This window comes from Leptinotarsa decemlineata, unplaced genomic scaffold (genome assembly GCF_025532065.1).
Source record: "Leptinotarsa decemlineata unplaced genomic scaffold, Ldec_3_MD MMD2_tig00078422_RagTag_RagTag, whole genome shotgun sequence".
NCBI lineage: Eukaryota > Metazoa > Arthropoda > Insecta > Coleoptera > Chrysomelidae > Leptinotarsa > Leptinotarsa decemlineata.
In genome coordinates, this window is record NW_027412747.1 from 13,629,942 (window position 1) to 13,774,120 (window position 144,179).

The window sequence follows — 144,179 nt, forward strand, 5'->3', positions numbered from 1 at the left end:
TTGCCCTTTTCAGCTTATTTCTATATGATGTCACTATAATATGGGAGCCCAAGCGGGGATTTGGGGATTTACTAAAGCACGGCAGATTAATATACAGGGGGATACCTTGTACTCGGTTAAGTACCTGCACCAAATATAAGCCCCACATATAAGGCCGCCTGTGAAGGATAAAGGATCAGATTAGTGAAAAAAAATGATTATCAAAAATTCTCGAGCGCGTCAGATTAAGATAGGGTGAGTTAATTATCTGCTAGAAAATGTATATTCCAGTAATCTGACAATTTGAGAGTGACGTAAAGAAAGGGGAGGGCAGCAAAGTTGTAAAAAAATAACGGCATTTCGACATTCTTGAGTGTAGCAATTTTTTTTTTTATTTTGACGATTTCCGCAAGTCGAAATAACAAAAATTCGTTGACAAAGTTTAATGCATGCAGCTGTGTGATACCTATATTTCCCTCTCCGAGTTTCTATTCCTCTATTCTCTATTCTCTATTCACTTTTTCTCTATCTATTACTGTCTCACTCCGTCCCCACTCTGAATTCTGTTGCCATGAGGACATCACAGCTGATCACAGAGACTCGTTCGTGATGAAGATGAAGATGATGATTGATTATTCAATTAATTGATGGATGTAGCCGTTGCTCGTGGTAGGAAATCATAATGAAGAAAAGAGAAATTTAAATTTCTATGTTATTTATCACTTTTATTTGTAACTAACGTTACTGCAGTTTCGTCCTATAAGGACATTTTCAAACTTATACAATACTAGTACTATGTTGCTGTATCGCTGCTGTTCCAATGTTTTGACAGAATTAGAATCAACGAACTATCGATAGGCTGTTCATATGTCGAGAAGTTCAAGGCAACCATTTCGAAAATCTTCTGAATTGACCTCAAGCTTATTACCTCATATGATGTAGTTAAATGTCAATGTATTCAGGTAATTATTAATAGTTCCGCCATTTTGTGGTAGTTGAAGATATTGACATTATATTCTAGGGTTGTGAAGCATTTGTCAGGACAAGACCCCTCTTTCCGTTTAATTTTATTTTTCCAGATGGCGCCCAGTCGCCATGAACTGACTTTTTTTGACAATACTTATCAGAATATTCGGATAAACATTGCGGAGATTATTTCAACATTGAGGTAGTTTATCCATCGAATTAGTGTTGTTATTTGAAACATTGATATAAACAACTTGCAACACAATTTAAATAGAAATGTTTTTCATTGTTTTTAGTATGGTATGGACCGATATAATGATATAATTGACACTATAATATAATTAAGCAGTCACTATGAGTGATTGGTATCCAGTTCCAAGGTGAATAAAACATCAATCGATCAATACAAAACTTGATAAAAATAGAAGTTGTTTAAATGAATATCGTTGCATGCAATACTTACTACAAAAATCACTACATTATTGAAGTAGATAATGAAAATAATTCATCTAAGCGCAAAAATAGTAGAAAATTTGAAATTTTTTTCGAGGCTACTATTATTTTTGCACAAGGTACAATTCAGAATCTATTTTTTTTGAGTAATGTCCAATATTATACGGTTTTCTGTTTTATACGGTAGGTAATTAAATTGGAAAGCACATACGGTATGAATATTCATAACCAAAATAAAAAGTGATAAAAATTTTGCTAAATCATTCAATACTTCATATTTAACAAACCTTGTTTCATAGTTACTGCATACATTATTTGTCTAATATAATGTGGAATATTGTGAAAAGAATTTAAATCCAGGTCTGGACTTGAAAAAATATGATTCGCTTCGAAACAACACCTTATACATCAGAATTTCGAAACTCTGCATTTAAAATCTAATGTCTCCTGTTTTCTCGAGTTATAACCAATCAAATTGTTAACCTTTTCATTACTATTCCCAAGTATTTGTGGATTATATTCTTCAAACAAAATGTATTTGGGAAAAACGCTTGATTCGAAGACTAACATAAGAATTTTCATTCGTTTACTAGCTTGATTCACATGAATGTGCTGATCAAAATTTATTTTGCAATTTTCTAAATAAAACACTTTCATTTCATTTCTATCAAAAATCAGCAGTAGTCCGTTATCAGTGAAATAGTTTTACTGAATGTATGTTCTATTTTCTGAAATAGCATCTAATATTGAATATCCTCTTGGTTGGAAATTTATACCTGCATAATTTTAAAAAACAAGTAATTTTCTTATAATATTTTGTCAATATAGTTTTTGTTAGATGATATTTTGAGAAGAAGGATCCTTAACTATTTCAAAATACACGAGTCTATTCTCCAAAAACAGCTCAATATAAGTAGATACGATATCTGTTCAAAAAATAATGTGAATTTAAATTTTTCTCAACGAACATTTATTCATTCATCAATTTCCATTTTCTTTCCTAAAAAGTTGTTTTCTGCAGGTATAATGAATACAATTGTGTCAGCGTTTCTTTCAAGATTCGAAAAATTTCTGAAATGCACTTTCTGGTATAAGCTTGAGCTCTCTCTGCGATTCGGTTTTTATCTCCTTAATCGTCACACAACTCCGCCATTTCATGCGTTTTTCCAATTCCGGAAACAGAAAAAGTCGCACCAGGTCAAATCTGGTGAATAAGGTGGCTGATGAATGATACAACAATTTTTGACTTATGCCTATGCGACAACTTTTTTAGGCAAAATTCAGCAATTTTGGAACGAACTTTGCCACACGCTTCATGCCCAAAACTTTCGAAATGGCATGGCATGAGCCAATCGATATGTCGACACCCTCAGCAACTTCTACAGGGTGTGACCTAATAAGTGTAAAACATTCGAGGAGGTGATTCCTCATCGAAAAAAAGATAGAGTCTTTCATATAAAGAAATTTCATTGGAGCACCCCTTGTTAAGATACAGCCCCTTAAAGGGGGTACATAAAATTTGTATAACAATTTTTTTCACAAGCACTAAAAAAGTTACAATATTGAAATCAACCTGACATACTACCAAAAAGACACTTAGCCAGATATTTATTTGGTTTACTCCCTGGTTGTAAGGGGTGGAAAACGCAACACCTAAAATTTATTTCCAATGTAACTTTTTGTCTTATTATTTGTTTATAATTCAAAAATCTATTTCCGATAGCCTGTTTCATTCTGAACAAAAAATGTCCATTGAGTTTTTTGTCCAAAATAAACCAGTTCGCAGCAAAAAATTATTTTAGGAACAACTACAGAGATACATCGTCATAAATGCGAAAATACGAAACTAATATATCTAGTAGGTCGCTATTAGCTATAGTGACAATTAAGTTGGTATAACGCTGTCAGTTTGTGAATTTTCGAAATTGAATTGATACTAATTGTGTGTTGTTGTCCTGTTCTTAATTTGTTACTTCAATAATTCACTTGTTATTAAAATGACAAACACAAATGAGGAAACAGCTGATATGCATTACGTTTACGGTCTGTCGCAGGGGAATGGGTTAGAAGCTTCCAGATGATATGCTGACATGTATCCTCAACGGCAGCATCTTTCACAAAGAATATTTGCTCGACTTCATCAACGATTACGAGAATATGGTTCATTCGACAAAAGAACGCAGGATTGTTTTCGCCATCGAGAAGTACGAACACCACAGCTTGGGGAAGCAGTATTTAATTTGATTGAAGAACAACCTACTACCAGTACTAGAGAGATTGCTTTCAAGCTAAATGTTGACATATGACGGTATTTCGAATTTTGAAGGAACAACTTTTATACTCTTACCATCTGCAACGAGTACAGGCACTGTTACTGCGAGACTTTCCGAACGGTCTTGAATTTTGCAATTGGATGCTGGAAAAGATTAGAAGAAATTTTGTCTTTCTGAAGACGATAGAATTCACAGACAAATGCAGTTTTTCTCGGGACAAGATTATTAATTTTGATAATGAGCACATATGGGCTGATAAAACTAACCATCAATAATAGTTTCTCTTAACGCGTGGCTCAGAGTTATTGGAAATGATTCAATTTGGCCTAATTTTCTACCTCCTCGATTAAATGATGAGGCATACGTTCAATTTTCAAGAGAAGTGCATCCAGTACTGCTGGAGGAGGTTCCTTTGGGCGTCAGAAGGGATATGTTTTTTATGCATGATGGGGCTCCCGCCCATTTCAGTCAAGTAGAGTTCGGCAGAGCCGTACTCTTACCATCTGACCTGAAAGACCACTCACCTTACGAACTTATCGGCTTCGTTAAGAAGCTGGGTTCATTTGGCTGAGTGTGAATAGGTGTGAGCCACAAGAAACCCTTGCGGGTTGCGGTGGAGAGGCAAATAGACCCACTCACTTTGGACCTAACCTAACCTAACTATTACCGTATGTCACTGTCAATGTTTCAAGTGTTTTTGAACACTTGATTATATTTTTTCACACAAAATTTGGCAAAAATTTTCTGATCCATTTTTTTTATAGCAGTATATCGCCGAATACGCAAAAAATGTCTAACTTTCATGCCTTCCATAAACAAACTGAAAATGCCAAACAGCTGAAACTGTGAACATATAATATGTTCGAAACGAATGATCCATCATAAAAAAAGCATTAATCAAGTGTACGTGGCTCGCAAACATACCTCGTATATCATGTCTCAGTTCGGACTAATACATTGCATGATGTATCGTTTGAGGTAGTGAAACAGTATTATTAGAAGAATTAGGAGAACATGCCAACACGGATTATCAAAATCATATTGAATAAACCAAGTTATGGCCTATACGATGAATCTGATGGTGAGCATCAGGATAATATTTGCGATTGCTGTGATTTTGTATCAGCGTAAGAAGTGAATAAGACAGTGAAATTTGTAGCTGATGATTATTGCATCAGATAAACTCAAGTCGATTCGTATTCCAAAAATATCTAAAAATTTTGCACAATACACTCACAATCATTTTGCTTCCGAAATGAATGGTGCTATACTCAGCCATCTCAAATTTCATTCTGAAGAGAAAGAAAATGTCCATATTGTTTCCATATTTTAACCAGACATACTGATTGATGATAGCCACCGCCATAAGAAATTAATTGTGACTGGTCTCCACAGAAGAAAACACATACAAACAAGACAAAAATGTCTGAGTTTTGTAATTCTCGATTTTTTGCTTAGATTATGAAGGGTGAGGCACCGAAAACGAAACAGATCAAATATCTTTCAAAACACATGTGTTCTGAAAAAAATGCAAAAACACATCGGTTTGTAATCCAAGGGGGACATCTTTCTATCATAACCTCCACTGTCATACCTCTTCTCCCACCCCTCAGTGACTATCACCCAAACAATTTGTATAGAGAAAGTAGTAAGTGCGACACATCGTTGAAAAGGTAATTTCATAAGAAATTCAGCCATGTCAATTTTAGCTAACTAACTTTCGATTTTGGTGCCCTCTTGCGGAAAAAAAACTGTTCCGTATTCCAATTTATGATACTTCATTCGCAAACTAATTTGACATTAATTCGGTGACAATCTTTTATGGAGTTTTTCTAGAGGAAAAACAAGATGGCGGCTTCACAATGGCGGACAATATTTGCAATTATGGTCTGATTTGATTCAAAATTGATAAGTGGTGGTTTTCAGGGTCGGAAATTATGAATTCCTATTTTTTCGTGAATTGCTCATATTACTTTCCAAATAAAATGTGAATTGAAAAACGAAACAGTTGTTTTTCCTGCAATAGAGCTCCAAAATGGAAAGTTAAGTAGCGGACACTCACATGCCTGAAATCCTTATGGAATAACCTTTTCAATGCTATGTCACACGTAGTACTTTTCCTAATCAAGTTGTATGAGTGACCACGGGGTTGGGAGTGAAGTATGACAGCTGAGGTAACGATAGGATTTTCCCCCTTGTATTTAAAATTGACGTGTTTTTGCATTATGTTCACAACACATGTATTTTGAAGAATTCGTTTACGGTATCGGGTTTAATCGAAACATGATTACAAATTTCGTCCGCCATTTTGAAACCACCATCTTGAAAAACAATTCATAATTTCCGACTCTCGAAACCATCACTTATCAATTTTGAATCAAATCGGACCACAATCGCAAATTTGTCCACCTTTGTGAAGCCGTCATCTTGTTTTTTTCCCTAGAAAAACTCCATAATGCTTTGTCACCGAATTCATGTTGACTTAGCTTGCGAATGAAGTATCATAATTTGGAATACGGAACAGTTTTTTTTCCCGCAATAAGGTGACGAAATCGAAAGGTAGGTAGCTAATATTGACGTGACTGAATTTCTCATGAAATTACGTTTTTCACGATGTTTCACACTAACTACTTTCCCTATTCAAATTGTTTGGGTGATAGTCACCGTGGGGTGGGGGAAGAGATATGACAGTTAAGGTTATGATAGGAAGATGTACCCCTTGGTACATCTGTTTTTGCATTTTTTTCAGGACACATGTGTTTTGAAGATATTCGATCTTTTTGTTTTCGGTGTCCCACCCTGTATAGAGAAAATAAAATCCGAAATGGCCAAGAGCGAAACGGCTTTTAATCGAATTCTTGCTCAATTTATTCTATTCTAGAATCCAATACCCATGTTCTGCATGAAAAAGTATATTTTTTATGTTTATATCAGGTTTACTTATTTGTATTTATTCATATAACTTATTTGTTATTTCTATGAAATAAATATTTTCAACACTATTTCACATCAACTCTCAACTATAAATTGGAAAAATCGAGAAGTATTCATTTTGATTGATTCACGAAAACGAAAAATTGTGTTAATTTTTCTGAAAATCATGGAAGCACTGAAGGGTCACATATTTTAATTTCTGTTTCTTGAAAATTTCCCCGAAATATCGACTATTAACTCGAAATGTCGACTTTAATGTCGAAATTCCGACGTTAGACTCATAATTACGACTTTCATTTCAGATCATTTCAGTATGATATTAATACATGATAATAATATCTACATAATTATTACGATAAAATGTATTTAGAACCGCAAGTGTCGAAATACAAGAACCGCAGAGATAAATTATACAGTAATATAAAATAATTCAATATTAATTGACGAAAACTGTTTTGAGATAAAGTCCAGTATAATGATGTTAAGACACCAATTCGATTAGCCAATCGGAGCATGTATACAAGAGAAGATCGTGTAATGAACTCTGAAATTGATTTTGGTAAAATACAATCCATTAACAGCAAAATCAAAAAGTTACAAAGTACATTACATTACAACAATTTCACAAAACACAACACGTGTTTCGCCATACAATGGCTTCTTCGAGCGTGTCTTTACTAACTGTATTCTACATATTCAATGCCTAATATAGCTACTTTTTCAATTTGTAGTACCTACATTTCAAGTTTTCTGAGTTTGTAATGAATTGAATTACCTGAGCTCATGTCCCAGTTTACACATTTGAAAAAATATTCAGTAACGGGGAATTATTCAATTCTGATGGATCGTTTAGTAAATTACCCGAATTCCTGAATCTATTGATTTCTAAACATTCTAGAAGATTGAGTTTTAAACTCTACTCTTCTCTTCTAAATGCAACACGTTCACGATTGAACTCATGTCCTTCTGCTAAAAGGTGGCTGGCAAATGTGGAATTGGTCTTTCTATTTACAAAACTACTTCTTTGGGAAAATGTTCTCCCTGTTTGGCCACTATACAGTTTTGGGCAAGAGCCACAAGTCAGCTTATATACTCCTGATCTATCCGACACCAAGTTTTGTCTTTATTGTTTTTAATAAATTCACTCAGACTATCATTCGTTCTGTAAGCTACATTTACGCATTCTTTTTTCAGAAATGGAAAAATTGGTTGGTTCACCCAACCAATAATATTTTGGGTAGACCTGGTCCATGGCTTGTTTTTGTAGTTTTATGAAAAGAATGGAGTCTATAATATCTACCTTATAACCGTTATTGACCGCGATTTGTTTGATCAAACTTAGCTCTCTCTGGAAATTACTCTCAGACAGTGGAATATTCAATAACAGTCTGTGAAGCATACTACTGAAAGCAGCAACTTTATGGAGGTGTGTGGAGGAGTTATGTATGATAATGTCCGTGTAAGATGGTTTGTGAAAAATTGCAAATTCATGTTTATTGTTATGTTTCGTAATGGTTAAGTCAAGGTAATATTCCACTGTCCAAGAGTAATTTACAGAGAGAATTGAGTTTGATCAAACGAATCGCGATCAATAACGGTTTTAAGGTAGATATTATAGACTCCAAAAAACTACAAAAGCAAGCCATGGATCAGGTCTACCGAAATTACAGATGCGATAACATCGCATCAGTTGTCATATTTGGGTGAACCAACCAATAATATTGCCCGATTTTTTAAGAAAGAATGCGTAAACGTAGCTTACAGAGCGAAAAATATTCTGAGTAAATTTATTGAAAACAATAAAGTCTAAATTTCGGTGTCGAATAGATCAGTTATATACAGTGTGGTCCACTAAGTCACAATAAAGTCTAAATTTCGGTGTCGAATAGATCAGGTATATACAGTGTGGTCCACTAAGTCTGCAACAAATGGGAACCATTTTTATTATCGATTTCTCAGAAAATTTTATTCTTGACAAAAGTTGGTGCATGTTCCAAAACTATACCAAGTGTACCTGAAATAGCTTTATGACACATACCATACAGGATAGGCCAAAAAATGTAAAGTTCGTTTCAGAGTAAAGTACCCTTATTTCAAAAAATATAGAAATATGTTAGTGGAAAAAGTTGCTTAGAATTGAAAGTTATGTTCAGATACGAAGTTATGGCCTGCTATTCGATTTTTTTTCTTTTGGAAAATTTTGAATTACCCCCGTATGATGCATATTTTTTTTATTTTGATTTAATATATATTTGAAGTAGCTACAATCAAATCAGTTTGGAGTATTTCTTATCAAATTGAAGTGTATTTGTAAAATTTACTTGGATTTGTATTTTTTTAGGTGACCGTCAACTTCATGTTTGTTTCAACGATATTTAACAAAACTCTAAAATAATACAAATACCCTTTTCAACGAGGCAAATACTTCAGTAACTAAATGTTCATATGAATAAACTATCAATAGATATATAAAATTTATTTTATTCTGCACAACAATGCCTCAACTAGAACAGATATTGAAAAACAATCCAAAATCTATCGCGGATAGCCATGAACAAAAAACACATACGCCCTAAAGAATACTGTAGTTTGATAGTGTGGGTTCTTAAAACTTGCCTGTAAAACGTTTTCATATTTGTCCTTAGTTGAAAATGCCTCGCCCAGTATTATTAACGTTAATTGAAAAGGCAGAATTAGTATCAATCTCTGATGATGTTTATAAAACAATGCGTGAAGCTGCAAATGTTTTCAACGAGAGGCATCCAGACAAACAAATTTACTATTCAAGTGTAAGTAGTATTTTGAAGAATTTCAAACAGACCTGCTCACTGTAATATAAACATAATACGGAGCGTACGAAACCTGTATGCACATAAGAAAACCAGCTTGACGTAATTTAAGCAGTACTAGAAAATCCTAGAAGGTCCACCCAAGAAATTAGTGATTATACCGGTATAAAAACAACCACTGTGAAGCGTATTTTCGAAAAACATAAGTACCATGCTTACAAACCTACATTCATTTGTAAATTTCAAGAAAGAAACTATGATTTGAGATATGATATTTCCATGTGGATTCAGAGTGAAATAGAAGAACAACGAGATTTTCATCGATGTATTCTGTTTGGAAATGAATCTACTTTCACAACAAATGGGGTTATTTCATCACAAAATTGCAGATGGTGGTCAGATGTCAACTCAAATTTTATTATTGACAACAAAAATCAATAATACTATCAGAAAACAAACGTTTGGTGTGGTATATTAAATGATAAATTACTAGGTCCATTTTTTTTTCGCGAGAATTTGAATGGTGACAGTTACTAGAACTTTTTGTAAACGGAAATAGGACAGTTTTTGGATGATATGGTATTAGAAGAACAACAAACGTTATGGTTCCAACATGACGGATGTCCTGCCCATTTCACTAGAAATGTTTCTCAGTGGCTGAATAGGACATTTCGTAATAAATGGTTAGGACGAAATACCGATCCTCGATGGCCTCCTCGTTCTCCTGACCTTACACCTCTAGATTATTTTAAGGGGATACTTGAAGCAAAAAGTCTACAGAGATCGACCCTTCAATAATGTTGATGAGCTTGGAACTTCAATACGAGTTCATTGCAGAAATATTCCCGCTAATGTGTTGCGACCTACATTAAACAAATTTTATGAGCGAACAATTAGATGCACCGAAAGAGAAGGTGGACCTACAGAGTCGCTTCGATAATTTTCATTGTTAGCACCTGTTAAGTTACCTACTGTATTTTTCTGTACTATCGCTTATTGTTTCTTTTTTGTTCATGGCTATCCGCGATAGATTTTGACAGTTCATTCATATGAACATTATACTAAGTAATGTATTTGCCTCGTTAAAAAGAGTATTTGTTTCATTCGAGAGTTCTGTTAAATATTGTTGCAACAAACATGAAGTTGACGGTCACCTAAAAAAACAAATCCATGTAAATTTCACAAATACATTTTAATTTGATAAAGAATACTCAAAACTGATTTGATTGTGGCTACTTCAAATACATATCGGATCAAAATATTAAAAATATGTATCATCCGGGGTAATTTACAATTTTCCAAAAGAAAAAAAATCGAATAGCAGGCCACGACTTCTTATCTGAACATAACTTTCAATTCTTAGCAATTTTTTTCCACAACATATTTTTATATTTTTTGAAATAAGGGTATTTTACTCTTGAACGAACTTTATATTTTTTTGCCTATCCTGTATGATGTTCATCATAAAGCCATTTCAGGTACACTTGGTATAGTTTTGGAACATGCACCAACTTCTGTCAAGAATGAAATTTTTGGAGAAATCGATAATAAAAAAGTTTCCCATTTGTTGCAGACTTAGTGGACCACACTGTATGAGCAGACTTGTGGCTCATGCTCAAAACTGTATATTGGCCAAACAGGGAGAATATTTTCCCAATGAATTAAATACTTTTGTGAATAAAAAAAATCAATTCCTCATTTGCAAACCGCCTCTTAGCAGAAGGACATGAGTTCAATCATGAATACGACGTGTTACATTTAGGATAGGAGAGTTAGAAACTCAATCTTCTCGAATGTTTAGAAATCAATAAATTCAGGAATTCGGGTACTTTACTGAATAATCAATTAGAATTGAATGATTCCCCGTTACTGAATATTTTTTCAAATATGGAAACTGGCACATGAGCACAGGTAATTTAATTCATTACGAACTTTCTTTTAAATACATACGTTAGTTACGGATTTTCATCAAGTATCGGCCAATTCCATCATATATAATAAAAAATTCACCAAAATCGACAGAAAATCAAATTAGAGAAAAACTCAAAAGGCGGTACCTGGGGTTGTATTTCTGAAGTGGTACCCGGCAGGGTATCAGGTCGCTGAAGACATTCTATTCCGATACCGCTTGCCGCACCAAGACCAGAGCTGGCGGGTGCTACTCCATCGGAGGATCTATAAACATTGGTGTTACTATAACCTGGACTAGTTCCCAACACCTGAACGCTTTGGGTTTCCTACATACTCGATGATTTCAGAAGGCAAGACATGTTTTAGGCAAAGTTCGATTCTACTGGAAGTTCCCTACTTTCTAGCTAATCTGAAGGCGTTGTGGGTGTACAACTAGCCACCACGATGGCACTAGGCCGGACGAAAGTTCACTACGATCCCCAATCACCTAACCGACACACTTTCCGCGACTCGACCTACCCAGCTTTCCTAACCAAAGGGAGAGAACAGCCTCTAGAGGCACACGGACGTATAAAGCCCCCAGATGTGCAATAGGAGAGCCCACGTAGGCTGCCCTGTAGATATGCTGAGTCGGCGTACCTCCCGATGTATTCGAGCCTGGGTAGGTCGAATACGTCCAAGAAGGCCGACTAGTTGGTCCTTCGCTGAGGCTTGAAGCCGTAAGTGTCGAATTCTTTTGAGAAGTCCTGACAAGGACAATTGTAGAACTGAAAAGTTATAATATACGGTGCCAAGTCTTGAAAAATACTTTTTTGTATCGTTGCCCAGTGTGTCAGACATAACGAATTCTTTCAGGAAGTGAATTTGATTTTTACTTTCAAATCTCAATCCGAGACGACTTCCTTCTACAATATAAAGAATTTCGATAGCCAACATCCAATTCTCAGATTTTTGATGATTCGATTCCCAATATTATTACACATCCAAATACTCCAAAGAGAATTTATAATATTTTAGTATTCGTCAGTATTGATCTTCTCTGAGATTCAAACATATGAATCTGACTAGATTTTCATTTCTTCACATTTTTCTTCTAGCTAAGGCTAGAGCCAGACGATTATAAACGCAAAACTCTAAACCTCATCCTCCTAGGAGGATTGTATCGCTCCGTCTATAGAACAGCGTTTACTGGGGCTGCAGCATGTTTTTTTCCTGCACGGCTTCGACCGAAGAATCGTCGTACTTTATCCAGCAGTTGTAGGCGTACTGCTTCCCTATTGGAGACTATGTTTCCAACGATACCAATGTCGAATCTATGTGCAATCATCGTGGCTGTATTCAAGAAACTTCAGATGCAATATGAGAATAACTGGAAGTTTGCAGAGCCTAATTTGCTCCCACGCATCAACCTTCTCGTTAGTTTTCGACGAAATCAGCCCCTCTGAACTGTTCTTGGAGACGATTACCTTGAGCGCTTGCCTAACAGTCTTCACTTCCTCAATGTTAAGTGGCACGGTGAGGAAAGGCTGGAAATTCTCGGTAATGTGATCCCCGGTACGATGAATGCTCGACTTAAGTTGCCCAGCGAAGATGTCACTTATCAGTGTTCTGGTCATTCTTGATATTTTTAACCACTCTTCCGTTTTTCGTCTCAATGTGGAAAGGTGAGCAAATAAACTGCTCCACAAAACCGACACATCCCAAATATAACCGGAGTAGAATTTATTTTTTCGTTCGACGAGATATTTTTGCTCGTACTGTTCAGTAGAGTGGTGGACATGCGATCAGGGCTTGCATTAATTGCTTCGATTAAGCAGACCCCTTGGCTGCAAGTTCACTTCCTACCGTCGATCGTGTCTGGATCTACAAACTGGTGGGACCTTCTGGAGTTTTCGACCTCCTTGTCAATAGCGACTTCGTTGAAATTGTTGACGCATTCAGAAATAGGCGGATGTTGGAGATCGTCGGGAATATCACAGTGTGCGGATTGTGGTCAAAAGGTGGTTGAATCCCGGGTTTGAACATTTTTCTCTTCTACATTTGTCCATTTATGATGATGAAACTATCAGTGTTGATTTTGGCAGTTGAGTCTTTTCACATGAAATTTTCAGAACTATCGTCTGATTCATTTTCACTGCTGTTTGGATAATTTTCAATAGGAAAACTTGGGGGGAAATTTGTTGTATCAGAAAATTTAGTTATATCGGACCAATTTTGTAGGCGAAAGAAAATTTCATCAAGACTTTGAGAAGGAAAAGTAGTGCCCAGAATTGATGCAGCATTTCCTCTCTGAATTGTAGTGCTGATTCGTTTTGAAAAATGATCTTGCTCTAGAATCGCCTGTTACTGCAAATAGTTTTCGATCAATATTTCTGAAAAAATCGGAAGCAAAGGAACCAAAGCTACCGAATGTTTCAATGGCAATTGAGTAGAAGATATATCGATCTTCTAGACAATTGTATTTCAGCAGTTTAATTTTTTGCAGCATATTCAGCGGCTCCATCAGCGAAGTTGTATTGATATTGTAACGTTCAAATTTCATTCTAAAAGTACATTCGTAATTACACGCCCTGTATGTGAAATCAATCTCATTTATTCAGCACATTTGTACGTAAAATTTTGAAATAAAAGGATATCCCATTCCAACGGATCCGCCTCTGGTTGTTTGGCTGGAACTGGAAAAAAGAATATGTTAATTAGTTTAGGTAGAGAAAATACAATACAATACAATACAAATATTTGTTATGATTTTATGGTGAATCGAACAATTCACTGTTAACGACCATATACATGAATGATGAAGCAGTACTCACTTTATTTCAGTAGTTGCAGAATGAGAGTCATAAGGGTTTTGTTAATATTATTTATTTGTTTTCCTTAATCGAAAATCACTGAAGGTAAACATTGTTTCGATCAGCTGATTCGAGTCGGACATCTAGCTAGCTTCATCGAAATCTAGTTGACAGTATTTTATAGGTCACGAGAGTCTGTAGTTCCTTGAGTAGCCGTAACTTAAAGGAAACATTATAATATAGTAGATCACATATCTGTACAGAGAATAATCTTAGTAACGAGTATTTAGAAATTTAGGACACTAATATATGTAATGGTCGAATGTTTAGGTTTGTCTTGGAATTATTATTTAGAACAGGCGTGAGCCAACTATGTGTAGAAGCTATAGGTAGGGATATGTCCTTTTTGATTAGGCCGAAAGGTGTTCACTTCCGTTGGAACGTGTCCTTGTGAAAGGAACCACTGGTTGAATTCAAGGTGTTTAATGATTTTCCAATCATCCTCAGTTGGGGTAATCTCGAACTTCACCATTGAATACTTCTGTAGGCTGTATAGTGTATTTGATGGGTTGGTTATTTTGAATACAATTCAGAACTGATCTCGTAAGAGGATATTTAGTGGTATTTTTTTTTGAACGACGACAGAGTACAACGTGTACACGATCTTGTAAAGCTGCTACCATCTTGTGTGATACGTGACAATTCTCTACAGTTCATGAAAGTGATAAAATCCCTTAGCCAGGTGTTTTTTTTTGGTGTAATTTTTATTTTAGTACCTTCTACGCTGGATTCCAAGCATTTGAAGCACCTAACCTAGGAGCAGAAATCCACACATCAACTGGGTGATCCATCACAACAGGCACCACCACCGGTGTGATTTTCCACTGTGACCCGGAGCATACTACAGGGTGTCCCGAGTTCTGAGGACTTTGAAGCTGGTACTCAACGCTGTGGGAGAGACGCTAGTTCAGATTTCATTTACTTCAAAGATTTATAGAACGCTATTGTGCTTATGTATGTATCAGCTTCATTGTAAAGGTGAAATTTAATGCAAACTATTTGATGCTTTATTATCATACATGTGAAGGGGAAATTCAAGGCTCACTATTTAATGCTTGAGTATGATACAGTGCGCCTACGCTTGAGCTCTCGCATGCATTTTGATTTCGGCCCTAATATTTTTCAATACGAATCATGCTCGTGTTTGGTAGGTAGTGACAGATTAAGTTGACGCTTACCAGGTTTGCTTGTGATTTTATTCATTAATGTCAGCATTGCTTGGAACTTTAAATTCATCGTTCGGTAAATGTATACAGGATGTCCCATATAAAACTGCGCCGGCAAATATCTGAAAAATGAGAGAGAATATTCATATTTCGTGAAGGGAGATGATTTTGATGTCAAAGGGTGCTCTTATATGATCCAGCAATAGGTGTCATCCATTAGGGAGTCGCGACACCGACGCCAATTTTTTTAAATGGTTACCTAGATTTTTCGATTTATTTTTAGATTCTGCATTGAATTCTGAATTCAGCCATATAGCACAGATCAAACATCCTAAACAAATTTTGAAACTTTCGTCATCTATTTATGTTTCCAAAAATGTAACGTTTAGCTAGGCGCCAGATTCGTTAGTTGTTATAGCTTTGAGGCGAGCCTGATCTGTAAGGGAGTCCTCAGCTGCAACAATGAGTTCTGTAGATAACATCTGCAATAAAGGAAAATCCCATGATTTTTGAGAGCTCTTTTTATCAGGTATTGGAGCATTACACTGGAGGAGAAGAGAAAAGCTGGTAAAGCAAGATGATTGGTAAAGATGATTGTCGGATGCCAATACCACCCAGATTCACCGGAAGCTAAGCTTGGATTCATGATTCGTTTTTGAAGTTATTATTGGTTATTTTTTCAAAGATTTCTCGAAATGCTGAATCAAATTGTACTAATTCGTTTTGACATCGCTATGATTTCGTCAAACGGTCATCAAAATACGTTTCCTTTGAGAGAGCTAATCAAGGTGAAGTAAAGACAACACAAAACGAAAGTACATCCTACACTCCGAAGTTATTCACTACGTTACACAAATACAATGGCAACCTTTCTTCATCACGCTTGTCGCATCAGTATTTCAATCCGCTTCAATTCATTTCGTCGCACGATAGTTGAACGATTAAAATGTGCGTGAATTGTTTAAGGTAAGTAACATATTCAATTCAACGAGGATAATTATGATATTTTTCTGAATAGACTTTCATTTACCACATCATATGTGATTGATCTTTCGATGAATAGTCATATGTCATCACGAACTTTTCTAGATCTACAAAAAGATCAACGACTAAGATTTCGGTTTTAACACCATTCTCAAGTATTCTAACACTGTGTTAGAACGACTCTTGACTCTTCAGTACCAAATACGTATAACTTTTTTTTACCCAAAAGTCAATGCCTCCTGAAAATATAACTCTTCAATTCAAAATTATTGATCTTTAAAAAAAAAATAGAATATACATTTTTCATTTCTAGTATTGACGACATACCAAAACTGAAACTTTCCCGTCATTTATTACAGGCTTCATATTAGCTTCACCTGTATGTATGTATGCTTGTTTGTATGTATGTTCGTTTGTAACTCTCAAGCTCGGGATCTGCATTGACAGAATTATCGGCATTAAATGTACAAACAAAACCTACTTGATATTTCTTGGTCTATTCGCGGGCAGATGGCACTGTACGTAACCTACTTGATATTTCTTGATCTATTCGCGGACAGATGGCGCTGTAAGTAACCTCTTTGATAGGTTGTTTAAAAGAAAGTCAAAATAATAAATATAGTTCAAAAAACTAAAAAAAAACGCTTGTAAAAAACATCGAACTGAAAAGTTGAAAAAATTTTTTTTTAATAAGCTTAAAACAATAACGATCAAAAAATACTAGTATTATTGTGACAAAAGGGTGGGCGCTTTGTGCCATATTTTTTGTATATCTAGCGCCCAGGCTTCTTAACATCATCGCTCCCGCCAAAATAGCTAATGCAATGTCCCTGTTCTTTCGCCAAATTATAAAACAAATTTTTCGTTTTACTTCGTTGTTACATCATTAAGAAGGTACTTGAATATCAAACTCGTTAATGAAATATTTTTAATTCTTATAAAACAAAATTGATTGCTGGGGTACTACATTTCAGAAAAAAATGTACAAATGACTTAATACTGTCTTCGAGTCAGGGAAATTGATGATTATTTTTTCCTTTGACGTCGAGCACCAAAAGTCTCAGAAAGAAAACAAACTTGAAAAATGATGAATATTGAATTTTGCAACAGGAAGTCTTGTAACATGTATATCGTATCCCTTAATTCATTAATTATCCAGTTCTACTACATTCAATCAAATATTTGCTACTATTTTATAGCATGTTTGCAAAAAAATGTATTGAAATTTGGCTTCGATATCTTTGAAATTGCGACTTGATAGTGATACGATAGCGAACAGTTCACAAGAAAACACTCGACTCAGACTATACTCTGTGCATCTGAGCACCAGCGTGCTCCAAAACATTTTCATGCATATTGCACATGATTTCTCAGACAAGGCTTATAGTAAATGCATTTTTCTATGAATCAAGTGAATCACAACATTTTGTTCTCAGTAGATGTGAGGAAACTCAACAACTGAATTCCACTTTTAGCTTTCAATATTGTGAATTTCTCCTCGTGTTGCGCATCCATTTGTTTTTTTCATAAATTGATATTGCTGTCTACCAAAATAGTATTATGAAGGATGGATGGTATTTCAAAAGATTTGGCGAAACAATATAATGATTTGTATAATAGAAATGTCAAGTGAATACACAGGCGTTTTTTCATTGTGCTGTATGCAATGGGATCTTATATCTCTTTGAAGTGAATTCATTATTTTCAAGTCACTTCAATTTTGGCTGTATGTCTCTGGCCTCATATGATGACCTCCATTTTTCCACAGTATTTTCTTTTGGAAGTAAAAAAAATCCTGGTCAGAAAGGGAAAATTTGTGAACTTTTCTTCACTCGCAACATTATTCTAAGAATAAGATAGGTTTTGTAGTAAACTCAAATATCTGCTCTGAACACCTGATGGATACCTTACCAATTCTGTTAAGTTTTATGTCCTTTTCAATATTGCTGCAACCCTGGAGAAAAAAGGACAGCAATTAAAAAACAAACAGAAAAGAAACCACAAACATCCTGCCCTACATCAGAGAAGTTACAAATGGAATACGAAGAGTTTCATAACGATACAACATTAAAACACAAAAACCATCAGAAATTCTTCAAATAACGCAAAAAACAAAGTCAATCTAGAAAACCGAGGCATATGTAAGATCACATGTAGAGACTGCAGCCGATGATACGTCGGACAAAAAAATAGGCAAATATCAGTCAAATGAGAGGAACACAAACTCTGACTTAGTGATGAACAAACAACATCAGCCCTATACCAACCTAACCCAACCTAACATAGACTCAAAAAGCTGCAAACAGATCTCAAGCATACAACACCGATCAAAATTGAGAATATTGTACACTACCTCTTAGCTACATAGAAAACCCTAATATCAAAAACCATATCGAATCAATAATATACTCTTTTTTGAAATTACGTTGTTGTGTTCAATATTTATTTGGCAAATCCCAAAGCGATGCCGATGACAGATTCTGGTCCGATGATGGTGCTTGCAGCACCCTCCTTTACAAGGGAGTCAGCAGCCTCATTGCCTTCCAGGCCAGTATGGCCAAGATTCCAGACCAGATACAATATCCTCCTATCGAGCAGAGTTGGTTTTGTCAATTTGCTACCAATTTAGATGTTGTTCGGCAGGAGCCAAGAGCTTTGAACGCCACTTGTCTGTCAGAGAATAAGTTTATTGACTTGCGTATGGATTTGAAGTCTTCCAAACCCCTGCGTCAGAACCGGAAGTTGTTTCTTATCTATCTGTGAACCAATAACCATCTGCTTTTAATATTTCCTTCTCCCAGAAGATCCAGTCCTCTCTACTAGAGAATGGTACTTCATGAGTCAGTTCGTAGTTGACAGTTGGAGGCATGATGTCAGAGGTCATTTCCAGAATTCTAGTGTCAACCAACAGTCTGTTGCACTCTGCATATAATTGATTTGTGCAATTGACAATGTGCACAAGTATATATGCAGTACCTCTAGCACTCTCTAAAGGAATATGTGGAGAGGAGGTAGATCTAGAAGGATCTCCATGGTCACTGACAGTGTGGTATTGATGGCACCACTGATGGCCAGACAAGATTGTCTCTGTAAGCCAGAGAGCTTCGCCTGGCATCGTTTTCTGAAAAGCCTTCGGTCACCAGGCAATTGCACCGTAAGTCATCATTGGTCTGAGAATTATTACATAAATCCAATGGATTTGTTTGGGTTGGGTTAGGTTAGGTCCAAAGTGAGTGGGTGGGTGAGTTTTACCCAAATCCTTCGATATGTTCTCAGTGATAGTCTGGCTTTGTGTGAAACTTATTCCCAGTGAGTGTTCCAGGTGAGTTTTTTATAAAGGACAATGCCGAGGTATTTCACCATTGAGTGACAGTGGCATTAGATCGTCCAATTTTCTCCTCCTGGTGAAGGGGATTATCACAGTTTTGCTGGAGTTGACAGACATCTGCTACCTCAGGCACCAACTGTGAACGACATCCAACGAGCTTTGGAGAATATTACAAGCTACCATTCTCGACGTGGACTTTGCCATGATGACAAGGTTGTCGGCATAAACTTGCAGATCAACTTTTCTTCTGTCGAGGACATCAAGCAGACTATCCATCGTGAGCGACCACAGAAGGGGAGATATTACCCCTCTTTGAGGGTAGTCCCTGGTGACTCTGAACCTAATTGCCTCGCCTTGAAGAGTCGTAGTTGCAGTTGTATACCAGCATGACGTAGATCCAGCCAGTTATGGTCGATTCTATACTTTTCCTAGCCAGAGATGATCCTATAGATTAAGATAGTGCATTGTTAAATGCTTCTTCAATATCGAGAAAAACAGCAACCGCAATCTCCTTGTTGTCAAGAGTTTGGGAGATTTTCTCTAAAAGGTTGTTTAATGCTAAATCTGTCGATTTGCCGGTTTGATAAGCATACTGGTGGTTATTTATGGGGATTCATATAATGCCACGTTTCTGTTGTGTCCGTCCAATATCCTCTCAAGTCCTTTCAACAGGAAGGATGTAAGGTGATTGGTCGTACCGATTTAGGGTGTGGGTCTTTCCGACCCACTTTAGGTATATATACGACCCTTGCTGCCGACCAACTGGTTGGTATATGTTTCCACGCCAGACTAGCTCTATACAATTTTATGAGAATAGGTAAAATTATTTTTAGTCCATTTTGAAGAAGAGCTGGAAATATACCATCCTCTCCAGGAGATTTGAAGGGCGAGATTCAAATAACAAGTGGTAGAAAAACACATATATATTCTTTGAGAAAATTTAATTGCGATACATGGTGATATGTTGAATATTGCAGTAGTGTATGGTGAAGCTAGACTTCATAGTTAGTGAGAGAATGATCAAGAAAATTTATGATATCACAAGTATTACAAGTGAGAGAAGCGCGCTTATAGACAGCATGAGTAGGGGAGATTCAGTTTCACATTATTCAACCAGAATAAAATTAATTTCAATCATTAAACCTGAAGTCGTGAATGTTTCGTCTGCAACTGTGGCGGATATCATCAGTTTTATGTGCGTTCACTGCGAGTACGGAAGTTATATCCTGAAGCCAACTCACATACCACTGAACATATCCGCCGCAGTAGCAGACGAAACGTTTGGTTCCATTCGACCATGGCTTACCAGCCCCAATTTCTTTCTCTTCTGTCATGATTCTGGTCGTGAAAGCCTATGTTCTTATTTTATACGTGAAATTTAGTTTACATGTATCCAAACATTATTTTTCGTAAAGATTATTCGAATGAACGTTGAGAATTCATTTCATTGCTATTGATTTTGATTGAAATGAATATCAATCAATGCTCAATGTTTGGTGCACAGATATTTCAGATGAATTCTAAAATTTGGATTTCAAAACTAGGTTTTTTGAGATTACATAATCATTTTCAAATATGTCTCAGTAGTTCAATGTACTTGCATGTACATTTGCGAGTTTTACCACTACAATCTTCTGTGTTACATATTATCTTCTGAATAGTTTCTCTGAACTGAAATCCGAATTGAATTTACAATTCATTAAAGTTGTTTCAGCTCACCATATTCATCGGACTTTATAGGTCTGATTTTTAGTATTCGCTGTCGTGTACTTGAAATTTGAATGAAAGAACTGCCTGGGCTGACACTCTACTCTTGCTGGGAATAAGAGAAGCTGGCCAGATTTGATTCAGAAGTGATTTGATTCCCCCATAACAAAAGCAGTAATCCATTTATGTGCTATTGCTGAGCAGAGTTAGATATGAATATGAAGTCTTCACGATCTGAAAGAAAAAAATTACCCAATAAACGGTTGAAACTGTAGATAGTTTTTCCCCAAATAATGTCATCAGAGTTTGAATTCACATTTTTATTGAGTTTTAATTTGTTCCATCATTTCCCGGTGAACAGATGAAAATATAATTGATTGAGATATGCCTTTCCCATTACAAACTGGTACAAATTAAGTTAATCAACCCTGCGGTTTCGAAAATATCCATTACCATATTTGTCAGCCATACTTTGAGTTTGAATGAATTCTCGTAGTGAGATGTGATTGAAGACTTTCGAAATTGAAGATAAAACTCCAAAATTATTTTTCTGTCATATTGGTTCCTACTTATTTGATTTCTTTCAACAAATTTTATTCTATGAGGAAATAATTAACCTGAAACTAATTTTAGGAAGCGATACAATTATGAAATATTCTAATTTTTGGAGCAAATTTGTGAAATGTTGAATAACATACTGTGCGGTAGTGGAGGAAAAATGGGTATTATCCAACAATTGGCTAGCATAGGCTCATATAGTTACGTCAAATATTCTACATGAATAGAATTTTTGACACTTTCTCTATTCAATATATTTCGACACCACAAAAACCATAATCTGAATTTGAAATTTTTCCGATTTTCCTCAGTTTCCAATTTCGAAACTACTCAAAACACAATACTAAGGAAACCACTGAGAAATTCTAGTGGATTTTTAGCCAGATGTTTGCTCAAATAGACAAATGTTTTTCTAATAAGAAGACACGAACTCACGTTCTGCCTACGCTAGATTATATCGAAGGTTTTTGTAAAATTGAGAAAACCTCTACTCACTTTGATGAAGTTGATTCTTTCATATATGAAAGAGTGTCATTTGTGAAACGGACGTGTTTGAAAATTATCAGTTATGCAGAAAGTCTATACTCATATAAATGTAAAAATTTGTGAGGATCGATGTTGTATATTTGTGGCTCTTTCACGCCTAAACGACTGAACGGATGTATATGAAACTTAACGTAAATACAGCTTATATAAAAAAACATATAGGCTACAATTCACAAAGGTTTTGTCTTATTATGCTCATAATATAACGATGAATGTTGAGTAAGTCGGAAAAATTCTGGCTCCCTGAGAGCTATCTTGGCGTATGCTTCCTATACCGTTGAAGTTACATGAAGATAATGTAACGTGAGATTGTTCATTTCAAATAGTTCTGAATGGAAGTCCGCAATAGCATATATCTCCCTTTTATGTGGTAGCCACTATATGCAAAATACTGAGCCATGAATACAATTAATTTGTATTCTCTTTGTACAATGCACATTTTAGAAATATCTATCAAATTCTAATGAAAATTGATACAATTGTCGTTTTAAGTATTCAATATAGATGAACTTTGTCTCCTTTACTAAGTAATTTGGGCGAATCGTTTGACAGTTATCACGATACGATGATTGGGACGCAACGCAGTGAGCCATTACGCGTCGCGTCCACTGTAAGTCCAGGAAAGACGATGCGCGAGGGTAGAGTGGCGGTCTAAGCAATGAAGCGCCATCGCCAAAAACGCGACACGAACGCGGGCTGACGCGTGAGGGCAGACGGCGTGAAAATGTATAAAACCTAAATACATACGGTACATTCATACATCCCCACAAACTTTATGAATATATAATATTGGTAGGAGTGGGATTAGTAGGATTACCAATGCATATCATTCTGATATTTTCAGTTTTTTTTTGCTGATACTATTTAATATTGTCTAAGTGTGTACCTCTTGATTGACTGACACCCTTATATTAACGTACAGCCGAAGCTACTGAACCTAGAATCTTGAAATATGCAGGTAGGTTCTTTGTATAGCGTGAATAAGCATCAACGAAGTGAATCAGGGATTACCACCCCCAAAGGGAAGCGATGGAGGTTCAAGTTGGAAACCTGAAATTTTGGGTTAATGAAAAAATATTGTAACTTTTCTTTTTAAATGTCCTGTCACGAAACCTGTGACAAACTAAATTTCACACGGGCGAAGCCACAGGCAACAACTAGTTTATTTGTGAGTTACAGCTTGAATTGATTCCAAAATATTATTTGTGGATTGAACTTTCTATTGACATGATCAACTGAATACAATACAAAAGCAATTATTTTTTTTTACCAAATCCACCTCATTTTCAATTTATACTCTGAGATACAATGTATAATTCAATATTTCCAGTGGTGGGGCACTCAGTTTTATCGGTTTCTGAGTGCACATCAACATGAAGACTAAGGAAACCATTGGGAAATTTCAGTGAATTTTTAGCTCAAATACACGAAATTTTTTCTAATGAAAATATACAAACTCTTGTTCTGACTTCTCTAGATTATATCATAGGGTTTTTTCATACAATTGAGAAAATCTTCATTTACTTTGATTTTTTCATATCGGTGTCATTTGTAGAAAGGACATGTTTGAAAATTATCAGTTATGCAGGAAATTGACTTATGAGTTGAACTGATACCAAGAAACTATCAGGGTATTGAACTCTTCATTAAAGCATCATCAACTAAAAACAGTAAGAAAGGACATGGAAAAAATATTAAGGATATAGTCCATAGCTCAAATTGTAGGTTATAAATCATATTCAAAACAATGTCTCTTCCACAAAATATATACCTATAATTTGTGACCCAGAAAATTGAAAACATTGGAGATCAATTATAATTAGACATATTTCAAGTGTAGTAAAGCCACCCAGCTGTTTCTGGTTTTACTGAAGATAGGTTACTTACTTCACTCGAAACTTCTCTGAATGCCATTGACCTCCAATGTTTTCAATTTTCTGACTCACAAACATATATGTAAATGTTTTGTGGGGATGAAATTGTTTTGATTCTGATCCTCTTAAAAAAATTTTGACAAAATCCACCCCACTATCAATAATTACCATGAGATACAAGGCATAATTCAATGTTCCCAGTGGTAGGGCATCCAGTTTCATCGGTTTCTGAGTGCGCATCAATATGAGGAGGAGGTCTTTCCTGGTTTGAATATCCACTTCATACCATTTTAATCCATATATCGCTTCGCCTATTGATTCTGTCTGAAATAGTATCAATAAATATTAGTCTTCAATCCAGTAATATTAATTTTTTTGAAAATTAAACGAATAGAGCGAGAGCCTGTGGATGCCAAACTTTCGTTGTTTGTATTCTATTCAAATAATGTAATTACCGCTCTGTTCATGAAATGAGTGGTTAATACGGCCACAAAAAAATTGAAGTACTCAATATTTTATATTGATTTCTTGAGTTTGTGAAAAAATAAAAGCTAAATCAATAGAGTGGCAAACTGAAAAGTTCGCCCTGAAAAGTTACTGCGTGATATAAACTTCTGAAAAATTCAGTTAGTCAGTAACTGGTCATATTCAAAAATTTTTGCATCAAATTGAAAACGACAATTTCTGAGTAGTTGACGTTTGGGAAAACAGTCCTTTTCCGTTTCCGAAACCAGAAATGCACTTTAAGAATCTCGCCCCCAAATGTGACAGTTCTTAATTCCTTTAACACAAGTCAAAATAATGAAGTACAAATGTCACACGCGACAATCAACATCAGCGGTCGTCACACTGAGTATATGACTCCAGAGTATATGACTGACGCCTTCACATTGGGCCGCGCGGCTCTTTTTAGTTAGTATGTAGTATGTTTGCCACTTATATGTATTCAGTTCATTTCGCACTAGCTGTGCTCGCGACGTCATTCGCGTGGGAGTTGATATCGAAGAAAATACATGTACATATTGTTCATTACAATATTTATGATTTTATTGAAAAAAGATAACCATAATTTTGAATACCTATTTATAATTACGAATTTTTTCTTGTATATCGGCATCTTTTGGACTACACGCAATTCTCATTTCATCGACTGAATGAGTGGAAAGACGATTGTGATATTTGTTCTTTATGAAACACTTGCTAGATGATTTTTTCCAAAATTCAATGTACTCCTACTTTACACGGTGTTCAATAAAATCAGCTTTCAGCTTTGGGTCTTGCTTTGTTTCAATGATTCCATGTGCCAAAACTGGCAGAATGATTTCATATCTTCGTTTTCAATTTTCCACAAATATAAAACAGTTCTTAATATGTCTCACAGCGTTCAATCTATTTTGAATTTCTAACAAATATTCTTCCAAAAAGGACATCATATCTTGAATAAAAACTTTCGCATTGCAAAGCAGCAACAATTGAAGAATTGAAAAGACCTCCTGCTTCGAGTTCATTTATATATAATTGAAGTTTGTCTTCAAATACGAATACTTCATTTGTTATTCACCCAATAATCTTCTTAGACATTTGCGTCTCTTAATCAGGACTATTGAATTTCATAGTAATATCGGTATAAAAAACCACAAGTGTACACCCTTCATTTTGCTGTAGTTTGTGGAATTATTTGCCACTTTGTTGTAAAAAAAAAGTTTTATTTCGTGTTTTAATGAAAGAACCGTTCCAATACTTTTCCTCTGCTCAACCATCTGACGACCATATGTAAGATAACATCAGCTTGTAATTTTTCGAGAAAGTTTTTGAATTTTCGATGATGGCAACCAGTAATGGCAACCAGGTACGATCCATTTCCACAGATCTATTTGAAATACACTGCTAAAAGAATATAAATGGATTCTTTGAGTTTTCTAATTTTCTCATAAGTTTCTTTGATGATATTTTTCGTTTCAGTCTATTCTATAGCGTGATCACCAGATGATTTTAGAACATGTTCCGCTAACCTCGATCCTCTCATCTGTCTTCTCTCTCATATATTACCAAGGTTCATTTTTTCTCACATCTAGAGATCTTGAGGTTTCACCTATAAAACTTTTTCCACAGGCACAAGATATGCTGTAAATACAATCTTCCGTTCTTCCAACCTTATTGTTACGTTTTTTCCGTGGGTTGACCAATAATTGACTGCACTGAACAATAATCAAACTTTACTTTATTTCGCTTTAAATAAAACACACACTTCGACTGAAACTTCAACTGTTATTCGAATGTCTATCGCCTTACTAGATCGCTTCGCGTACCGCAATGTTACTTCCACTTGCTCGTGGCTAGCGTTCATATTTCATAATCGAACGGTATCATTATTCTCGTTACATCTAGAGCGGCAGCGAACATCCTACAGTCGCGCGCTCTTAGCTACGTCACGATTGGTTTATGTCTACCAGTGGCGTCCGGCGCTATTTTCTTCAGGGCATGATTTACAACATTACCCCCTTTCCTGAGGTCGTTCGCCCCCAAACCACATTCCAAGAGGGTACATCACGTCCCATGTAAGAACTCAGCCTCTCTATGTAGACAACTTTGGGCTTGCTTCTGAGTGGCAATTGGATTCTTTACACCGAATCGTTTATCTTTTTGGTTATCAAGTAAGGGCCTTGCCATGGCCTCTGCAACTTGGGATACACACGTTTCCGACGTTGAGGTTGGTAGATACACACTGCATTGCTCTCCTTAAAGCTCATTGGCAGCGACTTTTTGTCAAATCTCATCTTTATTCTGTCGCTGGAAAGCAGTAATTTGGTTTTGGCAAATTCATGTACAATTTTCAGTCTCTCCTTCAGGTCATTGATATACTCTGAAAGAGGTACCTCTTGAAATTCATCGATAGGACTGCCATACAATGCATCTATCGGAAGCTTCAGCTCCCTACCAGTTAACAACATGAATGGTGTGTTACCTGTCGCGTCATGTTGGGAACTTCTGTATGCCAATAGAAAAAGAGGAACCAATTCATCCCAGTTCCTTTGGTTTTCGGAGACAAACATCGAAAGGCAGTTATTGATGGTGTGATTATGACTCTCGACCATTCCATCGGATTGTGGGTGAAGAGCAGTTGTTCTTGTCTTCTTCATTCCCAACAGAGTCATCATTTCCTTCCATAAATCTGATTCGAATTTGCGGCCCTGTTCCGAGGGTATTTCTTGGGGTATTCCTTGTCTGGCAATTACTTCTGCCATAGGGCTTCTGCCACTGTTTTACCCTCTCGGTTGGTTGAGGCTACTACTTCAGGCTATTTGAAAAAGTACTTCACCACAACCATAAGGTAATTGTTACCGGATGTGGTCATAGAGAGTGGTTCCAGAATTTCAACTGCGATTCTCTCGAAAGGGATCCCACTGAGATACTGCTTCAACTTTCATTCATGGCTTGTCACCATTCTTCCACGTCTCGACGGCAATTGACCCAATAGTACCTCTCGCGCACTCTCACTAGAGTTATATTTACTCCGAAATGCCCTCAAGTGCGACCATCGTGGAGCTGTTCGAAGATAATCGGGATACATGCCTTTGGAAGAATTATCTGGAATTGGTGAGTTCTTACATCCGGGAGTAGGTCATCTCGAATGCTCATGGAGTCCGAATGGAGTCAGTAGTCCTCTTCCTGCTGGCCGTGCTTGGAAATCTCTTGCAGGTTGCTACCCTCCGCTACAAAACATCCAAATTCGAGAAATCAGGAATATATAAATTGAAATGTGGAACGTGACCTAAGGTATACATTGGTAAAACTGGCAGGACATTTAAGAATCGATCCAGGAAGAATTTCACTAGTTCGGACTTCCATTGTCTACTATATAAAATGATTTGAAATCCCTGAAACAAGTAAAAAAGAATAATTAAAAAAGAATAGTTGAAAATAACAATAACAAATTATTCTTTGAATAATTGAACAAATTATTCTTTTTTACTTGTTTCAGGGATTTCAAATCATTTTATATAGTAGACAATGGAAGTCCGAACTAGTGAAATTCATCACGAAACATTGTCAATCACCTTCAAACAAACGAATCCAGGAACATCATACGAGCTGTGTAATCAAGGAAACGTATCAAACGTATCAACGTATTCAAATCATCTTCTTGAAGAAAATTATATCTTCAACAGAGAGTTTGCACATAGAAAATAAAGGTTTGAAACTGAATCATTTGAAAGCAATGGAAATTAATAAACTTAAAAATTCAAACATTCCAATGAATGACCAACTAGATTTGAATAGATCACCATTATTGAACTTGTTTTCTTAAAAACCGAGAAACAATCATTATTGGTGTAGATGTGAGGTAATATGCTTCAGGTGATCAAAATTGAACAGATACGTTAGGTAGAGGTACAGGTAATTTTTTTAAGGTAGTCTGAATTATGGTTACCTAAAGTACATAGGAGTTGTTTCGTTTCTGAGATACTTGGCGTTGAAGTTTGAGAAGAACGGTTGCTATAAAATATCAATTATATCCTTACACCGATTTGGTTGAAATTTGCTACAGTTATTTGTAGTAATGACGCACTTATTCAACCCTAACTAGATTGAAATTATTAGTTCCAGTGAAGTTTCAGTGGACACCACAGCCAACAAAATTGGGAAAAAAGTATGCCACTGACTTGTTGTTGTTGTTTTTAATTTTTTCAATTATTCAATTGAAAATTCAACTTTTTCGTCATTTTTATATCTAGCTTCGTATCGATTAAAAAAAATTGAAGCAACTTTGCATATTAAGAACACCTTCTTTGGAAACCAGCTGACAGTGATAATGCCATATCAGTGGAAGTCAGAGTTGTCAATTAGCATTGATTCCATCATGAATGATTTTACTAACGCTGAAATGGCTGACATGCACTTCATTCATGGATTAGCAAATGAAAATGTAGAAAAAGCACGGAGAATTCACTAGAACAGATATCCTAACAGAGTAATCCCATGTGCCTTAATATTAAGAACGTTGCATGCAACAATTTGTGAAACTGGGAGTTTCAATAAAAGCCTGTAGAAGTATACCATAACACATACAGCGGGTCAAAGCTCTACTGTCGCGGGATTTCCACTCAAGATTATTGTTTTGCAGGTGGTTGATTCATACGTAGGAATGATTGGTGGCTACCGAATTGGTTCATTTTTCCTATCAGCAAGATCAACAGGTGAATCCTATACGGACTTTCAAAGAGATCATTTACCCATTTGGTTAGAAGAAGTGCCGTTACTGGTAAGAAGAAACATGTGTTTTATGTCAGCATCTTGACATCACGTACCATAATTGCTGGATTGGACGTATAGTACCTCAAAATTGGCCGGCTACCAGTTCTGATATAAATCCTCTAGATTTATATTTATGGTTTCATCTGGAGGCTCTTGGTCATGAAACTTTTATACTAGATGTGAATGACTTGAGGAATCGAATAATTGACAATTGCAATGCCATAAGAAATACTCCAGGTATTTTTGGACGTGTCAGACAATCAATGACAAATCGATTGCAGACTCGTGTATTATATCAGTATGTGAACATTCTGCTCATTTACTTCAAAGTCTGTTTAAAAAAAATCTGTTCGAACGACAACTCTCAGAAGTTGAGAAACTAGTGCGAGCTAAGGACTAACGAGGTCTTACCTTTTAACGTGTGATTCCTAACACGGTTGCAGAATCATCCCAGCTTCAACCAGATAAATTCTCTCGAGAAAAATATCTGGTCGCGGCAAGAATCGAACCCACGGTCTTCCGATCGTGAGTCGGGCGCACTACTACCGCGGCCAATTCGCGGCTTAGTCGAAACTATTCATTATTTACTTTTGGTTTTTATTTAATGTTGCCATGGATAGTTTTTAGAAGTAATTTTTTTTATCGAAAACGAAGCTTGATATGAAGAAAACACATACAGTGCCTTCATTTCAAATCTTCCCACCCCTAGTTCTTCAAAATAATGTGTTACAAGATAGGGGGTGCCATTTAAAATGATTAAGTGGAGGTAGCTAGGGGTAGGGGGGTTGAACCTAAAATACCACTGACATTGGTTTTAAACTTCTTCCTCGATATCTAAATTGACGTGTTTTTTGCCTACGGCAAATTCTCCCTGCTAAACGAAGTACTAGTGGTGGGAAGTTTTGAAATGAAGGCTCTGTATAACAAAAAAGTAGTAGTTTCAATAACTCAATCTGAAAAAAAATATAATACTACAAAAAAATTCATGGTATTCTTCTATTTCTCAATATTGTTGGCAACACTGGATCTAATAATTTCAATCTAATTAGGACTGAATAAGCGCCTTTTTACTTCAAATAACGGAAATAACTATGATATTTAATGAATACCGTTTTTTTTTAACTTCAACGCCTTGTATCTCAGAAACGAAACAATAATTGTAATTTCACTGATAAGTAGGCCATGGTCCAATGGAACCTGATGATGTACGTTCAATGCTTCAGCAATTTTTCTCTTTCCAATAGAAATGAAACCTTTAACTGTTCAAGAGAAGTTTACTGTCTATTCATTCTGCGATGAAAATATTCACGATCAAATATATTTTCGCATCATGAAGCTGACAAAGATTCAGGTCCTATATTATTCCCAACATAAAACTTCGAAAGGAATATAACGAACTGTTGAATATTACTGAAGTCAATGACTACATTTTAACAGTAAAATATCTGGTGGAAGTGATTAACATCATCATTGAAAGTACCACCAAGAACGCATAATGACATAAATAGCATTATAATCTCTTCACATGAATCATACGAGGATGGTCTGGGTGGCTGGAACTTTGGTGAGTAACTATGATAGATGGAAACGAAATTTACTAGCTTTCATCTACGAGTGCTGCTATCTTTATGTTGAGGTCGAACATTTTTTGGACGACCCTCGTATATTGAATAAGTGAAAATATTTAAAGAAAATCCAATTCTTGGAAATTCCAGAAGAATTAATAAAAATATTCTCTGGAGACATTCATTCTTTTACAAATTGTAGAAAAAAAAGCATCCAATTTTGTGATACATTATTCAAAAATTTACAGTCAGCAACAGAAAGTTGCATCAGTTTTGAGAAAATATTTCACTACGATTATTCAAAATTCGTAGTGGTCCATCGCTCAAAGCCAATTTGGGGACATGCACTGGAAAATTTCCAGCTGTTAAGAAATTGGGAATATCTAGCACTCACGGACTTCTAGAGTAGTAGAGTTTGAGCATCAGCGATAAAAGAAAACATTCACATATCTTATATTTCAAATTGGTAGAGCTATCAAGGAGTCTCATTTCAGTACTCAACAGAATTTCAATATGATAACAGACTCCTTGAGGCTTTTGAGTGAATGAAAATAATCAGAACTGTCTAGTTCTGAAATGAAAAATTTCTTACGTTATCAGTTATCTTCTGGCCTGCATCACAAAGGAAAAACAAAATACACATCCAGCCTAAGAGCTCACAGAGTGTTCCCCAAAGATTGGACTGAAAATGAAATAAATGATAATGAGAAGGATAGTACGAAATAGAGAAAAGTTACGTAAACGAGATATCATGAGTACACTTTTATATAAAAGTCATCATTCCATAGGGTCATTGAAATATCTACCCGCTAGTAAGTGAACATGAAAAAGACATTCCTTTTAAACGTGATTTCCAAACACATAAGTCTTTTAACAACCTTACAGATATTTTCGTAGGATTTGTTGCTTGGCATATTCCATTCCATGAACGTTGACACTATGTAAAATGATAAAAATAAAAATGGTAATATGTTTACTCCCAATAGAACAAATCATCTAAAGGAACAATTCGTTCAGGACAGTCTCAACTTCCTACACTGTAGGTTGATGGACTGACACGAACTAGGTCTTCAAGTAGGCCTAATGACTATATTAGGTGAAAAGTTTTTTTTCCTCATACCAGGAATTGGGAAATTTCGGATATTTGGTTGGTTACCTCGTTCACAGGCAGATGGGGCGATGACAAATCTGTTGTTTGTTGTCTGCTTCAGCCTAATTCGAGAAATGATACTCCGAAGGAATAAAATTTTCAATTATCGGAAATCATCGACTTTGCACTACCTTGCACTGACGAGTGGCCAAACAGCCCGAAACCGATCTGCTAGTGTGTTCAAAAAATTGAAAATCTATTGCGGCAGTTGTATCGCCAACAGGATATGCACGAATAACTTTAGTGAAGAATCCTGCACTGACACCTGTCGGATATAATGCAACGCCCTTCGTAGTATTAACCAGGGGACTAGTTGTTTTCTGATAAGTGTCAGTCCATTTACCTACAGTGTAGAGAGTTGAGACTGGCCTGAACGAATCGTTCCTTCAGATGATTTGATTCATGACAATATATGGAAAATATTCTCAATAGGCTTACACCCAAAAATAGAGGGAATACAAATAATTCAGAAATAATCGTGAAAAATTTAGAAGTTGGCAAAGAGGTCGTCAATTCGAGCATCAGATGTAGTAGCAGGGGAGCCCACGATGCAAAATGGGGATTTACTCGAGCGTCATTGAGACATATTAGGTTGCAAAGCTCAGATGTAAAAAAATACTGTTGCATGGACATACTCGAGCGCGTCAGATATTGATAGCATCAATGTCCTACGTGTTTTTAACAATGTTGGTATGTTAATCTGATCGTTTGCATGATGTGGGTGGTTGTACGTAAGGACATTTTCAAACTTATACAATATATAAGTTCGAAAATGTCCTTATAGGACGAAACTGCAGTATCGTCAAGTATTCTACTTAAAAAACATACACTTATTTATTTGCATGATATTTCCTGAGGTTTTCAATTAATTAAGTTCAATGAATCATAAAAAAAAAATGTTTTTTTCAGATCAAGCGAATTTCTCTAGATAATCGACAGATTAGGAGACAGCACGTCTAAAACATGAAGATGAACCATATATATCCCAATCTGACGCGCTTGAGTATTTCAAAATGACGATTTTTTTTGCACATTATAATAATGGCCGCGAGTTTGCGTCAGATCAAAATCTGTTTGGCCACTCGTCAGTGCAAGGTAGTGCAAAGTCGATGATTTCCGATAATTGAAAATTTTATTCCTTCGGAGTATCATTTCTCGAATTAGGCTGAAGCAGACAACAAACAACAGGTTTGTCATCGCCCCATCTGCCTGTGAACGAGGTAACCAACCAAATATCCGAAATTTCCCAATTCCTGGTATGAGGAAAAAAAACTTTTCACCTAATATAGTCATTGGGCCTACGTGAAGACCTAGTTCGTGTCAGTCCATCAACTTACAGTGTAGGGAGTTGAGACTGGCCTGAACGAATTGTTCCTTTAGATGATTTGTTCTATTGGGAGTGAATATATTATCATTTTTATTTTTATCATTTTCCATAGTGTCAACGTTCATGGAATGGAATATGCCAAGCAACAAATCCTACGAAAATATCTCTAAGGTTGTTAAAAGACTTATGTGTTTGGAAATCACGTTTAAAAGGAATGTCTTTTTTATGTTCACTTACTAGTGGGTAGATATTTCAATGACCCTATAGAATGCTGACGCGCTCGAGAATTTCTGATGATCATTTTTTTTTCACTAATAAAGCCCTATATATATATATATATATATATATATATATATATATATATATAGGGCTCATATTTGGTAGAGGTACTTAACCGGGTACAAGGTATCCCCCTGTATATTAATCTGCCGCGCTCTAGTAAATCTCGAAATCCCCGCTTGGGCTTCCCTATTATAGTATGTCGTATAGAATTCAATTTATGTTTTGATTTTATTTTCCGTAATAGTTCATCATGAAATGAATTGTTTTTCTGTTTGATTTCCGTCACTGATGATGCTGATTATTTTAAATTGAATGCTATATAGGGATCAAGTGTGATATACCACTGAATTGTGATTTTATCGCTTTACTTTTTCCATTACAAATATTGATATATTTGTAAGAAAAATGACAGATATTTGAGAAAATGAGTTGATGGTGTTCAATAAAACCTTCTTCTCCATTTCTTTTTAGAAATTATTTTTGTCCTACGTGGTAAAGTGTAGTTAGTTACAAGTAACTAGTCACTTAGCAACTTTTGACACATATATAAATTGATGGATGTAGCCGTTGCTACGTGGTAGAAAATCATAATGAAGAAAAGAAAATTGAAATTTTTCATAAGAGTGGTAAAAAACATAGAAAGTTCCAATTCTCTTTTCTTCATTATACACATATACTATATAATTTTTTTGTAACTCAGATGATAATGAACGTATCTCTTCTTCTTGAAAAGTTGATTTTCGAATTTGAAATATAACATACACAAAAATAATTTTAGTTCTGATGAATGAAAATAATTATTGATGGGCAAAATATACGATGAGCAAAATAAATTATATCATACAGTATCTAGATAGATAACCTACAGGAGATAGATTTTGTCAAAATGATACATTAAAAAACATATAGGTTCAAATTAAGAAGCGTTGAATGAAATGGAAGTGAAAAAGTATTCATGAAAACAAGCTGTTATTGAAGCGTAATAGACTGACGTACTGATAAATTACAGTGTTATGATCATATTTTGAAGTTAATTCTGGTAAATATAAAGTTCACCTTCTTACTTACTGGATATTGTTATTACTTATAATAATTCTATAATTTTATTAAGAAATTGAATCATGAAATTATAAAACAACAATAAAGATTGATTCTAGTAGCGTATTTGCTTTTTCAGCTGCAGGAAAACCCGGAAGAATCTGCAGCATCACATCATCTGAAGATTTTGATCTGCGAATTTTCTCTCTCCTCGCTACGATAAATTCAATACATCGCCAGAACACTTCGTGACACGACTATCGCCAAACTTAAATCAGACCGTTTCGTCTTTGACCAAGGCGTAATAATGACTGAATTCAACGCCGGAACCACAGTGAACAATGACTGAATATTATAATAGTGGTCTGCTAGATTGAAGTGTTCATCTATTCCGAACCTTCGTAAGAGTTTGGTGCTTACGTCAGAGGTTGAGTCATGTTTGAAGATCATCAGTGTTATTATTAGATTGACTGGTGCCTCAGATATACTTGTTTCCTTCCAACAGTTAATTAGTTTGGCGCATGTTTGGCAACACAGTCGATCATCACCTGTTAAAAGTTCCATTTTCAGAAGATTTAACAAAATGCTTTCCACAGACTGGTTATTAGTCATATTAGGAAACGCTAGTTGAAGTTCCAGAAATTCACATTCGCTTTTGCCATTTCTTGAACATTTACTATAAAGTAAACAGGTGATGATTTTTCCAGCAAAAGATTTACAAACAGAAGACGAGATAAACTGTATGGATTCAGTCAATCCAGAGCGGTCAGGAGTATTGATTCTGCTATTGTTTTGCTCACGAAGAGTATTCAACAAGAACCCTGGGAATTCGGAACAATCCTCTTGTTGTTCTAACAAGTATCTAGTGGACTTTAAAGACTCTAGGAAATCGGTTGGAGGGAAAGATAATACATTCTTACGAAACTGCAGCTGCATGAGCAGGTGTTTGAGAATATTTACACAATAGATTAACAAAATCATTACATTTTTTGTAAGATGACGAAGAAGTAGAGGGACGGAAGCCTTCTCTCTCAAAAATCAATCTCTCGTGAAAATACACCACTTTCGATTGGAATATTCACAGACACTTTTGATGAAAGGCACTATTCATAATTCCATAATCAAATATGTAAGGTAGGGCGGGGCTAGTTGAGCATTGGGGTAAGTTGGGCAATCAACAAGGTTCAATTTTGGGACCAGTACTATTTATATTCTACATAAATGACTTGGATCACCTATCAGTACCAGCATCATTTACTTTATATGTTGATGACACGTCAGTTCTTATTCGGATAAATCAGATGTACTATTGACGGAAAAATGCCAAGAAGTCTTTCAACAATTGCATGGTTGGTACTCTGCCAATCATTTATTCCTCAATTTTGAGAAAACAAATTCTATGAGGTTCCACCTTCATCAAAAAAGATGTGAGAATATTGAGTTTGGATTCGATAACACACATATTTCCACCAAGAATGATTCGATCTCCTTCCTAGGCTTTCATTTAGATCAACATTTAAACTGGGAGAATCACTGTCGCATTCTAATATGTAAAATGAACTCAATATCATACCAATTCAGAACTACAAGGGAAGTTTTGCATATGAATCAACTCATTTCTTTATATTACGCCCAAATCGATTGTCGATTACGGTATGGTATCTGTTTCTGGGGTCTATCCCCATGCTCCAGAGATGTTTTTTTGGCACAGAAACGAGTCTTACGTTCTCTTGTCATCACATCAAGTCGAACTAGCTGTAAGAAATTTTTTCAAAAATATAAGATTTCAACACTGGTGTCTATATTGATTTGGTCTTTTCAGCAGAGAGATACCTTTCTCCAATCTCAAACCAAACATCACTTCGAAACTCGCCAAAAATAATTTACCCGTACCATTTAATAGACTCAATGTATCTTTGAAATCACCCCAGTCTATGGCACCCAGAATTTTCAATAAGTTACCAGTTGAAATAAGAAATATAAATTTTTTTAATACTTTCAAAAAACGTCTATGGGACGATTTAACTGGGAAATGTATGTATAGTATTGAAGATTATTTGTATCTGTAAATATTTGTATGGTGATAATAGATGGTCTCTTATCATTTCATCAGCTGAATTTTGTTTACCTGTAACAATGTGAGTACACCAAACTGAAAACCGGTAAGACTAGGTCAATTTGTGAATTTCCAAGGACTTCAAATAATTGAGTTTCCAACCCTTGCTTGCATGGTGCAAAATTTCCGTATCGTTCAGATTCAGAAACTTGTGGTTGCATTTCAAGAAATAGTTTGAAAACTTTGAATCATTTTTACCTAGTCTGAAGGATCTTTCATGTTTAGCATACCGTTTTGAGAAATTTCGGCCACATTGTCCCACATACACACTATTAGACTTCGGATAATTAAACTTATAAACTCCAGATTTTTCCATTTCTTCCACTTTATCTTTGGCATTGAAAAAGAAATTAGATAGATAGATAGATAATATATTACCTTTTTGTGCCATTTGTACAATGTATAGGTTCGTCACATAGAATAAGAAATATTGTACAGTTAATAAAAATTGTATCACGCAAATATCAAAAGAAACAAAATACATTGTTACATCATATTAAAAGATTAGACTCATCAGTTTTCATGTATGGTTCATATACTCATTCAGATCATAAAAACATCTATTCGAAAGAAATTTCTTCAATTCCACCTTGAACTTTTTTGGTGAAAGTTGCATTAGGTGATTTGGCAATAAATTATAGAGGTGAACGAACACCGGCCCATTCTGGGGATTTTTTGTAGTAAGTATGATTGAGTTTTGATTGATATAAGTGATGATTGTTTCGTGTTCTATACTGATGTATTTGAGCAGTCGATGTTAGCTTTGTTTTGTTATTATGAACGAATATAAGTATTTTAAATAGGTAAATGCAAGTGGTAGTCAGAATTTTATTTCTTTTAAAAGTTCCTCTACAAGACTCACCAAAATCTAAGTCGAATATTAATCTTATTATTCTCTTTTGTTGCCTGAAAGCACGCACCCATTCGTTGGCTTGACCCCAAGAGATAATATTGTAGCTAAGTGTAGAATACACCATGCCAAAGTGAACACACATGAGTAAATGTCTGTCAAGAGTGTCTTTCAAGGCATGGATAGCATAAAATGATTTATTGAGCTTGCCACAGACTGTGTTAATTTGTTCATTCCATTGAATGTTTGAATCTAAAACAGTTCCTGAAAATAGAGTTTGTTGGCTACATTTAACAGTGTAACCATCAAATTCCATCACATCCATTGTGTCAACTCGTCTTTTTGTGAACTCCATTATTTTTGTTTTTGAAATGTTCACCAATAGGTGATTAGCCAAATACCATGGTTTTGGAAATTTTTAGGACTGATGGAAATTTTCCACATTCTACAGATAGGTTCAACAAATCAGCAATATAGGACGCTAGGAATTCGTGGCAGTTTTTTAACAAAGACATTTGAACTTCATATATGCTAGTGGATTTTTTATTTTTCATTTCCAAGATTATGTTTTTTATTTCTTTCTCATCAAAAGGCTGGAAAAAGATAGAGAAAGGATTGAAGGAGGAAGTTGTGCAAATATTTTCCTCATCTGACATGTTAACAGTTCTGCCCACTAAGTTTTTTGTGAAGTATTCCGCAAATAGATTAGATATTTTGCTTTCATCAGAGATTTTTTTATCATTAATAGTCAAAGATATACTTTTTGTTGTAATATTATTTTGATGAGTTTTGATTTTTACTAATTCCCAAATTTTTTTGGTTTTATTGTCCGAATCGTTTATAATATTCGGATAGAACTCTCCTGTCTCTTTTTTTATCCTTTTATTAAGTTCATTACGAATAGATTTATACCTGATTTCTACATTCTCGTCGTGCGATAATTTTCTCATCCAGTTCAATTGCCTCATTCGGTTCTGAATTGTACCCTTACAGGCGGGGTACTTTTTCTGGGGGTGAGATACCTCAAAGCACCAATAAAAATGATTCCAGAAACTACCGAAAACCACATCTATGTCATTTGACAAGGGAAGTTGTAAGGGATCTTTATTGAATAAGTAGCTGAACTCCGATACCGTGTCAGAGTTCGAAATTCTTTTTTTTATGAAAGGTGTAGTACTTACATAATCCCTATGAACTGACCATTTCATGTACTGTGCTAGATGATCTGAGAATCCGGGGTCTAAGTTTTTGATGATCAGGATATTATTTAAGTTTGATGAGACGTAATCTAGCCCGGTAGTACTAGTTATACCATCGGATCGGGTAATGATACGCGTTGGTTCGTTGATATGGTTGATAAGCCCATATGAGTCAAGTATGTCGAAAAGCGACTTTATTTCTGAGCAGTTAGTGTTCAGAAAGTTGGTATTCAGATCACCATGAAGAATTATGTGTTTGTACATAGAAAATCTTTTGAAAATCTTTAGTATCCGAAAGAGGAGGCCTATATATACATAGAATAGCATAGTCCCCACCTCTATAACTTAATGCTGAACATTCAAAACATTGTTCTGTAGAAAGTGAGATATCTATCTTACAGCATTCTGAGACAATATAATTTTTCGCATAGATAGCAGAACCACCATGTAAAATGTTTTTTCTACAATATTTAGCTACTAGTGTGTAATCCTGAATATGGTTATATGGTAATTGAAGTTCATTCATCCAATGTTCGGTGAGACACAAAAAGTCTGGGTTGAGATTAGTACTGATATGTTCTAGTTGTGTAAGTTTGTTGCTAATGCATTGCACATTTATATGCAGTAAGGCGCATTCAGTCTCCTCAGCTAGGTGTTGCGAATTGGGAAATCCTGCTGAGTTTTGTAAAAATTTGTTTTTCTGAATTTGAAGCGTTGGACGGCTGCTCCCTCAGGCCATATGTTAGGATTGTATACCTCTTTGACATGGGCTAACGGAAACGATACTTTGAATGAGTTGTAATTTTCAGTCTTGTTCCATTTTCCGCAATTGAAAGGTAACACTGAAAATCGGTTTTTTGAATGAATCGAACCTAAATGTTTTATCCAGAAAATGTATTCTGAAAACAAAGCTTCACAGACATTACAATTCCCGAGTGATTATTTTAATCTCGACAGCCATAATTTAGCAGACTATTATTCAATGTTACAGAGAGCATTCTCGTTACCTCTGTCTGCTTACAATCTAGATAGGGAAATTGAAACAATCATACAGATAGAACAGAATAATTGTTTGAACGCAGATACAATCCAATAAACTGTTTACTTGAGAATGGTTCAACAAACCGAAACCGACCGTAACAAATGAATAACTCGGCAGATATCAGACAAAAGTTATTTTCTTCATCCTCTATTCAATATGAATTGCTACAAAATGAATAGGTCATCGATCGAATAAATGAATATTGTTATTGATTTCCACCAACTAACAGGTCAGTGTAATCAAAAAATAAGTAAGTGTACTTTAACTTCATATCAATTATTATTCCCATGCAAAGCAAAATTTTCATATGAGGAAAAAGAAAGAAGTCGTTTGGGGCTGGATCTGGTAAGTCAGGTGGATGGTCAAGCAGTTCGAAACGTAATTCGTGAATTTTCGTGTGAGACGGTGCGTTGTCTTGGTGGAAAAAGAATTTTTTTCTGCAATTGTGGCCGTTTTTCCGCAAGTTCTGCCTTCAACTTGTCAAGTAATGATGCGTAGTATGCTCCTGTAATGCTTTCTCTCTTTTGGAGATACTCGATCAAAATAACTCCATGACTATCTCAAAAACAGTCGTCATCACATCCCCAGTCAAAAAAACCGTTCATTTTTTTTCGGAGTCGATTCCCCTTTTGCAGTCCACTGTTTGAACTTTATTGTTGTTCCGAGCGTAATAATGGTGTATCCAAGTTTCATGTATGGTACTGACTCGGCGCCAAAACTTGGATTTATCGCGCCTGAACTGCGCCAACAGAACGCTGAAAATGTTCATTCGAACAAGTTTCTGGTCTAACGTGAATAAACGCGGCACCTAATACGCGAACAGCTGCCTCAGCCTGAATATTGATTTAATATGTGACAAACACGTTCTTTCGATATGTTTTTAACTTCTACTATCTCTCACATTTCAATTCAATGGTCGTCTAACACCATTTTGTGGACTTTGGAGATGTTTTTATCGATATCGATTTAAAACTTTTCAGATCACCTTCGGAATGGAGTGCTAATCTGCAAATGTTAGATGCAACAAAGGGGTAGAGACAGTATGTCATAATTCATGAGAATGTGAGGCAGTAGATCATAGGACGCAAGCAATTTGAGTACCACCCAAATTGTTCAAAGAAAATTAAGAGATATGCAACGAGGACCTGTACAAACCAGTAGAGAGATGATATCATTGAAATGGGTGTAATGGAAGGAAAAGCAGTAAGCCAAAGAAGTTACAGTACATATATTCTGGAGACTTGAAAGTAGCCAAACGAAGTATCAGAATAAATTTTAGACTGATGTGTGTAGAGTTGCAGTTGCATTATCCAAAACATGGAGAGGCGTGTCATCTATTATTGGGTTCATAATTTGCAATCAAGAAGATTGAAGACATTTTTGATAAAATGCATTTTTTATAATTTCATAATCCAATATGAACCTAATGAATATGATTCGAAGAACGAATATGTGAATGCGATATAAATTTTACTGCACTATTATTAATCTTCCTCTTGAAGATGATCACTTGGTGATCGAATCACGTGTCGAGGTGTAAAAAATAACGATTTGGTGTTGGGCAAAAACTCCAATAATATTCATTACTACACCAAACGTTCCAAACAGTGCATCACAAGTAAGCGGTTTTTTCACCAAAAATAGTTGAATGGGGTTTCGTTTTGGCATGAGAAACAAAAATATAGTTCAGTAGGGTATAAAAATTCATACTAAGGGTCTTCCGAACTTTGACAATTGATAACGGCCATCTTGTTGAAGATACATCTGTCAAATTAATTGTCATTCATTCAGTCACTTTTGCCAAATCATCATTGACGGATAAAATCTTCAACAACACGTGCACATAACGAAATTGTTTTATCAAAATAAGTGTTCGGTTTAGGCAACGTACCGCGAACTCCGTTCATTTCATGGTTGCCACAATCGTTCTACCCAGAGAACTATTCGCAATGTAGTAGATGAATATGGCTCCATTGGTTCAATAAACGATCGACCAAAACCCGAACGTCGACGAAACGCAAGATCTGCCTGAAACATCTCCGCTGACTATGAAAGTGTGCATGAGAATTCGAGTCAGTCGATTTCGCGTGGCTCACAAGAACTCGCTTTTTCGCAGACTACAACTTGGCGAATTTTGCGTTGTGACTTGGACCTGCACCCATAAAACTACCATACCATGAACTACCATAGACAATGATGTGTGCTCGCTGATTGGGATCTGGAGCAGTTGGCAACTGACCCTTATTTGTATCGAAAAATCATCTTCAGCGTTGAGGCCTACTTATGGATAAATGGGTACGTGAGTGAACAAAATTGTCGAATTTGGGACGATACTAATACATGAGATCAAACAGCATTGTATTTCTATGTATTTTGAAAAAGTCACTGTTTGGTGTGGATATCAGGCTAGCGGCGTCATTGGTTCATTAAATTGATGGATGTAGGCTTTACTACGTGGTAGAAAATCATAATGAAGAAGAAAGAAATGAAACTTTCTATGTTTTTTACCACTTTCATTTGTAACTAACGAAACTGCAGTTACCGAAACGCTAGTTACCAATAAAAGTGGTAAAAAACATAGAAAGTTTCATTCTTTTTTCGTCATTATGATTTCCTACCACGTAGTAACGGCTACATTCATCAATTTATTGAAAAAGCGAGTACAGCTATATACAAGCCACATACTACTTTAAACTAAAAATGAAGTACCATCAAGCATCGCAGAATTCATGGTTCAATCAAGAGTGCCTGGTGAGAAAAATTACCTCGAAATACATTAACATCGGGACCAGCACAAAAACACCAGCAGCGGACAAGGCGATAATGAAGGAACGAGTGATCTGGCTAAAAGAAGAGTGCAGGACACTGATCTCAAAAAGGAGTATCCTGCGACAGTATTTGAAGGTATTACACTCTGAACTTACTTATAAACTCCACCAGATAGAATTCGACACTTTTTATGACCAAGTTAGGTTTACAATTAGTGATTTCATATACCGGAAGTACCAAACTCAAGTCAAGAAACATAGGGCACTAATATAGAAACAACAACATATCATACACTGCGAATCAGTCGAACCAGATATCCAATTCAGCGAAAGAATCATTAACTTGAACAAAGTAGTGTTCAACAAAGGGACCGAAATATACACCAACAATAATTGATAAAAATAGTTCGGATACGTTGACAACAGATACATCTATTGCATTGAAACAGAAAGATAATAGAGATATAGGGGCATACAAGATAAATGAAGTATTTCAGAACCATCCATTCTCTTTATCAAACAGTAGAGAAACAGGCATAATAAAAACTATACAACAAGAAATAAAGAATAATGATTTTGTTTTCAAGAAAGCTGATAAATCGAATGCCATCGTTATCCTTGAACGAGAAACATATGTTCAGAAAATTAAGTTAGTCATTCGAAATGAAAACCATACAGTCATTAAGAAAGACAACGAAAAATAGTCAAATTGAACTGGAAAAATTTCTCTTAGATACTGAAATCATTTTCACGGAATCAGAGAAACGGAGAATCACCAACATGAACCCCTTTTGCCCTAAACTATATGATAAAAACACATAAACAGGATAACCCCATAAGACCGGTAGTTTCGTATATAAATAGTTCGGTAAGAGAACTAGGAATACGTCTTAACAAGTTGTTCAAAAATATCACCAATTTCGTCTCTCCTCACAGCATTGAAAATTCACTGACTTCAGTAAAAAACATAAGGAACCAAACCACTCCACATATTCAATTTAAGTTTCATTCGATGTAAAGAGTATGTTCTCCAACAACGTAAGCCCCTCATTTTAGACATATTAGATCAAGCCAAAGTAGACCATATCACTTCCTTTGAGGTTTCAACAGTTTTGGATGTGTGCCTAAATCAGAGCTATCTACAGTTCAACAAAAAATTTCATAAACAGGATTCAGGTTTACCAATGGGCTCACCCCTTAGTCTACTTTTAGCAGACATATTTATGAACAACTTGGAGACCACTATAGTAAATACCGACCTGGGTAAAAACATATTCATTTTTGGTACAGATATGTAGACGATATTCTCGCCTGTTCCAGAGGTACTACACGACAGCTGAACCAATTTATGACATTCATGAATGATCTCAATAGCAACATTCAGTTCACTCTCCAAACAGATATGGAGAAACAGATAAATTTCTTAGACCTGACCATTACAGACAATCTGAATGAATTTAAGTTCAATATTTTCAGAAAACCTAGCTATACAGACATTACCATCCCAAGCGATTCTTCCCATCAAGACAGTCATAAATTAGCAGCATTCTCACTGACTTTGTCTACTAACAATCTAGCTAGGAAAATTGATACAATTACAAAGAAAGGTCATAATAATGGTTTCAACGCAGATACTATACAGAAGTTAGTCAGGAAACAAAGCCAGAAATTCATTTACAGATTAAAACACCCTCAAGTCAAACAACCACGAATCAAGAAATGGGTAACTAACATATTTTGGAAAAAGAACAGAGATAATTGCGGGTTTCTTCAGAAAAAACAATGTGAGAGTTTAATTCAGACCACATGCCAGCTGCTGAAAAATAATGCAGCTTGACTGCATTAACCTTTCTAGATATCATATCATTTCTAGAAACATTTGGATTCGTTTTCCGATGGCATTTCAGGTTAGCTTCCCAATTTCTGCTACCGCAGTTGTCGGTTGATTGGTCAAACCACCAACACTGACATAAAAACTTAGCAAGTTGACATGGGTGTCACACCAATAGGTGGTTCCGCTTATGTTTCGCTTGCGTTTACGCAGCTATTTTAATTAAGTACTTTCTTGGTTTTTCTCATCTTGTCTTGTTTGTCTCTCTGACAAACATCAGTTGAAAGGGGAAGGGAGCCAGGCTTCAACCTGCAGGAACTCAAGATGGATTACGTCATCTTGTCTTCAATCGAGGACCGCCTGCCCGGTACTGACGATGCCCAATAGGCTGAAACAACTGTCTATCGGTGGCTCTTAGATTGAAATCAATATTATGGGAGTGATCAAAAAGTACTTATCTATTTATTTATATATACAGGGTGTTCCTTAAACACATGCTAATATTCAAGGAGGTAATTCTTAGATCCATTTTAAGAAAAAACTTCCTATGGATGTATGTTCTAAACGCCTTAACTTTCGAGATACAGGGTGGCAAAATTTTCAAAAATAATCTGTTTTTTAATAATAACTGAGATAATTTTGTAGACATCTTTGGCATATTTGGTACATATGTTCCATGCCTCAAGGTGCATTTTCTGATGTACACAAATTTGTATTTTTTCAAACAGTGGCATCCCTACGGGTTTCGCATTGAATATTTTTGGGGAAAAAGTACTACGCCAATGCTTTCTTTTCAAAATAAAATCATTTTTAAAATCCTCATTTATTTTTGAGAAAATTTGATCTCTTGGTATTTCTTTGTACGGCGCATGATTTTCACTCAGAAAAATAAAAATCGACAGAAAGCAAATTAAGAAATTAGATAAATTCTAAAATGAATGAGAATCTGAAAATTGCTTCATGACGCATTACCAATTCCCTAATAATATTTGAAAACATAATCTGCAAAAAAATAAATTTTTCACAAAAACGAGTTTTATTTTATTTCGTGACAGTAAGTCTAAACGAATAGCACAAATTTGTTAATTAGTAATAATACCAAAACTGATTATAAAAATTGTTGGAAGAGGCCACCTGCACTTAGTATGCATGCTTCCGCCCTTCTACGCATGGAATTACGCACCCGTTCAAATATTCTCGGCGTATTTCGTATAGTTTCACACGAGGCAACTATTCGCTCTCTTAAATCTTCTGAAGCATTAACGAGAGTTTTATACACAAGAGTTTTAGGGTGACCCCATAAAAAAAATCTAAACTGTTGAGATCGGGGGATCTTGCTGGTCATTGCTGAGGTCCTCCGCGACCTATCCAACGATTAGGATAAACTGTATTTGAATGGTTTCGGACAATTACACTGAAATGAGTAGGGGCGCCATCGTTCATGTACCAAATTCGATTCCTTAACGCAAGTGGCACATCTTTCAATAACCCAGGTAAGTCTTCTTCGAGAAAGTGTAAATAAGAACGACCATCAAGGCGTCCTGGTGGAAAAAATAGGCCTATAAGAGGATCACCTATAATTCCTGCCTATACATTAACCGAAAATTGGTGTTGGAAATGGGTTTCGGTTATTTTCTTCAGCCCACACATGATTGTTATGGAAATTTTGAATTCCGAGAAAAATTTGCTTCGTCTGTGAACAAAATTTGTGTCTCAAACTGCGGATTTAGTGCAATACTTTGTAGATACCACTGACTGAAGTTCACACGCTGTGAAAAATCTCTGGGGAGTAATGCCTGCACTCCTGAAATATGGTATGGGTATAACAAAAAATCAACCAAAATACGCCAAACAATTTGATGACAAATATCCAGAGTTCTAGCGATCTTCCTCGTACTCGTCTCAGGATGTTCCTCAATTTCTTGCAGCACCGCTTCCTCAATTTCAGGAGTTCTTACTACACGAGGTCTACCTTCCGGAGTCCCTTTCTTGAAACTACCAGTTTCCCCAAGTCGACGATGAATATTTGAAAAGGTAAGGCACGATTAGGATATCTTTCCTGATAAATGCGTCTGGCTTCTGTTGCATTACCATCGGCAAGGCCATATACGTAATGCATTTGCGCCATTTCCGCATACGTATAATTTACCATATTTCCTGATATTCAGACAACATTTATAAGAGGAATAATACAAAGTATGCTAAAATGAAGTCGTAAACAAAAAGTACAGTACCTATATGGAAGTTTAAGTCACAATTGTGATAGCAGATATTTTTTCAAAAGAAATATCAAGTTCTGTAGATTCGTGGTGTTTTTAAACTAACAAGCTACTCTACTATGAAATATCGAATTCATTCCATATTTTGTATGTACATAATACGTGTGGAATAATCACGTTTCGTGTTGATCAGTTATCTGAATCTCATAAAACTCAACATTCGAATGTTTCAAATTCTTCTTCACAGCTGAACTGTTGAGGAGTTTCACTGATAATTATAATTTTATGGGAGAAATTCTTTAACACGAATCTAAATTTAGCTGAAAAAACGCACATCGGAAAAAATATTTACTATACTAATAAAAAGCAAACGAATGAACTACAAAAACGGCTGCACATGATCAGGTGAAAAATATCCAGGGAATAATTATGTTCCATTTCTTTCACAGATGTTGACAAAAAAACCTTTTAGAAAGTTTTGATCAAAAATGAGAAACTGGAATGCGATTTTGTTTTGTTGAGTGGTGCGTTGTCATATGACTATCATTGTATTGCCAATATTCTATAGGATATTTTGAATTTTTTTGATATGGCCGAACAGTTTACATTCAATGAATATGCAGATATGCATGTATTTTATGGACGAGAATTTTGTAATGCTGCAGAAGCTCGTCGTCTGTATTCCGAGCATTTTCCCAATCGAACGGTACCGTCAAGAGAAACATTCGAGCGTGTCGATCGCAGCTTGAGGAAGACAGGTATGTAATAATTGATAATTAATTTGAGCACGTTGTTTTATTTCGATATTATTGTAGGTACAGTTTTGCCAAAACGAGGTGGTGAGGGCGCTCCTTGGACTGTACGTACCGTTGTATTGGAGGAAAATATTTTGGAATCCGTCGCTGATGATCCTTCAGTGAGCATCAGAAATCTATCAGAACAGTTCCATTCATCCAAGTCCACTATTCATAGAATAATTAGGGAACAACTGCTCCACCCATTTCACATCCAGATGGTACATGCCATGACACCTCAAGATTTTCCAGCACGACTGGAATATGCCAATTGGTTCATGGATAGGCAAAGAGAGAATATGACTTTTATTAATCGAGTTTTATTCACTGATGAAGCAGGTTTCAGTAGAGATGGAGTTATCAACTCTCATAATCTCCATATATGGGCCGAAGAAAATCCCCATGGGATATTGCAAACCAAACACCAACTGAAATTCAACGTGAATGTTTGGGCTGGTATCATAGGAAACCATCTTATAGGACCATTCGTTCTACAGGACCGATTGAATGGAGAACGTTATTTGGAGTTCATTCAGAACGATTTGAATGGACTTTTGGAACATGTTCCATTGCAAACCCGAAGAGATATGTGGTTTATGCATGATGGCGCTCCTCCTCATTTTAGTTTGATTGTGCGTGACCATCTGAACCATATTTTCCACAATAGATGGATTGGTAGAGGTGGGCCATATTCATGGCCATCGTGGTCTCCGGATTTAAATCCATTGGATTTCTTTCTGTGGGGGCATCTAAAAAGCCTTGTTTACGCTACACCTATTCACACAAGAGATGCATTGTTGAATAGAATAACATTACATTGTGAAGCCATACGAAACGACCCTGGAATGCTATTTCAAGTACAGAGAGGGTGTCTTCGCATACTAAGAAAATGTATAGGGAGAGAAGGTGGTCATATCGAGCAGTTTCTGTAGCGGATTTTTCATTTCTGTTTGCTCTTGAGGCTCTTGAGTTTCGTTAGTTAAACGTGTTTGCATTATAAAAATTCGTTATGAACATTTTACCTATCATTTCCATTTTCCTTAAAAACTAATATTTTCGAATAATGGTAGACATCTCAGGATAAATGTTGTTGAATTAACGTTATCATTATTATTTCTGCTTTGATAATTATTCATTTCAAATAATGGTGGACGAGCGGGTTTGATGTCGTCGAGGACTCGTTGCTCCGATCGACTTTCCACACGAGTACTTTTATTCATAAAATTGTCCAAGTAACCTTGATTTGTTGAAAAATATTGAAAAATATTCGTCATTTCAAAGTTTTGGGGTGTGGAACATCGGGGGTAGTCCGTTCCTGACTTTGAAGCAAAACAACTGACTCCTGCATGAAAGCTCATCGAAGGAATTCATTTGTTTAGTCAATTACCAAAATTTGGATGATTTTGAATATTCACTTGAAAAGTTATCAAAGAAAAACATTTTTCATTTTGTAACTTCGAGGGCCCGTTACTTGGTAACGAAGGATTTTAGGAAAAAAAGTTATATGAAGTACTGGTGATATTTTGACCCCATCTATACATTCCCGAGAGAAAAAGAGGAAGTCCAGGGACACCCTGTATATCTAGAAAGGTTAATGCAGTCAAGCTGCTGGAAAATAATTCCATGAAAATCAAAAAATAAATAGATAAGTACTCTTTGATCATTCCCATATCGATTTCAATTTAAGAGCCACCGGTATACAGCTGTTTCAGCCTATTGGGCATCGTCAGTACTGGGCAGGCGGTCCTCGATTGAAGACAAAATGAGAAAAAACCAAGAAAGTACTTGATAAAAATATCTGCGTAAGCGCAAGCGAAACATAAGTAGAACCACCTATTGGTGTGACACCCAAGTCAACTTGCTAAGTTTTTATGTCAGTGTTGGTGGTTTGACCAATCAACCGACAACTGCGGTAGCAGAAATTGGTGGTTCCACTTATGTTTCGCTTGCGTTTACGCAGCTATCTTCATCAAGTACTTTCTTGGTTTCTTCTCATTTTGTCTTCAATCAAGGACCGCCTGCCCGGTACTGACGATGCCCAATAGGCTGAAACAGCTGAATACCGGTGGCTCTTAAATTGAAATCAATATGGGAATGATCAAAGAGTACTTATCTATTTATAAATATATATATATATATATATATATATATATATATATATATATATATATATATATATATATCTATTTATATATATATATATATATATATATATATATATATATATATATATATATATATATATATATATATCTATTTATATATATATATATATATATATATATATATATATATATATATATATATATATATAATATATTATAGTCTTCTTCGGTAATATTAGATACTTCTTCTTCAATTAGCTGTATTAATTTCTCATCAAATTTTGTAAAATTATTTTTACGCCTCATACTTTGTTTCGATTTTTCCCAAATCAACTCGATGGGATTGAATACACAAAAATAGGGTGGAAGACTCAATATAGGGTGTCCATACTTTTCAGTAATACTCTCAAGGGCATACATTATTTCAAATGTTTCTGTTTGTAAAACTTCAAGTAGTTAGTTTTTGGTATTGTAATCTTCAACGTGTTTTCAAACCATTCCTCGAAAATGTTAGCTTCCATGTTCTTTGGGGTAGTCAACATTGTAGTCTTCAAGTTTTTTCCATGTAATTTCAAAGAATTCGTAACCTATCCTTTGCTTCTTTCGCAATGCACAATGATTAGTCGCGATCCTTTGTTTGCAGGCATATTAGGCGTACATATTCTCGAACCATCAAACCACCCTTCCGTAACTGTGTCGTGAGTGTCCCACCAAGTTTCGTCCATATGAAATTTTTTTCGTTGTTCTTGTTAATATTTAGGTATTTGTTCTAAGTGTTTGTTACGCAATTCCACTATTCTTCTGCTTTCCATAACTGTTTCACGTTTGTTAATTATTTTAAATCTAAATCCTAGTGTCTTTATCTGATTGAAGAGTTTTGTCACAGTAGCTCACGTTATAGCCGGAAGTATTCAATATCTTCCTTATGATTTCAGTTGTAGGAATCTCATTGATTTCGTAACAGTCGTATATTGTTTTTTCCAATGAATTTATTAGATGAACATTTGAAGGTTTTGGTAATCCTGTATCACATCGCGCCTTGCGTTCATAAAGTTTGTTTGTGACTATTTCACGTACAGTTGAGGAAGGAATTTAGGTGAAATCTGATGTTGCTTGTGAAAGTTTGTTTCCCTCGAACCAAACTTGAGATGTAGATTCTTATATACATTGAAACATACTCTTTGTGTGTCAATATTCAAATGCATCCGAATCTTATTCACTGGTATCTCTTCTTCGCATTGTTTACCATCGCTATTAGAATCACTAGACTGGAAAAAGTCTGCGTTGTTATCACACTCGTTTTTACTATCACTACTTGTCCATGAACTCCACATTTTAAACATATAACAAAATTTTTAAGTAATCAACCAAACCAATATTGAATTTCAACACTCAAATCGCGATCAGTTCTTGAAGTGAACACGATGGCGATAACCATTCCCGCATTTCCGATTTCTAATCGTCACCGTGACATGACTTCAAATTCAATTTCATGACTTTTCAGCCAATCATAGACTCGATTAGTGAAAATTATCCAATATGAACTGCCAAGTCCACGTGGACTAGTTCGCTGTAGGTTTATTTCTATGTATTGGTTTTTTTGCCTTTGAGGTTGTCGCCAACGTAAAGAGTGCACGATATCGTTTACTTCGACTATACATTGAAATACTCACATCATTAAATAACTGATTGGTCATACAACCGAACGCAAGTGCTGCAATCACTGAAATATGTCCCATACATGATTTAGCTTCCTGGTTCTGCTCTTCTATGACTCTGAAATGAAATGATGAATTCCTTACAATCAGATGTGGATTCGGACAAAATATAACTCTGTTATTTCATCTAAATCACCCCGTATTTTTTGGTTTGAACAATATTAAACTCATTTATTTATGTTAGTTCTTATTTCAATGAATTTTCTGCATCGAGATAGCTTTGAAACTATTCATTTGATTTGCTCAAAAAATTCTCATTGAAAGTTAGTATACTTCACTTCAACGTGATATTTTCTGTTCACTAAAATGAATTCATTATTTACATTCATATTTTAACAGCAGTTCATCAAACAGATTATATAGTTTTTGTTAATATTCAACTGAAACAACAACAAAATTTGGAACACAAAAGTATTTAATTCAAAAAAATGACGACCATCCTGTTTAATACAAAGATCCACTGTCTCTACGAAAGACCGCCCAACATTTAATAACATTCGTGACATCACTCTTCGAAAAGCAGCCCTCATTCTCTCCTTTATATTTTCCAGTGTGGTAATTTGTGAGAATTTATACAATTCAAGTTTCCATAAAAATGGTCATATAACTCGTGTACCTATAATTTCACCCCAAATGTTAACATACCATTCATGTAGTTGATCCAGAGCGCGGAGAAAAAGATATCTCACATCACTATAATAATGTGTCTGTTCACCAAGCCATTTTTATAAAAAGGAGATCCATCAGACAATAAAATGAAATCAAAAAAATGTGCATTATTACTGAACTTATCCAGAACCCATCGACAAAAATCGATTCGTCGATGATAGTCTATTTCATACAGAGTGGTCCAACGAAAAGTAACTTAACACAAAAATGCTCGGACAGGTCAATTTTGCTTTTTAGGGGGACACATTTTAGATGTATTTTTCTACCTGTGCCTTCAATCCATAGCGAGGGTGAGTAACAACCCTAAAATTTTAAATGGAAAGTGGGGTCGAGTGATATATCATTTGAAAGGGCACAACATTATCTTTCCAATGATATCTAATTTGTTGTATTCACTTGAATAGTTATAAAAAAAAGCAAGAACCTTTACTCGATATTTCTGGTGTTAATGAAAATGCGAAAAAAACGAATAGTTCAACCCTGTGTCTTTCCCGATTTTACGTTGACTCTTATGAAGGTTTTCTATGATTGATCCCCTGATAAAAATTCATTTTCATTTCCAATGAAAAGTTTTGGTCAAATTGCCTTTTCATAAGTTATAATTCCAGTCCTACGAAATTACGAATGTAGCAACCGTTTGAAAACCAACTTGTTTGAATGATTCCGGTCTAGATATTTTCGGACACACACCCTCGACGCCAAAAAGCAATTCTCTGAACACTCACCACTCGCTACATTTATAACTGTCCGCTCTTGAATAGGATAAGTTTTCATTTTCAATGGTGATTATTCAGTGAGTGTTTTGAATAATGTAAAACACTATTGAAGTTTCGCTCCATGCTCTGTGTCCTCACAAGGATTATTTCCACAATGTTTTGGCAAAGTCTCATTTGCAATCTTCTATAGATATCTGGAGCATAAAACTAGACTGATTAATTCGAGTTCTCCTTTTCAATTCATAGCAGTGATTGGTACCATCTGTAGAGTAGGGAGGGTGAGTGTAGACTCACGGCACTTAGGCCACAGGTGACATTGTACATCCTCCGGAGGAGTTGTTCTCCTAGGTCATCGTCGATCCTGCCCTTTCCAGGAAGGTAAACAGGTCACTAGAAGCCGTCTCCTTAATATTGGCAGATGTAGGCGGAGACTCGCCGAACACACACTCTCTCTGGCAAGCTCGAGGTGTCTCACGGTGGCCTCCGCGAAGGTTTTGGAAGATGCAGCGATATTACTGTCGTTACGTGGCTTCTTCAGCCTTCTTGGGGTTCCCTCCATGAAGGTGCACAAGTGAGGGAGCTTTCCTGCAGGGGAGTCGGTTCCTTGCCTTTATTCAAGGCGGAGCTCTTGGCGCCCGTCGTAGGAAGTGCCCTTGGTGTTGGAGGTGATCTGCTATTTCCAGTCTCATTCCGAGCGGTAGATTGGGGAGGACATTTCTGTTCATTCCCAGTCACTGCCTTAGGTTGAGGTGAGCACTTCTGTCCAGTCTCGGGATTGGTTTTTGTTTTTGTTGTTTCGGTTTTTGTGTTGTTTCATCCATGTGTGCTTCCACGAGTAGCAAGGGAAGAGTTGGTCACCTCTGGCAGAGCCCCACATTACCAGAGGTAGGCTGATTACAATGAGGTTTCACCCAGTTCCCCAAGGGAATCGTTCGTGACCGCATATCACCCTGCGGCCATTCAGCTGTCGGCACGATTCCTTACACGTTAGCTTGGGTAGGCTGGTCCACGGTGGCATGTTTTCCAAAGGCTTTTGAGGGGGTTTTAGTTCCTCTCACCCTACCTATTTCTGCTACTGATCAGGAGTCCGGCGACACCGCCCGTAAGGCCACATTGGCTTCCCGGACAGGGCCTCCAGTCCCCTGGCCGTTCCCCTATCCGCCACCTGGGGACGCGCCCGATAGGTAGCCCAACCCATGGGTGATTGGTACCATTTCTCAGAGATACTTCTACTACCTGTGTTGGCCCAATTACCTCTGTTATCCCATCTGCCTTTGTCATTATAAATGAATTATCACGTGCTTCCGATCGCAGGAGGTCAGATGTTGATCTTGCTGAAGAATCCATCAGCAGATTGAAGTTCACTCAGGAATGAGTGAGATGGATAGACAAGATTCTAGCTGCTGCACACAGTAACCGTATGGGGAAGATTCTCTAGGGCACTAAACCCCGGGAGGGACATGAGGAGGGGATTGATTAGTCTAGTTCTAAACTCCAAACGTCACCAGCATATGGAAAATGAAAATCCACCAAAACTTTGTGAAAATAGTCCTTGAGAAGATCAAAAACACAGAACATGGAGCGAAGCCCGAAAAACAGCAACAAATGGAAATCACAGTAGAAATTAGTCAAAAGTTTTTTTCTCTATTCTATATTCAACGTAGTATCTGCAATGAATACAAACCGAGCACTTTGTCCGTTGTCTCCTTGAGTTTGATAATGTATACCGCAGTAGTAGACGAAACCAGTAGACCCCGGCCAACAATCCCCGGAAATAGTTTTGACACATTTATCTCTCAGTTATGCAGTTCTTGTTCAGAATTGTTTTGAACTATTATATTTTTTTGTCACTGTGCCGTTCATTTCGCATGTTGTTGAAAAATGTCAAGTCATTATAATAATGAAATTATTATGGATGGGTGAAATCTGTATTGAGTATAGTTTTAGGAAACGACTAGATGAGAAATATAGTTCGTGATTCAAAAATAAACATCTAAATCATATGAATGTAACTATTTTTATAATCAACTAATAGTCTACTTTTGCGTTCTTACTCCAGAATATTCTGATGATATCCAATCCAATTTTTTATTTTGTGTCGTCTTTCCCCAGTCTGACTTTCTTCTAATATGAATTGAGAAAGCCCTTTCAAATGGCGAATTCTCTCACAAAGAATTTGCGTGGCTTCCCAGTTCAGGAAAGGTGCGAGAAAACCTGAAATGAATTGAAACAACCATTTAAAATTTTTTTCAAATTTTTTTTTTCAAATCAAATTTATTTATTCCATGTTGATATACAATTTGTTGTATGACATACATAATTAATAAATTTCAATTATCTTGAATGAGTAACTTTCACCTAGACATTGAAATGCCTGTATTGTGATCTGTTACCAAGATAAGAGCTCAGTAAGTACATTTTATAAAATAATAAAAAAATATAATAATATTATAATAATCCATGGTAATACGATTAGTGAGAAAGAGAAAAAAATAAAATAAACATTTTTTTTTCAAACTCTGAGGAAACAAAAACAAAAAAAAATACAATATACAAATGGTATAGGAATTGCTATTCAATGTGTAAAATTCTTTTTTATTCCTTTTAGTATATGTCAAATTTTTGAGGGTTTTCGATTATGAATTGTTTGAGCTTTTGTTTGAATTTATTAATTGCTTTGATAATTTTCAATTCTACTGGGAGTATGTTGTATAATTTTGGACTATAATAAAACACGAATCTTTGTGTATGGCTTTTCTTGTAAAGAGGTATTTTGATATTTAAATTCTCGATTGCTCTAGTTCTTACCGTTATATGTGTTGAGTAATTACTAAATTTCGGGAACATCCATACTAGACACAGGTAACTGTATAATGATCTTACGTTTAGTAATTTAGTCTCTTGATATAAATGATCCGTTGAAAATCGTCTATTTTTTTTCAAATATTTGTAAGCTGTTAATGTGGTTGTCGAAAGTACCCTCCATGATGTCATGCAATATCTTATAATGGATTCTGCCAAAGACTGATATATTAATAATAAGTTTTTTTTAGAAAGAATATCTCTGAGACTATAAAATTTACGCATGAGTAGCCTCATCCTTTGTATTACATATGAAATTTGTTTGTCCCATCTCATATGTTGATCAATAACAAGACCCAAATATTTAATGGATACAGTTTTTTCTATTATCGGGCATTTACAATTGTAATTTTTTGTGCAGGTCATTTTGTGTAATTTCAGTTCATTGATATGCGGCTGATCATCTGAATTTAGTGAAAAAGCCATAAATTTTGTTTTATTCACATTTAGACTCAGTAGATTATTATTCAGCCAAAGAAGAATTTTTCTCACATTGATTTCTGCAGTTTCATAGACTGTATCCCAACTTTCACCAGTGAAGATCAAGGCCGTATCATCAGCATAATACACTATATGACCGTGAAATTCATTAATTTGTGTAATTGCGTTTATGTAAACAAGAAAAAGAATCGGGCCAAGTACTGTACCCTGGGGTATACCAACATTGATTTGTAATGTTGTACTGAGCTTGCTACCAATTTTAACAGTTTGAGTCCGTTCTTTTAAATAATTCTGCATTAGTTGCAGAGCATGACCTCTAATACCATAATTACACCATTTTTGGAGTAGGATTTCATGTGACACAGTATCGAACGCCTTTGCCAAGTCCATAAATACCGCAAGACATTTCGAAGACTTGTCCAAGGCCCTTACTGTTTGTTCTACGAAGTCGAGCACGGCATTTTCTGTATTCGATTTGTTTATGAACCCCAATTGTTGTTGTGTTATTATCTGATGTTTACTAAAGAAATCCATTATTCGATTTTTGACAGATTGCTCGAATAGTTTCGCAAAATTATTGATAAATTGATAACGATTTCATGACGACAGCTCGTTAACGAAAAACTAGATTTAAATAGGCAGATTGACGAACAGGTGATCTCCAAACTGTTGCAGTATCTTTTTGATCACATGAGGAGTTGTTGACTTACATTGTTGATTTATCAATTCAATAGGTTACAGAATGATTTTCAAATACTTCATCATAATATAGAAATATGTTCCGCTGAATATTATCAGATTATTGAGAAAAATTCTTTCCCCAGTAGTTTTGCCTCACGATGAGTTTTTGGTAACGTTTTCTATATATTAAAAGGAGTATACGGTTTTTTTTTCTTTGAGATATGGGTCTTCGACATCTAGGATCATTAGACCCATATACAAAACAAAAAAAATTGACAGTCGCGTCATCAAAATATTTCATAAAACGATATTCACTTAAATGGAACAACCTATATTTTATAATTCATTTCGATTCGTAATAATATTCTCAACAACAAAGCTCATATCCCTTTCTTCGTAAAATTGAAAATGAGCGACTCAAGCTTATCGCCCACTTGTCCGGCACAGCACAGCACGGCCCTTCCCGTCAAAATACGGATAGGATTGGAACAATGAAAATGAATGGACCACCGCCCACTAGCCCGGCACGGCACAGCCAAGACCGTCCGCCGCCGGAAAGGATTCCAGCTCTCCGATCGGAAATACTGGAAAAATATCTCCACGTCTTCTTTCAGATCGTTGAAAAGATGATGGTACTCTCCCAGGTTTACCCTCTTTTGATTAATGGGATGGACTTTTTTGTGACTATTTCCCTTGAAATTGAACAAACAGCACCTTCAGTATGCTGGTTGTCGCTGGACGAAGTGGACGATGCTACTACCCGTCGCCATCACGCGACGGACAGCGCCGTGCTGTGCTGTGCCGGACATATGAGCGATAAGCTTTAAGCTCATCGCCCACTTGTCCGGCACAGAATAGCACGGCACGTCCCGTCAAAGAACGGATAGGATTGGAACAATGAAAATGAATAGACAACTGCCCACTAGCCCGGCACTTCACAGCCAAGAGCGTCCGTCGTCGGCCAGCGCCGGCCAGCATCATCTTGTCCAAAAGTGCCTGGGAAGTTTCAGTCATTCTGTTTTGCTATTCCATCAATTGACATCACAGTGTCAGACGGTACCTATGAAAATATATGAGGAAACATTTTAAGTGAAATTCCCTTGAAATCGAACAAACAGCACCTTCAGTATGCTGGTTGTAGCTGGACAAGTGGCTACCCGTTGCCATCAGGCGACGGACAGCGCCGTGCTATGCTGTGCCAGACAAGTGAGCGACAAGCTTTATGTGGAAATATTTATCTCTGTCACTACTACAAACAATTTTTTTGTTTTGGCGAATAGAGAGCTATGAAATATAGAGTAAATATTCAAAAACACCGCCTTCATGTTGAACACATATTTGGGACCTTCTCTTGACACTACGTGTTGAATTGAACACAATTCGGTCATCAACTCTACTAATTATTGTTTAAATATAGTTTTCCAGTTCATCTGCATTATGTGCCATTTTGTACACTTCATTTTTCAGAAATCTAGAGTTGTCATGTCTGGTGAACGAGAAGGACACTTAACAAGACCATTTGTAGCACTCCATCTGTTTTCAAAACAGTCTCGCAAAATTCTTTTTACGCCGCTGAAATTTATGCTGGTGCTCCATCCTGCTGAGAATAGAGCATCTGACAAGCCTTTCGATCGGGGAACGAATTGCTCTTACGTAATTTTCATGGCAAACCAAGTAGGATTCTGACATATCACATTTTTCTTGATGGGAAAACGGCATTTTGAAAAATATTCGGCTTTAAAGCTAATCGGAATATTTTCTGCTAATAATTTTATGAAAGTTGGTTTCACATTACCATTTTCTTCATTATCTGAATTCAGACGTCGAAAATTTAAAATCGATTCCTCAGAAATAATATTATCTTGTTCTTCTATACCCAAAAAATGTTGTGATGTTTTTTTACATACAGGGGCCAGATGGCCTTTCGCACCATATTTATAGCATGTACAATTTTTAAAATAGCAATCAAAAGATTCATGATTTTTTCTTTCACACACTGCTCACCATCTGAAATCGTCCCTGATGAAATCTACCAACTTCGGAAGATGAATTTCCTGCTGAACTCGAACACTGAGCCGGCTGCAGTACCTTTCCAGTCTGACTATGGAAATTTACCGGCTCCGCCTTAACATCGACAAATCCGGAACTCTCCCTCAAGCTGAATTCTCTCATGGCCGACTCCTTGGACAAGGCCAATTTGACAACATATTTTAATTTGACACTAGTTTTGGATGCATTCTCCTCAAACAACCGGTCCATGATCTTCATGTCATTTATGCCTATGATGAATATATCCCGCAAAACGGTTTCTAATTCATCTCCAAAGTTACAATTTGACGATAACATTTTCACCTTCGCTTCCCAGTCCGACATACTTTCATTTGGATCACGTCTCGCGGTGTAGAATTTCAACCATTCGACAAAATAGGACTTCACAGGAGACAAATGTTCAGTTAACATTTTGCACAATTCTTCATACGACTTCTTTTCAGGAAGGTCGGGAACACATAAGTTCCTTATTAGAAGATAGCAATTCTCTGACAACGTATTCAACATTATTGCTTTCTCACGATCATCTCCTGTTATTTTATTGGCAATAAAAAACTGTTTAAGTCTCTCAGAGAAAACGAAAAGTCGGAATACTTTGGGTCGAAGGTATTTAATGAGCCCAAAACACCTGCTATTTTTTCCGTCATTTTGTAATTCGCACCAAAATGGTTTAAATTATTTCGGAATCACTTGACTAAAAGAGCGAACGAGCATTCTGCATCAATAATCGTCTGGAGAGTACGGGCTAGCGAGCGAGCGAACGTATGCTTGTTCGCGTTCAGAAAAGATCGAGAAGGAGGCGTTACTACAAACTTGAAGATATTCGGTCTGTTGTGGACGAGACATCAATATGTCGAGCAAACACGAGCGAACACGAGCAAACATACACGAGTGCTCGCTCATGCTCGCTCGTGCTCGCTTTTTTGGTGAATCCGCACCTTAACACTGCACTTGCACGTATGAGTAACAAAGTAATCCTCGTCGCCAATGTTCTGTTTGCTGGTAATAATGAAAATATCTCTAATTTAAAAGGATTTTATTTTCTAAACTATGCCTGAAATCACATATTGGCTCGAAGTCGAGCTGCTCCATAAAAACAATAGTTTTTTTATATTTACGATCGAGTAGCCAAACAGAGTGATACTCGACAAATATCGTCGGTATGATAATGAAGATGGATACACTATTCGAAACATCGCCAGATAAGTATAAAAATAGAATAAATTTTAGCGGTTAGAAATTTGAACATCTGATTTCGAGTTGAACCGCGATCAAAATTTTGCGTTGTTCGACGTTTCGGCTTCGACTTTGACATTTTCAGGAAGTAGAAAAGTGTGAGTTGCACTGAGAGATACACTTTATATATTCTTGTTGGTTTGGAAATGAAGATTCATATTCCTTATTAGATTTTATAGTTGATTCATAAAAAATTTTATAGATTTAATGGGAATACTTACTACGAATAGGACATTGCGATAATTTTAATCTGATAAAAGTCTACAGGGATTCGTTGAGTGATTCTTCACTGGTTGAATCAGATTCATTAGGATTGATGACAACGGGAATACTTTTTTCTGATAATGAGTCTATGCGATCATCCAGATCCCACATCTCTGCTTCGATTCTGATTGTTTTGTGGATACATTTTTCCCAAGCTTTTTGGTCGACTGTTTCCAGAGCACTGTATAGGTATTTCTTCACTTCAAACAGCTTGAAGGTCTAATTATTCCTCGCGATGAATCCTTCAACTTGAGCCCAAACCAACTCTATCAGATTCGATTCACAGTGATGAGGAGGCAACCAAAGAACCGACATTCCTTCGGTCTTCGTCATTTCACCGGTGACATACCTGAAGAAATTTGACTTATGACGTTTACCCAAGTTGAGGAGCTCCGCTTTCAATATGGTCGATTCAAAAAGAATAGCTTTCATTTTTAACCCCTCAGTAATATCTGCTTCCTTCCAACACGACGTCGACAGCTTCTCGACTTGTCTACTGTGGTAACTTGCGTTATCCATTACTATCACGGATCCCTGCGGAAGTTGCACAAGTATGTTCTTAAACCGTTCTTTGAATACTGTGGCATCCATTTCTTGATGATAATCCCCATTTTCCTCCTATTCAAACACCATCAATCCATCTTTCACGAATCCTTCCCTACTGCCTATGTGAATGATGATAAGACGACGACCTTTTCCAACTGTAATGTTCAAAACAGTGTACCAACCTTCCATAAATGCTTGTCTTCCACTTTTGATGTTCTGATCTTGCCAAACCTTTGAGACAGTATGACCCATGCTTCATCCAAATAAAAAATAGATTTACCTAGTGTTCTGGCTTTCTTTATTTCTCTTAAAAAGTTTCTTCTTCATTCTACAATCTCTGATTTTTCTATCAACATGCTCTTTCTATCTTGCTTTCCAAAAGTGAAATTCAGCTCATGTAATATCTTCCATAATCGAGTTTTTATTATATCAGGTAAAAAATGTCTTCACGAATAACTAACAAAACTTCATTTATTGTAGGTATTTCGTTTTTTATGTAAAAAGAGTATACTGTTCTCCTAATAGAATTCTTCACTTCTTCATCGATACACAGTCACTTTCTACAAGTGGATACTTTCAGCTCAAAAAGTTGTTGTTTTCCTTGAGTTTCTTCAGAATTCTAAAAATTGCCGTATTAGGAATCACTCGTTAGAAGGTAAGACCTCATTAGTCCTTCGCTCGCACAAGTTTCTCAACTTCTGAGAGTTGTCGTTCATATGGGGGCGATAGCTGATTAACGGAAAAACAGATTTCAAAACAGATTGACACCGGTCATACTCGCGCATTTTTGCACTACTTCCTCTTCACTTTTTATTTCTGGCGGATGTATTCTTAAAGAATTATATACATTCTTAACAATTGTTTTTTCATTTATATTTAATAGTGACAATTTCGGACGCTTCACGATTCCCGAACAACTAGCTTCCATGTTGTATAGCTGTTTATTCAACGCGCTCTAGAAGTAAACTGAAGAATATCACGAATAACCCCGCTAAAAAGCCAAGTCGGTCTTATTGATCGGTGCGATGTGTCTGTTGACAGTATAATTCAAAGGAATATCTATTTATACCGCCTTCAAAAAAAACAATGTTATTGCAATCCCCTTCAACTGAATACCTATTTATTGGAGAATGTCTTGGTTACTAATGGACATATTTTAACATTTGTTATAATAGTAGATTTGTTATTTTGTTTGTTATACATGATATGTTTCAAGAATAAATATTGTATTTTCGTCGTATAAATTCATTTATTCAATTCGTCGAGAGTGAATGATTTGAATGAAGTACGTCTATGGACCTAATATACACACATAGGAAAAGTCTAGGGATATTTTCAAAAATGGCAATAATTTTTTTTAGATCGCTTCAGGGAAAAAAAGTTGACGGGTGATTATTAAACGAATATAACTTACAACAAAATTTATTGAATGGTCAAAAATACTGAGTGCGCATGGGTCTTCTTTGGCACCCCGAAAAAAAATCATAATACAAAAAAAAATTGAAATCAGTACAAAGTATGGCCTCCACGCTAGTTTATTACGGCCCTACATGTATCGTGCATCGACAAAATGAGATTGTCAATGTCTTGTTGAGGTACATTTGCCCATTCAACGATTAAAAGCTCTCTCAATTGAAACGTTGTGTGAATGTTCCCCATATGCGGAGTAATTCTTCGTTGAAGCATGTCCCACACATGCTCGATGGGATTCAGGTCCGGTGATTGAGCTGGCCATGGCAATACATCAACCCCTTCTTTGGTGAGCCAGTCAGTCACTAGACGCGCGACATGTGGAAGAGCATTATCGTGCATTAGGTGGAAGTTTTCACCAACAGCACCAGCAAACGGACGGACGATAGGTAGAAGAATGGTGTCGAGGTACTGTCGAGCTGTGAGGGAGCGATTTGGAAAAACGAGATCGGTTCTGCTGCCGATCATGATTCCGCCCCATAGCATTACTGTACCACCTCTGTATGTGTGGACTTCCTGAACGTGTCTCAGACGTTCATTATTTTCAGGTCGTCTCCATAGTCTTACTCGACGAGAATCTGGATGAAATCCAGATCTGGATTCGTCTGTAAACAAAACTGTGGCCCAATCATTTGCATCCAAGTTTTGATGTTCTTGACACCACTCTAATCTTCTACCGCGATTGCCTCTCGACAAAGGTGGACATCTGAGTGGCCTTCTGTTGTGGAGATCTGCTTCATGCAGTCGATTTCTGACAGTATCACGACCAATGGTTACCTGGTGCGTCTGCTGCAACACGTTAACCAACTCAGGTGCTGTGATTGTCGGTTGTCTTCTTGCGGTTTAGACCAAAAATTGGTCTTGAACTGCAGTTGTAGCGCGTCCTCGCCCTGGATGTTGTTCGGCTGGACTGCCAGTTTCACGGAAACGCCGCCACAATCGACTGATAACACTTTGGGAGACCCCCAAACGAAGAGCTACATCATTTTGTCGCATGCCACCTTGAAGAAGCCCTACAGCTCTATTCATCTCAACCAATGGAAAGTGATGGAATTCCATGTTAAAGTACAATATTTCCTGTTTAATTGCTGAGCAAGAACTGCATAGAATGTACAAACTCGACACTTTCAAATTATTCATTTTAGCCGAAAACCTACAGTTTGTAAAAAACTTGATAAAAGATTAGTTACCGTTTTTGCAGGCTTTGTTCAACCCATAGAAATCAACAGGGTGGTCGAGTGTACCAATTTAACCGAAATTAAACGACCTCATGCATTTAATTTTATGATATTTAGTATGTTATAAATATATCCCTAGACTTTTCCGATGTGTGTATATATTGATATACTGCTGTGGTCTCTCTTATTTCAGAACAGATTATAGTGGAATAGATTTAAGATGGAAATTGTTGTTTTGTAAATCAATACCAAATAGCTCGGTGCTGTCAAGTGAGTGGTACGACATGATGATCACGGGTTTTACGAGTTCGAAGCCCAGTGCAATTTTTTCTTTTGGCTGTTAGTAACAAAATATTGTCATTCATATAAGTACCAAAATTGGGTGATTGGACAATCATGAGGTTTTATTTGCCAAAACGAAGAAATTTTTTGTATTGTATTTATTGTAACAATAAAGAAATATAGTGGAAAATAGGCAAAAGTGTGTTTTTGTAGTGTATCTTCATTGAACATGAATTTTCACAAAATAAACAAGTCGTCAATCGAAGAAGTGAAATTTTTTGTACTAGTGAAATAAATAAATATTTCTACATAAGTCGCTCATTTTCAACTTCAGAAAGCAGGATGATATGAGCTTTGTTGTTTTTATGAATCGTAATGCATGATGAATTATAGGGTGCTTTATTTAAAAAATTATCATTTCATGAAATATTTTAAAAACGCGACTGTAATTTTTTTTTAGCATCGGAAAATGCTACTAGTTTGCCCATTCAACCGAATTTTTAGCATCAATCATAACGGAGTTGGCAATGGATCATCCTGTATATATAGAAAATATTCAGAAAGTGAAATTCTCAAGTTTATTTGAAAACAGTGTTATTTCGTACGTAAGAAAATGCCAACTTACCCGGTACTGTGACAAAGTAAATAGTCAAAGACTGTAAGGCGAATATTACCATCTCACCCCTAGAAGTGATGTCGAATGGTAACCAGGTTGACATCATTACCATACAAAGTTCATGAATGTCTTTCTCTTCATTGATCCGCAGGCAATCGAAAGACTCGAAGTAGGCCGTGACAGCGTAGGTGAAAGTTGCAAAAATGCCGTAGAATATGCAAAATTTTGATATGTTATTGCATCGTTTGATAGTTTGCTCTAAGTCCGGAGTGATTCCGTATTTGTACAATCCGGTGATTTTTCGAATCAGCGAGGTCCAGTGATTGCTTCTGAAGGCAAATTTAGTACTTATCAGGGCGAGACCAGTTTCTGCTACGACTAAGGAAATATCTTCAGAGATGTCCAGTTCGTTCCCTTCTGCAAATCGTGGCAATTTCACCTATTTATCTTTAATGAGACATTCTGATTTACAAATTCACTGATGATTTCTTCTCGAGGTTAATCTAATGAATAGGTCTCGCAATTTTTGAAAAGCTGACAATTTATTGAAACTGGAATAGTGCTTATAAAATACTTAATTGGGAAAAAAATGTATAAAAAAGTAATTCATGAAAACTGAAGGGATAATTTTTTGAACCAGTTCAGTTTGAAGTTCTTTATTGATGAATTGTAGAGAACTCTATAACCTCAAGAACATGGTTTCTCTATACAGAGCTTTTCATGATGAGCGGTAATTAGCCGTTTCTGACAAACTATTCAACGGATCAACCTGAAAATTTTACAGTATGCATAAATCAATATGACCTACACGCCTAAAATATTTCAGATGAAGCGGCGTTGTCGCTTCTACTATAAAGTAGCGGCTTCTTTGATTTTTCAAATGGAACACCCCGTATATAATATCGTATTATGATTCATTATCACTTTGTCAACGAATTCATATACTATTTCCCTATACCTATCTATTACCGTTTAGAAGATATAAATTAATTTCGATATTTTTTTTACCAAACATGAACTTTTATGAATGCTGATAATCTTGAACTCTCTTGCACTAAAACGATCAAATTTGAAATGGAGTGGAGTGATACTATGAGGATCTTCACTTCGAATTATATTTCCATTTGCCTCATACGGGGTCTTCAAAAAATGCAGATACTTTGATCTCATGAAAAAATAAGTGGAACTCAATTTTTCAAATGGAACACCCCGTATATTTCAACATCCAATTTTAGATTAACTTTGTTCAGATAATACTATTTCTATTTTGAACCGTTTTCGAGATGAACTGTTTCAAACGGAAACTGACGTGGTTTTCTTGCTCGTTTTTTTGAATTCATCACTTATTTTGGATATTCAACATTTTTTTCTATACTTAGTAATATTTATTTTTGATCCAGTTTTTTAACTGTCTCAGATCAGTCGATTTGAAATTGGTATATACCTACCTTAGAAAAAGTTACAATTTGTATACATTGAGGTATTGGTCTCTAACGTACAACAGTACACATTCATCTTTTTTAATAGTGTGCTTTGGAAAAATAAATAAACCAATTATTTAACGTCAGACTTTCGTTGGTGGTTTTGACTAATTGTGATAGCTACCAATTATGATAGAATAATATCAAGATTAGGTTACAGTAATGAAGATTTCTTGAATTTATTAATAATTTATGGTGAGTGCAATAGAATTGCAAGTAGAACATGCCGAGTATTTCATGAAAGATATCCACAACTTCCGAAGTCGAATAATAATGTGATAAATCGACTACTAAAAAACTGTAGGTTGAATGGAACCTTCCGTCCAAAAATCATTCGTAAGAAGACTAAAGTGGATGATGATGACAATAGTATAACAGTTTTGGGATACTATCATTCGATTCCAAATGCTTCTCAGCACGAGGCCGAAAGGGAGATATGTATACCCTACGTGACATTTTGTCGAATTCTTAATAAGCATAAATGGCAACCCTATAAGTTCTACTGTGTCCAACATTTGAAAGAGACTGATTTACCTCGTAGAGTGGAATTCTTTGAATGGTTACTTGTCAAGACTCAAGAGGATGAACATTTCCTTGACAATATCATATGGACAGATGAGGTCAAGTTCACAAAAAATGGAGTTTTCAATAGACACAACAGTCATTATTGGGCGCCAGAAAATCCCCATGTTGTCCGCCAAAGGGGTTTTCAAAAAAGATGGCAATTCAATATATTTCGTGCCATAAAGAATGAGTCAATTTTTTATATCGAGTTTTATGATGATAATTTGAATGCATCAAAATATGAAGATTTACTGAGGAATGGAATCCAAATGATTTTAAATGATAGACCAGGAAGAGAACGTGTATGGTACCAAATGGATGGTGCTCCACCCCATAATTCTCATTCAGTCAGCGAAGCTTTAAGCGAAATCTTCGAAGACAGGTGGATTGGTAATAATGGACCTTTTCGTTGGCCTCCTAGAACACCAGATGGCAATCCATTAGATTATTTCGTGTGGGGTTTCATTAAAAATGTGGGTTACTCTATTCCAATAACAACAATGGAAGATATGAAATCGAGAGTTACAACTGCTTTCAATAGTTTGACTCCAGACTTGATCAGAAGCGCTACACATGACAATCTTTTGAAGAGATTACATGTTTGTTCAAGTAGAGGTGGAGATGTGTTTGAACATATTCTGAAATACACTGACGATTAAATTAACTCATTAATTTATGGGTTTATTATTTTCAGTTCGTGTTTCTCTTCAAACTATTGTTTGAAGAGAAGTTTCATTCGATGGTTGAGGAGTATTTTATTAATTATCTTTCCATTGTATTATCTGTGACTAATTGAGAAACATCAAACGAAATCTGTTTTACAAAAATGAGTGATGAACAAGGAAACCATGTCAATTTCCGTTTGAAACAGTTTATCTCGAAAACGGTTCAAAATAGAAATAGTATTATCTGAACAAAGTTAATCTAAAATTGGATGTAGAGCTCAAAAATGTTGAAATATACAGGGTGTTCCATTTGAAAAAATTGAGTTCCACTCATTTTTTCATGAGATCAAAGTATCTGCATTTTTTGAAGACCCTGTATGAGGCAAATGAAAATATGACACGGAGTGAAGATCCTCATAGATTATCAGCATTTATAAAAGTTCATGTTTGGTAAAAAAAATGTCGAAATTAATTTATATCTTCTAAACGATGATAGATAGATATAGGGAAATAGTATATGAATTTGTTGACAAAGTGATAATGAATCATAATATGATATTATATACGAGGTTTTCCATTTGAAAAATCAAAGAAGCCGCTACTTTATAGTTGAAGCGACTACGCCGCTTCGTCTAAAATATTTTAGGCGTGTAGGTTATATTGACTTATGCATACTGTGGAATTTTCAGGTTGATCCGTTGAATAGTTTGCCAGAAACGGCTAAATAACTCTCATCATGAAAAGCCCTGTATTCAGAATGCGCGAGAGTGAACGAAAATTTCAAGGACATATTATGTCGCCAAGTAACTATAACATACAGGGATAAATTGAAGCAGAATAAGCAAAGATGCATTGATCATAAGATAAATAGTTCTCATAATAAATCAAAATCCATGTGCAAACTATAAATTATATCCAGAAAAAAAAACTATAAGCCCAAAGATATTTCCAGTTTAAAAGGAGAACATGAGGTGATATGACTAACAATTTCAATGCACATTTCACGAAAGCGGAAGAACAAAGAGACTATGATCTCAATTTTATGAAAATTATAGTCGCACTTTGCCCAAACTCCATATTTTTCCATCCAATCAAGAAATGTGAGGTTTTTGAATTATTAAAAGAATTTAAAAATTCCAGTGCTAGCTCCAAAAATCTTCTGGAAAAATGCGTGGAAGAAATGGTATACCCTAAGACCCACCTGATAAATATTTCAATGGAACGAGGAATGTTCACTGAAAAATGAAAGTTTGCAATCTTCAAAAAAAGAGGCTCAAATAGCTAGGAGAACTATAGAGGACTAAGTCTTCTCTCTAGTGTATACAAGTTATACGAAAAAATAATAAAAATCAGTAACTATGATTTTTCCTCAAAAATAAACTACTCATGTTGAACCAGCATGGTTTCATGCAAAATTAAAGCACCGAAACAACTTTGTATGATTTCATAGAACACGTAGTAACAGCTTTGGATAACAAACTACAAATTTGTGATTTGTTCATCGATTTTTGTAGGGTTTTTGACTGTGTTGATCACTATGTACTAATCCAGAAAATGCATCGCTATGGGATTCGTGTAGTTGACCAAGATTGGATGAGTTTCTATCTATAGAACATGTCACAAACAGTGATAATCCAAGGTATCCACAGTCAGTCCTTGGTCTGCAAACCAAGGTCCATAGTGGTCTATACTCAGACCAGTGCTTTTTCTTATTTATGCAAACGACTTACCTACCTAAATAGTTTTTCGAACGTAAATATAGTTGCATATGAAGACGATACAAATATTCTGGTCACTGATCGTATTATATTAGCACTTGGAGAAACAACAGAATCCATACATGAAAAAATAATGAAATGGGCTAATGAAAATCATTCAGCACGTAATATCAGCAAAAACATCATTAGTAAAATTCTCAATGCAGAACACCACCGAAACTCTCAAAATATATAAAGATAGCCAACTAGAGGTGACATCCAACCCAGAAACAAAAATGCTAGGTCTAATTCTAGATCATAAGCTCAATTGGAGTCCTCATATAGATTCACTGTGTGATAAACTACGAAAGAACTGTTATGCACTGAAATTTATGTCGAATCATTGTGGAAGAGAGATTCTCCTAAATATGTATTATGCAACTATTGGCTGTTACTTGCGCTATGGAATTTCGAATTGGGGTATGAGCTCCTCTGAAAGAGTATTCATTTTACGAAAGCGCGCGGTCAGAATAATTGCTGATTTCGGATGGCAACACTTATGCAGAAACTCATTCAAAGGGCTGGAAATACTCAGAGTAGCTAGTCTGTATATATATATATATATATATATATATATATATATATATATATATATATATATATATATATATATATATATATATGTATGTATATATATATATATATATATATATATATATATATATATATATATATATATATATATATATATACAGGGTGTCCCTGGACTTCCTCTTTTCCTCTCGGGAATGTATAGATGGGGTCAAAATATCACCAGTACTTCATATAACTTTTTTTCCTAAAATCCTTCGTTACCAAGTAACGGGCCCTCGAAGTTACAAAATGAAAAATGTTTTTCTTCGATAACTTTTCAAGTGAATATTCAAAATCATCCAAATTCTGGTAATTGACTAAACAAATGAATTCCGTCGATGAGCTTTCATGCAGGAGTCAGTTGTTTTGCTACAAAGTCAGGAACGGACTACCCCCGATGGTCCACACCCCAAAACTTTGAAATGACAGATATTTTTCAATATTTTTCAACAAATTAAGGTTACTTGGACAATTTTATGAATAAAAGTACTCGTGTGGAAAGTCGATCGGAGCAACGAGTCTTGATAAAAATGTAGTTTCACTCGACGACATCAAACCCGCTCGTCCACCATTATTTGAAATGAATAATTATCAAAGCAGAAATAATAATGATAACGTTAATTCAACAACATTTATCCTGAGATGTCTACCATTATTCGAAAATATTAGTTTTTAAGGAAAATGGAAATGATAGGTAAAATGTTCATAACGAATTTTTATAATGCAAACACGTTTAACTAACGAAACTCAAGAGCCTCAAGAGCAAACAGAAATGAAAAATCCGCTACAGAAACTGCTCGATATGACCACCTTCTCTCTCTATACATTTTCTTAGTCTGCGAAGACACCCTCTCTGTACTTGAAATAGCATTCCAGGGTCGTTTCGTATGGCTTCACAATGTAATGTTATTCTATTCAACAATGCATCTCTTGTGTGAATAGGTGTAGCGTAAACAAGGCTTTTTAGATGCCCCCACAGAAAGAAATCCAATAGATTTAAATCCGGAGACCGCGATGGCCATGAATATGGCCCACCTCTACCAATCCATCTATTGTGGAAAATATGGTTCAGATGGTCACGCACAATCAAACTAAAATGAGGAGGAGCGCCATCATGCATAATCCACATATCTCTTCGGGTTTGCAATGGAACATGTTCCAAAAGTTCATTCAAATCGTTCTGAATGAACTCCAAATAACGTTCTCCATTCAATCGGTCCTGTAGAACGAATGATCCTATAAGATGGTTTCCTATGATACCAGCCCAAACATTCACGTTGAATTTCCGTTGGTGTTTGGTTTGCAATATCCCATGGGGATTTTCTTCGGCCCATATATGGAGATTATGAGAGTTGATAACTCCATCTCTACTGAAACCTGCTTCATCAGTGAATAAAACTCGATTAATAAAAGTCATATCCTCTCTTTGCCTATCCATGAACCAATTGGCATATTCCAGTCGTGCTGGAAAATCTTGAGGTGTCATGGCATGTACCTTCTGGATGTGAAATGGGTGGAGCAGTTGTTCCCTAATTATTCTATGAATAGTGGACTTGGATGTATGGAACTGTTCTGATAGATTTCTGATGCTCATTGAAGGATCATCAGCGACGGCTTCCAAAATATTTTCCTCCAATACAACGGTACGTACAGTCCTAGGAGCGCCCTCACCACCTCGTTTTGGCAAAACTGTACCTACAATAATATCGAAATAAAACAACGTGCTCAAATTAATTATCAATTATTACATACCTGTCTCCCTCAAGCTGCGATGGACACGATCGAATGTTTCTCTTGACGGTACCGTTCGATTGGGAAAATGCTCGGAATACAGACGACGAGCTTCTGCAGCATTACAAAATGCTCGTCCATAAAATACATGCATATCTGCATATTCATTGAATGTAAACTGTTCGGCCATATCAAAAAAATTCAAAATATCCTATAGAATATTGACAATACAATGATAGTCATATGACAACGCACCACTCAACAAAACAAAATCGCATTCCAGTTGCTCATTTTTTATCAAAACTTTCTAAAAGGTTTTTTTGTCAACATCTGTGAAAGAAATGGAACATAATTATTCCCTGGATATTTTTCACCTGATCATGTGCAGCCGTTTTTGTAGTTCATTCGTTTGCTCTTTATTAGTATAGTAAATATTTTTTCCGATGTGCGTTTTTTCAGCTGAATTTAGATACGTGTTGAAGAATTTCTCCCATAAAATTATAATTATCAGTGAAACTCCTCAACAGTTTAGCTGTGAAGAAGAATTTGAAACATTCGAATGTTGAGTTTCATGAGATTCAGATAACTGATCAACACGAAACGTGATTATTCCACACGTATTATGTACATACAAAATATGGAATGAATTCGATATTTCATAGTAGAGTAGCTTGTTAGTTTAAAAACACCACGAATCTACAGAACTTGATATTTCTTTTGAAAAAATATCTGCTATCACAATTGTGACTTAAACTTCCTTATAGGTACTGTACTTTTTGTTTACGACTTCATTTTAGCATACTTTGTATTATTCCTGTTATAAATGTTGTTGAATTAACGTTATCATCATTATTTCTGCTTTGATAATTATTCATTTCAAATAATGGTGGACGAGCGGGTTTGATGTCGTCGAGTAGAACTACATTTTTATCAAGACTCGTTGCTCCGATCGACTTTCCACACGAGTACTTTTATTCATAAAATTGTCCAAGTAACCTTATTTTGTTGAAAAATATTGAAAAATATCTGTCATTTCAAAGTTTTGGGGTGTGGACCATCGGGGGTAGTCCGTTCCTGACTTTGTAGCAAAACAACTGACTCCTGCATGAAAGCTCATCGACGGAATTCATTTGTTTAGTCAATTACCAAAATTTGGATGATTTTGAATATTCACTTGAAAAGTTATCAAAGAAAAACATTTTTCATTTTGTAACTTCGAGGGCCCGTAACTTGGTTACGAAGATTTTTAGGAAAAAAAGTTATATGAAGTACTGGTAATATTTTGACCCCATCTATACATTCCCGAGAGGAAAAGAGGAAGTCCAGGGACACCCTGTATATATATACGTGTGTCTCTACGTTTATAAGAATAGAGAAAAATCCAGGGCAGACCAACAAGGCCACCCATACGCAACTAGAGCTAGAGGGTTGCAGATAGCGAATCCTCACCGAACCTCTCTTTATCAGAAGATTCACCTATACCTTGGACCCAAACTATATAACAAGCTTGATGTTTCTATTGAGGACTTGCTGCATATCTGCATATTCGAAAGACAATTGAGAAAACATCTCATTGAAAAAAACTGCTACACCGCTGACGAATTTTAACAGTTAGGTACTCTCGATGAATAATCGTTAATAACTTTTACTTGTCCAGTTTAGTAACTGTCATATTTTGTTCTTTTATACAGTGTGACTCACGGTCGATGGAAGGTAAGACGTTTCTGGAAAACGCAAAGCATGATTTTTCTGAAAATTTCACCTCTCACATTTCCTTACCTGTTCTATCGATCTGAAATATTTTCAGCATTGCGGCGTTGCCACTTCCATCAAAAACTCCTAGCAACTTTATTTTTTTAAATGGAACACCCCTTATATTAATACATTTTTGGAATTGCTCTGGTATTTTAATACTTCATATACATACTTGCATCAGCAAATAGAATACATTTTGTTGATATAATACATTGACGTAAGTCGTTAATGTACACAATTAATAAAAAAGTTTCAAGTACTGAACCCTGAGGTACTCCATGTTGTATCAGTTTGATGTCAGATTTGATATTATTAGGATCAACATACTGATACCTGTTTTCGAAATAGGAGCTGAGAAGACTCCAAATGGTACCTCTCAAACCATAATGACTCAATTTTTCAATGAGTATCGCAATCACAAGCCTTGGTCAAGTCACATAAAGTCAAAAAAGTGTGCTTGCACTAATCAAGACCCTCCACTATGTCACTCACCATCTTGTATGGAAATATACAGTGTAACAACAAACAGAATTATATTCTTCAATGTCAACGTAGATTAGGTACTTATAGATATCGAACATGTGGACTAAGGTGGACCTATCTCAAAAACCTCGGAATAGACCCCTTAGAATGAGTCGTAGAATTCAAGAGTGGAACAGAAAGGAAAGTATTTCAATAAAAAAACATGATACTAAATTTTTCAGGGACACTCTGTATATTTGAAATGGATTTCAAAATATAGTCACAATTAAGCTGCATATTCAAGTCATGGAGAATCTTCAAAAGTATATTTTGTCCATCTTTCATGAACCATTACTGAACTCGTGACTCACACTGTGAAATGAACGAACTGAGAAACTTATCTTTACGATTGAAAAATTTGTCTTTTCTACACCGGTATAATTGAACTTTTTTCAGACTGTGGAAAAGTGTAACTCCCAAGAGAGATTAGTGCAAACTTTGATTTTCTCCATAAAGAATTTTTGAACTGAAATATTGCGTTTGAGACATCAGTAAATGTGAACAAAAAATATTCTCAACTTACCTTTTAAGTTCATAACTAAATGCAGAAAACTCAGAAAGCTACATAATATAAACATTGAAAACCTCAAGCACGAACCTGTTACCAGGAAAAATGTTATATGCCGTTTTTGAAAATCATTTGGGTACACCTGAAACCACATCATGGCTTTCATGGTATAATAAAATGAGTTATTAGCATCTGCCCCAAACATATCAGAAGCAACGGTGGTATATCTGAGGATGAACTAAACCGCGTGTTTATTCGAATTCAACTTATATTGGCAGATTTTTCCTCTAGAATATAGTCCGAGAGCTGGCTACCAAACTCTTCAAAAGTTTAGCGATTTTTTTTGATAATTCATTTTTATCTATGATTCAGAAAAACCTCTCTTTGTTAAGAAAATACCTTCATTCAGTACATACCCAGTCAGCAATCGTTGAAAGTGAAGATAACAAGTGCACGTGGATGCGCAAAGCTCATGGAGATGTCATATATTTTCTGCTAAAATTGAATCATTCTCTCACTAAGGGATCGATCTAGAGATTTTGTAGAAAATATTGGATATTTGAAACTTTCAAAAAGGACCATTGAATTTCTTGATATCTGACTTGGAAACAGATGAAAATGGCACCTTCCGTAAGAATTGAACCATCCATGTAAATATTGATGATTGCTACAAATTCCAAGTCATGAATTATACTGTTACGTTTTTTCGTGGTTTTGCCAACAATTAACTACACTGTGAAATAATCAAAGTTAACTTTCTTCCACTATTGATACCACAAAACACGTTTACTAAAACTTCAACTATTATCCAAATATCTATCACCTTATCAAATCGCTCTGTACTACACTGTCCACTAAGCTTGACTTCCACGGTATCGGTGTGGATCGCACTTATATACGGCAAACGAACTCAAAACCAGTGGAGAATTCCTTAGAAGTCCATATAGAAGCCCTAGAATGATCTCGAGCGCTTCTTGAGTTAGGAGCGATCTTGGTCGCGTCACAATTGATTTATGACGACCAGCGGCGGCGAGCGTTATTTTTTTCGGGGGGATGACTTACAATAATACAGTACAAAAGAGGCAATTTCACTGTTCCATTTCCAAAACCCAAAATTCACCCCAAAACTCTCGCCTCAAATTGTAAGGAGTTTCAATTACTTTGACATGCGTCAAAAGAGTGAAATGTCCAGACATTATATGCGATTGTCCACAGTCTACATGAATATATTTTCATACTGGATGCTTTTTGAGAATTCAGTATCGGAGCAAAACGTACAACCAGAGCAGTTCATGGGAATTGCTCGCAATGAAGTTGATGGAAGTGATGCACAACATACATACAACATACAGATGCACAACATACGGATTCCACAATCTTTACATACTCAACAACGATATACATACCTTACAACTAACGTCATATAAACTTCAGATAAAGTAAGTGGGCAAACTTGAAGACTGGCTGTAAATGAAATTATCTACAAGAGCAATTAGTTCAACGACTTTATGTTGATGATAGACACTACCTTGCACTGACGAGTGGCCAAACAGCCCGATACCGGTCTGCAAGTGTGATCCAATGATTGAAAATCGATTCCGGCAGCTGTATCGCCAACAGTATCTGCAGGAATAACTTCAGTGAAGAATCCCGCACTGACATCTGTCGGATATAATCCAACGCCCTTTGTGGTATTAGCCAGGGAAGTTGTTGTTTTCCGATAGGTGTCAGTCCATAAACCTACAGTGGAGGTGAGTTGAAACTAGCCTCAACGAATTGTTCTTATAGATAATTCAACCAACGTCATACTTTAGGCTGCTGGGTTTTCTGAGAAATTGAGATACAACGGTTATATATATGATGTGAGAACAACTTCCAGAACTACCAACACATTGAGATCTCCTTTGACATAAACTGAACCCGAACAAACGAAAGATTGTATTTACAGTATACCTTGTTTCTGTGGTGATAGTTACACAGAGCATTTCTTTAATGACCCCCACCTTTCATTTTTTGAACGGGTCAACTCAAAAAATATAAATTTCAGATAATGAAATTATTAAATGAATACTTCATTTTGGAGTTAAATTGACAGATGAAACTTTCAAGATGGCGACTGGGCGCCATCTGGAAAAAAAATTAAATGGATATGGGGGATATGGGGTGACACATTATTTTGAAGCTCCTGACGAATACTTCACAACCATAGAATATGAAGTGAATATCTTCACTTACTACAAAATGGTGGAAAATTCAATAATTTCCTGAAGACAAACACATTAATATCGATATTTCTAGAAATATTTTTTTTTATTTGCCATATGACAATTCCAATAACCTGATAAGGTTTGTTAAGTTATTCATTCGGGAAACACATATCCAATATCCAGAAAAAATTACGTTTGGGCAGGAATATTGGGAAATCATATTATGGGACCTCTATTTATCGATCAAAATTCAACAGGGGAGCTGTATTTAAATATGCTGAAAACTACTGTTGGCCCTCTCATCACTGAAATCGTCGAAGCGAATCCTAATGAATTTGATATGGATATTGTATTTCAACAAGATGAAGCACCACCAAATTACTCCAGACAAGTGGGAAACTATTTCGATACTACTTTTCCCGGTCGTTAGATTGGCCGTCGAGGTCCTACAGAATGGCCAGCCTGCTCGCCAGATATGACACCTTTGGACATTTTCAATGGGGCTATTTGAACAAATGGTGTACGAAACTGAATCTGCTTCAATATTGGATAAACGGCAGAGAATAATGATATTTGTAGTGATATTGACGTTACTGTGTTCGAAAATGTTCGTTGTGAAATACCGGATAGGCTGTTCATATGTCAAGAAGTTCAAGGCAATCATTTCGAGCATCTTCTGAACTGACCTCAAGCTCACTACCTCATATTATGTAGTTAAATATCAATGTATTCAGGCAATTATAAAGAGTTCCAACATTTTGTAATAGTTGAAGATATTGACATCATATTCTAGGGTTGTGAAGCATATGTCAGGAGCTTCAAAAAGGTGTGTCACAAGACCCCCCAGATGGCGCCCAGTCGCCATCTTGGAAGTTTCATCTGTCAATTTTACTTCAAAATAAAGTATTCATGCATTAATTTCATTATATCAAAATTCAATTTTTTGAGTTGACCCGTTCAAAAAATAAAAGGGGGGGACATTAAAGAAAAGCACAGTATAGGTGAAACCTCAAGACCCATAGATGGCAATTGTGAAAATATGAAAAGAAGACAGATGGCAGGATTGGCGAGCGAATTATGAAATCATCTGATGATCAAGCTATAGCATGTAGTGAAACAAATAATACTATCACCAAAGAAAGTCGTGTCAGAATCAGAAAACTCAAAGAATCTGCATATATTCTTTCAGCAGGTAACAAGTGTATTTTGAATAGCTCTTTGGTAATGAATCGTAACTGGTTGCCGCTAAGAAAATAGGTTGAAAACGAAAATATTAACCTCAACTGATTTCCCAAAAGACATCCAGTATAATACGAGTATGTACTTATGTAGACTCAGATATGACATGTGGACATTTCATTTTTTTGACGTATTCTGTATTCTACTCTATCCTATCGATTTATGTGAATTGTATTCTGAACTAGGAGGACCTCTTTGCATTGCTTTGATAGGTTTGCACGTATGAACTAGCTATGTTAACAACATAGTTCTTTCAAGAAACAAAATGTTCATTAGGTCTTTTGCAAGTTTCGACAAAATTCCAGAAATATTTTGTTGAGTTGAGAGAAAATGTTTTCACCCGTGTATTCAGTAGAGTTGAAGAATTTGATTTTAGCTTGAGGAAGAAGAATATTGTGAATGAAGAATATACACAGACATTTATATTTTAGGATACCGATGATTTTTTCAAAATGAAGAGTTGAAATGTAGATGGTTTTCAATTCACCACAGTGCGAAGGCAAACTGCCTATATTTCCAATACCCGAACAAATGCAAGGAAACGAGCATTGTCAAAAATGTCGGCAACGTGAAATAACTAGCGAGATTTTGAGATGAAGTATGATTTCGATTGGTCCGAAAGAGATTGATATCTAAGTTTTCAACCAGTTGGGAATGAAAGAGGATTACAACATGTGATATTTTGTTGTTGTTGAAAGCAAACAATTGATAAATTTTCCATAGATTTTGAAATGGAGTCCGGAGAATGGGTCGAATTCCAAGAATTGGATTTGTAGGTGGGTTATACATCCTCCGAAGAGGGCAATAGTGGTCCTAACTGAAATGATTTTATGTATATTTTATGCACAAAATAATTTTCATTTTTCAATAAACATGTGCTAAAGTTAGGTGATTTGTGTATGTTGATTTCATTTATAATACATGTTTTATATATTTCCAGAAAAATTGGGCATTCGCGTACACTCGATATCCTCACTTGCAACGACTGCCGACTAACTCTGTACCATTACATCGAGACCTGATTCATATTTTGATAAAATATTGATGAAATGAAATACGCAACAAAACTTTTGCACCGACATTTGTATTTTTTCAACTTTGAGGTCACACTGACTTGAACTCAGCACAATTTATCAATGATTTGCAAAATCTTGCAGTGAATGTTCTGCTTCTACATATTTTTTTGGAATCGCAGAAGGGTCACATATTTTAATTATCTGTTTTTTGGAAATTACAACTTTCAAACTCATTTCGACTTTTTCTCGAAATTTCCAAAAATAAATTTAATTTCAAACTCAAAATTTCGACTAAATTCTTGAAATTTCAACTTCAAGTTCGAAATGTTGACGTCCTTTTTAGAGGGCAAAACCGCAAACAGAACAGAAAAATCCTCAAGGCTCTCTAAGGCAGGTGCTTGTGCGGAGGTAGCGATTCACATTGGATTTGAATAGCCGGAGATTAAATTCATTCGCGTATTTCTGATGTGTAACGCTCTTGGTGGAATCAAATGTGCCAAGTCACTCGAACACCTCCACCTCCTGTGAAAGTATCTATAGAAGAGAGACAAATCTCCAACTTTTCTTCGATGTACCAGGCTGTCAAGGTTGCACGTGATGTTCGCATCTCCAATCAGGCGGATGGCTCTTTTCTGAAGGAAATCCAGCAACTTCAGGGTATGTTTGGGGGCAGAGCTCCATACATGAGAACAATACTTCAAGGAAGGTCTGATCCGAGCTTTATGAAGTATCAAAAGTTGGTGGGGTGTGTACATTTTTCTGGTTCAGAATTGAATTCCAACCTTCGAGAAGCAGCCTTTGCAATTTCAGCGACATGATCGTGCAATGACATATTGGGGTTAAAATGGACACCATGACATATTGGTGTCCATTTTAACCCCCAACAGGAAGCGGAATTGTTTGACGTGGAAGCAGAAAGCGGAATTGTTTGACGTGACATTATTACATCCGGTTCGGATATAATAATGTCACCTTTTTTGGAGAAAACCGATGCCTGGGTTTTCGAGGCATTGAATTGAAACTGATTACTTTCACCCCAATTTGAAATCACTTCTAGAACCTCCTGCTGCCGGTGAATATGTGCTTTCGCCGCCGATGTCCTGGAATCCAAATGGAATGACGAAACAAGTGTGCTATCGTAAGCAAAGCAATATATTGGATTCTTTATTCTCTGAATTTCGAGGATGGTGTCGGAATTTTTGAAAATATTGTGCTGAGTATACAACATAATGATAAATTGGCTTTCAGTAATTTCTTTCCAATGTTCTCTAGCCCTCCGACCAATAAAACTGTTTTATTATTAGAGGTAACTCTCACATATTGTTTCAACGTATATGAAGTTGCACTTGTGTCATACATGTACATATCTATTCATGTCAATCAAAGAAAGAAGTATTGAAATGATCATTATATCATATTATGTTGAAATATTCATCAATACTCAGTCAAAGTTCCATATTCACTGTTGTCTCATTAATTTATTATATTTATGTAGGAAACTTTTCGCAGCGCAAATTATTCAAGCGCGAGCGGAATATACAAATACTATATCATGTAACATTCTTCTTGAAGATATCTGTTTCGATTCCATAACAATTGGAGTACAAACTGAATTGAAAGAAGTGATTTTGGATTGAATCACTTTTCTAAAGTTTGAAGGTGGTCGTTTTGAATTGGGTTTTCTATCAATTTATATCTGAATGACACTGGGCATGATACACGCATCTTCGTAAAGATTCATTCATTCCAAAGTTGGATACTCTCTTCATTTCTCCGGAAGCTTCTTACAGTTTCTGAATAGAGATGAAGGCATCAAAAGACATGAAATTTGTTTTCAAATGAATGTTTTGAATTCCTAAATATTTTGTTATTGTAATGTTCATCACTAGTTTCGGATATCTATTCATTTTCAAATGAACGTGCTTTCTCAATGTTTCGAAACTTCGGAAATGATATTTATTTTTGAATTTGAAAGGGTATATTTCAGAGGAAGATCAATTTTCGGAAAAGGAAGATTTTGTCTTTTTACTTATATATTATATTTCAATAACAACAATATTCATATGGCTGAGATTGAATCAAATGAGCGAATAACTTTACGTACTGTTTGAAGGTGGTTGACAATATTTAGAGGTGCATTCCATCAGTTTGGTCTTCCTGTCTAATATGATATGAATTGATTTAAAGTCCTTAAAGTTGAAAAATAACAATTGAATGAGGCAAAATACTCAAAATTACATCCAAGCCAAAATTAAAAAATCAAAAAATTGAACAAATAACACGAGATGAAAATTAAAAATTATTAATAAAAAATGAAAATTAAAAATCAAAAGACTCCAAGCCAAGTTACTTCACGACGGTTCGATGTCAGTATCCACAGTCGTCTTGGGGTGATAACTGGACTAATTCCTTGTTTGTCATCTTAATTTCGGACGACATTGGATTCAAAATCCCTGACTCTTTTATCATGTATTGTTTTTTTGGATCTGTATTTTTGATGTGGGGAACGGCCGAGATTTCTCTCGCCGCCTGGGGTATCCCTGTTGGGATACCCCAGGCGGCGTGCAGGCCGTGCATAGTCCATCGACTGAACTGGGGTCGGTACTTTTTGTAGTTTTAACGGCCTTCGCATATGAGACCCCGTTTGTGATCGTACTTGGTCCTGTCGGCCTTTTTGGTTGAACTGGCAGGTCTCTGGGTTTGTTATTGCCCTTTTCATTTTTCGGATGTTCCGGACATCCTTGGAAGTTGGCTGGGTGATCCCCTTTGCAATTAAAGCATTTAGCCGAACTTTTGGCAGCGGTAGCATTGCCCCACTGCTGTTCGGGGTCGTTGTGGTTCGCTTTTTACTTGTACGTTAAGTATTTCCCTTACCTCGTAAATATGGCTCTGTTTCCTGGTAACGAGAACCAATACGAGCGGGAGTGGCTTTTTGTTCTATTTCTTTAGCCTGGCTATCGAAATAATGTCGAAACCCTTGGCTTTTAGGTAATCTTTGATTGCTTCGTTTTCGATAAATTCGAAAGTCGTCCGGGCTTGCCGGTTTGACTTTGACGCCATCATTACTGTTTTCCGCCTTCGTGAAATGTATCTTCTCTTGTGCGGCAATTTCATTAAATTTCGACCAGTTATCTTTCTGTCTGATAGTGATCGGTGGTGTTTTTTGCTTTTGGACCGGTTGCCTGTGTTAAATTTGGCATCGTGGCCTCAACGTCATGTGCCTCAGTTTCCATATCCTCCTAAGTATGGTTTTCCTCTGGTTTTGGGGCCTCATCACTAATTCCTTCGAGATCCTACTATTTATAAGTCATTCGAGTGCTTTCACCTGTCCCCTCTTCCCCCTCACCGCTTTATCGATTTCAGCAGGAGCTGACTGTTTGGCGGGAGTTGGTCGTGTTCCGCTTAATTATAGGTTTCCATGTGTAGCGTATATCTACGCTAGCTTGACTAGCGTTGTTGAACAACATATATGCGGTTTCTTCTCTCCTAAACCAGTGTTCCTCCTTGTGGATGATTTCAGCTTGAGACAACTTGAGCACTGATTTGCTGCTTTCTTCTCGCTGTGTGTGTTTCTTGTGCTTGACAATGCGAACTTTCAATGGCCTCTTAGTTCCGAGGATTGTCGGAAAGGGTAAGAAAAATTGGGTCCAAGTATAACATCAGACCCTGCTTCAGATCTGGGAACACTATCCGTAGCAGTCTCACGAAAACCAGGCCACCAAACGCGGACTGCGATTCCAAGAATTGCATTTACCGGGTACTCTGCGAGTGTCGAGAGTCATACATCGGTGAAATTGAGGGGCCATTGAAATGTTGCATTGCAGAGCACAAGAAACTCACACAGCGAAAAGAAACCAGCAAATCAGGAATAGCAGAGCATCAACATATTATCAAGTGGTCCCAAGCTGAAATCATCCACAAAGAAGAACACTGGTTTAGGAGAAAATTCAAAGAAGCCGCATATATGCTGTCCAAGAACGCATTTAGCCAAGCTGGCGTAGAGATAGATACGCAACATATGGAAACCTATAATCACGCGTCACAAGATCAGCTTCAGCTAAAAGCAATGAAGCGGAGAGAGGAGATAGGTGAAAGCACTCGAATGGCATATAAATTGTCAGATCTTGTAAGAATAAGTCCAGTTATCACTCGAAGACGAAAGTGGATACTAACAATCGAGACGTGAAGTAACTTGGCTTGGAATCTTTTCATTTTCAATTTTCATTTCTTGTTATTAATTTTTAATTTTCATCTCGTGTTAATAGATCAACTTTTTGATTGTTGTTTGTATTTTATTTCATTGTAATTTCAGGTTTTTTGCTTGATATGATTGTTATTTTTCAGCTAATCTTTTCAATTTGCAACATTACGTATTGTCATTGACGACATAAGTAAATTTGATTCGTGATATTAGGTAGTAATTTTAATAATGAATTGAGTGCTTCATCTTTTGATGTTATTCAGATTGGTGAAGAGAGGTGGTGAAGAGGCAATAAGTCAAATATCTTATTCCGAAACATCGATTGTCTGACATTGAGGATGATAGTGTTATATTTAAGTGGAATTTTACATCTTTCATCTACCTTGTACATCTACTTTTTAACAAAAAAAATTACTCACCACCAAAAGGTCACCACCAAAGGATTTTTTAATGGTGAGGAAAATCTTGTGGAAGTTCATTCACCCAGCACTGGTCTACTTTTTGAAATTTCCCGTTCCTGAGTGATGAGATGTTGCATGTCCTTTCAAAAAATTTCCAAATAAAAGATATAAAGTCAACACACTCCAGTTCGTTTCATTGCATGTTCATCTTTCACTTCCTGATGTAAATAGAGTCTGTTACGATCTGTCCTAAGGACTAGCATAGTCTTACTTTTCAAAGTGTGAACATGGGTTGGAGGATATGAAGTGGAAATCTATCGTCCAGCCTTGCGGTTCGAACCACCGCTTCACACAGCGGTCGATTGAGTGAGTGATGCAAATCACCAACGTCAACCCACCAGGCTACCGTCACACCAACTCTATTCACAAATTCATCTCTATCTGGTATTGCTAGATGTTTCTGAGGTGATTTCGTTGCTAGCAACTCTAAAATTGACTGCAGATGCGTAAAGTACATTCTGGATGTCACGTCGAATATGTGGTCGAATATTCTAGTCCGCCATTTTGGGTCCTATCTACGATGTTAGGTTTCAATGAGATAAGATACCTCCTCGTAGCTACAAGCTGGTTCGAAAGTGTATAGGTGGCAATCACCAAAAACAGTGGATAGACAAACTTGATCCCTTAGGCTGGCCTGCTATATCTTCTGATATGGTACCCTCAGATTTGTATACGTCACGCAACCGCAGTCTGATAGGAGGTGCTCCGAACGAAATATCATCAGAAATATTCCATAATATAATAAATAATTTTTTTTACAAAGTTCATTGTTGTCAGGAAGTGAATAGTGAATATTTGACGGGTTGAGCTGAAGTGAGTTTTGAAATGTGAAAAAAGTTGATACCGCTCTTTCGGCGACGTATGATGCAGCAATATATTTTTTCGTATCGTATCAGCTTCCTGAACGAACGTTTCCTATAAGTGACTGTCGATGGATATCTCTCGATTACTTTCACCATCAACGCTAGTGTTCCCCAGGAATCCATATTGTCTCCAACAACCCTCTATTTATTGTGTATGAACGACTTATTGAAAAGAATCAAGAATCCTATATATTGCTTTGCTGACAACAGCACACTTGCCTCGTCATTACATATGGATTCCACGTAGTAGGAAGTTGAATATTTTGATGAGGATCTAGAAGTAATTTCGTATCGAAGTGAAAGTAACCCAGGTTCAATTCAATGCCACCAAAACCCAGGCATCGGTTTTCTCCAAAAAGATAAATGTCTCCGAACGGAATATAATAATGTCAGGTCAGACAATTTCGCTTTCTGCTTCGATAAGTTTGTTGGGGGTTAAAATAGACACGAATATCTTTTGGCACAATCATGTTGCTGCAATTTCAAAGGCTGCCTTCTCAGAAGTTTTGAACACTGTTCCGAATCAAAAAACTTTACACACCTCAGCAACTTTTGATGTTTTATAAAGCTCAGATCACACCTCCTTTGGAGTATTGTTCTCATGTATGTAGCTCCGCCCCAAACATTCTCTGAAGTTGCTAAATTCCACCCAGAAAAGAGTCATCCACCTGATTGGAGACGCGAATATCATTTTCAGACTCATTAGTCTGGAACATCGATGAAAGGTTGGAGATTTATCTCTCTTCTATAAATACTTTCACGGGAAGTGATCAAGTGACTTCGGCACATTTTATTTCACTGCTTATCGTTTTGAGGTTCACTTTGAACTGTTCGAGAACTCTTTAATCTGGAGAATGGCATTTATGTAGAATAAACTTCCTGAAAACGTTTTTCCAATGTGAATCGTTGCTACTCCGCACAGGCATCGCTCTGAGAGCGCCTGAAGAACTTTTCTGTAGTGCGTGTGTTTTGTCTTCAAAAAATGTTTTTCATGTGAATTTAGTTCCACAATGAATATAGAAAAAAATTTGGAAAATTTTTCCTCGAGAAACTGCGACGGAGAGTGTTCAATATACAGTGCAGAATTGAAAAAACTAATCAGAAGGGCAACACGTCAGTTCAGTTTTTAAACTCTTTCCTATATGTTACAGTCATCTCATGAAATCCTCAACATGGAACTGTACAAAAAAAAGTGTTATATTACCATTAACAACATAAAAATGGAAATTGTGAAAGTTCATATGATAAATATTTCTCTTCTGTGTTGAATTCTAGGGCACTTTCATAATAACTGATGTATATACACACATTTCATAGATGCGGTCTGTTGACATTATGAATAATTCAGCAAATTTTGCTCTCAGTAAAGCTCCTCGTCACTGTTTCAATGGATAGTATGATAATGAAACTGTGGAAATTCAACTACCTCCATTCGTAATGCATTTATTTATTATGCAGTAACTTCGGAATGAAGGCAAAGTAAAACAATTCGACTGACATATATTGCCATTGAGATTCGAATTATCATTAATGAAAATATCATAATAATTAAATATTTCAATGGCAGTTGTATTTCCATTTCTCACCAAGACTTCCATTTCCATCAGTAGAAAGAATCGTGGATGTATACTAATCATGTAGTGGAAAAAAATGAATGTACGAGTCAGTGTTCCCGATTCTCTTTATCTCCTTAAAACTACCTAGTAGGCTAGCAGATACTATTTCTAATGTATCTCAATTCCAAAATATTTTTAAAACCACCTGATAGCTCATTTTGAAACTCGTTCAGATACCTTCTCGAAATAATCAACATATACTCGACCTTCATTCTCACTACTTCTGTAGAGATCAAGTGAAACCGTGATGATGATCAAGTTTGAAGTGTTCTGCAATGAAACTTGAAAATTTCATGAAAAATAGATTATATCATCAAATTAACGGAATGTTATTCATTATTGTCCAAACAGTGATAGAGTTTGCTCGCAAAGTCCTCTCTAACATTCCTAAAAACTTAACCTGAGATTATCTACACGCAGGTGTTATTCCTCTCTCCAAAGCATTCGAATCCTTAGGCTGTGTTTTATGAACAATCGATATCAGATTCCTCATAAAATCAAATCTAGAGTCAGGTAATCGTGATGGCCATTCTATTGCTTCTTTCGAACATGATTCATCTGCCAGAAATTATATCATCCATCCATTGTCCAACTGAAGCAGCTTGTGGTGGAGCTCTATCTTGTTGCAAGTTAATAAAGTCATCTTGCAAAAACTAGCTATTAATAATGGATATATTGGTTTTCTCAAGTATATTCAAGTAGAGCTCATCAGACAGAGTTCTCTCAATCCAGATCCAATGACACTATTCCTAGGAATATCGGTAAAATCGTTCACTATCTATGGACATAATGTTTGACCTCCCCAGTGAAGTCGCAGATTTTCATCATTTCAGGAGCCAAATATTCTGATTTTCATACATGAAATTCATCACTGTTTCACAAAATTGGATTCTTCTGTCGGAATAGTCGTCATAAAGCTGTTAATTTTTTTTCCCATACAGGTGAAATATATTTTACTGTGTTGCTTTTCTTACTGTTTCGTGGGACATTCCTAGACGTGCTACAATGGGGGGAAATGAAGAGTGTTCTGCAAAAACGGTACTTGAAACTCCCATTCCATCCAAGGCATGGAGATTATTTCTTTTTTACACGCTTTATATTAGCTTCACCTGTATGTATGTATGATTGTTTGTATGCATGTTTGTGTGCAACTCCCAAGATCGGGATCTGTATTGACAGAATTATCGGGATTATTGCTTGATCTATCCGCGGGCAGATGGCGCTGTTCGTAACCTAATTGATATATCTTGATCTATTCGCGGACAGATGGCGTTGTACGTAACTATCAATTATTGCAATCAAATCAAATCAAAATGTACTTTATTGTTGAGGATGAAATCTCATTGACAAAGTGTTACTATTCTAAGAAATATAAGATACACAACTCAAAAGATATTGCCAAATATAAAATATTATTGTCAAAGTGTTATTATTTTAAAGAATGTAAGTTATACAAATTGAAAGTAATATCTGAACATTTGGTGATTTCAGAATTTTGGGATGAAAAAGTAGTCAGAAAGTGATAATATATATGTTACATATTGAAATAAATAATATTAATAATAATAATGAATATTCTCATGCAACACATAAATGTAAGTATGAGAATATAAAAACTATGAAGCATAAAAATATAGAAGTGAATGGATAGAAAATAACAGTAAGAATCAACTTCGCTTGAGCTTTTCGCGGGCAGATAGCGCTATACGTAACCTCCTTGATAGGTTGTTCAAAAGAAAATCAAAATAAAAAACATATTTTAAGAATTTTATGTGTTAGCAAAAGTTTGTACTACAGATGAAATATTTAAATATTTTCAATTACTCGTGATTCAGTACAGAAAAAAGTTTTGAACGAAACGGAAGATACATTTTAAAATCTGATTCGATTATTTGAAATCAAACCAGAATATGGATTTCAACAATGAAAACTTTATCGTAAATTGTACACCTTTCAGGTGTACAATTTTTTAAATTCAGTCACTTGAATATTTCAAAAAAGCGAAAAATTAGAATTAAGGTGCTTGACATACACATCAAATCAAGAGATTCATTTGAAAAATAAAATTATTCACTGAAAAAATATTTTAAGTCCATTAATATTTTGAATGAAATTCCAAATCAGAACATCAAGACTGAATTGTTTTTTGAAATTATTACTGCAGATTTTCTCTTTACTGTTAATTTTACAACTGTCCACCCTCTGTTGGAGACTTACTGCATCTCATTATTACTATAGAATTTAAGACCTCAAGCCAATGCTCAAAATTTATTATGTTGTTTGAGAGGAATTTTACGCCGTATTCGTGCGCAGTCTGTTGAAGATTTATAATACTAGTGACTAGAACTTAAAAAAAGTATTTTTGACAATAAATCGGACTAAAAAGTGAAAAATAAATATAGTTTAAGTAACTAAAAAACACGCTTTTGAAGAACATCGAACTGAAAAATTAAAATTTACTATATTTATTTCATCAGCAACGAAACCGATATCACGAAATTCAGCAACTGATTGTAGGACATATTGTAATTTGAATTACTGTTGATATACCTTTCAATGAACATTGTTGCTGTTCATATTGTGCATTTGCGACATATTCCATGAATGAGAATGATTTGTTCTTTTTTGAAGTATGAACACCATTATTAGAAAAAATTCAAACACGTATAAACTTTGGAAAACAAGTTTTGGCTTTCTGCTTCTCCATCTTGATGATAGAAAGCAAACAATTCCGAAATGTTATCCAGAATGGTACAGAAGAGCCCTAAGGCAAGTGTCTCACGGCAAAACATCGATGTCTATCAGTAAGGATGACCGTGTAAGTGACATTTTTAACTTTCATTCAGTATTTTGTGTAGGAATCCTATGAATGATATCTGATTCAATACCATAAAGAATTTTTGGAATACAAACTGAGTAGTGAAAAGTGGTGTTTGTATTCCAATTAAGTATTCCACATAAAAGTGTTTGTTTCGAAAGAATTTTTTTTTCGTGTAATTCAATGTTTATATGAAAGTAGGAGAGAGTAGAAGTAGTTTCAGGAGGGCTTTTTCTTCAAGTTTGTGTCTGAAAGTTACTTCTTCGCATGATCTACATACACATCTATGTATAATAATAATAATAATAATAATATGTCTTTATTAGAACAGCATGAAAAACATTTTTTTTTTACACATAACTGCTGATAACATAATGATAATAATAGTATGTTTATTATCGCATACACTGATATTATATTACATAGAGTGCTATCGAAAATAAACAAGATGATCGCAGAAACCATAGAAATCTATAGCTTGTTCGTGATAAGGATACATTGTAATTAACTGTATAAATACTTAATCTAACATTGAAAGAAATTGAATGATGAATTAATCAATAACCTTATCAACAGAGACAGTAGTTTCAGACAGAATACATAGTTATTTTCGTCTGCTCAACAAATGCTTGAGTTAAATTGCTGTTTGAAAAAGTTTGATTAACAAAATCAGAAAAAAAAGCTCTTTTGGTATTCAGAATGAATTTCTTTACTTCTCTCTTAAATATGTGAGAACTGTTGATCGTGGTGCATATAAAGAGTTCGCCTTTTTCCTAGTATTGAAGGAGTGGATGATTGGTTTTATTTTGATGTTTCCTTTTTTTACATTACTGAGTATGCTCATACAAAAAAGTTGTCAAATTTCACATACATTCGCTCCTTTAAATAAGACAGCAGTTGGATGAGTTTTTTTCCTATTGAATATAATCTTCAGTATCCATTTTTGTATGACATTTAGATTCCTAAGATAACAATCATTCACTCCTCCCCAACCTATTATACCATAGGATAGTTGGGATTGGACAAGTGCGAAGTACAACGTTTTCAAATGTTGAATGTCAAGAAAGTTTTTTAAGTTATCGAATTTAGAAAGTGTACATCTTAACTTTCTGACTATTTCTTTCATATGTAGGTGCCATGGAAAATGTCTATCTGAATGGATACCTAGATATTTTATTGACTCGCCTTCAGGTATGTGATTATTGTTTCTTATATTTAGGGGTCCCCTATTGGGTAAAGTACTGCAGTATGATGTGAAAGGCAAGTATTTGGTTTTTTCGAAATTGATCGTAAGTTTATTGTGACAGAACCATTTTTCGATCTCAATGAAATCTTTTTCTGCAGACATTTTCAATTGGTTCCATGAAGAGTCGGTATACAAGAGTATACATAGAGTTACTTCTTTCGAAATTGATTGCTTCTTTCCTTTCTTTGAAAACTTCTCACATTTTTTGTTTCAAGTTGGAGTAGTAGAAAGCTAAAAACCTGCAACTTGCAAAACTAATTTTACAGTTACGTAATTATGAAAACGAAATTCCAGATTGACGTTTACTATTGTATTTTTTGACAAGTCTTCAACTAACTTGATATTTGTGACTTCCATATAACGATAATTCTTGAAAATTAGAGTCTTTCTGATGATAATTTTCAATGGTGTTGCGATTTTCAAAATCTCAGTATGAAGTGTTACGGGTTTCATCAGTTATCGGCTAGTTACATCACATATATTATGCTACTTTGTTATTTTGTTGGATATTAGTAGTGGAAATACTCAAATCAGCTGAAATAATATCACAAAGTGTTTTTGATACTTCAACTCATTTACAGGCTCTACCAGATTTCTCGCAAACTGCTAACGAAATAGGTCAAGTATGTCGTACTTTTGAAAAGGTAACTGAACTAATCCGAAACGAATGACAATTCAGTTGGTGAAACGCGTGTTGACAAGAGAAATGTAGTTGTGGTGATTGAAAGAAGTCCTTGTTTTTGATTTATTCGACGCCTAAAGTTTACACATCAATAACTGAACGACCTTCAAAATGAGCAATCAATCAACACTCTTTTCATTCATGATTTAAGGGTTTCTCTCCGCCTCAGCTAGGGTGTTGATGTAATTTGATTGAAAACTATCTCACAAAATGTCTCATACAGAAATGAATTTGACGTGTTTTTGCATATTTCTATATGCAAAAGGGGCCTAAATATAGACGGCGGTACATTTTCAAATTATCCCATCGTATATATTATGTATATTTCCGTTTACTTTGTAGCTCTTCTATCAATGGATTTACTTAGGCTAATGGAGCTACAATTATTGTTAATATTTCGCCCATAACGTCGGAAAAATGTAAATAACTGAGTAGATTATATCCATCAAACGGTTGAAAATATTCCGTTCACAGTTTTCCCCCTTCTTTAATCATAATTCGAATACGTTCCTATACAAGAATGGTGGGAAATGGTGGATGTCGTTCATTTTCGCAAATGACGTCGGTGGCACGTTTGTCCTCGTCAGGAGTTTATTCGTAATACTCGTGGATATGAGGAACCGTGTAAGTTTTTGTTGCGCATATATAATTTCATGCAGAACAAATCGAACAAAATTGTATTCGCAATAATTTCAATGAAGCGGAAAACTCGTGACTGGGTGTGAGTTTTATTATTACTCAGCAAAATGAAAGAGAGATATTGAAATGGAACATGATACAATGAACATTAATATTTCGAAAATTGATTGTATGAATGCAAATATTCACTGCACTATAAAATGAATCATGTGATTATGAATTGAAAACACCCATTATGTATCACACAAAACGGTTAGAGATATCTGAACTGAAAAATGAAATGAAGCAAAATGAAAGAGAGATATTGAAATGGAACATGAGACAATGAACATTAATATTTCGAAAATTGATTGTATGAATGCGAATATTCACTGCACTGTAAAATGAATCCTGTGATTATAAATTGAAAACACCCATTATGTATCACACGAAACGGTGAGAGATATCTAAACTGAAAAGAAATGTTTAGAAAAACTACCTTATCGTCGACGAACTAATAAAGTATTTCGAGAGAGAAATACTAAACTGGAAGGCAATTTCTTGAATCCGTAGACAAATGAGGTATCTGGATATATGGGACCAACAATATGATTTCTCAAAACTCCTGCTCAGACATTTATTTAGGTTTATGTTTGACTAATGCCGCACATTTTGGTGATTGGCATTTCCGCTCAAAAAAAGTGCATTCGTCAACGGAACAAATCAATTTTCAACACGCTTCCATATTAGTTTCACTTGTGTGATTGTTTGTAACCGACTCTTTTGGACTCGAGTTTGACTTACTCAAAACAGACAGATTTATTCATTTTAAACTTCGTACACTCATCAAGAATCGGTGACAATATTATAATTTCATGAGTCGGTAGCCGGGCGGTTCGACGTCGGCGCTTTGTTCACTCAGTCAATCGGCCAATGTGTGAGTCGAAAGTTCAAACCCCAGGCTGCACGCTTGATTTTCACTTGCTATCGTCCAACTCGTGTTAGGAATCACAGGTTGAAAGGTAGGAACTCGTTAGTCCTTAGCTCGCACAAGTTTCGACTTCTGAGGGTTATCGTTCGTTGGGGTGCCATAGCTGGTTAACGGAAAAAAACGTATTTCAAACATATTATTTTTAAAACATATTTCATTATACTAATTGGGATCGTCAGGATCGAATAATTTCCTCACACAGTCTTCGTGTGAGAGCAAGTGAGATAGCCACACTGTCTGCGTACATATTTTATATTGAAACGATGGGTTTGAAATAGCAAGCCAAACTTAGAAATGGTAAATGAATAAAACTAAAAAACTAAAAAACATGCTTCAATAGCAACACAAACATAAGTATATTTACAAATCATGAATTCATAAAACAACAACAATAATTAATTGGCGCTTCGGAACGAAGCGCCAATTAATTGTATTTCCGGACAATCCGGAAAAACCTGCAGCACCACATCATTTGAAGATTTAGATTTGCCAATGTCCTCTCTCATGAAACAAAATGTAGGGTGTCTCCAGAGACTTCATTAAATTCAATACATCGCCAGAAAACTTAGTGACACGACTATGGTCAAACTTAAACCAGTCCGTTTCGTCTTTGATCAAGGCGTAATAATGACCAGATTCAACGCCAGAACCAGAATGAACAATGACTGCATGAAGATTATAATAGTGTCGAGGTGTTAAAAAAATAACAGGTTGGTGTTGGAAAAAAACTCCAGCAATATTTTTTATCGTGGCTTCAATCTGGCAAAGAGCTCCTTACCAAGTATTTATAACAATGGATATTCAGCACCCCACGATTTTTCAAAACAAACTTCATTTTTTTGTGAAAAGATTCATTCTCATATCAGACTTATTGAAAGTCATTATGTAGTTATATTGGGCCACAGACTTATCATCGATTTTGAATACAATCCTAAATTAGTTTCGAATTATTTTTCATTTTTTGAATTCAAAAATTGTCTTGGAAGTGGATTTGGAAAATGCCTTCAATATGATTGATAGAAACATCATGCTTCGTGAGGTGAAAGATTCGTTACCACGATTGTATCCCTTCTTAAGTCCGTGTTATAAATTAGTTTCCTATTTGAGTTTTGGTGAATATCTGATTCTGTCTGAGAGAGGTGTTCAACAAGGTAATCCCATAGAACCTGCTCTTTTTTGTCTGACCATCAGTGAATCCATTACAAGCTTATTATTCGAATTTAATTGTTGGTATTTGGACAATGGCTCAATCGCTGGCGATGAAAACTTTGTTTCACAGAATTTAAAAAAAATCATTGATTATTCAAAATATCTTGGACTCAATTTTGATAAATGCAAGTTGCTTACTCTTTCAACTCCGAATGATATTTCCGAATCCATCATTTTGAAATTGGCTCCTGGTATAAGAATTTTGGAAAAGTCTAAATGGAGTCTTCTGGGTGCTCCTCTATCTAAATATTCACTTTCAGAACATCCTCAAGAAAAACGGGAATCACTCAAATTGCTGTCCACCAGATTGAATGAACTTCCTGAACACGTTGCATTTTTTCTTTCAAAATATTGTTTGGCGATTCCAAAATTCATGTACGCCCTCAGATGTTCCCTTGATCAAGTCACTTAGAAATTGACGAATTTGATAATTTACTCCGCAACACGACGAAATATGTTACAATCATTTTAATAATGATTCATGTCGCCAAGCAACGCTTCCTGTAAAACTTGGCGGACGTTCGGCTTCTTCCTTAGCTTTACCAGCTTTTTTGTCATCAGTCAATAGTGTTTCTGATCTTATCAATTCCATCCTTTATGTTATATTTATCAATATCAAAGACGTTTTTAATGCTGGAGGTGAATCACTTTGGCAAGCCATCACTAATATTGCCCCCCTACAAATAAAAAAATACAAAGTGCATGGAACCGACCTCTTTTGAACATTATAACTGATAAACTTCTGAAATCTACAAGTGTATACAAAATGGCACCATCCTGGCAATCTATGATGAACCCCTCAGTTTCCGACTTCAGCCCACTCGACCTGAGAAAAGCGAAAGTCAGGCGCTTTGATAAGCCAAGGTCTCCAATGTTATTGAAGAAGACCCCATGCATTGGCTTATCCTTGTGTTTCCGCAGAAGTAGGGTGATCTCTGCGGCTTTTATCTGAGCTTTTTGCTGAACAGGTTCCAACTTGGTAACAGAGTTGTGGTCACCTCGTTCAGTGTCGAAAACTTCACCGAGTTCATCAGCGGCTCGGGCAGCTCCTCTAAAGAGGAATGCTTCAATTTCTGCTCTCTCATGGTCACGGACCATGCAGAGAAGGGGATCCGAACTCCTGATGACTTTACAGGCTGTATCCAGCACCATTCTGTCATGTAGACACTCCAAACTCAAAAGTCCACGGCCTTCCTGTTGTCGGGGGAAGTACAACCGTGGAACGGACGATTTGGTATGCAAACTCCTATAGACATGCATCATTTTTTGGGTCTTTACGTCGAGTTGATACAGCTCCTCCCGAGTCCACTTCACTACTCCAAACGAGTAGAGTAAGATTGGAACGATAAGCATATTCATTGCAGCAACTTTGTTCTTCCCCTACAGTTCTGATGACCAGATATGTCGAAGTTTGTACTGATACTGGAGAGAGTTTTTCACTGCTGTTACCTCTTGTGAGTGGCGTTGTTCCACCCCGAAGTAAGTATACGTCTCTCCGGCATCCAGATGGTGAAAGATGCTTCCATCTACGAGCTGCATATTCTCTCCGTAGTCCCCGCATCGTCCTCTTTCAAGATGGACCATTGCACATTTGTCTATCCCGAATTTCATACCGATAGCATGCGTGTACTCTTCCACCACCCTCAAGGACTGATGGAGATCCTACTCTCCAGAGGCATAAAGTTTAAGATCATCTATATAAAACAAATGGGTGACCTTGTACCTCCGGTTTCCGGAGGTGCCACAGTTATACCCGAGAGTGTTTCTGAGCGCAACGGATAATGGCAATAGTGAGATGCAGAAGAGAAAGGGACTGAGGGAATCACCCTGAAATACACCCCTTCTGAAAGTGACCCACCCTGTTTGGACTCTTGCTTGACCATATGTTATGGTGAAGCGAGTTCGCCAAAGTGGTATCAGTTGTTCAATGCATCTCAGTATTTTGTCGAGTACCGCAAGGCATCTGAGCAAGTGCAAGATGAGCTCATGCGAAATTGTATCAAATGCCTTACGGTAATCGATCCAGGCCATAGAGATTACGCTTATATTGTATCGAGTCCTGCGTTACACATCTATCGATGAGCAGGTTCTCTTTACATCCAGCGACTCCTCTCTTCGACCCTCTCTGCTCATATATCCGTTCGAACACTCGATCAACTGCGGTGAGTATTCGTGTGTATAAGATGCTTGTAAACAACTTATAACACGAATTCAATTATTATTATTATTATTATTATATTTGTATATTATTTGTATGTATGACGATATATTTATAATTTTTTGTTTAGACATGCTAAAAATATTTGTTTAAATGTATCACGTAGCCAATAAACTATTCTATTCTATAACTTCCTCGAATGAGTATTTTCTGTAACTTAAAATTTAAATGTAGTAACCTGTATGACGAAAAGTAGTTGTTTGAACTTGATGTGTGTGATTTGAATTTAGGATGATCCATAAATTATTTTTTGAAGAGTAAGATTTTTGACAAATGTATAACAACAATGTTATGAGGAATAGTTCGAGTCTCATGCTACAAAGCCTCATCTGTCCTTGAAAATGGCTTTGAAGTCGAAGCCGAAATGTCGAATAACACAAAACTTCTGACGTAAAAACGTGAACACTTCCTAATATTTTCCACACGAAGAAAATACATTATGTAAGTTACGCGCCATCAGGCGGCTGAAATGCCAACAGAACTGGATCAATATCCATTTGGTAGGTCCTCTGTAAGAAACTTCAGTGAACAGTTTCGTAATTCAGACTCTTTCTGCTAGATGGAGAAGAACCATTGATTTCTTCAAATGGAAATTGAAAAGTGTAATGACCAAATTCATGATTCAATATTTGTTACCAATTTTGTGATAATCGAAGTGATAATTTTTCATTATTTTGTGATGATTGAGACATCTGAGTACAAAAATTTATATTCATAAACCTCTCCGCTAAGGTTTTCTAGTTCCCTATTTTGTCTCGCTTGGTTCACAAAAGGAAAAACACCAACAAAAAGTTGCTTTATCGTTTCCGTAGATGGCGATAGCGATATCGTTTCGGTATCAAGTTGGAGATGAAATCATAGGCAAGACAAATTGAACAATAAGTTCCATAGTCCTCTTCACAATATTGTTTCAATGATAGTTGGTTTGTGATGGCAAGATGCACATGTTTTTAATTATTTCAGTTATCCGGGGTATGTAGATGCAGTTCAATGAAAAGCTCAGCTCAACGTTTCGCCCATAACTGCGTTAGGCATCTCCAGAGGAAATTGGCCCCAAAGTGTTACAACTTTCTTCTTGGTAGGTAGACTCATTGATGGAACCCTATGCTATATGTTGCTTGATATTTATACGGAGGGTGTGGTGGAAAGGACTCTTTCGATTGGTACGTGCGGGGATCGCGATTTCTTCTTCTCTAGTGAAATTGTTTTGATGTTCATGAATCTATATGACTTCCTGATTCATACGCATGTAATGGTGACGAGTGATGTGAAGAACGTCTGTTCTATCTAGCTGTATCTCAAAGCTTTCTTGTAGTGCATGTTCAGCTTGTCAAGGATGGCAGAATCTTTCACCTTTCTTTCAACGAATCCTCACAGTAGTATGTTATCAATGGCAAGAGTAATATTAAGAAACATGATTTTCACGAATTATGATCGAGCAGTGGCGAGCATATAGTGTTCCAGTTGGCCTAAAAATTGTTTCCATTATATGCTTTTCCAGAATTTTCTCGATCCTTTCAGTAACCTTGAGAGTATATGTGCCAAAGATGGGTGCCTGTCCGTGTGGATGAGGATGTCAAGGTCTCACAAAATTCACGTCGAAAGGCTTGCTTTCTACTATTTTTAGATGAGAAAGACACTAGTGTCGCATGACTCATCGCCGATGAGTATATCTATATAACATCGAAAAAGGTCAATGCAGTCAAGTTGCTGGAAAATAATTCCATGAAAATGAAAAGATTAATAGATGAGTACTATTTCGATCATTCTCTTATTGATTTCAATTTAACAGCCACCGGTAGACAGCTGTTTCAGCCAATTGGACATCGTCAGTACCGGGCAGGCGGTCCTCGATTGAAGACAAAATGTGAATAACCAAGAAAAGTACTCAATAAAAATAACTGCGTGAACGCAAGCGAGTGCGAACTTAGAGTGGAACACAGCAAACATAGTACTAGTAACGAGACTTGGGGACAAGGGAGATTATCGAGTCATGTAAGAACAAATCTAAGTGATTCTTAAAAGTGGCTCCGAATATATATATATATATATATATATATATATATATATATATATATATATATATATATATATATATATATATATATATATATATATATATATATATCAATATAAGAAGTGTAAATTAATCAAAGTGCGGAATTTGGAAAATTTCAAATTCATTGCCATGATAAAGAAGTGAATGTTAGGTTGCTAACGTGAATCATTAAAGTGGAGTTTAAAAAAGATTTCAAGAGGTACGACACGCAAAATTTGTAAGAGCCGATAAAATCTGAAATTGAATAGACAAATTGAAACAAACCTGTTGCAAGCAGTATATTTGAGATACGAATACTAATTTCACAACAACATAGTGGAAACTTACCTGAGAATTAGTATTTCTGGAGATCCTGAATCCAGCATCCAAGGACCCATATTGTTGAAGCAGGTTGAGTAAAGGTACTTAGAAACCATGTTTAAAATCTAACGAATAACCAACTTTACTGAGAAAACAATTCTGAACAAATTCTAAGTTCACGATCACATATTTCGCCACTTCTTCAATAGAAGTAGATTATTATGTGCATTAACATTTGATTATAAATGATATAATTTCATTCCAGAGGGGACATAATATTGATAAATTATTGATCAGACTGCAAATTCAGTAATATTTGGCAAAAGAATTCTTTGTAACTATATTTATCACGAAACATCAAATAAACACAAAATTTACGTATGTAACTTTCCGATAAAGTGGAATTAAGACCACAGAATAGTTACAGAGAAATTCTAAATTATATTTGTATATTTTTGACTGATTATCCATTAGCAAAAGGTATTTCGTCGCAGATCAGGGTAGAACATAAGGTTGTATCTTTACCAGTATTCAGTTTTTTTTACATTTCAATTTATTCATTAAATTTTCTTACATAATGAAGATATAATTATTCTAAAAACCTTTCCATGAACTCTACCTTGGGCCAGAGAGTTACATGATCTGCAAACCGACTAAGCTGAGCTAAGAAAAAGAATAAAGTTGAGAAATTACAATAGGAGTAAGTGTCTGCCTAAATTTTCAAAAACTTTCAATTTAAAAAATAGAAGCAAAAAAATGTTCTCTCAATAAAATTACAATAAAAGATATCATCATTGCTATAGGACTATGATAGTCCATAGCCCTATCGTTGAGATAGGTCGTTGGTCAGGTCGTTGAATTCTTGATGAATGAAATGTTTATAGTTTACTTGTGCTCAATAAATTCCATTTTGGAACTCATTTCAGAATGTCTAGAAGAATTAATATTGCTCGTCTGAACGTTAGATCATTAGTGCCAAAATTCTCTGATATGAAATTTTTGATTCTTGATAATAATTATGACCTTCTGGGTCTATCCGAGACCTGGCTCACTGACACTGTATCTGATGACGACACCGATATCCCCGGTAATGAAATATTTTGCAAGGAGAGCTACAGTGGCTGGTGGTATATGCTTGTATGTAAAAAATCAATTTACAATAACAACTATCAGTCAATTGACGACTAACCATACTCGTGAACAAATCTGGGTTTCAACACAAATTGGCTGCAAGAAATTGTGATGGAGTGATTTATTGGCCATCTCACCATGCTTCACTTCATCGGTTTGACGAATCAAGCACTCAACTTCTTCGAAAACTTTATAACAGAAATGTCTCGGAAAGTAGAATTACACGGAGTTCCATCTAAAAGTGAGTAGCACAAGGTCCGATTCTCGGTCCCCTGATCTAACTATTTACACATGTTATTTCTCAAATTTTCCAAAATACTTACGAGTCCATATGTATGCAGACTAAAGCCAAATTTATAACTTCTCTGAACCAAACACAATAGTAGGATCACAACAATGAATGAATGAAGACCTACTTCCAATTGTAGAGATATCAAAGAAACATGGTTCAGTCGTGAATCATTTGAAGTTATCTGGTTACTTGAGCCTGTTATTTCAGTTGATATAAACATTCAGTTACAAGGAAATCAACTAGCTGTGACAGAAAAGGCAAAATACTCTGGTCTTTATATTCATAATAAATTAAAATTCTTCCATCATTCACCTTTTATCTATCATAAATCTCACGCAAAACTCAAAATATTATATGGTCATGGTCATATCATGAGTGGGTCACTCAAAGCTCTTTTATGTAACTACTTGGTACTATCTCAAGCCATTTACTGCGATTACGTTTACGGGCCTTGTTTGACAGTAAGAGATGCATCCACAATACAAAAACTGCGAAATTACTGTCTAAGACTGATTTTTGGCATTCGCAAGTTCGAAAAAATCGGTCATACCTTGGTTGCTACGAAATGGCTGTCTATGAGCAATCGGTGGAAACTTCGGGCGTGTCTTTACTGACACGCCCGAAGAAGCCATTGTATGGCAAAACACGTGTTGCGTTTTCGTAAAACTGTGTAGTGAAAATCTCACAGTAAAGTGTTTTTAGAATACGTTAGTTATGGATTTTCATCAAGTATCGGCCAATTCCATTATATACTTATTTCAAATAGATTTGAGAAAAAACTTCTTGGCTTTGAACTTGTATACCTCTCAATAAATAATTTAGAAAGCTTTTTAAAAGTGGAAAAATGTATTTGAGTTCGGAATGAAGTCTCTAAAAATATGTGTATATTAGTCAGATAAGTTCTTTCAGGTGGAAACTAAGAGAAATAGTTCAGTTTGAACGAATAATTTGTAAAATGTAAACTTCGAATTATACAAAAATAATTTTCTCTCATTATGTTTTCGCTTCATTCATTCGTCATGGTAATTATGACCGTATATCACTGGAAGAGACAAAACTGCTCTGGTCACAATAACTATGCGTGAAAACGTTCATACAGTTATTTGATTCAATTCCAGCCAAAGGAATTTTGTTCAAATTCCGAAAGAGATATTTTGATTGAACGGTTGTATTTAGCTTGACCTGTTTGTTCATTAATTTGTTTGGGTCAAATTGAGTAATTGAAGTTTGACCCCTTCTTGTTGAGAGATTGATCTGAAATTTGGTACACACATTCAGTTTTGGTGACAATACAATTTGATATATTATGTTATATGTTTTTTCACAACCATCTGAATACTGGTATCAAATGAAAGGGTTTGACTAGTAGAAGAGTAGTAGTACTTTGGAAAAGATGCAAATTCAAGACGGTCGCAGCTACGAAATGGCGAAATACATATCACGTTATAATACTGAGGCACTAAATTAACTAAACAGAATGAAAAGAAACTAAAAAATTCAAAATGAAATACTAAAGAAATATGGTAAAGGGTTTTATTGAAGAATAATAATGATGAAGGTAATGTATTGAAACTAGAAATAATACGGAAGGTCCTAGGTAGCAGTCATCACACTACTCTCCTCCGCAATCTGCCGTATTGATCAGATATCGTTTGGCGTAATATTCACATATTTACTCAGGTTACGCTACGACCAACAATATTATTATTTTGTCATCTGATCAATACCGTAGATTGCTAAGGAGAGTGGTGTTATGACTGCTATCTAAAACCTTCTGAATTATTTTTCAGTTTCTAGTACATTATCTACATCATTTTTTCGACTTCTGAGAGTTGTCGTTCGTAGGGAGGTAACAGCTGGTAAACGAAAAATCAGATATTTTAACAGATTTGCAGTTTTAGAAAAAGCATTTTATATAGTTCATGTCAAAAAACATTAATGAATTTTCGTGTGTGACTTCCTCTTAAGTGGAATTCTGCTATTGAAATTTCCAGTTGAATCAGTTATTCGAATTGTTGAGAAACACAATCTCTGCATATTGAAGAACATCAATGTTATACAGTGGTAACTGTACAGACCTCTCGAATTGGTAAGTCGATTTTTTTTAACGATCCAAGTGTTGCAAGGCGTGCGTCGGTTCTTTTTCAACATGATTTTAAACTACGACTAGCGACCCATCCTGGCTCCGCCCGGCATAACACACACACACCGTGGCATAACATACGATATGACCAGTGAAGCTGAATTCTGTCATTATGACAGAAGATGAATCAAAACAGATTCTAGGGTCAGGAACATCTATTTCCATCATGTGACTAAGATCCACAAGGATGTTGAAAATACCATCCCAACGTATCATGATGAATCCCTCGGTTTTTGACTTCAGCCTACTTGACCTCAGAAAATTGAGAGTTTTGGATGAAGCAACGCCTCCAGTAATTCTGAAGAAAATCATGTGCCATATCTTCCCTTCAGTAAACTTTATTTCTTCCCCCCCAGTAAACAATATGAGGAATCGAAAAAACAGGACAATTTAATTGTCAAGAAGGACACTTCCAAGGACTTTTTGTAGCCCTCGTAGTTCAACCCCCTAGGAGGGGTAGATCTCACCCTTAGAAATTCAAATGGAAAGGGTAGTCAAGCAGCACATCAATTTTGCTTCCAATAGTACTATTACTCATTATTTTTTGATGAGCATTTTTCAAAAAATAGCGTTCTGAACTAACAGAAGTAATTATCAGTACGCCTATGATGAGATGCATTGTTTGACCAGAACTGGTGAGAATATTAGGTGGTACCGTTCCAACCCTCCATTAGGGATAACATTAGACATCAGCTCCAATTAATTTACATCGAAAATTAGTCTAATAGGAAAACGTATATGGTAGTAAAGTTGTGTTTAGTAAATGCTAATTTTCAATTCTCATCGCAGAAAGCGTACAGATAGCCGTCCTTGTTTATTACTTCTGCTGTAATAAGTTTGTGTTCTCAGGCAAAAAATTGGTTCGCAAATTTGAACGATGTGGTAGTATTGAATACTGATACTGAATATACATATAGATGCGTGCGGTCGCCGCTAATCATAAAGTGTTATAGGGCAAAGCTCGGCCTTCGACGGCCCCGGCCGGTACCGCCGAATTTCAAATTTGTAATATTATTGATATTGATGTTATTTCAATTGATATTCAATTGAAATCACATGCTATGAGGGCCTCATTGATCTGCATTCAATGCACAATGTAATAAAGGTACTTAAATTGATAAGGATTATTGCTGTATTGTTTGAAATCGCTTCGTAAATGAGCCGTTATTTCTTGAGTATAAAAAATGATTATTATGTGTTATCCCTAAAATAAAGACGATATATACCATCACGGACTTTTTTGTAGACTTATTAAAGGCGTACAATACTGTAGTAAATTTTTTTATCTATTTCGTAGGGTTTAGCCAGCGTTCGCAATGCAGGCGCCAAAAAATGTCTTCATTCACGACATCACATTGGAAACCTCTTAATTTATCAGTGTTTCTCTACTTTATTATGCATGTTATATATTTTTTTATACTTATAAATGTTCCTCTTGAATCACTCTATCTATAAAAAAACTCGCATCGAAATCCGTTGCGTAGTTTCAAATATCTCCGTATACATAGGGATAGACGACGGAAAGCGATTTTGTTTTATACTATGTAGTGATTATCGAAAGTTTTGTCCATTTTCATGAGTCTACTTTGAACTTGTCATGCACTTGCATCAACGTAACAGAAGTCGATTCATTCCGTATAAACTCTGTATGCTCGAGATTCGATAAGGTCGACGAAGGCCGTTTTTGCTTCGTCGTTATTGGCGGAGGCCATGAAGGTGAGAAAGTTATCGAAGTACTTGAAGAGATGGTAGTGGTTTGATTAGAGGTCTGAGCAATATTTTGGGCGAGGCAAAACTTCGACGCTCATTCAACTTCTAGATGGTGTTGGTGATTTGTGAAACGTGCGGACGGGCGTTGTCATGGAGCAGGATCGGACCTCTGGTCATCAATGCCAGCAACTGCTGACGCAATTATCGGTACATTTCGTCGATTTTCACACAATAGGACACAAGTTATAGTGAATCACACCAGCCGCTGACCACCATACAGTAACCATGTTTTTTTCGGTGGGTTTTCGCCTATGGAAAGTGCCTGGGTGGCTCATCCATGTCCAACCAATATCCTGAACATCTCCTGAACAATCCATTTGCCATCACATGTGACTATCCTATCCGAAAAAGAATCGTTTTGGTTGCGCAAAAGCAAAGAAAAACACACCTCGATCTTATAAATCTTGTGGTACCCACTTTTCGAGTTTTTCAACCTTTCCGATACGTTTTTAATTATCGAAAAACCGTTTGAGAGCTGACGTCCAGTTTTTACGCCATCCCAGGCACCGTTTTTGATGGGTTAATCTCCACCAGTCCTCAAATCCTCGTCCTGGATCACTGCAAATCGACCACTTTCAGGTTCATCTTTGAGGTTGAATTCTTCAGAACAGAATTTCGCAAACCAACGTCGTTCATTATCGCTATTATTGCCAAATGCCTGGTTGATTTATCAGTCTTTTCACCAGCGACTTGGTTCAATTTGAATTTGTAGAGGAAACTTGGCTGATTATCACTCAACGACGTCATACATAAATAAGCTTAAAAAAAAGCAAGAAATCAAAATTTGGAAACAAATCAACAGCAATTTCCGCCTGGCTGTTTTCCGACAGCCAGTCTTCTCAAGACTGGTGGAAAGCTGTCTGAGCGCACTCAAGAAGCTGAGTCATTCTGCCTTGAGTACCCGAACATGAGGCTCACAAGGGCAAGACACAACACAACAAAAAATATTTTTTGAATGTTTCCTACACTAAATTAGTCAATTTCTACTAATTTTGGGGTGATAAAAACGAAAATAACAATGAAAAATTTTTATTAGCTCTGGTTTTTGAGATACACAGTACTTAATCTTAAAGAGTAGTTATACTATATGTGAAAAGTGAAAGTACATAAAACAATATTGTTATGTTTCTTTTAGAATATTTTAAGTACAAAATTAATAAAAAAAACATTATTCTTAGTGTTTTGACAAATAAAAGAAGTTTGTACCACCAAATTTCAATTAAGTCCATCCGATTGTAAGATCGCTGTCGTTTAACTTGTCTTTTATAAAACACTTCTGGAGCATCCCTACACACAGACCAGCAGTAGTCTCCAAGCATTGCTTCATTCCAACGGCCCTGATATCTCTGTTCCATTAAGGCAATGTCTTGATGGAATCTTTCTCCATGTTCGTCACTCACAGCTCCACAGTTTTGTGGGAAGAAATTAAGATGAGAGTGAAGAAAATGAATTTTTAAGGACATGTTGCATCCAAGTTGGTGGTAAGCTTGAAGAAGCTCTTTAACCAATGCTGTGAAGTTATCATCTCTTTTGTTACCTAAAAACCCATGTACAACCCCTTAAAGGCTTCCCAGGCTCTTTTTTCATTTCCTGTTAAAATCATGTCAAAAGCAGGATCATTTACGATTTCACGGATTTGAGGCCCAATAAAGATGCCTTCCTTGACTTTAGCATCACTCAACCTGGGAAACTTTGCTCTCAAGTACTTAAAAGCTTGTCCTTCCTGGTCCATGGCCTTCACAAAGTTTTTTATTAGTCTCAACATAATATGTAATGGGGGAAGGAGAACATCCTTAGGATCTACAAGAGGCTCGTAAACTACATTTTTCTCATTAGGGTTTAGGTCCCGTGTAGGCCAGTTCATTTTTTTATAGTGAGATTTTCTATCCCGACTGTCCCACAGACACAAAAAACAACAGTACTTGGTGAACCCTAATTGCATTCCTAGGAGTATAGCAATGACTTTCAGATCACCACAGATGTGCCACTTGTGTTGTTCATATTTGATTGATTGGAGAAGTGTTTTCATATTTATATACGTTTCCTTCATGTGAACTGCATGACCTATAGGAATAGAGGGTAGCTGATTTCCATTATGCAGAAGTACAGCTTTTAAGCTTAGTTTTGAAGAGTCTATAAACAGTCTCCATTCAGATGGAGTGTGATCCAAATTCAAGCAGTTCATCAAACCATTAACATCAGAACAAACTACGAGGTTTTCTTTTTTCTCAAAAAAAGGAAGCAAATCTTTTTGACGCTGTCTGTACTGAGATATTTTCACATCATGTTTTAGAAGATTCCACTGTTGTAGTCTTGACCCTAACATATACATATATATATATAATATAATGATACTATATCTTGAAAACAAGGGCTAATATATAATTTTCATGGTCACTTTCGGTTTTAACACGTGGAAATACATTAAAATCATATAATTTCAACCCCGAAACAAAAACTTTGTTGTGTTGTGTAATTGGCCCAGAAACCTTCTGCGGGGTAGCGAAAGCATGTATAAAAATACCATTAATTCATGGATGCAAACCGAATCGATAGATTGGTGAAATAATCTCTCAGGAATGAGGCAGGCGAGAGAGTTCATGAAGGAGTCATTGCTCAGATTCACGGAAGACCTGCTAAACCACAACCGTAAGATTGTATGAAGGTGATTGACAATGTTTCATGATGAATTTCATTAGTTCGGACTTCCATTGTCTACTATTATATAAAATGATTTGAAATCCCAGAAATAACTGAAAAGAAGAATTGAAAAATTAAAGAAGAGGAATAAAAATGAATAGCTGAAAAGACAATTATATTAGGCAAAAACCTGAAATGAAAATTAGTGAAGTAAAATACAAGTGAAAATGAAACAAATCGAAAAAAATATAAATACAATAAAAATTAATGAGATAAGAGATTCTAAGCCAAGTTAATTCCCGACGTTTCGATTGTAAGGTATCGACAATCGTCTTCGTGTGATGACTGGACCGATTCCTTCGTAAGCTGCCTATTTAATGGTCATTTTAGTACTTTCACTTATCTCTGCTTTCTTTTTTCCGCTTCACTGGTTTAGTGGGAGATGACCGTTTGACGGAAGTTGGCCATTTTCGCTTGATTATGGGTTTATGTTGTGTACCTCTACGCTAGCTTGGCTGAATACATCGTTGGATAGCATTCTTTCAATTTCCTCCCAAACCAATGTTCCTCTTTGTGTATGATCTCAGCTTGGGACCATTCGATGTTATGTTGATGGGTCCGAACATGCTCTGCTATTCCTGATTTGCTGGTTTCCCCTCGCTGTGTGTGTTTCTTGTGCTCGGCAATGCGAACATTCAATGCCCTCTTAGTTTCACCGATATAGGATGTCCCGCACTCACAGGGTATCTGGTAAATGCAATTCTTGGAATCGCAGTTCTTGTTTGGTGGCCTGGTTTGCGTGAGGCTGCTACGGATAGTGTTTCCGGATCTGAAGCAGGCTCTGATGTTGTACTTGGATAAAATTTTTCGTATCTTTTCCGATAATCCTCCGATGTAGGGAAGTGCAAGCACTGGTTGTGACGGCTTCTCTTCCTTTAGGGGCTTCTGCTGTCTTTCAGCCAAAGTTCGTTGCACCATCGCTTTGGAGTAGCCATTTCGTTGAAGATCATTTCTGATGATGTCTAGTTCTTTCCCGAGACCTTCCTTCGTATTACAAAGTCCGAAAGCACGGTCTAATAGAATGTTGATGATTCCTCTTCCAGCCGATTGATGGTGGTTGGATTCGTGGTTCAGATACTGTACCGTGTGAGTCGGTTTTCGGTATACAGATGTTTCCCACTTAGTGTCTGTCCTCTTCACCAATACGTCTGAAAATGGCAATTCGTTGTGGGCTTCCTTCTCCATTGTGAAAGTGATGGAAGGTCTTACGCTGTTGATGTGTTTCAGAAAGGCGTCTAGTTCAGTATTTCCATGGTTCCATATTATGAAAGTGTCATCAACGTATCTCAGCCAGACAAGAGGTTTCTTGTGGGCTTCTTCAATGGCCAGAGTTTCAAACCACTCCATATATATGTTGGCTATGACTGGTGAAAGTGGCGAGCACATTGGCAGTCCCTCATCGTGTGTAAAAAATTCGTCCTTCAGTTGGAAATAACAGTTTTGTACACAGCATCCTAGTAATTCCAAAATTACTTCTGTAGGTAAATTCGTTCTATCTTTCAGGTCCTCGTCTTCGAATAGCTTCCTCTGTATAATTTGGAGTGCTTCTCTGACCGAAACATTGGTATGAAGGCTTTCCACGTCGAAACTGATCAGTTGATCTTCATGTGTGACTTCAATTGCCTCTAGTAGTTCGACAAAATGCCTTGAATTCTTCACAAAAGACGATGTTTTTCTTTGTAATGGTTGTATCATGGGGAGTAAAAATCTACACAAGTTTTGTGTAGCTGAATCTCTGGAGCTGATGGACAACAATGTATTCAGCCAAGCTAGCGTAGAGGTACACAACACATGGAAACCCATAATCAAGCGAAATATGGCCAACTTTCGCCAAACGGTCATCTCCCACTAAACCAGTGAAAAGAAAAAAAGAAAGCAGAGATAAGTGAAAGTACTTCAGCTCTCGGAGGAATTGGTCCAGTCATCACCCAAAGACGATTGTGGATACCTTACAATCGAAACGTCGTGAATTAACTTGGCTTAGAATCTCTTAACTTTTAATTTTTTATTGTATTTAAATTTTTTTTAATTTGTTTCATCATTACTTGCATTTTACTTCACTAATTTTCATTTCAGGTTTTTGCTTAATATAATTGTTTTCTCAGCTATTCATTTTTATTCCTTTTCTTCAATTTTTTAATTCTTATTTTCAGTTATTTCAGGGATTTCGAATCATTTTATATAATATTAGACAATGGAAGTCCGAACTAATGAAATTCGTAAGATTGTAAGGGTACCGGTGGGTCTACTAACGGGGCAAAGCCGACTCAGGAAACATATGAACAACATCGATCTGACAGAAGACACCCAATGCAGGTTCTGTCAAGAGGAGAAAGAAACCGCACTGCAAGTGCTCTGTGAATGCGAAGCGATAGCAAGTTTGAGACACGCAAGATGCGGGGAAGAAAAACCAGAGGCTGCCAGCTATATGAAAGGGTCAGTGTCAAGGCTATGGAGTTTCATCGAAGAGATCAAACTAGACAATGAGATCTAAAAACCAAGGAGCATCACAATAGATCTGAAGAGGTCGCAGTGAATCAGGCTATGGGCTAGCTCCTCGACAATCTCATCTAATCTAACAGCATCCAGGTATCGATCAAGTTATACTACGACACAGTAAAATGAATATTTATTGAGATATGGAGCTACAAGAACACAGGACATTGAAATGGACACATTTTTCGAAACAACCTAATAGTATCCACGATTATGATGATATAATGTTCACACTATAATTTCGTCAAAGACGATTTTTATTACACGGTAGATCAATGAGTTGGACTGGTACATCAATCTATTCGCGATTATTTTTATGGAATAGTAGGTTAGGTACACAGCAAAAAGTATTTCTTCAATAGAAGATCATAAGTTGCTTTGAAATTTTTATCTCTATTGGAAAAACTATTACTTTATGCCAACATCGCCATGTTCCACCAAATAATCACACTTTTTTCAACAAAGGAATCAAATTTCTTGCCCTTTCAACGATATCATTCGTTTGATTATATCATTGCGAAGATGAACTACTTTGAATCAAGAAAATATGATATCATCTCAAAATCCACCACCTATTTGAAGGGAAAAATAAACTGTTTCAAATGGAGAGCAATATCAACTTGATCTGAACACATAGTGTTTGTTTGAATTCAATACTGTATCCTTTCAAATAACTCAATTCGTTTAAAACAAGAGTTTTGTGAATCTACATACAAAACTATATTATGATCGACTGAAAATAACAGGAATTTTGCATAGAATGAACAGGGTTTCTTTCAAAGAAGTATTTCATTCATTTCAGTTTCAAAAAACCTATGGTGCTCTGCTCTTTCTATGACCCTCTTAAGTGAGAGGAGAGCGGGGAAATCCGTTGTAAGCATCGCGTACACGCCAGTATGTGTTGGAAAGTGATGTTGGTGTGTTGCGATTTTGAGGAGGAAGTGTTTTATGTGTCTGTAGGCAGTGCAATTTCTTTCCGATTATTTTGTATCTACCATAATGGAACAGATTTTACAAGACTGGGGTCTTGCACAGTTGAAAAATATTTTCATGGGTAAGTAATATAATTGGATAAAACTCAGCTATATCAGTAAGTACCGCGTTGTATACCTAGTACCGAAGAGAAAGTGGTAAACTTTGACGGCAAAAATTATACCAATGCTCCGTAATTTTTCACACATGCATTATTACATTTGCCGAGCTCTGCAAGTTTATATTAACTGAAAAATCCTTCACGTTGATTCAAATTTGCCAATCTCTTGTTTTGAGTATATATTGTATCTTGTTTTCAATAAGACCATTTCCTCTAAATAAAATTCGATTTTCTCTTAAACTGAATTCATTTTTTATTGAAATATTGAGGTACTTATACTTTCGACAATAAATTATAATACAAAAAATACCCAAATAGGCACCAGTAGTTATAAAAAGCTTCTATATGTGACAGCCACTTTCTGATTCCAACATGTAAATATTTGTTGAATTCCGAAACGTCTTTGCTTTCTGTAATCACTTCAGAAATGTTTTTATGTTATTCATTAGGAAAAAATTGAATATACCCTACTCAGCTTGAAATTATTTTATAGATTTCCTTTAGGAATGTAAGAAATAGGTAGAATATTACCAAACTTACTAGAGATGAAATATATATGAATTTCCAAAAATGTGAAAACAGTGAATGCTGTTATTTAAATAGCGAATCATATTCCTTTAAGTATGTTTGTATGATCATGAGTTACATTTTTTTAATGAAACATTTTATATTTTTCATTGATCCTCTAATGATACTCACACGATACTTAATTCCTATAACGGTTCCAAAATTACTATTCTGAAAGGCAGGTTTTCAGTATAGACTTCTGTCCACTTCGAAGGGATTTGAGGTACGTCTTTTGAATTGATTATTTATTTCTGATCAAATAATGTTTAAGCACCTTTCAACTTGCTAGGAATCGTATGTTAAATAATAAGACCTTAGACAAGTTTGAAATTTTGAGGGTTGTCATTCGCATGCGAACAACATTTGGGTTGGTGAACGGAATAAACCCACTTAAACAGTGTTTTATTGAAAAAATATTTTTTTTCATTGAATGGCTTCTATTTTCATATTTTCAGTTTCTTATATATTTGAAATAGTGGCTAAGGATGATGTGCTGATTTCTTCTTTCGTTTCAGAATCCAAGTGAGGTTCCGGCAATTGTGGATAGAATGCAGAACTTGATCGACGATAGTGATTTTTGAATGTTATTTACACCAGAATGGCATCTGGTTTCAAAAACTTCATTTGTGTAAAATTACTAATAAATTAATTCATTTCCTTGTCTGAGTTGTAATGTTGTTTATAGGCTTAGATTTCATTGTATTTGTATAACTGTATGATCTCTCAAAAGTGTGCAAAGATTAGCAAAGAAAATTTAGTTCTCTATTACGTTTTGTTTTTTATCAAATGCTTTTTCAGGTTAATATTTATGATTCGCAATTGCTTCAAATGAACCAATCATAACATGTAATGTATTAGTTAATTTCTTTCCTTACCACTTATAGCTGTTCATATTAGAGATGAGATACTTTGGATTCAAGTAACTAAATAAATCCAAAAGAGAGGGACACTTTATAAACAGAAGCAAAAGTTCATCTTTCATAAAGTAAATGAGTTTATTTGATTTATAAAAATTGAAGCGTTTTAATGAAAAATGCTTCTCTTCAAAGGAAAACAATTAATTTCTCATACGGAGACATTTAAATAATGTTCCAAGTAAACATAACATTCTTTCAAAACTCAAAACAATTTTGCTTCGAGATTAATTTTGCTCAGACTGAAGAATGCATACTTACTTCTCTTGAGCTAATGTGATTATTTCTATTGAAATGTATCTTGAACACTTGAAAGAAGTGTTTATTCAGTCCATTTGAAATAATTATTCAAATTCAACTTGAGAGAATATGTTTCTTAGTCTAAAAAAATATTTCTTCATGAATATAGGAGAACCAGATTTCTTTAAATCGAGATAATGTTCTTCACTTTGAGTTTTTTATTTTTACTGGTGAAAGGTAAACACACCAAAATGTAAAATCTCTTCTATATGAGAACATGTGTTGATTTTATTGAAATGTCAATAATTACCGTAATTATAAATTCCCTGTTTTCAAAGGAAAAATATTGTAGTAACTGTTGTGAACAATTTTTTAATATACCTGTTTTACCAGATTTAAACATTTCACTAATTGAGTTTATTGATGTCATATGAAATACATTGTTTTACAATAGTTTGATGTACCAGTTCAACTAATGAAGCTACCCTGTAGAGAAATGCCTCTTGAATAGAAATGATATTGTTGAAATTGTATGTAAGGTGGTTTATAATGTTTCGTGGTGTATTTCATCAGTTCGGACTTCCATTATCTACTATAATATAAATTGATTTGACCCTGAAAAAATCAAAAAGATCAACCGAAAATAACAATTTTATTGAACATAGAACAAATATTACAAAGAAATGACATACAACAACCAAACAAATAAAAATTTAAATATTAATAAAAGCTGAAAAAATTGAAAATATCATTGACAGACAATGAAAAAATTAAAATCAAAAGATTTCAAACCAAGTTATGTCACAATGTTAGTATCCACAATCATCTTCGGGTGGTAACTGGACTTAATCCTCCAAGATCTGACTATTTATAGGTCATTCGAGTGCTTTCACCTATCCCCTCTTTCCGCTTTATTGGTTTTGGCGGGAGATGACCGTTTGGCGGGAGTTGGTCGTTTTTCGCTTGATTAGAGGATTCCATATGTTATGTATCTCTACGCTAGCTTGGCTATATGCTTTCTTGAACAAAATAAACGCCGCTTCTTTGGATTTTCTCCTGAACCAGTATTCTTCTTTGTGGATGATTTCAGCTTGAGCCCACTTGATATTATGTTGATGAGTCCAAACATGCTCCGCTATTCCGGATTTGCTGGTTTCTCCTCGCTAGGTGTGTTTCTTGTGCTCAGCAATGCGAACTTTCAATGGCCTCTTAGTTTCACCGATGTATGATTCTCCGCACTCGCAGGGTATCCGGTAAATGCAACTCTTGGAATCGCAGTCTGCGTTTGGTGGCCTGGTTTTCGTGGAGGCTGCTACGGATAGTGTTCCCAGATCTGCAACAGGTCCTGATGTTATACTTGCACCCAATCCGTCTCATCCTTTCCGATAATCCTCTGATGTAGGGAAGTACAAGTAGTTGTGGCGGCTTCTCTTCCTTGTGGAGTTCTTGCTGTCTTCTAGCTGAGGCCTGTTCTACCATCACTTTGGAGTAATCATTCCGTTGAAGGTCATTTTTGGTGATGCCTAGTTCTTTTTCGAGACCTTCTTTTATATTACAGAGCTCAAAAGCACCGTCCTGTAGAGTCTTGATGATTCCTCTCTTAGTCGATTGATGGTGATTGGATTTCTGGTTCAGATACTGTCCTGTATGAGTGGGTTTTCGATATACAGATGTTTCCCATTTAGTGTCGGTTCTCTTCACCAATACGTCTAAGAAAGGCAATCAGTTGTGGATTTCCTTCTCTATTGTGAAAGTGATGGAAGGCCTTACTTTCTTGATGTGCTTCATGAAAGTGTCTTGTTCTGCATGCCAATGGTTCCATATCATGAAGGTGTCGTCTACGTATCTCAACCAGACTTGGGGCTTCTTCAATGAAGTTTCAAACCACTCCATTTATAAATTGGCTATAACAGGTGAAAGTGGCGATCCCATTGGCAGTCCCTCATCTTGCGTAAAGAATTCTTCCTTCAGTTGGAAGTAGCAGTTTCGTACAGCATCCTAGTAATTCCATGAATATTTGTATCGGTAAGTTTATTCTATCTTTCAGGTCCCTATCTTTGGATGGCTTCTTCTGAAGCTGAAGGACCTGAAAGATAGAATGAACTTACCGATACAAGTAATCATGGAATCACTAGGATGCTGTGTATGAAACTGCTACTTCCAACTGAACGACGAATTCTTTACGTAAGATGAGGGACTGCCAATGGGATCGCAACTTTCACCTGTTATAGCCAATTTATATATGGAGTGGTTTGAAACTTTGGCCATTGAAGAAGCCCAGAAGAAGCTCCGAGTCTGGTTGAGATACGTAGATGACACCTTCATAATATGGAACCGTGGGAATGCAGAACTAGACACTCTCCTGTAGCACATCAACAACTTTAGGCCTTCCATCACTTTCACAATGGAGGAGGAAATCCACAACGAATTGCCTTTCTCAGTCTTATTGGTGAAGACGACCGACATTAAATGGGAAAAATCTGTATATCGAAAACCCACTCACACAGGAGAGTATCTGAACCAGAAATCCAACCACCATCAATCGACTAAGAGAGGAATCATCAAGACTCTACTGGACCTTGCTTCTGGGCTCTATAATACAAAGGAAGGTCTCGAAAAGTAACTAGGCATCATCAAAAATGACCTTCAACGGAATGGTTACTCCAGAGCATGGTTGGACTCATGAAACCAACATTAAGTGGGCTCAAGTTGAAATCATCCACAAAGAGGAACAGTGGTTTAGGAGAAAATTCAAAGAAGCCGCGTATATGTTGTCCAACAACGCATTTAGTCAAGCTAGCGTAGAGATACGTAACATATGGAAACCTCTAATCAAATGAAAAACGACCAACTCCCGCAAAACGGTCATCTACGCCAAAACCAATGAAGCGGAAAGAGGGAAGAGGGGATAGGTGAAAGCACTCGAATGACCTATAAATAGTCAGATCTCGAAGGAATAAGTCCAGTTATCACCCGAAGATGATTGTGGATACTAACATTGTGACATAATTTGGTTTGAAATCTTTTAATTTCCATGTTTTCATTTTTTGTTAATAATATTTTGAATTTTTTCAAATTTTTCAGCTTTTATTAATATTTCAATTTTTATTTGTTTGGTTGTTGTATGTTATCTCTTTGTAATTTCAGTTTTTTGTTTAATAAAATTGTTATTTTCGGTTAATCTTTTTGATTTTTTTAGGGTTATGAAATCAATTTATATTATATTAGACAATGGAAGTCCGAACTGATGAAATGTATGATCGTTGTGATGCATCGTGTTGTTAATTTTTATCGAGTAATGGATCAGTTTATTCATATTTCGATTTAATTTTTTTACATGGTTTCGAAAAGCCTTCCAAAAAGTAGTTATGGACAGTTTCAACAATTCCATTTCAAATATTTTACATTTATTCATCTAAATTCCTAACAATGGACGCAGTATTCAAAATTACATTTTTCAATATCATCGCATTCCATTCATAATCATTCAATGTTATGGCTTCTCGAATTCCATCAAAGACCACAAAATATAGTTACGCTCCCTCAAAACGACGAATCCATCGGCTGATCCGAATCCAACATCTGTGTAATTTGAAATATAATTCCATAAATTGGAATCAGCTTTCGCTTTTTTGCACAGCCTCGCTATGCTTTGAGTTCCTACCGAGTCGGATCTTTTACATCAAGAAAGCTTTATTACTTTCCGACGAAGGAACTGAGCTTTATATAAAATGCAAACACGCGTCTTCGCAGAATTTTCACTGGGATGATTTCAACTTTACAGCTCATTGCTGTAAAAATTTGCCAATACATGAGTTTCTGTGCTAGAATCTCTATCGAGGCACTTTGAACTCTGACTTGACATTATGTTCTGAGAGGAGCCAAGAAAGGAGATTGGTTGTATCGTCTGCCAAAGGATTTGCGTCTTTTTTATTGTTAGCAATTGCTTTCCTGTCGTCAACAAGAGAAAACACTCGTTTCTGGAGCGAGAGTCGATATTCTTTATGTTCAAAGGAAATGCATTGAATGATGTTGAAAAATATTTGTTACATTGTGGATAGGACTTCAATATATAAGCAACAGTAGCAGAAAAGCACCGTGAAATGATTTTTCGAAATGAAAATAGATATTCCAGAAAGCGTTCCGAATATTAAAGAGGTACTTCAAGCAATTTGAAGTTTCAAAAAAACTATCAGTAGAGAGGAAAACACCATAACTGATATTTTTTCTCTCTTGATGTTCATACAATGCAAATCAGAAATGTGAAAGTTCACAAATATTTCAATGATTCAGGTATTTTTCAAATGATTTCTTTTGGTGTTCATATTGGTTTATTCAAAATTTTGGTATTTCATGAAATCAAAGAGTTCAACTCATTTGCAGGCTACACTTCTAGGCCAAGTTTTTTGATCACTATATCTGTGTCTCAAGTGGCAAACATGAAATCTGAATTGTCCGTCGTTCCATTTTCCCAAATTGCTCCTGAATGGGTTTATTCTCCTGCGTCGTACCATTTCGATTAACTCTGTATTGGTATTCGTTGATACGCCTTCTTGGTCATTTATTTTTCACATTAGGTGTTTAGTAGTTTCCTTCTGTGGAGAAAACTATTAGGTAGAGAAGAAATATATTTCGTCAGTTCGAACTTCCATTGTCTAATCCCTACTAATATTATAAATGCGAATGTAAGTTTGTTTGTTACAGTTTCACGCGAAAACTACTCAACCGATCATCATGTAATTTTGTACATATGTTCTAGGAGGTATTAGAAGTAACATAACAAAAAAAATATTTTTTATGTGAGATAAAAAAATTGTTTGTCAAAAAAGTCTCAAAATCTGGCTACTTTAACGTCATGTAAAATTCCAGTAATGAAGTTCCAACCCTCAGTAGCGTAATACCGTCGCACTGTATTATTCAATCCAATCCAATCCAATTGACTATAGTTCCAGCTGTTTGGAATTTTTCTATATTTATTGTTATATTCCTCTGTCATTTTCATTTTTATGTTAGGTTAGGTTAGGTTATTTTTGTTACAGTGAAATATATTTTGAAATTTTTTGTTGCAAATTCATTAAAATATATCAAAAATTTTCGAAATTTCATCGTACGTAATAATTTAAAAAATGATGATCCTAGCCAAGCATTAAAATATAGTTTTCATATTGATTCATTTCTATTGTATTGACACTTTTTTAATGGCATAAATGCGAGCGAAGCCGCGAGTAAAAGCCAGTATGATATAAATTGATTTGAAATCCCTGAAAGAATCTGTACAAAATTTGAAAAAGATCAGCTGAAAAATAATTATATACAATTATATACAACTATATTACGCAAAAAAAAAGAACAGTGAAATAAAATACAAGCAACAACCGAAAAATCAAAAAAATGTAATTATCAACACGGGATGGAAATTAAAAAATCATTAAGAAGAAATGAAAATTAAAATATTCCAAACCAACTTATTTCACGACGTTTGAATTGTTAGTATCCACACTCGTCTTCGGGTGATAACTGGACTTATTTCTCCAAGATCTCACTATTTATAGGTCATTCGAGTGCTCTCACCAATCCCCTCTTACCGCTTCATCAGTTTTAACGGGAGCTGCCCGTTTGGCGGAAGTTGGACGTGTTCCGCTTGATTAGAGGTTTCCATATAATGCGTATCTCAATGCTAGCTTGGCTAAATGCATTGTTGGACAAAATATATGCGACTTCTTTGAATTTTCTCCTAAACCAGTGTTCCTCCTTGTGGATGATTTCAGCTTGAGCCCACTTGATGTTATGTTGATGAGTCCAAACATGCTCTGCTATTCCTCAGTTGATGGTTTCTCCCCGCTGTGTGTGTTTCTTGTGCTTGGCAATGGGAACTCTCAATGGCTTCTTAGTTTCACAGGTCTATGAATCTCCACACTAGAAGGATATCCGGTAAATGCAGTTCTTAGAATCGCATTCGCGTTTGGTGGCCTGGTTTCCGTAAGGCTGCTACGGATAGAGTCCCCAGATGTGAAGTATATTCTGATGTTATACTTGTACCCAATTCTTCTCATTCTTTTCGACAATCCTCTGATGCACAGTACAAGTCCTGGTTGTGGCGAAGAAATATGCTTGGATGAATGTGTTTCTGTTTTGTTCTGGCTTTTGTTGCTCATCATTCGTTTTTTTTTCCAATAATTCATTGTTTCTTGGTGAAAAATAGGGTTTTCATGTGGGATATTCATATTTCCATATTTTCTGTCAACGGTTTTTCCAACGTTTGATTTCATGAAGTGAAGTACTTGAAATGTATCCTGCTATTTCCAGCATCTGATTCACTTCCCAAGGATATACAGTATTTTGCACTGATATTGCAGATTTTTAAACAGTCTAGTTCACTTTTTGCAGCAAATGAAACTTGGTTCACATTTCAACATACTGTATATACTGACGATCACATTAGCTAATTGTGACAGGCGTTTGAAATATTTCTTATCGGTTTTATTTTTACTCATTACCACAGCACCTCAACTCTAGCCATCAGTGATTGCCATCACACTCTATTTTAGGAATATGAAAAATATATTGTAGAAAATCATTGAATTTTCCTGTTCCACAACTGAGCCATACAGAAAATTATCTAACCATTCTCGATATTTCTCTGTTCTCTACATTCAGAAAATTTTCATCAAAATTCAACAGTTTTTGAATGTTGAACATCTCTATCAGTACGAAAAACTAATTGTTGCCGTGGCGACGCGTCGCCATAAGCAAGTGACTGTGAGATTCTTTTCCCACTGATTCGGCGTTACGCTATCTCTCTCGCCACACTGAGCACGGATACGTATAGTGTATACAGCTTTTTTTATTACAGTATACATAACCTGTGTTATACTTGATGAATGATATTTCAAAATAGATAAAAGTAAAATATGTCCAACAGTGATAATTTAGAAAGTGAAAGTGAACAGCATCCTGCAAGGAAAGCAAAATCACATTATGACACACTAACAAGTCATCAGTAACTCAATAATATTTTTGTTTTTCATAATTGAAATGTGCATTTATCTGTGCATTGTGTCCGCGTATAACTGGTCTGTCTCAAGGGTCACTTGATGTAAAATCTAATGTATAAGTTTGAAAATGTCCTTATAGGACGAAACTACAGTAACGTTACGAATAAAAGTGGTAAAAAACATAGAAAGTTTCAATTCTCTTTTCTTCATCATGATTTCCTACCACGTAGTAACGGCTACATCAATCAATTCATTGAAATCTACTATCTTGTTAGATCCAAATTCACAAAATTTTCAGAGCATATAATATTTTAAAATTAATAATCAATTTCAATTTTATTATTATGAGAAATAATGCATTACAACATTTGCGTAAAGAATACATTTCATGAAGACTGACAAAATTGTATTTGAAAATCAGCTGATGAATGTTTTTCTTGTTTGTTATTAAAATGAACATAAAAAATTCAATAATTCATTGATTTTCTAACGATGCATGGTGGAATTTATATTGGAACATCGATCATTGATATTCATAATTTGAAATCTTTAGTAATATATTGCAATAACTAATTGGTAAAAATTCGGAATATTTTATTTTTACATTATGACATATCAGTTTCTATCGCAAACTGCTCGTTTATTTATATTGTACAAAATTATTCCGATATTTCACATCTGCCAGGCGTTCCGGGATGACTCAAAATTTTTCAATAATCGAGAATATGTAAGCAATTTGTCAGAAAATCATAATCTGAAGCTGTTTTGATGAATAAGCAAAATATGTCATTTTCAGAAAAAAATATCAATTTTTCATGTTAATTCATTTCGCACAAAAAGAGCACGGGACTCTTTTGGGGTACTATGATTTCTCTGCTCTGCAAAAGAATTTGAAATATTTCGTGACAACGCCTCAAAAATAGTTTTCTGTAATGTGAATTCCACCTTATCTTTAATTTAGGATGATTTTGCATGAGCATTCACCTGATATTTTTTCAAGTTCAATCGTAAATTCGTTTGGTATCGAATTTTGATATCCTGAATTCACAAGATATACTGCTCATGTTCAAATATGTTATTCCATTGTACTATTTCATTCCGAATCCCTTTGAGTATTCCCATTTGGTTGCAGATTTTGATATCTCAAATTTTCAGTAACAATATATGTCTCCGTGATGCACTGTTTAGAACCATCAAAACACGTGTTTAGGTTTCAAAATAACGTTTTAGTGTTGGAAAAAAACTCCAGTAATATTCAACATATATCTTGACAAAAATTTCTTCGTTTGTCATCTCGGATACTTTTTGATTTCTCATTTATTAAAGTACGCCTATATACATTCAACAATCGTTCAAGATTTCATTCTTGATTTCGTTTGATGGTTAATTTTGATCTCCCGAATTTTTAAAATTACCTTCATATATTCAAACATACTTTCTTTTGTTTTCATTTGGTCATACCTCAATTTCAATTTGAACATTGAATGAATTCAGAACAAAACTGTCTCCTCATATTTTTTCCCTCTCACTTCCAGCTCCCGTTCTATGTTCGGTTTTCTTTCTCATATTAGCAGGATATATTTTCAATTTTTATCACATTTATTTATGTGTTCTCTTCATTTCTTCAACAGGAATCTCTTCAGTATTTCAGTTGAGAAGATAATCCGTATAAACGACTCCAGAGCTGGATAATCCAGCTTGGGTAGCTAGAGGAGCTAGAGCTAGAGGATGTGGATCAGGAAAGCATTTTATGACTAATGTATTCAGTAATAATGTCAGGGCATTTCGCTGAGATGCGTCACAGAACAGGCTGTCACTGATTCGAAGAAAATGTACCATGGTCAGTGAACCTTCGAGTGGATAATTATTCACGAAGGAATGGCAGAACATGATATACTCCGTACCTGACTTGCCACGAACAGGATTATATTTTCCTTGATTGACAGACTGACATTTTTTCTAGTTGACATGATCACTGACCAAATAAAATAATGGGTTCAGTTGAGGAACTGAGTAGTGGGAATCATTTCAGTTACCAACTCGGTCTTCCAGGTTATGAAGTATATGCAATGAGTGAGGAAAATCAATTTGGAGCTTCAACGAAATGAGCGGATCAATACTTTTACAAATAACCAGGCTGCACTTGGGAAACTGACGAACCTAAAAGTGACATAAAAACTGGTCTGGAAATGCCGTGAAGAACTGCTCTAACAGGAACCCAACAATGACATCGTGACTGGTCTGAAAATACCGTGAAGAACTCTTTCAAAAAGAACCCAAAAATGGCATTAACACTGGTTTGGAAATGACCTGGAGAACTGCTTTATCAAAAACATTGAAATGACATCAAGACTGGTCTGGAAATGCCGTGAAGAATTGCTTCAACAAGAAACCAAAAATGACATCAAGACTGGTCTAGATATGCCGTGAAAAACTGCTTCAAGAAGAACTCAAGAATAACATCGAGACTGGTCTGGAAATGCCGTGAAAAACTGTCTCAGAAATGACATTATGGCTGGTCTGGAAATACCATGAAGAACTGTTCCATCAAAAACTTCGAAATGACATCGATACTGGTCTGGAAATGCCGTGAACAATTGCTTCAACGAGAACCCAAAAATTACATCGAGACTGGTCTGGAAATGCCGCGAACCGCCCAAAAATTACATAAATACCGGTTTGGAAATGCCGTGAAGAACTGTTTCGAGAAGAACCGAAAAATGACATCAAGGCTGGTCTGGAAATGCCGTGAAGAACTGCTTGAAAAAGACCCCAAAACTGACATGAAGGCCGGTCTGGAAATACCGTGAAAAATTGCTTCAACGAGAACCCAAAAACTATATCAAGGTTGTTCTGAAAATGTCGTGAACTACCCAAAAATTACATAAGTACTGGTTTGGAAATGCCATGAACAACTGTTTCGGAAAGAATCGAAAAATGACATCGAGACTGGTCTGGAAATGCCTTGGAGAACTGCTTCATCAAGAACATTGAAATGACATCGAGACTGGTTTACAAATGCTTCAACGAGAACTCAAATATGACAACAAGACTGGTCTAGAAATGCTGTGAAGAACTGCTTCAACAAAAACTCTAAAATGACATCGAAACTAGTCTGGAAATGCCGTGAAGAACTACTTCAACAAGAACCGAAAAATGACATTAAGAGTGGTCTGGAAATGCCGTGAAGAACTGCGTCAACGAGAACCCAAAAATTACATCAAGACTGGTCTAAAAATGCCGGGAACTGCCCAAAAATGACATAAATACTGGTCTGGAAATGCCGTAAAGAAATGTTTCATCGAGAACCCAAAAACTCCATCAAGACTGACAAATGCCGTGAATTGCCCAAAAATTACATGAATACTGGTCTGGGAATTCCGTGAAAAACTGTTTCGAACATAACCTGAAAGTGACACTAAGACTAGTCTGGAAGTGCTCTGGAGAACTGCTTCATCAAGAACATTGAAATGACAACAAGACTGGTCTAGAAATTCTGTGAAGAACTGCTTCAACAAAAACTCAAAAAGGACATCGAGACTAGTCTGGAAATGCCGTGAAAAACTGCTTCAAAAAAACCCCAAAAATGACATGAAAACTGGTCTGGAAATGCCGTGAAGAACTGCTCCAACGAGAACTCAAAAACTACATCAAGACTGGTCTGAAAATGCCGAGAACCGCCCAAAAATGACATAAATACTAGTCTGGAAATGCCTTGAAGAACTGCTTCATCAAGAACATTGAAATGATATCGAGACTGATCTGAAAATGCCGTGAAGAACTGCTCCAATAAGAGCCCAAAAATGACATCAAGACTGGTCTTGAAATGCCGTAAAGAACTGCTTCAGAAAGACCTCAGAAATGACATTAAGACTGGTCTGGAAATGCCGTGAACTGCCCAAAAATCACATAAATACTGGTATGAAAATGCCGTGATGACCTTTTTTTACCGTGAACAACTGCTTTAACAAGAACCCAAAAATCACATTGAGGTGAAGGAGGCAAGTAATTCATGGTTTCATGGTCAGCCTAAATTATATCTAGGAGAAAATAACATATATTCAGCTAAGGATCTGTATATAGTAGTACAGGGCACAAGATTCTTGAAATGAGTGTCATGGAGAAGATGGGAGAAAAATGAGCTTATGAGGTTGCAGTGTTTTCCGGAGACTTGGGAGAAATGGACAAGACAGACAGCTCCCAAGTAGACGAAAAAAAAGTCACAAAGAGTCACAATGAATCTCTGCGGGTAGTAGTGGAGGGTCGAATAAATTCTCTCACTCTCACCTACATTGTTTTTTATCACAAATAACATTCCGAAAATACTCAGTATAAAACAAATTACGTGTTACCATTATTATATTTTCTTAATAGTATTTGTGTTTTGCATTAGTAATAATTATTTCTATTCGCACACCACTTACCCAAAAAGAATTTTCTCGTATAAAAATTCCACCTCATTTTTCACTTCGGGCTGCCGGCAACGGCGAGTCAAAGGGTGTGTGGGTTGGCGGTCGGGAACTGAGGAACGGCGGCCCGCATCCTTTTTATAAATGGCTCACAGCTCTTGACGTTTAATATCCATACATTACACAAACCTAACCCTCTACCACCATCAAAAAAGTCTTGTATCCCATTTTAATCGCGACGTAATATTTTCATTTTTTGATGTGCGACATGAATGCTAAGGCTTTTTTAAAAGCTTCAAATGACTGATTCCAGGGGGAGTTTTTATCAGAGAATTATATTATGAAAGTGTCCGACATTTTTAACGGGTTTGTATACACATGTTGAGGCAATAGATTAGGCGGGCGTTGCCTGACAAATATGAGGGTGACTTTACACTGAAAAAATGTTTCTCCAAGTTCATGAACAGTCTGAATGTTTTGGACAACTTCGAGTTTAGCGAAAAGAAATGATTTGACTTTCTTCTTCCCCTTCTTCATAAAAACAAATTGTGGGAATCTTACAAAGAAAAGAAAAAAGTGATTAATTTCGATATAAATGGTTTTTTGTTCGAAGATGAAGAAGGTGAAAGTCGAAACCTTCCTTCCCCAAAAATTTGTTTTCTCCTGAAAAATACCCATTATGATCAAATTCAATTTAGCGGTTCGATTGGTGAAGACTGAAAGCACTTTTCAACAAAATTTTGATGGAAAAATTGCCAAGACGTTGGTAGGCTCTGTTAGTATAATGATAATAATAATAATAATAATAATAAAAATGAATATGCTTTATTGTCCAAAGTCCAAAGTGCAAACAAAGCTTTGGTGAACATTTCGTGAAAGAAAAAACATAGTCAAGTGCATGAAATCAGAATATAAGCTAGTAGATTGATGAAAATATCTAGAGTCCTACCATAAATATAAAAATAAAAATTTTGAAAGTTGCATTTTCTGAAAAACATTGGATTATATACAATATAAATGCAATATAAACAAATATAAACAAAATAACAAAATCTGAAGTTTTCACGGATAGGACTATGGACTACCATGGTCCTATAGCAATGACGATATCTTTTATTGTAATTTTATGTGTGACCCCCCTAAAATTTGAAGTTTTGAACCGATTTCAATAATTTTTTTTAAATGTCAAGTACTAAAAGGTCTACCTTGGGAATCTACCTTGGGACAAAATTTGAAATGTTTATTGAAGTTTCAAGGCATACTACGATATTTTTTCTTAGTCGAAAATCGGGATTTTTTATTAGCAATTTTTGTATTGGAAAAATCACTACGCCACTGGATTCAAAGTGCCTCTAAACAGGTGTTACCAAAATTTCATGAAAAAATATTAATTATTGACAAAATTATGACAACTCAAAAATTCGAAAACTCACACAGCTAACAGTTACCAAAAACACCCTGTATCAACTGATATAGCCATGAGAATTTTTTTTCTCAACAATAAACAATTTCAGCAATAAAGTGCCGCCAGATAAAAAAAACAAATAGGGTAAATATTTTTAATGAAAATAACGGAATTACATTCAAGTTTTCACGCAAATTAACTAAAACTGAGATCTAATATTCCAATTTAAATCTTAGTTGCCATGGAAATGATATTACAGTTTGACACTTGTGAAAGATTTAAGTGTACTATTGTCAACAATATTCACCTTACAGTTCTTCGAATTATTTTGTGTCATGGCTGCAAGATTGAGCGAAAGAGAGAAAATTGAAATTGTACGCCTTTCGGGAGATGACGTTAGAAGTGCTACATAGGTTTGTAGAGTATTTAATGAGAGACATTCAGATCGTCCTCGTATTAGCTGCGGTACGGTAAGTAAAATAAATAAAATATTCAATGAAACTGGTGCAGTATCGAAAATGATGTTAAAAAGTAATCCTGTACAAAGACGAAACAGGAATGACAGGAATGATCAAATCATTTTAGATTATTTCGGAAATAATCCTAATACCAGTATAAGGAATGCCACTTCAGATTTGAATATTCCACGAGAAACTATTCGGAGATGTCTCAAGGCGAAGAACATCAATTCTTTCAAACCAAAATTTTTACACACACTTCAAGAAGGCGAAGAAGCAAGACGCCTGGAATATTGTTTATGGGCCCAAGGGGAATATTCAAATAATAGAAATTTCCTAAAAAATATTTTATATACCGACGAAGCCACTTTCATTACAAATGGAGTAGTGTCATCACATAATTGTCGCTATTGGGCAGCGGATAATCCTAACTGGGTAATAAACTGTAAAAGCCAGTATTTCCAAAAAAACAACATGTAGGATATTGAACGAACGAATCATTGGTTCTTTCTATTTTGAGGAAAACATTAATGCGCAGAGGTTTCTAGAATTTTTAAACACAGAGTTTTGGGATGCTATTCACGAGCTGCCAATCAATGAACGATCAAATTTAATTGTCCAGTTAGATGGGTGTTCAGTTCATTATGCCAGAGCTGGGAGGCAATGGCTTAACGAACATTTTCCCAACCGATGGTAGTCCGTTTATAGAGTGGCCACCCAGATCTCCAGACCTCACAGTTTTGGACTTTTCTCTCTGAGGACTTCTCACACAAAAGGTTTACAAAAACCGCTCAAGAGATAGAAATGAACATTGTGCATGAATTCGACAGGTATGTGCAGATATTAGCTCTCAAGAACTAAGGAACGTAATCAGAAACATTCGTAAGCGCTACGACACATGTATCGAAATACGTGGTGGATTAGTAGAGACTACTAGAATATGAGTTAGAATTGATTGTTGCTCTGAATCGAAACATTTCAATAATTAGTTATTAGTTACGTTAATTAAAATTTTTTGCTTCATTGTTAGTTGAATTGTGTGAATGTAATTCTGTTATTTTCAATAAAAATATTTACGCTATTTGTTTTTTTTTTCTCATCTGGCGGCACTTTATTGTTGAAATCATAAAAAATTGCTATATTGTGACTGTTAGCTGTGTCAGTTTTCGAATTTTTGAGTTGTCATAACTTTGTTAATGATGAATATTTTTTCATGAAATTTTGGCCACACCTATTAAGAGGCACTCTGAATTCAGTGGCATAGTGATTTTTTCAATAAAAAAATCGCTAATAAAAAATCCCGATTTTCGACTAAGAAAAAATATCGTAGTATGCCTTGAAATTTAAATTTTGTCCCAAGGTAGACGTTTCAGTATCTGACATTTAAAAAATATTATTAAAATCGATTTACAACTTCAAATTTTAGGGGGGTGTTTCCAGTAAAAATGGGTCAAACAGTATATATATATATATATATATATATATATATATATATATATATATTTATATATATATATATATATATATATATATATATATATATATATATATATATATATATATATATATATATATATATATAAGAATATGAAAGTTATTGTGTGTCTTGATATAGAAACAGAAGTTAATATCGGACATATCACTCAAGAAAGTGGCAAACCATAGACACGTGTTTTGGGCTTTTGGCCCATCATCAGTATGGTGCAGCCAAGTGTAAGGATGGGCAAAACACTCGGTTACCAAAAGATAGAAATACAAATGCACGGAGCCACCAGCAGAAGCCAACCGCACATTTGTGGTTTCAGTTGATAGATCTTGTGTTTACAAGAAAACTATCAAAATCTATAGCTATAGCTTGTAAACACAAGATCTATCAACTGAAACCACAAATGTGCGGTTGGCTTCTGCTATATATATATATATATATATATATATATATATATATATATATATATATATATATATAGAAATATATATATATATTTCTGGAAATGGCTGAGATCAAAATTAAAGAAAACAATATCAACAAAAAGACAGACATCGACAACCTCAGCAAAATTTATTCATTTTTACTAACAAAAAATATAAATCTGAATACATCCTGTAATAGTAACACAGTATAAATTCCCATAATGAACGATAATAAAAATTTGAAAAAGTATTTCACATTATTCAATGTCAAAAAGTTGTCATTTTGATGTTGAAGACTTCTTTCAAAATTGAAATTTTCAAATTGAATATTCTCAAATAGCACAGGTATTCTGTTTTATCCGTTATTATGTTTTATATATATATATATATATATATTTATCATATATTTATATTACAGCCCTCGATAAAGCTAATAAACATTAGCGAAAGCTCGGGCAGCTAAAAAGAGTAAATATTTATTCTAATCAGACCGAATCCCCGAAAAACTACTATTCTATATATATATATATATATATATATATATATTATATATATATATATATATATATATATATATATATATATATATATATATATATATATATATATATATATATATATATATACACATACATACATATACAAACACAAAAATAATTAAAAAATAATAATGTATAGAGAAAAATGTGTATAAAATATGATTAAAAGGTATCGTCATGAAATTCTTGCAAACTATAATAGGGCCTCTCGCTAAGGAAATCCTTTGTAGATTTTCGATATTCAGTACAGATTAGTACGCATTTCAGGTATGGGAAGATGATTATACATTTTGAGACCATTATACAATATAGAATTTTTAATTAAAGTAGTGTTAGGTATGGAAAGAATTAAATTTAGGGTCTGGCGTGTGGTGTAATGAGAGACAATAGAGAAAAGTTCTGTTCTATGTTTATGCACTAAACAAACTATTTCTAAAATGAATAGAGCATACAGTGACAAAATGTTGTTTGCTACAAACAAAGGCCTACAAGAATCTCGCCGCCTGGCTCTACACAGAAATCTTAATGACCTTTTCTGCAGAATAAAAATCGACTCGAGTCGAGGTTGATTACTTACCCTCCAGAAAGGTATCCCATATCTTAGATGTGATTCTACTAATGAATAATAGACAGTTTCAGCTGCAGTTAGTCCTAGTTCGTTGGACGTTATTCTCACAGCATAACATCCAGCTGAAAGTTTTCGTTAACAGATATTATGTGGTCCTCAAATTTTAATTTATTATCAATTAATAACCGAAGAAATTTTTCGCATGACGTGTTCTCAATCACTTTCGAATTCGAAGCTAGAGGAATATTATCAAGAATGCAATTAAAGGATAAAACTTTAGTTTTTGAGACATTGAAAGCTAATAAATTTGCCTTATACCAGTCTGAAAGTTTGGAAATGTCAGAGGAAATGGCATTATATAGATCAATTGGGTTGGTATTGTGCCATAATATTGTAGCGCGTCGGCGAATAAAGTAAATTCACCCTCAATATCAATGGTAGTCAAGTCATTGATATAGAGTAGAAATAGGGTAGGTCCCAGTACTGATCCGTGTGGTACTCCGTTAGATATGTTAGAAACATCAGATACTGTTGTATATTTAATTCTTTGACTTCTACCCGATAGATAAGAAGCAAACCATTTATGAGTAATACCTTCAATACCATAGAGATAAAGTCTCCTGAGCAGAATTTCGTGATTAACACAGTCAAATGTTTTAGAGAAATCGCAAAAGACTGATGCTGTAATCTCCCGTCTATTAAAGTTACTATACATTTCATAAAAAATTGAAAATATGGCATCATGAGTATTTTAATAATATTTATTGTATTTTAATAATAATACCTGTATTCAGATCGCATACAACATGATATAGAATACGTCACAAATGAAAACTATGAGATGGTAGACACATTACCAACAACAATATCAAAATGTCACTATTTAACAGACTGATACAGATCAAATAAACGATTTATTGCATCCTACCTTCCAACACCTCCCCTTTAATAACCTAGTTAGGGAGCTAACTGATTTCGTTATTCAATAATCATTCCTGATTATGAAAGAATCACAATAACTATATAATATATACTACGAAAAAATATATAATAATATATACAATGAATATTTCGTTTATATAGGTAAGTGGGAGATTAGGGATTCAAATAACAGGGTGATAATTGAAAATATTTTCATCGAAAGCTTCTGATAGTTCTTTTCCCATATTCTCTGTCTCACTATCACTGTCGTCATTTTAATCGATAATGAAATAATTTCCATCATTAATATGGAAGTGTCCAATTAATCCGGTCAATCTAGACATTGGAAGGTACATAAATTTACAACAAGCTGCAAACGCGATTGAAATTGAAAAAATGTAAAAATTCATTCATCTGAGTCATAACCCTCAAATACTTCTTCTTGTCGTTCTTCTTCTTGGTCTTCTTCTTGGTCTTCTTCTTCTTCTTCTTGATGTTCATCCTGGGTGTAGGTAAACTGCGTCAAGAGTGATGCATCGCATGTTTCTTCGTTGGTATCAAATGAATCCTCCACTATTGGTGATTCAGCATTCGAACATGACTGGCCTTGACAATGTGTACATGCCAGAGAACACAACAGTCCAACTTTTTTACAACCACATTTAGCGCTGCATCCCTTTTTACAGTTGCAAAAAATTGTGTTCAGCAGTTTTTCCGGCGCAGGTGGGAGTAAAGTCTGAATTGGTTCTAATGCATTGTCGACCAACTTCCAACTCCCGTCTTTTAGGTCTAGCTGATAACCAAGCCACACTTGAACTTCGTAATATACCCGGAAAAGATGTTGATGAGCAGCAACTGAGGTTGGAGGAAGACAAGCTAATTGCACCTGTTTCTTATTTTTAGTGTTTTTTACGAAACATGCATATTGATACTTATCTAAGCAGGTGGTTTTTTTCGGAGCTTTGTACATAGAAAGAAGAAACTGAATCCCGTTGGTGATAATTTCTTGTTGAGTCAAATTACTTTTTTTGAAAACTTCAGCACGTTGAACTAAATCTTGTTTTTCAAACATTTTAAAGACTGTTGCTTTTCCCTTTCTGTAAAATGCAGACGTCTATCACAGCCAGTTATTGCGTGTAAAAATAGTACATGATTTTGACTCTTTGCAAAAGTAGATGAACTTTTTGCCGAATATATTTTAGTTTCACTTTGAGCTTTTCCTGGCTTTAGAAACTAGATTTTTCAGGTGGAGTTCGAGCAGTAGGAAGTACTAGTAAGTCTACATCTTCAATAACAACAATAGTTGTATTTGTCAAATTAAATTGCTTTATAGCTGTTTCAATAATCAGTACGTCGGCATCGTTATTAGCTTGTTCAACCAATATATTTTCGCCAATAAACTTATCCTTCAACATTGAAATAAACTGAGATTACCGATTACAACTTTTACAACTTTTTGACTCGTCGTATCTCAGAAACGGTGGGTCTAAGGAAAAAAAGTATATTTACAATTTTTGTATGGTCTACAATTTTTATCCATGGTTATTTTATGATAAAACTCACCGTTTTCCTGAAAATCGCAAAAAAACAATTTTTTCGAGATTTTTAGGACCTTTGACCTCGAATACTTTTTTTTTCAGGCATCGCAATTATTCGAAATTTCAAAATCTTATTTTCAACAATGTTTTGAACAATAACACGCATTTGCAGCTTGTTGTGAATTTATGTACCTTCATTCTTATTTTTTAGTCTAATCTGACCTATTGCTAAATATAGTCTATAGTCATCAAACTGTTGGTATCTTCTGAAGGGTATCTGAACTGTTGAATGCTTTCAGATGTCTTAAATCCTACCGTGATTTCCGTGATTGATTGTATCTTTTTGGTTCAACCTACATTTTTATCTATCTATTTGACATCATTACTTCATTAAGTCCCTCATTATTATTTTCTCAACGTCAGTTATCTCCTTGGACCTGAGATCTTTCCTGGGCAATGTCTCATTTTTTTGGCATCAGTCTTTTCCCTACATTCCTCAATCTGAATCTACGTTTTTGTTTGGGGATCTTCGTTACTGGTTGTGGACCTACGTCCCTTGGTTTGGACCTACGTTCCTTTTTTTGGACCTACGTCTCTTGTTTTGTTTTGATGATTTAGTGTGTTTTCATTGAAAGTGGAGTTGAATCTTGATTTGATTCACATGGAATATCTAATTTTCCCATGAATATTTTCATGAACTGGAATGTTCATTTGCTTTCTATAATTGAATTGCCGCTTTTTTTAGACTCCTTTTTTCCATAGAAATAGGAGCTTAAAACTATAACGAACGGAAAATACTAGTATAATTGTGAAAAAAAGCGACGGGCGCTTGATATACAAAAAATATGGCATAAAGCGCCCACGCTTTTTTTACAATAATACGAGTATTTTCCGTTCGTTATTGTTTTAAGCTTATTTAAAAGAAATATTTTCAACTTTTCAGTGCGAAGTTCTTTCATAAAGTACTGGCGTTACCGTATGGTAACAAAAAACATAGGTTTCATTTTCGCCAACTATATTGTAGGTTTCGCTAGATTTCGCTAGATGGCCATGAATATGTATTTGACATATGTGCTGTGAAGCATATCTTAGTTCAGTGTTGACCTTGTTAGTGAGTAAGTGTTGTGAGTTGTAAATTTAATTGGAGAAGATGGTAACGCTTCGAAAAATGGAACACATCCGTTTTGAGTAAGTATTAATAGCTTGGTTAAAAAATTTATTGGGGGTTAATTGCGTATTTATCTTCGGTAATATGTAAGTTTTTGTATGTGGTACTTTTTTTGTTATACATTTTAGAATTTTTTTGGGGTGAGGTATGTTTGGTTGTTGTTGTTACCATATGGTAACGCTAGTCTGATACATTATCAAGTTTCAACTACAGTGTCTCACTGCATTTTTTTTCAGTCGCGGATTCTCATTGCAAGAGGCCTTGAAAATGGCCTATTCCGAGGATATTGACGCTATTTACGTTGAGCCACCCGAGGCTACTGTGTTAACAGATGAAGACTCCGGAGATGAGGATTTCGGGGGTACAATTGACAACCTTTTGGGGCGATAATTGCGAGCACAAGCTGAAGTTAGATTTGTCAACAAAGAAAACATGACTGCAGAACCAGATCTTCCTACTTCCGGTAAATTAGCATTAACTTCATCTCAACATCCAAGTTCTAAGAAAAACTATAGCTGGATAAGCGGTGATCTTCAAGCACAGACAAGAGATTTTCTCGAACCCGATTTCAAACAATATATGGATTTTTCACCCGTTCAATTATTTGAGCTATTTTTTCACCACGAAATGATAGCTTTTTTAATCGAGGAATCTTCTCGCTATGCTTTATTTGAAAATTTACCCGACCCTACGATTTCCAAAGGTGAAATGAAATGCTTCATAGCAATACTCACAGTTAGTGGCTACGTACGTAGTCTTTCCAGAAAAAAAAACTTATTGGGAATCACCTACAGAAAAAACTTTTTGAGGAGCAATGTTTGATTATATGAGTTCATGTAATCACTATAAATTTTAGTTGATATGTCTTTCTCAAATCCCCTCTATATTTTCAATGATAATTATATAACTACTTATCTTTGTGACTTTTCAAATCTTTATTCTTAATTCTTAGTGTTTTTTTTAAATTTTGTATCTCAGGTTCCCAAAGAAGACCAGTCTTGACTGATCGGGCTCCTTTTAACCATACTATAACTTTGTTGTTAGATTTCATACACATATTGGTAATGAAGACTACTATTATCATTATTATTATATGAACAACACGTTGGTGAGTGGGGCCATGAGACGGAATCGTTTCGTTCAGATTATGCGTGTTTTGCATTGTGCTAATAATTCTAAACCAAACTTGGAAGACAATGTGTGGAAACTGAGACCTTTCATTAACAAACTAAAATCTGAATATGTGGAACACTATCAACCGTAAAATAATATTAGTTATGATGAGAGTATGATATGATACTACGGTAGACACCCTTGCGAGCAGTTTATTCGTGACAAACCTATTCGGTTTGGTTATAAAATGTGGGCACTGAATACAACATCTGGGTATTTAATTGATTGTGAGCTGTATCAAGGAAAAAATAACCAACGGTCAGAAATATATGAAAAAGAATTTGGGAAAGCTGCAGCACCATTTGTGACAAAGCTAGATAGGCTAAGAGCCACAAACGACGGGCTTTATGAACTTTACTTTGATAACCTCTTCACTGGTTGAAATCTTCTTCAACACCTGAAGGAAAGAGGATATCAGGGCACTGGTACTATTAGAGAAAACCGTATTCCCAAATATTGTCCCATGTCGGAAAAAAAACTCTCACAAAAAAAGAAAGAGGTACATATGAATCAACTATTCAAAGAGAAACAGGAGTTATGCTAGTTAAATGGGTAGATAACAACGTTGTCACTGTTGCATCAACTTGTCACGGTATTTTACCTCTGTCTCAGGTAAAACGTTATAGTTCTGCCCAAAAAAAAGTATTATGGTACCTCGTTCATTTTTGATTAGTGAATATAATGCGCACATGGGATGTGCAGATCTCATGAATTACATCGTACCACCTTAAGGAAGAAGAGCTTATCCAGCATCGCTGACGCCATTTTATGCTGATGTTGCTGAATCGACTTGAAGACTGAACTCCATTTATAAATCAGTCAGTTGCTAGATTTCATACAGTAAACATCTCTGTAATTTCGAATTTTCACAGTTTGTAATGAAAATATATTTTTTTAAAAAGTGACTTTGCGTGTACGTTGATATATTTGGCGCAGTCAGTAGGATTTCTTGATGATATATTCACTGAATTGGGTTGAGTTCGAGTATTTCTAGTAGACGTACTCATTGGGGTAGGTCTTGGTTGGGATTAATTTTTTGGTTCAAATGCATTGAAATTTTTTGGTTTGAATGCTTGTGCATTTGTAAAATATTGTTGTGGTTGACTTCTAGGTCTTTGCTGTATTCGAACTGGTTGTGATGGAAAGTTGTGAAAGGTTGTGATTATATCTTCGAATAGGTTGTTGAGGAATATTGGTAGGTCTTTGAGGTTGATGCATTCTTTGAGTTGGGTTAGATTTTGTACTGTTTTTATCAGAAAAATTTTGATAATAATGTACATTTTCTTCTTGCATGACATACTGTAATGCTTCGTTGAGTGAATTAGGCTTCATGCATCTAATTGTAGTACCTGAAGGTTCTTTAAGCCCTGATAGACACGTTTTGAGAGCTAAATTTTGGTATAAACTTCTTTCAAGTTCTTTATCGGCATCTGTAGTTTCATGAACGTTAACAAAACTACAAAGCAAATTCAAGATATTGAGGCATCTATCGTAATTAGATTGTCTCATCATTACAAGATCTCTATTTAGGCAAACTTCATCTCGTTAATCAGAAAAATTTCTAGTAAGAATATCCTTCAAATCTTTCCATCCATTCGCACCTTGAATGTTAACTAACGTTTTGGCATTGCCCTTCAATTTGGAAATAATGGAATTTACCAAAAAAATATTCTGGAAGTTATTGGGGTTTGCATTGTCGTAAAACTGAGTTGAAATTGATTCGCTAATTGAAAGAAATCTTGTGAGGTCATTAGGGTTACCATCAAATTCAGGAATGCAGTTAAGGTATTCTGCTCTGAATTGATTCATTATTATTGATTGATTATTAGGTGAATTTATAAAATTGGTTGTATGTGTATAGGTGGTTTGGCTAGAACTAGAAGTTTCAAGATTGTTGATTAAATCGTCAAAAGACATGAACAATTGTACTTACAAAAGTATGAAAGCGACTGTGTGAATGTTTCGTACTTATCCTTCTATGAGGTCGACGACTGGTTAAGTGATTTTGTCTTTTCCAGGCCGTTGCTCCTTGCAAATTCGGGCTATGTTGGTCCCAAATTTCGATGATACGCTCCTTGACAGGCTGTGTGCGGGTCTGCGATAGACTGGGTGTTCTGGTAGTTGAGAAGCCACTCCGAAACAGAAAGTCAAAATAGCGATATCAGTTCAAAAATCAGTTAATTGTTGAAACGGAAATTGCACAAACGATTCGAAACAATTCTGATAATCCTACCACGACTGCGCCAAATATATCAACGTACACGCAAAGTCACTTTTTGAAAAAATATATTTTTACTACAAACTGTGAAAATTCGAAATTACAGAGATGTTTACTGTATGAAATCTAGCAACTGACTAATTTATAAATGGAGTTCAATCTTCAGGTCGATTCAGCAACATCAGCATGAAATGATGTCAGCGATGCTGGATAAGCTCTTCTCTCTTAAGGTGGTACGATGTAATTCATGGACGAAAATTTATCAAGATACCGGATAGGTATTCGCAGCAAAAAATGATGGTGGCCTATTTTCACATGGTTTGTTGACGTCATGGTAACAAATGCCTGGCAAATACACAGGAAATCCGGTGGAAAGCTGACGCAACTCGAATTTCGAAGGGAAATTGCCACATGCTACTTAAAAAGTTATGGAACCATCTCTAAGCCTGGTGGGCGACCTAGTAGAACCTTAAGATCCAGTGTATCGTTGAACAGAGTTATAAACGATATAATAAGATATGATGGAATGAGCCATTTAGTTGTTGAAACCTTGGAGAAAAAGATGCGCCGGCGAAGGCTGCATCCATGCTTTCCATGCTTTTATAGTTTTCGTACAAAGTAAATTTTGTTTTTATTATTTTGATGCATCCTGGTTAGAATAATAATATTTTTGTTGGAGTTACTATCTGAAATAAATAGTATATGTCAAAGCCTAGCGTTACCGTATGATAACGGTAATTTTATAAAAAATGGTGCAAATTTCTGAGAAAAGTCATTCAAAAGAACATATTTTCAATTTCAAAACTGAAAAAATTTAAAAAATTAAAACTCCGCCTTTGATGGGTTAAAAGCGTGTTTTTTATTTTTTTCAAACTATATTTATTTTTAATTTTTCAGTTTCCTATGCTATGAAAGCGTGTTTTTTTTGACTTTTTGAACTATATTTATCTTATCTAAACTTTGGGATCAATCAGCCGTATATTATTTAGAAAAATGACTATCGATATTTTCCGATTCCGGAGACAGAGCCTGAAAATCAGCTACCAAACCCAAGGAATGCAGCAGACGCGCATGTTGATTAAAAAAAATACTTTTTTCAAATGAAGAAATACATGTGAAGTGAATTCGAATTATATCAAGGAGGTTATTAACGGCGCTATCTGCCCGCGCATAGATCAAACAATAATGTCGATAATTATGTCAAATACAGATCCCGATATGAAATGAAAAGGAGAGTTACAAACAAACATACATACATACAGGTGAAGCTAATATAAAGCGTGTGAAAACAAACACTCGAAAAACGAGTCAATAAACTCAGAGCAGTCCACTGAAGATTGTGCCCATCAATTGGGAAACGAGACTTTTTTTCAAAGATTTGCTAATATTTCGAAAAATCGGGACAATTACAGATGAATTGTTAATATTTCGAAACATGTTGAAGAGATCAGCATTCAACAAACACATGTATAACTTGACATATCTTGTGAATGTACTGCTTCTGCTGACAAATCAAAGGCAATCATTTCTGCAGGTTTTTGGAGGTCTCGGAATCAAAATAATAAACACGCGATGAGTTTCATTTTCGCCAGAAAAAAGTTCAAACAATAATTCCTCAACTTCTTTCCCAACGGTTCCTAAGTCACCGATCATCATTACCACCATTTCCAGTTCATTCACGAATACATCAACCATTTCCGTATATAATTTCCGGACATTTTCCTAGAAGTCGTTCGACTTGACGGATTTTGATTTCGTTTCCAAATACTTTCCGCTCCATTTCACGATTTCCCGGATAAAAAAATGCAAAGTGTGTTTAGAAGGTAATTATTGCGGAAATATAGGCCACATAATGGAGATTTGATTAATGTTCCGACATAAAATACTAATCGAAATATGCGCTAGATTACATTCGTTCTGACGGCAGCTGTTTTTATCATAGATGCATGTGAAATATGATGTATGGAGCATAGCATGCGAATGAATGCACATGGGTAGGATTCATCGGAACATTCTTGTAATGTTGAGTCCAATCATCGGAGAAAAATATTACGATACTGTATAATGTTATATACCGAAATTAGTATCTGAAGTTCTACTCACCCTCTATCTAAAAACTGACCGTGTATTGAGAGTGGACTAATTGTGAATAACTTTTTAATCTTTTCTGCAAATCAACACTATTGGACTAATTTCTATTTCACAACTGATATATTCACGTTTTCATACGATTGAGCGCGAATAACTCCACAACACAGAGAGTATGTTTCAATTTATACAAGAATCTACATCTCAAGTTTGGTGTCGAGGGAAACAAACTATTACAAGCAACATTGGATTTGACCGAAATTCCTTTCTCAACTGTACGTAAAATGGTATATGAACGCAAGACGCGATGTGATACAGGATTATCAGAAACTTTAGATGTTCATCTGATAAAATCATTGAAAAAAATAATATACTGTGTCACCTCACAAACCACAAGAGGAGACTAAATCATCTGTCGGTAACAAATAAGACAGATGGGTATCCGCGGCTAAGCTATACAGTGGAGACGGGAGTGGGTTAAACAAATTAGCAAATTTCAAATAGATCTTAATGGGCGCCAGGTAAATTTAATCCTCCAGATACCCTAAGTAACTCACAATATCAATAACTTAACAATTAATATTGGAAATAAAAGATAAAGATCCCCAATATGAGTTATTCAGTAAACCTAACTTACATGGATTAACAGACAACGCTTCTAAGACAAGAATGCAATATTCACACTACTACGCGATGTTCAAATGTCTATACAAGAGCGCGGTGTATATAACCACGAATTCAATCAGCCATAAATTACGGTAGTAACGATGCTCAAAAGAAACTACAATACGTCAAGTAAAACTACTACGAAAATTGAGTAGGTGAAATCGTAAATACTAGTATCGGTAGGTAAGACAATCTCGTTTGCGTCGCGAGAGCTCAGGCGTAGCACCACCAAGATAGATCACCCTGTAGTACGGCGGAGATGGATCACCCTGTAGCACCACCAAGATAGATCTGTTGTGCCCCTGTAGGGCACAACAAGCTGGACCATTAGTGGATCACCAAATAAGACCCAAAAAGATAAATAAAGAAAAACCCTGGCCAAGGGGTTTTCTATACGTTTCTTCGTGTGCAGTGCTCTGCACGGAAGTCCTACTGGGACTTGATGAGTAACTAAGGGCCTTCTGTTTCTTATGAATCTGATTTCGGAAATCCTTCCACTTTGCACAATGAGTTCGGTAACCACCACAAATCCTCAAAAGAGTTTAAGTTTCAGACTGCAAATATCCACACCACAATGACCAATCAGTCTTCCACTATACAATCCTGACTTGTAGAAATAATCCCCGTGAAGGATGGCACAAATACAACCATATATATCCTACAATCAGTCTGATGGTACACTTGAACTCTCACCCATGCTCATCGAAGGTCACCCCCGAAATCCAAGAGACCGCCACATCTGACAGCTAACCAGTTGTTGCCACAGTGCGTCCAACCTACCCTACAAGCACCAAGGGGACGCTGTGCACAACATCATAAATCTATCAATTCCTCCACAGCCACTCGAGACAATATCAACAAGTCCATGACCCATCCAAACTCCTTCTCAAAGCAATGCAACCCTAAAACAACCCTTCACAATTTGAGTAACCGATCAATCCCTCACCCGTGAACGACTGTAGAACTAGTTCGGTGTAGGTCGTCGGAACGACACTACGAAAGTTCGGCGGATGTCAACCAACAGCTGTCTCTTAACCTTGTTATTGAATGTTTACAAAAATATTGACTCCAACCTATTTTCAACTATTTATCGATCCTAATTCATGCCATGGAATAGAAACATATAAGGTAAGTCGCCACCACTTTTCCATTCAGTACGAATATTTGAATATTCATATTATGCAGAATATTTACTGAAAATATCAAACAGTATTCAGAAACCCAGTGATAACTAATATTGTTTTTCAGGCGATATAGCTCTAATACGTAGTAATCCTTCTGGAAGTGATGAATAACAATCTATGTAAGAAATATTCTTGGGAAGGTATAGAGAATAAGGCAGACAACGGCTGACAAATGATAGGTGAAGTTAACTGAGAAACAAACAATAACAACTATTTCAACCTAGCGAGGAATTTCGGATCTCCAACGTCGATTGGCAATAGGAAAATGTGTAAGTACTGGTCAAAGCAGTTAGTCAGGGAGCATACATATATTCTTGTACATTTCAGGTATGGTTTTCTATGGAACAGAAGATTCCCATTGCTATGATGTTAAATGAGTAAAATCAACTCGTAACTAAATTATATTGTTAACATCCTCTGAATAAAGATCTTAAAAGGTAAGGTAGTGTTTTAAAAGGTCACATAGGAGCAGTTTCGATCTAGTGCTAAATTGAAACGTAACAACTGCTACAAAAGCAATGAGATTCCTACAACTGAAATCATAAGGGACAAATTTAATACTTCCGGCCATAACGTGAGCTGCTGTGAGAAAACTGAAGAATAATGAAATTGCGTAACAAATACTATTATGAGAACATGGAAGTTAATATTTCTGAGGAATGATTTGAAAACACATTGATGCGAATAATGTAATAGTTCTTGACAACGCTTTCTGTCATTCGCGACAGCTCATCAAAGCACCGAATGAAAATTTGAGGAAATATGAAATACAAAGTTTTTCAATGGACAACATATTGAAAAACCGGAAAAAAGGTTTTTTTTCGTGACCAGGATAGAACAGACTAACAGTGAACGTTTTCTTACGTTATTTAATTATAATAATTGTTAGATCATCATAGAATCAGTGCTGTGTGTATTTACACTCTCCACTCCTATTTCCCTCCCAAGCCAAATTTCAAGTTTCCTTGGAGTGTAAAACTAGAAGATCCTGGAGAATTCGTCTGTCTGAAAACAGGTGAGTGACAAAATTGTTAACAGAACTGATTTTCCATACAGTCCATTTTATTCACACCATTTGTTGCCCTTGGGAGTATTGTCGAAAAGTATGGACACGCCATACTGAGACTTCCCGCCCCCCCCCAATTTTTGTTTTTTCAATCCTATCGAGTTGATTTGGGAAGAATTGAAACAAAGCATCAGGCGTGAAAATTATTTTCCATAATTTGATAACAAGGTCACAGAGCTAATTGAAGAAGAAGTATCTAATAATACCGAAGAAAACTGTCAGGAAAGGATTAAAAAGTAATTTTGAATGAAAAAGACTATATGGAGATTGGACACTTCCATATCAATGGTGGAAATAAATGCATTATTGATTTAAATGACAACAGTGATAGTGAAACAGAGAATATGGATAAAAAATTTGAGTTGAGAATCTTAGCGACTGGAGCAATGTACAGTAAAATGGAATAACGGGGTCTCGCAGTCAAAAAATCAAAAATCAAAAATCTGCTTTACTTTGCCAAGCTTTCGCTTCTAGTGGAAAGCTTCTTCAGGGCCTATGATTTATTGAATTGTGGGTTTTTTTGCCAATGAATAAAATTACAAATCATACTTACAGTAAAAATGAGTAAAAAACAATGAACTGAACACATAAATCGACAAAAGAAAGGATTTTTTTGGTTTGAGAAATGTCATACCTTCACATAAATGTCATTTTTCAATGGTCATGATGATTTGATAATCTTTGACTCTAAAGGGAAAGTTGATTGATACAATTTTCATTATTATCATTATGATTTTTGGTGTAGTTCCAGTACAGGTCGTGAAACACGTCGATTTTCAATTCTAATATTCTGCATTAAAAAAAAAAAAATATTATTCAGGGTGATCCATATTAATGTGATGACGTCATTAGTAAATTTTTTTAATGCAACACCCTGTATTTGGTATACCTTTTAGATAATCCGTCATACCGAAAAGGTATGATACTTGGGGTCTAACGGACAGAATTTGAAAGATATGCGCTTAGAAAATAAATTTTATTGATATCTAATAAAAGTAGAAATTAATTATTTATTTTATATTTTTTTCTAATGATTAATTCAACAATGGGAAAGTAATCGAGTGTTGAATACATGACTTTATTTCAATTGTTCGAACTGTAGTCCTTGCTGTAGTTAACAGTAACCGTGCTAACAAGTATTTCTTATTAATTTAAAAAAAACTAGGCGGCTAGTTTTTTTTGTTTTTGTGGAATGTCATTATTTCGATTGACGTTCAGTTACTGTTGAATAGGTCAGTAGTTGTATTAATTCGTGAATTTTCTGTAGTATTGCTTAGAATTGATTTGAAGTAGTAATGATAAAGCAAAGAATTGAAATACTTATGATGATTGGCTATGGAGACAGATCGCGAACTCGATGGAAGTGTGTAACTTAATTAATGAAAAATATCCAGAAAGACACATAACGCAGTCAGCAGTAAGTAAGATTGAAAAGAAATTTCGAGAAACTGGTACAGATGAAAATGCACGCAAATTAGGTCATTCTTCTGTGAATGATGATACAAAACTAGATATTCTACTTGCTTTTGAAGAAGATGTGCACACTTCTGTTCGTGAAGTTAGTCGTGATTTCGATGTCAGTAAAAAACTATACCCAAAGTATTGAAATTGGAAAAATGGCATCCCTTTGAAATCAAACTTCTACAGGAATTGAACGAGGATGATTCAGACAGAAAAAAAGAATTTTGTGAAGCCATGATGGATAACTGTCACCGAGACCGTCTCCTCGTAAAAAAATATAATGTTTTCTGATAAAGCCACTTTTACATTAGATGGTGGGGTCAACCGTCAGAATTGTAGGTACTGGGCCAAAGAAAACCCCCACTGGATGCTTGTGTATCATACACAATACCCGCAAAAGGTAAATGTATGGCTGGCATTATAAAAACAGGATCATCGGACCCTACTTTTTTGACGGTACTTTAGACGGGCCAACATACTTTCAGTTTTTAAGGGGATATCTTGTACGTACTTCAATTAATTTATTCCTCAGTAGAATTAACCCTGGAAGTTTTGATGAAAGTTTATGGTTTCAACAGGATAGTGCGCCTCCACATGATGCAGATGTTCGAAGGTATCTCGACCGATAGATTGGTAGACGTGGACATATTGAATGGCCAGCGAGGTCGCCATACTTAAATCCGTTGTCATACTTAATGTGGGGCTATCTGAAGAATGTTGTTTATAAAACGAAACCAGCAAATATTCAAGAATTAAAAGAGATAATTCGAAGAGAAATAAACAATATTTATTCAATTTATTCAACGTTTAGGTTACTGTCAAATACAGCGAGAACTACAGTTCGAACATTTAAAATAGAGTAATCTATTCATTACTGGATTACTTTCCCTTTGTTCAAATAATCAATAGAAAAAAATATAAAATAATCAATAAATTTCTACTTTTATTAGATATCAATAAAATTTATTTTCTAAGCGCACATCTTCCAAAGTCTGTCCGTTAGACCCCAAGTATCATACCTTTTCGGAATCAGCTCGTTACGGATTATCTAAAAGTGATACCAAATACAGGGTGTTGCATTCAAAAAAATTACCGATGGCGTTAATATGGATCACCCTGTATAATGAAATTTTGTTGTTAAATGTAGAATATTGAAATTCGAAATCGATGTGTTTCAGGTTTTTCTAAAACGACCTTTGGTTTTGAAAAAAATCGAATTCATTCCATACTTTGCGAACACACTGTATACATATGAATCTTCCTCTTGAATCACTCTATCTAATAAAAACCCGCATCAAAATCCGTTGCGTACTTCCAAAGATCTAAACTCACATAGGGACAGACAGCGGGATGCGACTTTATTTCATACTATGATGTGACACCTGAAGCTATACAAAACCAACGTAAATCGTTACTTTTGCGAAATTTTTTTGCGCTTTTTCGAAATACTCGTATCGATTATACCCAAAGACTAATATCTCCCAAATCTTTTTTTGTTCAGTTTACTGTGAGTGACTGATTTCTTGATTCATTCAAACAAGTTAACACATGGCAGTTGTATATCAACATGATCCTCTGGTCCTTTCATCACGGAAACAAACAAATATAAAGTAATTAATTTTGAACCCTCAGCAAAGTGAGGGTCAGTTTTAATTCAACTTAAACCGTTCCCCATTCCTGTGACTTTCCAGAAACCAATTTCCTATGTAATTATTGCATGAACAGAAACGAAATGAGTTTGTGCGTTTGTGGATAAAATGACAACCTTGACCGTTCTGACTGTGTTGTATTTGCAGTTCCTGAAATGCTATATTATACGCCACTATTGCAACTGGAGGTGAATTTTGTTAGAAATAGTAGTCAAGAGTCAGAAACCAGTAGTTATAATAATGACAACTTGATTTTTCATTTATTCATGACAATAATAATCGTTTATGAGTTACAGCATGTTTTTCGAAAATGTGCATTTTCGAAAAGTTGCTGTTACTGTTTTTTTGTCAGAAATTTTTCATCTCATTTCATTTCTGATTTATACGTACTCGTGGGAAAGCAACATAAAACTGTCCCTGAGAGAACCAATGTTCTCTCAGGTCCGCAAATTTGAGAGTTTGCCCCTGAGACTTGTTTATTGTCATGGCAAAGCAGACTTTTAGGGCAAACTGTAATCGTTTGAATTCGAACGGGATATTTGATGGGATTCATGGTTAAAATACAGTTTTCCCTTTCGCACACCCAGTTAATATAGTGGCTTTCACTATATTGCGATTTAACGCTTTCACTTGACATCTCGTACCGTTACAAAGTTTTGGGGTTTTAAATTTCGCAACAACATAATTGCAGTGCCCACACATAGAATACGCTTATGACAAGGCAAACCTGGCGGTTTCACTGAATTTCAAAATTCTACAGGGTAATTAGTAGCGTCATATGTATTAACCACAGTATCAATCGAAGTATAGACCTTTTCTTCGCCCTCAAACGATATGAGCAGGTTATCGTTGATAGCTGCTGCTTGATCGTTTTTTGGAGTAAGTATGGCACGCTCACATAACAATTCAACAGGCTTGTTATGTATATGAATAATGCCTGGATAAACTTTAGACAGCAATTCTTAAACCGTAGTGCATGATTCTTCCGGGATGGTTATCATTCCATCAAACGATGGAAAATCACCATTACCGATTTCAAGAAGGAGATCTAAAAATTTACCAGCAGACTCATCCCCGCCCAAATGTGCTCTCATATTTTTGGAGAGCTTAAGAATATCACCCTGGGGCACAAATTAGATTTCTTAATGCACGACTTCACTTCGTCAGCTCTGGTTCCTTTTGCACCACTGGTAGAGTCTGCCGAAAGTCTCCGGCCAGCAAAACTGTTGCGCAACCCATTAATTTTGTATTACCCCTTATATTCTTTAGTCATCTGTTTGAGGCTTCAATACCACCTTTATGAAACATCGTTATTTCTTTCCACACGATTATTTTTGTACTCTTCAAAACTTCAGCAAAATTACTTTGTTTGGAGATGGTGCAAATGGGAGTCTCGGCGGTGATTGAATTGAGTGGTAACTCAAAAGTAGCATGAGCAGTTCGACCACCTTCGAGTAATGTAGCAGCTATGCCGGACGACGCCACAGCCAGGGCATTAACGTGAGTACTTCTTACTTTCGCCAGAA